Genomic DNA, 144,179 nt, shown 5'->3' on the forward strand with positions numbered 1-144,179 from the left:
GCTAACAAAATATCGAGAGTATGCCAAACAAAGATTATGCAAATCTCAAACTTTGATATTATTAGAATAAAGTTTCATAAACTGAGATATGTGTCCATCACATAAGAATATGCAAATGCATAGGGACTGGGGAACACTTTGATGCTTTGGCACATTAGAGATGGAAACAAAAGGAACTTTTGGACTGCATATAAACCATCTGGAAATGGAATGCCCCACATCTGTCTACCCTAAAGATGGTAGTAATAAGTCATTAGTAAGCTGACAGTTTAAATGCATAACTGAGTCACAGCACATTAAAACGGTATTATAAACAGCAACAATATATAACAACTTGAATACCCTAAAGAAATAATATATAAATACCCAAACCAATATTCTTTAAAGAGAACTGGGCATTTCCAAACCCTCAGTTGCTGAAATTTTAAAGTATCAAAGCTAAATTAACTTTATATTAAATTAATATAAAATTATCATTTGGATCTTTAATAATGTTCTGGCTATATAAATATGGATATAGAGAATACAATCCAACCTCTATTTCTATTTTTAAATTAAAGGGGAAGTCCCCAAGCCAATTAATAGATTTTAAAGAGCTAGTTTAGAAGAAAAAACACAAAGTTGTCTAAGTGTACATCATACATTTATTACTGAACAACCCTCTCAACTCCAAAATTGGGCACAGGGATTAAAAATAAAAATTCATTGCACTACTTAGTAAAGCATTACTAGTAACTCTCATAAAAAATGTACAAATTTTGTTAAAAATTTATCAAGCCTTCAAATGATTTGGTTACAGATATTTATAATACATTTAAAACTACATGTTAAATGATACAATGGAGTATGATCTTAAAGGAAACACTTGACAAATATAATTCTAACAAAACCCATAAGCTTTTATAATCATTAGCAAATTTGCAACATAAAAAAATACCAAAATGAGGTAACTGAAGGTACCAAAGGGAACAAAGGTGAGAGAACCACGGTTCTCCGATGTCTACAAATAACAGAGGTTTTTTTTTTTACTGAGTTTTTAGAAAGCAAAGTTAAGAGTTGGTAAATCCCAAATAGTACAAGAAGTGGAAATGTTTAACAGCTGCGACAAATATCACATTCTGGAGACTGTACAAAGAAGTTTATACAAAAGAAATTACTTTCCACAAAATAATCTGCAAAAGAAAACCAAGAGGTGTGACCTTAAAGAGGTATCCTTAAGGGCTTTATACCATTTTTTTTTTTAAAAAGCCAGGAGGTCAAATTAAGTTGACAATTCATGCAAATAAAACCCCAGCAGTGCCAACATGATAAAGCCAACTTTATTATTATTATTTTTCCATTAGGGAGAGGTAGGGATAAGGGGGAAGAGGCTACCCAATAGTATAATCAGGTGCTGTCAGGCATCGAGGGCTGTAGAATTAGATGTGTCGATATGCACAATGCATGGCAGTTTACCGCAAAGTATGGTGTCCCCCTCTCGTCTGCCAGCTGCAATGGGTTCCGAATTCCACTGCAACCAGCTTGAGCTGGTTCAGAACACATGCGCGTGTGTCTCACACAACAAGCCTAACCACAGGAAGCACACCTGCACATATTTGCAAGACTCTCAAGCGAACAAGTCATTCACAAAGATCTGTCACAACAAGAGTGCAACAATTAACTTGAATATGCTACCAAAGTAGTCCCCTCCTGCAGTCCTATTCCCTCCATCAACAGTGTCCTTCAAACGAAAACGGGGATTCAAGGGAGAGACGCTGCACTGCAATATTGGATCCAGACGCAGGGCTGGGAAGCCCTTTCTCGGAATTAAGATACTATGTGCCTCATCACTGCGTTCCAGAAAACCTCTTACTTTTATCAAAGCAGGGTTTATACACTGAGTGGATACTCAGTGGACAATGAGCAGGGTAGTATTATGGTAATTCTGCGTGGTAATTTTTTCTTTTTTCTTTTTCTTTTTTTGAAAATCCAGCAATATAAAAAAGATCCAGAGTTCCTGTAAAACATGTGTGGCTTCCCTCCCACTCCCCCACCCATGATTTTTGTTTGCTTAAAAAAATAAAATTTACCATGTGCAATAATTTAAACTTTTCAACACACTGAAACAATTTCTTAGAGCACATTGAGAGAAAAATTGTAACATGTAAAATCTGTCACACAGATTACAGTTCCTGACACTATGGACAGACTAAGGCGTCTAAGTTACTAAACAGAGGCAAACAGTATCTGAAACAAGGAAGGTTGGTGGGAATTGTGCTTTTTTTTTAATTTGTAGAACCACACACTGCGATTAGTCATCAGAGCTTTGAGAAAAGAGGATGATTCACAACCAACACTGTTCTGGAGGAATAAAGAGATTCAATATATAGCAGCATATAAAGCATCAGAAAAGACACACAAGATCCAGAAAGCTGACTAGCAGCAATAGCTGCAGCGCTTGTGCCGTTGCAATCAAGAGTTTTGGCGCTTATAAATGAAATCCAAAAATAAATGTTGCTCTCTTGGAGAACCATGTAGCCACGGGTAGACAACTGTTTCCTTTGTTGTAAAAAAAGTTAAACACCAAGTCCAGAATGTTAAGTGATGCCAATTTTACCACTACATTATTCAGAAGGCAGTTGAAAGGAGGTCAACTCCAAATTCACAGCATTTAGTTTTTTTTCTTGATTTCGTATACCCGCCCATTCTTGACCATGAATATTCTTCATACTATCCATACAATACTGAGGATGCTTTAACATCCACACAAAAACTCGCTACCCAGTGTAGCAAGCTAGAAACTGCATTTGTGACACTTGCCAGGCAGTAGAAGGTGAACATGGTACCATGGCTAAGATGGAGAACCACAATGTTCTATCTCTAAGAAAGTGCTAAGGGTTTACTTTGTTCACAAAACTGAAGGCTTTGAAAAAGGAACAAAATTTTCTTTAAAAGCTATTTAATTGTATACGGTAGCTTGTATATGGCAAGGAATGTGAATTAGTGCCAGTGTATCTGTATATTTAAGCAAATATATTGCCAACAATACAAGAAGCATTTGCACAAGATTTGAAGATCCTCTCGGTTTTGTATTTATAGACAAAAATTAAAAAAAAACCACTCAAAACAAAGTTATCTTCATTCTCTGAAATTTAAAAACAACGTATTCCAAAGTTCAATCAAAAAGAACCAATATTGACTGGAAGAATTTAAAAAAAGAGAGAGCACAATCAACTTTTCCGTTATCAGTTGAGAATTTTTAATATTGCTACCTGACTGTGCAATGCTGCAACTCCTTATACAGTTAGCAGTGAGCTGCAAGTTTTTTTTTAAAAAAATGTAGAAATTCCAGCAGCCTAAAATTAAGGCTAATTAATTCTAACTGAGAATCAATATGCTCTATAATGACAGATATCGGACCCCCAATTAATGGGAAGCATAATAGTTATCTGAATAAAAGCAAAAAGGATCTTTTATACTATTAAATACATGGGGGATGAAATATCAAATGTCTATAATGGCTGCACTCTTTGCATTCAGTGTGCAACTGCAAACGCAAGGAAAGAAACCAGTGTACAGTACTAGTACTGTTTAAATAACACACAAGATTATACATTGCAGCATAATTAATACTACACACATACATCCTCAGTACATGCTGGTATATAAGTCCTCTCACACCTATCACCAAACTCTTACTCGCCTGCATACATACAGACATCCTGCGATCAACGCACCCACCCGCACCATTTATTCTCACTCACAGTATTTGAAGGCTCTATATAAGGTAGATTGCTATATTGTTTGGAGCTACCACTTTTTATATAAAAGCACATGCTTAGAAGATCACGTTCCACTGTAATCTCGCAGCAACACTCGGAATGATCACACAAAAACCAGGGAATGTTAGTGCACACACGAAATTAAGCTAAAAGAAAAAAAAAATCTTTGGAGTTCCAATCACACAGTTAGTATAACAATCCCATAATTGTGAAGACTAATTATAAGCTTTATAGTTGATTAAATCACACAGTGCAAAGAAAGGTCCATTGACCCTTTTGTGTAAAGGGAAGGCTGGAAGCCACACGGGTTAAGTTCAATGGAGAGTGTGTGTGTATATATATATATATATATATATATATATATATATATATATATATATATATATATATATATATATATATATATATATATATATATATATATATATATATATATATCTGTGTGTGTATATATATATATATACATACACACACACACACACACACACACACACACATGACTAGGAACACCCAAAGTAGAATTGTGCTCTTAGACCGGTCATTCTGAATCACGATGCACTTCTGAAGCATCAGCTCTGCAGATAGGGCAGGTACGATTTGCCTAAAATGCAAAAAAAAAAAGAAAAAAAAAAGAGGGTTTTACTGAAGGAAGGCTTCACGGACTACAAAACAGAAAACACCCATCTGGAGAGAAAAAAACATTCGTTGTAATAAATGACATATTATCTTCAACTGATGTAGAAATTCATTTGGAGGAATGAACTTATTAAGGAAAGATTTTGAGGGTAGGAATGGGAGTCTTTGATTTTTCATCTCTCTTACTCGTATTTATGCCTTATATGCTGGTATCTACATAAGATTTCAGCCTAAAATTAGAAAGCATCATTTTCAGCAAATGTGCTAACAAGACTTGGTGGCTGGTTATTTGACCATACTCAGTATAGTAACAGATATGAAAGAACTACACCAAACCTCAAGGATCATAATTAGTCATACTTAAAATTGTAAGTCAATATATACTTTTGTTCTAAATGTTTTTAGTTGAAACTTCCTAAAGATCAATTGTGAAAATAACTTTCTATGGCAGTGATGGCGAACCTTTTAGAGACTGAGTGCCCAAATTGCAACCCAAAACCCACTTATGTATCGTTGGGTGCTGGGTGGGCATGGCCCATTTTGTGGGCATGGCCACGGTGATAAGTTCAATCAATCAATTCCAACTTTGCAAGATCTTTTTTTTTCCCACAAGAAGTTGAAATTGATTGATTTAACCCTTTTTTCTTTTTGGCACACAGCGGTGGAGGCCTAAAGTGAAAAGGTTTTATAAAACCCAGCTGAACGCCCAGGACTGGGGCAACGGTGCGCGTGCCCAAAAAGAGGGCTCTGCATGCCACCTGTGGCATACGTGCCATAGGTTCGCCACCATGGTTCTATGGTGTCAGAAGGGGAAGACAATCACCGAGGTTTTCAGGGATATTATGCGCTTGCATGTATGTGTAGATCACAAAAGATACATAAATACTATGCAAGAAGAAAGCCTGATACTGTCTTGTTGAGCACTGAAAACCTGAGCTTGTGCAATTTATTTTGTATACCTCCCTAAAATCAGAAAATAAAACAAAAAGCATCAGAAAACAAAGCAAAAAGTATTCAAAAACAGACAGCCTTAGTGAAAACTGAATAATATACATGGCACAAATGCAAATCCTTAGTAACCAAATTTCTATAATATTTCCTCTAATATTTCAACATTTATAAACAAATCATATAAAACATGGTACAAAGGGGCTTCAAAATTTGAAGAGTGCAAGCAAGCAGTCTTGGGCAGCCCTAGGGTTGCACACATAACACCTCTGCTATGCAAGCTTGCATGTCAGTTTTTTTCTGGGTTCAATTCAAGGTGTTGGTTATCATCTTTAAAGCCCTTCATAGCATGAACCAAGTTACCTGAGGAATTGTCTCACCCCAACTGTGCTGTCCTGACCCATCCAGTCAGGCAGGGAGGGTATATTACGGATCCCATTGGTTAAAGAATTTCAGCTGGTGGATTCCAGTGAAAGTTTCCCCTGCTGTTGCTGCTGCCCTTTAGAATACCTTACCCCCAGAGATGAGATGTTCCCCCCTTCAGGAACTGAGTTAAGACTTGGCTCTGCCAACTAGCCATTGGGGTCAAAATATGCAACTCTGGGAATGGTTGGTATCATGAGGGGGGGTTCTCTCTACCTTAACTTGTTAACTTTTAATACTATAATCCTGCCTTTTAAATGTTTCTAACTTTGTTTTTATTAATGTTTTTATACTATGTTTTTTTGTTTATTGTTAAGTTGCCCAGAATTACTTAGGTGAGATGGGGGGTGCACAATGAATGAATGCATAAATACACAATAAAAAATAATGTAACAACGGTAAGTTCTGCGTACAGCAGACTGAAGGTAATCTTTTTTCTCTTTTTAAAAAATAAGATAAAATTGTTGAATACATATATAACTGCAATGTACATTAGTGATGATACCAACGTAGATAATACTGTAAATCTCTGTCCTTGCATAATTTCAATAGGATGAATAGTGACACATAATTCTATTTAAGAATTTGTCCAAATTTTTTTCATACACATGCCTTTTTACAGGCCATTGAAATTAAAACTTAATAACTTTGTCTATGCAAAACATTAGGTTTTTGTATTCGGATTCTTTGGAATTTACCATTGTAACGATATAATAGAACTTAAGACATTCTCTAAAATATCTAATTTCCTCTTTTGCAGAATGGCTTACGTCTATTTCTGGCAGTACCAGCTAAACTTAAAACATACATTTTTAAAAATATTTAATGACATTTTTAAAACATTGTTTTGGGAAAGATTAGAACACTTTCTAGTCTCCAACAAGAAGACCCACCTTAAAGAAATAAATTTTATTCTTACAGTTTGATAACTACTGCTCCAAGCATCAAGTACACTTCTGAACTTGCCAGTAAACAAAGTTACTGCGTGCAATATGGACATGATTAAAACAACTTTCTTTCTAAAAAATAACATTACCTTAAGCCATTTGTCGACACACTTGGCATGGAACTCATGGTTACATGGTAAAACTCTAAGCAGCTGCCTTGACTCAAAGTCACACATGCATACTACACACCTAAAAAAGAACATTGCAAGATAGCTTACTCAACAAAAGTAACATTTATATTTAACAAGTTTTGACTTCAAAAGCTAAAATTGCTTTCTATGCAGTTTAAAATATGAAGCCATACTTTTCAGTGCATGTTTATGAATCAGTGTCAGATTTTGTTTTAAATTTAGACTAAAAAATACAGTTCAGTATCAATTATGAGCAAAGAATATCACCTATTAGGACTGGTCATTTATGCAGGCCTGCATAAAATGGGAAAATGTTCTATTTCCAACTTAGAATAAACCACTGCATTCTGGAATATGGATCAAACTCCATTCCATAGAACCCAAACCTGGAATCCTTTTGTTGTTTCAGGGTTTGGATGAAGCAAAATCTAAACAGGCAAGAAACTCTCTCCATTTCCATCAGTGACTCCCAGAGTGGCAACTTCCTAATGTCCCACCCACCCTTGATCTTCCCAGCTCCTTCCTTCTCTCCCCATCACTTGTGATATTTCAGTACGGCATTCAGTATCCCCCTGACATGCCAGCCCTCAATCTCCTTGGCTTTTTTTCCTGCTCCCTTCTTCTGGGAAACAACTGTGCCTGTATCAAAACAGCCCCTTTGTGTGCCATGCCTGAAACAAAGCAACCAGCATGTTGTAGTGTGGGCAGAGAGCACCCAAATCCAGCAGTTCTGCATACAAAACAGTTAATGCGTAAAACAACTTGTGCAAGAAATGTTTTACACATTTCTAGTTCTTATTATACTGCTTGGATTGTAAAGCATTTCACATACATTACCTCAGCAATCCTCAAGTAGGTGAAAATAGAACTGAAGGTAAGCCGTGGGTTAACTCTATTTATTTGATATAGATCAGGGATCGGCAACCATAAACACTCAAAGAGTCACTTGGACCCATTTCCCACAGAAAACTCTGGGAACCGCAAAACTTGTGCACATGCGCCAGAAGGGGAGCTTGATTGAAGAGTTTAATTAAAAAGAAATAGAGGGTGCTGTGCATGAGTTCTCTCTCCCTCTCCCCTTCTTTTTCCTCTCCCTTTTTCTTTCTCTCCCTCCCCCTCTTTTTCTCTCTCCCTTTCTCTTTCCTCTCCCTCTTTCTGTCTGTCTCCCTCCCTCTCTTCCCCTTTCTTTCCTCTCCCTCCCTCTCTCTATCTTCCTCTCTTCCTCTCCCTCTCTCTCTTCCCCCCTCTTTCTCTCTCCCCCCCCTTTCCCTCTCTCCAATCTTCTGCTCATCTGGCAAGCTGGCTTCATGCTGTTCTCCAACAAGCTGACACACATTCTTATTGGGCTGGCTCTCTCCTGCCCTTCCTGCAGAGAAGCAGCCAAGGCAGGAGCCCCGCCCAATAAGCTTGTCAGCTCGTTGGAGAACAGTGTGAGACCACTCTCTTTTGCAGAGGGGGGGGGAGAGGGGGAGGGAGAGGGAGGGAGAGAGGGGGGGAAGCGCAAGTGCTTTTTCTTCACCTAATTTTCTGCTGTTCCAATACAATTCCAATATAATAGATGGGAGCAAGAGAGAAAATGTGCCCATTCTGAAATTTAAAATATTGTGAATAGACAGCCAGAATTAAAATGTTAATGCCTTATGCTTAAGATTTCAATTCAACGGTTAGAAAGGATCTTAACTGAAAAAGCCTCAATAGCAAATGTCAACCTATATACAAGCTGGGGACTAATTTTAAGCCTACAGGTGCTTCTGTGCAAGACTCCAGCAGCAAGATAATATGCCTTCATACTAAAAATTGAATGAAAGTATGAAAAACTTACAAAGTCTGTTCTGACTGATGGTTATTTGGGTTGAACCTGTAAGACGGAAGTTGTTCTATATCTGCTTTTGTTAATCCTCTTGGTTTAGCTTCACCCAGTCTTTCTGCCAAGTTCAGCAGTGCCTGTGAGAGAAATAATTCTTCAGTTCAATTCTTGCCTTTTCATATCACTACTAGTTTGTAATGAAGAAGAAACCAGAAGATACAATCCATATGCTATGCAAAACCAAAATTATCTGAAGGATATATAATATGTAGATATATACATATAAGGTAAACAATTATTACTTGGCTGTTAAATTCAAAATGAACAGATCTTAGAAATCCATTTGTGTAAATATATTCTTACTCTTTAAGCTAGCTTTATGGAATTAATATATTTTTCCATTGCAAACAAAGAAATTCACAAGTTTATGGTTTTCATCCAAGGATGCATTTTTCAAAAATCTCCTCTAAAAACAGTAGCATGAAAGGGGATGGTGCTTCAAAGGTATTATTTATAACAAGAATTGTTAACATGCTCTATGAGATTCTTCCACACAATTTTAGACTTTCCCTCCCTCACAGTACAATCACTCAGACTTCTGGCCAGTGTGAAGGAGACTTGGCTGATAATAAGGTAAAAATTAATATTGTGTAAACTGCCCTCCAGCAGCAATTACAACTAATCTAACACCTTGAGATTTTTTTTAAAAAAAACTAATTAAATCCTCATGACTATACTTCACATGCTTATTTATTGCTAACGAACCTCATAGTTTTCTACTTCACCATCTTCTACATCCAGCTCAAAACTGAAGGCTGGCCCAATGGCAGGTGGCACAGGAAGCATTGATCTATGAAAGAGGTATAGGCTTATTATTATTCCAGAAATAAAATACTTTTCCACCTGTTCCTGGAAATTATTGTTAAATTGTTAAAATTACAGTAAAAAAACATAATGCACAAAAATAAAGAATTAAAAGCTTAGAATAAAAGCTTACTCCATTGGAAAAATTATTACCCACTACAACCATTTCTACACTCAACAGCAGTGGGCGTGGACAACTCCTACGTCCTCAATTAATACAAATTAGGGAGTAGAAGGAAAGTATTGTTTAAAGCCAAAAGCTGCTCTAAAACATATACAGGTAGTTCTCAACACAAATGAGCCCAAAATTTCTGTTGTAAAGTGAGACAATTTTTAAGTGTGTTTTGCCCCATTTTACAACTTTTCCTGCCAAGAAAGTGAATTATTTCAGCTGTTAATTCAGTAACATGGTCATTAAGTGAATGTAGCTTTCCCGTTGACTTTGCTTTTCAGAAGGTTGCAAAAAGTGATCACATGACCCCGAGACACTGCAACCGTCATAAATATGACTCAGTTGCCAAGTACCTGAATTATGATCATTTTGACCATGGGGATGCTGCAACGGTTGTAAGTGTGAAAAACGGTCATAAGTCACTTTTTTCAGTGCTCTTGTAACTTTGAATAGTCGCTCCATGAACTGTTGTAAGTCGAAGACTACCTGTAATGTCGCCACATAATCAAGTAGCAGATTATGTATTTCACATAAAGGGCTCCTAAATCAAATTAGTTTGGTTTACTTGCCAGCCATTTTTTTTTTTTTTTTGAATTTACCAATCTCTTCTCTTCTTCTGACATGCCCAGAATACTTGGAAGAGCAGCAGCATTTTTTTCTTATTTTTAATTACGTATGTGCATGAGGATGCGGGAAGGACTGGTCATGACCACCATTCATTTAATGCCTTTGTAATTTCAAACAATGGCTTAACAAATGGTTGTAGTTAAAGACTACCTGTGCCTGACCTTTTAGCAAAAAGGCATTATCCAGCTTAAATTCATACCAAAAAAAAAAAAAAAGTCACGCTTACAGCACATATGGCAATAGGCTGGGATGGTAAGGAGGAGGCGGAATTGGTTGCTGAGATCGGTATCGACTGCGCCCTGTGAGTCTTCGAGGCATAAAGGGTGGATAAGGCTAAAAGAAATAAAGAAAAGTATGTTAAAAGTAAGGTAAGTTATCAAATGGAATCAGTCATGTACGGCACGAAAAAAGGCGTTAACAATGTCCAAGATTTTTTTAATCACAATGTTTTTTTTCTTATAACTCCACAATTTGGCTCCTTACTTTATAAAACAGGAATTATTTCATTTAACTGAATAATGTATCTTAAATCAATGGAACACAATACTAGTTTAATCAACTTAGGACACATTAGTTTATGTTCAGCCTTCCATCCTTCTGAGGTCGGTAAAATGAGAACCTAGATTTACACAAGCGGTTTACACAATATGCTGTGTAAACCGTTTAGAGAGGGCTGTAAAGCGCTATGAAGCAGTATATAAGTCTAAGTGCTATTGCTAGCCCGAGCTCTGTGGAATATCCTTCCCCTGAAGATTAGAATGGCCCAAACCTTTCATAAAGCTCTAAACATCTGGCAGTGTTCCCAAGCCTGGGGTGCCAAATGTGCTAAGGACTCCATTTCCTGGCTTTATTTTTAACTGGCCATGTATCTTGGCTGTTGTGTATATGTGTTTTGGATTTTTTAATATAGTTTTTGTGTTAAAAATATTTTATTGTTTTAATTGTAGTACTTTTTTTTTTTAACTGTGAGTGCCCAGAGTCACTGACTGAGATGGGCAGCTGTTAGAAATTGAACAAATATGTTTAGAAATTGTGCATTAAAAAGCTAAAACAAAATGTTTTTGACAAATATGTAAGAACTCATGTCAGTATTTTCAAAAACATCACTTACTACTCCAAATGACATCTCTTGATGTAAAGGGTCATGCGCTAGGAACTGAAGGGGAGCTGAGGGAGGCAATGTTGGTGGATGGGCTGAAGGTGGATAGGTGGTAAAACCTCCTACGGGAAGATGATCTCCAAGTAACTCTACTTCATTTTCTATCCTTTGGAGAGGCTAAGGCAAAAGAAAATAGAAACATTTAACATTTTAAATCAGACATGTCAAACTCGTGACATCACGCGACATATTGGAGCTTTTTCCCCATTGCCAGCAATGGGGTGGGTGCGGTTTCCTGGTGACGCGTCCGGCCCGCGGGCCAGCACTTTGACATCCGTTTTAAATATATGGGTAGTTGGCTAATTAAACAAATGGACAGTGCACATTTATGCTGTTTTCAGAGCAGAGCTGAAGACACAGAATGTATTGCTTCAAATTAATCTTACTAATTTAAAGCATTATGATGCTAATCACTATCATATGTTAATTAATTTGCGGTCTGTTTTATCATGGTTGCTACCTTATTACATAGCATATATGGCACAACTTATTTCTAGTATTGTATAACAACAACAACAAGGCTTTCAATTTCTTTTTCCAAACTTGGCCAAAGACTGTTGCAGAACATTGATAAGCCCGGGTAGTTCTCTTGGAGAAGGCTAAGCAAAACATTTTTAGTGGAGACTTTTGGCTTTTGAGAATACCGCTGAAGAAAACAGAGAACAGCATTACTTCACAGCAATTCTAAACATTCTCCACCAGTATCTGCTGAAGCCAAAAGAAACTGTTGTGTGGCTGCTGTGCTGAGGAGGAGCTATGAAACAGGACAAAGTAAAATAACACGGTTGTGATGACTTTCCTGGACTGCACTGTTTTGCAAGATTGTTCCAAAGAGTGTTTAATCAAACCTTCAACAAAGCAAAGTACCTTAAAAAGGTGATTTTAGAAAAGAACAAGGGGAATGTTTTGCAGGTTGAACCTTTAAACTGATGGGCATAAAACCACATTTTTGTGGTTTTTAGGTTCTGTGGGACGTGGAAGATTAAGTACTTTTGGCTTGTATGCATAGCTCCATTCTTCTCTGAGCATTTTCACATCAAGAAATAGCCAAGCTAACACTAAATTTCAAGTTTAATTTCAGCATTTTCTAGGATGAGGTGCCAGGAGAACATATGCAAACCATAAGCTTGCCTGATTCTTTTTCAGGAAAACTTAATGTTATATGAACTACCACTGTAGTCTAAGTTAGAAAAATCACAATTTTTTTTCTGGGCAGCAGCATGAAAAACTAAAATAAAGATGAGCAGGTGATTACATATCATACTGCCAAATTAACAGCCTTCTTGGCATAGGCCAACCTAGCATCTTAGTAACAGTGGGCTTCATTTGCTAGCCATTGTTACCTCAGTTTTGGATCCCTGCCTCTGAAGAACCTTTTGAATCTTGGTCTGAACATTTCTGAAAAGCACTAGGAGATATTTCACTGTTACAGTGAGACTAAAAAATATATTTAAGCTTTTTTTTTTTTAAAAAAAAATCCCTGTGTGAATAACGAGATGTAAAGAGATTTTACTGAAGCAGAGCTATATTCTTAAATTTGAAACTGCACCTAAATTCAAAATTGAACCCCCAGTGGTAATTCATACAGAATAGCAGCTTTGATTTATTCTTTCCACATTCAGATAGGAAACCCAGTGCCACAATGCAAACTTAAAAATCCATTTTTAATACTGTTCCTCTATCAATCTTGGAATCAAAATGATCAAAGTTAGATTGGTTTTTGCATATCACAGTTCCTAAATGAGAATTTACTCATGGATTTTCTCAATTTAATAGTGGAGCAATCTTTGGCAGCCAGTCATCGAAACATGATACCTTAAATAGAGTATTCCAAAATTCATTAATAGATTTAAAAAAAAAAAGGAACACCTACCGATCGTGATTGCTGTGTTTGAAAAGGAACAAACTGGCCTGGAGGTGGCAAATGTGGAGCGTGGTGTGGGGAGAGATGTGGAGGATGTAAGAGAAATGGATCACTAGAAATGAGGGGTGGAAACGCTGCATATGGAACTGGCAAATGTTGAACAGAACAAGCTTGAAGCATCTGCAGAAGATAAAACATAAACAAAGGTATGTAACATACAGTATTTGGATGCTTATGTTTATACAGGAATAAGATAAAATAAAGATTTATTTATTTACAAAACAAATACTATTGCAACAGTATAGATTATCACCCTTTTATTAATGAAAGCAACATTATGCAAATTAAGAAGAAATAACTTATTGGCATGGCAAAATTAATCTTTTCTAGGGAATTAAATAAACTCGAATAATTTAGAAAATAAACAATTACATAATTACAAACTATGCAAACTGCAAGAGTTTAGCAACTAAAGGAGAATTTATTACAATGCTATTATTTGAAACTTAAATCAAGTTTAAGCAATGTTAAGTTACTTCTGTAGGAATTGTGTAAGACTCATTTAGAATAGAATAGAATAGAATAGAATAGAATAGAATAGAATAGAATAGAATAGAATAGAATAGAATTCTTTATTGGCCAAATGTGATCAGACATACAAGGAATTTGTCTCTGGTGCATAAGCAGTGTACACATAAACAGCAAGTAATAGGTCACAGGTCATAAATCATAGTTCCAATCATCAATCATAAGCGACAAACAACAATTGATAAATCATAAGAAACCAATAGGAGAAGATAGTAGAAAAGATGAAAAAAGATTAGAAATGGGACACTGTTGTGAGAATTAAATGTTCAGCAGAGTAATGACATGGGGGGGGGGAAGCTATCTTTGTGTCAAGTTGTTTTGACATGCAATGCTCTATAAGCTCTTTTATGGTCATTGAGCTACTGTGTTAGTAAGTCAATTTCAATAAATATGCACTGATATATTTTATCCAATTAGATTATTAACTATTCAAAGTAACCAATATTTCATAGTAGTAGCAGCTAAGAAAGGGAGGAGAATTTATCAAAAATCTACCTGGAATGTCAAATATAGGAAAGGCATTTCGTTTGAACTTTAAAATAACAGTTTTGAAAGAATTCTTAGAGCCAAAGTTGTTAAAAATAGTAACTAAAGCCCTCCTTAGACATAGAAGCTGGCTGGATGACTTTGGGTCAGTCACTTTCTGTCAGCCCAACCCACCTCGCAAGAATGATGTAAGGAAAACAGGATTATTAGGAATGTTGGCCACCTTGAATAAACATAAAAGGAACGGTGGGGTAGCTACTATAAAAATTATTATTAATAGTAGGATAAAATAGGTATTTTCAGATTTTGCACACAATCTATTTTATGGAAATAGTTCAGAGATATCAAGGGGAACAAAGCCAACATTCTACTCTTCGAGTAATTAAGTTTGTGAAATAAACCTAACAGTTTACCAGTTATTTAAATACATGATGAAGCACTGTCACTCAGAAACTTAACTTTTTAACATGCAAGCTAAATATCACTAAAAATAAATGCCAGTTATTTATATTTATAGATAGCCATATAATTCAGGTATAAATACATTCCTTTAAAGCTGTCTGCTCTTCCAATTATTTTCAGTATCTATTTCAAAATTAAAATTAAACTACTACTTACTGGAGGAGGCACACTGCAGACAGGGAGGTGCTGCCCACTGAAAACCACAGAACACCCTGGGACCTGTTGCGTATTGCAAGCTGGTATGTGCTGACCTGTGCAAAGTGGGATCCCATGTGGTGCTACTGTGGTCACTGTATATGAAACAGGGACTGTGCCCTGGTGAATCTAAGAACAATAAGAATCAGTATCAATATACAAGGACTAAAATAACAGGAAACTCATTGGGATTATGGTTTTCCACAAAATCATTTTAGGTGATTTGAGAATCACCTGCCAGCTATTATCAATTTAGTTATCTATTTGACAGCAGTCGAATATTTCAGAAAATATCTTTTCATAACAAAGAACAAAACCTATCTCTTTTTAATTGCCTCAAGGCAACCAACAGCCACATCTAAAAGATGGATTCTTTTACTTCCCGGCATTGCAAGAATCCCTTTTACCTTACATCCCTTTTACCTTACACCCAGGCATAGAAAACATGCATTAAGACAATGGACACACGCCCAGTGTCCTCACTTGTAACTCTTTTTATAATTCCTGTCCTACTTAAATTGCATTAATCTTCTGATCATACGTGGAGCTGAACCTTGAACAGAAATATCAGATTCAGATTAAATAAACCAATAGCCTTGTATCTGTCTAGTGGAATACACTTCAGCAACACAGGAGCCCCTATAATTTTCTGTAGAAATACTGCCGTTATAATATTACGGAATGGTTCAAGCTTAGAGAGGATTGTTTGTTTAACAGAGCTGTTAACCACTCCAATTTTACAATTCTGGGCAGTATACAATAAAGCAAGACTCAACCAAGACAATACAAGTAGTAAAACAAGGTTCAATTAAATGTACACACACACACACACACACACACACACACACATGCATCAATCAAGCAAACCAAAAGCTGATTAGAAAAGGAAGGTTTTCACGATCTTCCAGGGCACAAGATGGAAAGGTGCCTTCAAAACCTAATAGATAACATATTCCTCATCTAAGACCCATAAACCTTACAAGGGGAAGAGATTCTGAGGAGGTTAATCTAAATGGGTGAATGCCCATTTTCTACCTGCCACAGATAAGTGGGTAACGTGTTTGCTGATTTATGACTGTAATTGAGACCCAGAATTACAGCTGTTAAGTCATGCTGGTTGTTAAAAGTAGATAATTAGGTAACTTGTGTCTGATTTAGAATCTTTTTTTGCACCAGTCTTTAAGCGAATGTGGTGGTCATAGTTACAGCCAACTTTTGCCAAGCAAAGTCAATGGTGGAAAGTGGATTCACTTAACAACCACATGATTCATTTAACAATTATAGTGATTTACTTAATAACCATGCCAAAAAAGGTTGTAAAATCAGACACAACTCATTTAACATGCTAACTTCCTTAGCAGCAGAAATTCTGGTCCCAATTATGGCCGTAAATTGAGGACTATTATGTGCAAAAGGATAGAAACAATTTAGTAACAGAAAAGAACAGACAGACATTATTCTACCTTCGTTTGAATTATTTGAAATAGTTGAAGTGCACAAGTGTAGAATACTCACATCCCCACATTAGGAACATTCTGCCAATTGTCATTATTTCTTGTATAACTGTGGCTCTCTGGAATCCTTGCTGATTCACTGCCAGGTCAAATATTAAGTAGTAGACCCTAATTCACCTTCTGGCAAACTCATATCCAACACACTTTTAGTCCAGATCTAAATATCATGTTGTATTGTGCACGCAAACTAAAAATAGTTACTGCTGCAGGTGAACATCAACATGCCTTCTGGCAGCCCAGTCCATCCATATGAAATCTGCAATACTTGGTGGTTACTTTGTCTCAACCTACTTATTCTGTAGTGAAGTTATTACAGCTGATATATCAATATGGATTAGTTTTGGGTTTCAAAATTAATAATAATAAGACTAAAATATTATCTAAAAATATGACTACTTGTGATAAACAGATTTTGGCTAATTTGACTGGTTTTGAAATTGTTGATAAGATAAAATATCTGGGGGTTATTTTATCTGTTTCTAATGTAAAATTGTTTAAGAATAACTATGAAAGGTTGTGGGTCAGGGTACAAAAAGACTTGAAAAATTGGGAGAACTTACAGCTATCTCTCATGGGAAGAATTGCAGTGATTAAAATGAATGTCCTGCCAAAATTTCTCTTTTTATTTCAAATGTTACCTATTTTAAAGAATGAGGTTAATTTGAATGAATGGCAGAAAGGCATTAATAAATTTATTTGGGCAGGGAAAAAACCAAGGGTAAAGTTTAAAATTATGCAGGACTTCCGTTGAGAGAGGTGGACTCAAGGTACCGAATTTGAAATTATATTATGATGCTGTGGTCTTAACATTAATTAGTGATTGGGTAAATTTAACAAATTCAGAGATACTCCATTTGGAGGGATGGGATTTACTTTTTGGTTGGCATGCCTATTTAATATTTAATAAAAAAGTGGATTGGGCCTTTAAATCTCATATTATAAGGATCTCTTTACTTAGGGTTTGGAGGAAATATTATAAAAGTGATTTTAAAATACCGTTATGGGCTATACCTTGGCATGCGATAGAGGGGATAAAGAGAGGTGTTAAAATGGATACGGTGTCTTATACACAATTACTTAGATGGGATGGTCAAAATTGGCAGTTAAAATCTTTGGAAGACCTAGCACATGAAAATATTACCTATTCTTGGTTTCAATATAGACAATTAGTAGATAGATGGAAGATGGACCATAATTTAGGCCTGCTTAGAGAAGATGAAAATCTTTTTAAGCAAGTAAAGGATCAAAGACAAACTCACATTAAGAGAATTTATGGGGTGCTAGTGGAACTGGATTCAGAATCAGAATTAATTAAAGACTGTATGATTAAATGGGCGCAGAATTTTGGTGAACCAGTTCTACTGGATACCTGGGAAACTATCTGGGTGAGAAATGTTAAGTTTACACAAGCCCAGAATTTAAGGGAGAATTTTTATAAAATGTTTTACAGATGGCACCTTGATCCACAAAAGATGTCTTTCATGTATCCTGACTTACAGCCTAAATGTTGGAGATGTGGCTGCCTGGATGCCACTTATTATCATATTTGGTGGTCGTGTAAAAATATAAAAGCTTTTTGGATTAAGATATGGTGGAACATTCAGAGAATTTTTAGAAAGAGGGTAAAATTTACTCCACAATTGTTTTTGCTTGGTATTGTTACTGATTGTGATGCTAAGGAGGTTATATTGATGCTGAATCTGATTACAGCCGCAAGGCTGTTAGTAGGTCAATACTGGAAGAAGGAATCTTTGCCTACTTTGCAAGAATGGTTTTTTAAAGTATCTTATTTGGCGGAAATGGCAAAGATTTCGGCTTTCTTAAAAGAGCAAGCGCAAGAGAAATTTTTTGCTGTATGGGAAAAATGGATAAATTTCATACAATTTAAACTGGATTTGAAAAAATATCATTTAGCTTTTTTATAATTTGTATAAAAACTCTACTTTTTCTTTTTTTTTCTTTTTTTTTCTTTTTTAAATACTTTCTCTTTTTAAGGATTATAATTCTTTTTTCATATATATTTTATTTTTAATTATCTTATAATTTTGTTAATTTTTTTAAATTAAGCCTATATTCTGCTCTGGGAAGCTCCGGGGGGGGGGAGGGAGGGGGTGGTTTGGGAGGGGTTGGGGGAGGGTTGTATTGTTTTGTTTTTTGTTGTTGTTGTTATTGTTTTTTTTCTGTCTTTGTAAAAGTTTTTAAAAAATTTTTCAATAAAAAAAAAAAAAGAAATCTGCAATACTCAACACTGTACTCGACTGAAGCCTCTAAGGCAGGGGTAGGCAACCTTGGCTCTTTTATAACTCATGGACTTCAACTCCCAGAATTCCTGAGCCAGCATAGTTGCCTCAGGAATTCTGGGAGTTGAAGTCCATGAGTCATAAAAGAGCCAAGGTTGCCTACCCCTGCTCTAAGGTATAAGTATAGAATTTCTTTGGGAAGACCTTCGTGATTACAGAGGTACTACTACTGGTATGTCATTCTTCAAACAAAACCCATCCAGTTGTATGATAATTGTATGTTAGACTATCGCAATGTAGCAAAAGAGGGCACTGAGCACTTTCTACCACCTTTTCTACCGTCTGACTAGTTAAAGGGAGTATCTAAATATAATTTAACCACATTTAATAAGCCCGGTGGATTAATTTCTCCTTCCTTTTGGAAGATATGGTATTTAAGGAACAATTGCCACAGCCGCCAGTAATGCCTGCACACAGTACCATGCCACAGTAGAAATTATGGACATTCATTTGAAATCAAGAAACAGGCCATTGTATTCCTAGAGAAATAAGGCAAAAGTTCTGTCCTTCCAATCCAGAGCTCACTTAAGTGTGACTACCTTGTTAAATCAGCTGGCTTTAATGCAGAGTTATTCAGCACAGATGCCGGCGCAAACAAGAGTGATTCATACGGAATGATGGTCGTCCCAATATACCCAGGTAATTGGAAATATTAACAATAAAAGAAGTTATCAGTCAGAAGAAATTTGGAGAATATTTTTCTGTCTTTACCCATACCTGTTCATGAATGTCAACCATGACTGCATTCTGCTGTGGCGGATGAGCAGCTGGGTGCAACATACGGGGAGACACATTTGGTGGGTGAAAGGCTCGTGGTTCTTCTATTGCTTGTTGCTGTCCATAAGGAAGATGGTAGTTTTCATCTTGACTAATGGAATTATGTCGAGACAGTCGATCTCTCCTTGCTCTCTGGCGTCTAACAGGAGGGCTATAAATAATCAAATGGGACAAGTTTTATACTTCGAACAGCTATGGTAATTTCTATTTATAAACTAATTACATACTATGGATGCATGCTTTTATTCCTGTATTCACACATTTCTTCATCATGAAAATCTGAATGTATTTTTATTTTTTTCTGGAGCAAAAATAATATAACATAACATAATCAGAACAATCGGATCAAAATTGCCAGGTGGTCTTTTTCTTTCTCAGATAACTTAGTAGCAAGAGTGAAGGTCAAGCTGAACTTAGCAGATGGGTCAGAGGCCAGACAACTGGTTCTGTGATGAATACTGCCAGTTGGCAAGCATTTGAGTACGAGCAATCATCTCCTTTACACTCTACAATACAAATACATAAGAGAGATTCTTACAAAATCTCTGCCTTCTACAGTGTGATTGAGTTGAAGAGAAAACAAATATGGAAAGAGGAATACAAATGTATTACTAATCTGAAAATATTCAAAACTTCTGAATTAATTTATACAACAATGAGGTCTGTGACGAACAGACTGTGGGAACTTTTCTGAGAAAACCTTAGAAAAGACATACAACAAGTGATTAAGCTCAAGGAAAGCTGATATGATGGAGGCAAAAAGTTAAGAAATTAACTGAGTGAATATTAATAAATAATTTAAATGAATTAGCAAATCATGATGTTGCATATTAAAAGAATGACACAGTTCAATTATATAGTTCTACATTCAATTCCTTTCTCATTCATATGTTATTTTTTGGGAAAAAAACACCTTTAATTTTCAGCCCAAATGTCCTCATTGGATGAAAATATAATATATATATTGTATCTTGTGTTCCCTGGAAGAAACATGTAATAGAAACATAAAGAAAATATGTGGAGGTAACAAAATACCTTTTTCTTGATAATTGGTATTCCCAATAAGAATATTAACTTTCTAGCAAAAGTTGCAATGATATGCTTTTTCAGAAATAAGATGATCTGAGCCGTACCATGTTACTGATTCCTTCCAATAAACATAAAGTAAGAATAAATTAAGAATAGACTGATATATTGTATCTGACTTCAGAGTGTTATTCTATGTTTTACAATAATTTTAAAACAAAAGTCAGGGCTGACTGACCTTAGCCTAATCACATGTTCTCAGCTAAACTTCCCTCACAGTTGTGATGAAAGAATAGAGGAGAGACAAGAAGGCTAACATTTGGATGTCGATTCTGGTATCTTTGGATGAAAATGTACTAGAACAACAATATTTAAGCTAACAACTACATATTTTGGATAATCAAATATTACAATTTACTAATATAAGAAGCATCTCTTCAATAAACTTGTACAGAAGCTAATTAAGACTGTAGGACAGGGATTCCCCCAACCCTTGAGTCATTTGGAACCGGAATGCGGAAGTGGCGGGCACACGTGCGCACTGCCACTTGAGCAAGCAGTGGGTGAGCACATGTACATGCGCTCCATTTACGCGCATGGCAGGCGCACATGCCTGCCACTTGCAAAGACCCACCCCCTATCCCCCCCGCCAGCCCGCAAAGCTGGAAAGGTTAGGGAACTCTGCTGTAGGATACAGTTTACTTCTCTGTGATATAAAATTCCATATATCTGGCATAGGCTTCATGTTTCATAAAATTAAGACTCCATAGCTTTAAACTCTGGAGTGATTCTTTATTATACACAAACCTAATACTCATAAATTTGAGGCTTCAAAAACTACTTTCTAAATCAATATAATTGTCTTAAAAAAAAAAGCTGACCTCCTTCTGTTGCGCGCAGGTGTGTTGCATCGTTCCCCTGAGAAGTGATGTTGGCTTGGTCGAACTGAAGGAGGCTGCCTATTTGATGTCATCTCCCATGGTCGCATTGGTGGTGATGGGGCTGGTGATGATGTTGCGTAGTCAAAGACTGAATGAGAAAGGCGCTGTCTTTTGGGACTTGGACTATCTTCGCTCTGTGTAACAGTAAAATGAATGCATTCACAACTGATGGGTATCTCAGAATTAATAAGTAAGGTATTACTTCAGGAAATTGATTCTGATAAAAAAATCACAAAAATTGTTTAGCTGCATATTGTCATTAAAATAATGTAATGGTAGTATAACTTTGCAGATTAATTAATTGACCATATCAAAGCAATGGACATCAGTCACAATAACATACATTAAGATGAAATAAGGTAAGATATAGCAAAATAAGATAAAATAAACTAAGGTAAAATAAAATATAGTAAGGTATGATAAAGAAAAATAGAGTGAGATAAAACAGTATAAGATAAAATGAAATGCAGAGACGTAAGATAAGATGAACATTATAGTACAAAACACATTTATGTGAATCCATCATCTTTACATGCAACCCCAATATATTCTATAAAATGTATTCTAAGTTGGACAACCTTTACCATAACTTAACAGTTTTAGTGACTACTTATGTTTGATCACTGAAAGAATAATGATACATCCCCAATGATTTTTTTTCTCATGCAGGGATTCTTTCTTTTCTAATTGTGCAAAAAAAAAAAATGGTTATAAGGGCAACAATTTTAGAAAGATCTGCTGTGGTAGAATAAAGCTTAATCTTTATTCTCTAAGATAGCAGTCACTGTTTGCTTATTTTTTAAAAACAAAAAAGTGTACATAAACATTAATTTCATGTCAATATGCTCTAGGAATGTAAATTATTAAAGAAACTGCAGCCAGATGGAGTTCCAGTTCAATATATGCCCTCACTATTTACTAATATACAGTTTGTTATGTTATACAGGCTTTGGCCTTGTATGGTAACTCCAATGTATCACTTACATATTTTCTTGCTAATACAGTACAAATGAACTTTCAGATAAGGACTAAAGTGACAAAGTGTTCTGGAACAGATATGGATACACTCTTAGTACCTCCTTAAGCCAAATGCATATGAATCCTAGGAAGCACTTTCTTTAAAGAACACCAACAGATATGGTGTGTGCACACCTGCTTTGAACCGCTTGACTTCCCTAGTCCTTACCTGACCTAGGTAGTGCCTGTTTTACTGAAAATTGCAATCCCAGTACATCTCTTATAATGTGTCATAACTATTATGTGTACTGGAAAAGTACCCCTTAAAAAGGGGGAGATACTGGACACTAGCAGAGAATGAGTATATTATGACATTATAAAACTGAAAGAAATACAAAGGAAAGGGTGAGGGTGAAAGTGAGCAAAAAAATGAACCTAGAGTGCCTCAGAAAAAGCTTTGCAGAAAAATCCACAATGATTCTGCAATTTATATCTTGCTTTTCAACTCTTCGAAGTACAAATATTCAACCAATACTGCACATATTGCCCTGGTTATCTCTCACTGGTATCTCAATTTCAGCAGTTCCCTAAACACTAATGAACTTGGTCAAGATAATATTTTGTTAACAAAGACACTACCAATGTTCCAAGTCAATTAATTTGCTCAAAAACTTAATACATACAAAACTAGTTATACCATCAGAAAATACATCAACAAAAACACATTATCACTTCCCCTTTTCTCATCTTGAATATTAACTGGCTTATTTTTTCTTTTGAAAATGAAACATATTGTCAATACAATTAGAAAACATGACATGTTTGTGCCATTCTAAAATGTAATGGCAATAATTTTAAACACCTGTAAGTCCGCATAGTTGGAACAGCGGTCAAGTGTATTAATCAAATCAAATACACGCACCCAGGCATAACAGGTTTGGTAAAATAGCTACCTAAACAATGACAAAGATTGAACAGAAATTGCTAATTGTCAGTGTTCAATGTTTTAGTCCCAAGCTCTTACAGAAAAGAATATATATAGCTCAGGGTTGAACTGTGGTGTCCTTGGCGCTCTTTGACTCTTCACTCCTCAACTAGGTAATTTAACTTATTAGTGAATGTAGGGTGTTCTCCTTGTTTATATGGGAGGAAGCCCCACATTTGATTCTTTTTGTTTTCTTTTTTAGTGTTCCTTTTGAATGTGTGTTAACATGCCTATATACCTATTGAGGGCTAATTTGTCTGAAAACTAAGCTTCCAGGAATTCTTCAGCATTCTTGGATTTAGCTTGTTCTAGAATTCTCAGTTTCCTAGTTGAAACTATGGCTGAGTCTGATCATCTGTTGTGAGAATAAGGAGTTTTCACTGTGTCTTCTAACTGTTAGTTGGTATTCATGGATGCGATCTCCTAGCTTTCTGTTCTGTCTGTCCTATATAGTGGTTGTTAGTCCTCACGTTGTATGCTGAAGATGATTTTTGTACCTAACCACTCAATTCTATACAATCAATACAAGCTATGAAAAGGACAAAACTACCATACATCATAACCATCTCGGCAACAACTAACAGACTATTGTTGAACTATAATGAACCACAGTGAACCACATAGCATCACCGTGGCACTTAAACCAGCTAGTCTTATATAAAATAAAGATTCAGCAGCCCAAGAATTAAAAACAGAAAGTAAACAGGTATTCTTCAAGGGCACTTCTTATCATATGGCAGAAGAGGATTAGCTATTTGGTGGGTCCCCAGATAAGTGTGATGGAAAAGAGAATAAGCAAATAGATTCTTTCCTACCATGACTGTACCCACACAAGACCTCTATGACTAAAAGTCCTCCAAATATATACATACATAAAATATCCAATTCTTCACAGAAATTAATATAGCACATTATTATTGATGAAGTACAGGTAGTCCTCGACTTACAACCACAACTGAACTCAAATTTTTTTTTGCTAAGTGAAACATTTGTTAAGTGAGTTTTGCCCCATTTTAGAACATTGCTTGCAACAGTGGTTAAATGAATCACTGCAGTTGTTAAGTTAGTAACACGGTTAAGTGAAACTGGCTTCCCCATTGACTTTGCTTGTCAGAAGGTCCCAAAAGGGGATCACATGGGACACAGCAATTGTCATCAATATGAATCAGTTGCCAAGCATCTGAATATTGATCATTTTGACCATGGGAATGCTGCAACGGTGGTAAATGTAAAAAATGGTCATGTCACTTTTTTCGGTGCCGTTGTAACTTCAAACGATCACTAAGTGGATTGTTATAAGTTAAGAGCTACCTGTAGAAGTGAACTGGATCATTTGTTTCATTTCTCTGCTCAAGGACACTAACAGAAACTTGAAAATAATTAGAAAATAAATATAAACATTATCTAGTATTGATAAATGATCTTATCACATTTTTTTTCATTCTTAACAAGAAAACAGCAATATTTTTCAGCAGCCTTTCCTACCTAAATATAGTTCAACTCCTGAAAAAGCAAGGCCACCTGCTGTGAACTCTGGGAGTTGAAGCCCAAACATCCAGAGTACATCCAAGTTCTGCATAAGTGTTCTTGAGCTAATGGTATAACAGGAAAGGAGTTTATTGTGTCCAGTGTGGTAGGAAAAGAAAAGTGTATTTTGTTCTTTCATAACAAAGCTTTTAAAGACATGTGTTGTTGACATATTACAGGCACATTACATGAACAATGGAGCTTCAAAGGGAATCATTTAAAATGGTCAATAAATCATGGTCGGTAGCACAAATACAACCTAATAGCCAACCTTCATTAACATTGCCCTAGCCCATTCAATTAAAGCTTCAATCATTTTTAACATTTATTCCACTTCACTTTGTTGTTGTTGTTCTTTTTAAAAGGACTGGGGACTAATTTTACCTTTTCAAGTATCATAATGTAATACAGGTAGTCCTCAACTGACAGCCATTCGTTTAGTGACTGTTCAAAGTTATAACGGCACTGAAAAAAATGACTTATGACCAGTTTTCACACTTACGACCATTGCAGTATCTCTACAGTCACATGATCAAAATTTGGGCGCTTGATAACTGGCATGTATTTAAGAAAGATGCCCTATCCCAGAGTCATGTGATAGGCATTTGTAAATTTCCCAGTTTGCTTCCAACATGCAAAGTCAAAAGGGGGAAGTCAGATTCACTTAACAACCACATGATTCACGTGATTTGTTTAACAACTTTGGCCAAAAAGGTCATAAAATAGGGCACAACTCACTTAAATTTTGGGCTCCATTGTGGTCATAGGTCAAGGACTATCTGTACTGCATAATGCTGCATGTTCCAAAAATATGAAATTAAATGTTTCAGTATTTAATCTTTTGCAGTATTTCTCTCCAGGTTTTATGAACTTTTCAACAATCCTGCAATTATAAAGCATTTAGAAATTACTCTTTTAAGATTCTACAGTCAACAATAAGTGGTACTAGGGATGATCCGTTGCCATCTATGGATTGATAAAAAAAACTTTGAAAATCTAACTACATTCTCAGATTGTATTCTCCCCCAATTTCCCTCTTCTCCAGTCTTTTTTTTTTTTTCTTTTGCTGCTGCTGCTGCTGCTGCTCCTGTTTCTGGGGGAAAAAATTGAACCATATATCTTATTCATTTTCTTAAGTAGAGCAATTTAAACTAATACTTCTGGTATTATTCCATTATATACAATACTGTACAAACTGGTGTTGCTAAAAATCCAGTCATGAAAGCTAGAAAAACTCCCTTGCATCTCTTATAATGTGTCGTAACTATTATGTATACTATTGTAACCCATGTGATCTGAGTGGAAAATTACTAACTCTTAGAATAAAAATAAATAAAAATATATGAAAATGTTACAGTAACCATCTATCAACTGCATCAAACCATCTTACTTCCTAATATATTTCAAATGGTAACTTCTCTGGGGTCTAGATAAATTAGATTCTACATCCCCATACCATGGGCACACAAGCTGCTGATCTTCCCAAGGTTCCTGTATTCTTTACCTCTCTCATTAAATGCAGTTAATATTTGTTAAGTAAATAAAAACTGGTCCTTAAGTCTTGCGAAATGATAAATACAGATGGATGGGGAAGTCAAATTATGACAACAAGCACGTAAGAAAAAAGTATTATTTTACTGTCAACAAAGTTTAAAGCTTTGACAGTGCCAATTTTCTCTCTGTTCCACTCCCCCAAACATGCAATTTATGCTGCAAAGAGGTTGTATGCATTACAGTAGGCACAACCATCCAGTTTCAACCAGCAGGGCTAATCAAAGGAGTGAAGAGAGACCTTGATTGAAAAGGAATAAATTCCTCTCAGAATCTGAGCTGAACATACAACATTTCATTCACTTGCAACTGGTCTTAGCAGCTGAGATATGTGTTCCTGTTTGGGAGCTGCTTCTTTCTCTCCAGAGTTCTGGGTCTAGACTATTTTTAAGGTAGCAGTAACACAAAGAATTAAAGATGGGTTAGGAAACATTTGTTTTCTGATTTTTTTGTTAAGATGCCTCTGCTTTTCCTATCTCTGTCAATTTTTATACACCCTCCTCCAACATAAAATCTTGAAATTCTGAATACAATAAATATGGGATTTGGTCACTTTATCTCTCAGTTCTGGAGTTAACTAATTCCTCAACATTCTTATGTTTCAGTTAAGAATATATCCTAAAATTCAGAATCATTCTAGGCAAATACTAATAATAAATAATAAATTTATTATTATTTTTAAATACTTTGCAACAGAAAGATAGCAGTAAACAGCTGTAATATAAAATTGTTGAACATGTGTTCTGTTTATGTCTCATTTTCTTTCTAGGTAAATTACCAAATATAAAAAATACGTACTGCAAGTTTATTAGTTTTTCTATTTTATTTTTCAGATTTGTAGATAGCACAATTATACAAAAAACGTGTACTGTGAAAATGTGTTCAAATCTGCGAAGTCACCAATCAAAGAAGTATATTAATATAAAAAAGTATATTAAAAATAATAAATTAATCTGTTTACAGGCTGGATTACTGAAATAAATTGATACTTATTAGCTATATTGTTGTAAATTCTGTGTTTGAGAAAACTGCAAACATTTACCTAATTGTTTCTTCAACTATTTGCTGTAGTAAATTCAATTTTTTTTAAAAAAAATCTCTGTGGATACTTTTTCTTAGTTCTGGATGGTTACTAGTGGATTAACCCATGTACTTTTGTGATCCAGAAACAAAGCAAGGGATTTCTTTCCACTGCCTTTACATGAAACATTCAAAATATTTGAACTTGGGTCACTTTTTAAATCCAAGGCACAGCACTAACTACACTAACCAATAAATATTTATTACTATCAAGAAAACTGTATTGATGATTGAAACATATTAATCAATTTTCAAGTATTACAAATTTTAAAATGAGAGAGCAAAGTCGGAGTTTTATTCCCAAAAGGGAAATAATATAACTGTTATTGTGGTTATTCTTACTTTCGTATTATGATAAACCACTGTCCAGTTTACATAATTATGGCTTTATTTTGGAATTTCCTAGTATTCAAGCATCAAGTAAAGGATTATGCTTATTGCAAGCATTCAGAATTCCCCAGTTTATTTTTATGTAAATATATTTACAGTACACTTCAGAAGCATGTGCTTTGAAGACTGAACATACTTTGTATTAAGGCAGTATTTAATTTAAACCAATGTTCTAATTACAATACCTATTAATATGCACATTTAAAAAAAATAGTACAACACCAGATTATTCAATTTTTCATAACAAATATATCTTGATTTTTTAAAAAAGGTTTTGAATCATTAGACGCCTGCTATTATAAAGCAAAATTGCACCAGTTAGGCTCTTTCCTAGATGTATTTTCAGAGCCATCATCTCAATTCTATACGACACTCAACCAATCTTCAAATACAAAGATTTAGCTCCAACATTTTTTTTTAATTCTACTTCTAACAACCTTGGCAAAATTAAATTATTTACTGTTTTACCATTATGCTATGATGATGATGATGATAGAGTTGGAAGGGACCTTGGAGGTCTTCTAGTCCAACCCCCTGCTCAGGCAGGAAACCCTATACCATTTCAGACAAATGGTTGTCCAGTCTCTTCCTAAAAACTTCCAGTGTTGATATAGAAGCTTAAATACTAAAATGGATATTTCCATACCAAAGTGGTAGTTTCTTAATATTTATAAAGAGCATTGACCTAATCTTTCTTATCTACAAAACTTAATTCAAAGCAATTATATTATTAGGTTTAATAATACTTAATAGATGAGAAGACCCCTAACCACAGGAACAATTTCAAACTTTGGAGGATGTATCTAACACTTATACAAATGGACACACCTAATCTCCCCCCTCCCTGCATCCCACTCTTCTCTAAACTTCTCAGGAGCTTAAATTCTGTGCAGCTTGGCCTGCAGAGAATTTGCAAGTGAAGGTAAAAGATAGGAAATACCAGTGAATACAACTCATGGTTTCTTTGAAGCTGAACAGTTCATAAATGTTTATAAATAGCCTTTGTTATTATGCATCTCATATATCGCCAACCAATATAACATTTTATATATAGGAACAAATAGGAACTTTCCAATCAATAAATATATATTGCAGGAGAACTTAGGTACCTGCTTGGGTAAATCATAGTGTTCTTGATTTTAAGGAAAAATAAAACTTAAAATTGTCGTTGTCATATAGAAATATTGCCTTCTATATGGCAGTACAAGTTGTCTTAGAAAATAAAAATGGATGACTGCACCACAGAAGAAATAATAGAATTTAGAAAGCCACAAGGGTTCTGTAACTGCTTTTTTGGCGGGGTGGTGGTGGTGGGGGGGGGGAGAGGGAGCTAATTATGTCTCCATTAGAGCCATTTTGTGAATGAACCAATTTCCCCAGTATCCATTTTATAAAATTACCCACAACACATCCTGAAAAATACAACGGGCAATGCTTCAGAACAAACAGCTGTTGCAGTGTATATAACTGAGATAATATCTATCATTGGGCCTTTGTCATTAGTAAGAAAATAATAAAAAGTACAATTTATATCAAATGTGAACATAGGGCAGAAAAGATAGTGATTTCAAATGCAATCCCTTGAGATCTCACCTACATGGGGTGCTACCTAACCTACTCATGACTAGCTTTTCAAGAGACTTAGCTTTTATATATTTATATAAGTATGCAATGTGTCTTCAGGAAAACTGGTAAGTATGCAATTAAAGAGATTGTATAGCCTTTCCATAATCCATGTAGACACCATCATACAATTCCTTACACCCCTGTCACACCAACCTTTCTTTTCATTCTTCACTGAATACTTTTTCCTCTCCCTTCCAATGTTTTCTCTCTGTCCACTCCACCTATTTCAGAAGAACAACATATGAATGCTTTTTGCACCTTGACTAAAACTGCTACTAAAAAGGCAGGACTGTAAGTTAGCAAATATAAAAGTACTGTAGTGTATTAATCCCCCAATATCACATATGGGTCACTATAGCTGCTTCTTTGTACAGTATCCAATAGCAACGGTGTGGGATGGAAAGAGAATCGCTTGGATGCACCAAAGTATTACATCCATTTCTGCAAACATATCCTTTTCAGAACAGACAAACACCCATGGAAAGATGGAACATAAGATCACATGCAGCAAACTCTCAAACATTAGAAAGTGTGATTCAATGAACTATATCTCAAGTCAGCTTTTTTCAGAAGAAGTCACTGTAATGTTTCCTGTCCCCTATTTTCAGTAACGCCAATAGGTATCATTTATAGTAAACAAATGCTGAAGGGGAGAAGGTGGTATGGATGAGGGATCTTCCATTAGCCACCATGGTCTTTCTTGACACCCTCCACTTTCCTCATTTCAGGTTCCACCGGTTAGGAGCTTGCCTTTCTTCTCTCTCCACTCCCATCTGATATATTAACACCAGTATAAAGAAAACACAGCAACCGCCCTCTCCCAAGAAAGAGGAAATCCAGGGATGATAAGGGTGGGTAGGTGGGAGACACAAAGGACAGATCTCCCAGCACATTCCTATAACCATTCAAAAGGTGGTGGGGGGGAGTGTCAGTGCATTCCCACACCACCTCCACAGCTCTCCTGTGATCTTTTTTTAAACAGGTACAGTACTGGTCGCCTGCAGCCTGCATTTCATTACTGCTTCCCCTCAGGGAACAATCATAAATGTGAGCACCCCGACATCCCACAGGAAGAAAAAGCTTCGCTTTCCCTCAGGGAACAATCATAAATGTGAGCACCCCGACATCCCACAGGAAGAAAAAGCTTCGCTCCTTACACCAGGGTGGTGTAAGGAGCTCCTCCTAGACGAGACCCTCCCCCTCTTTTCCTGTCAGGTCTGGAGGCAATTTGTTATCCGCGGGAAAGGAAGAGGGGCGGGGAGGAGGGGCGCGAGAAACCAAACCCGGGCCTCCCCCTCCCCATCCAGACGCCGGTACCTTACGGGAGCTGTGAGGAGTCTCCTTGTGTTCGGGGGCGGCGGCCACCGCTTGCACCAGTAGGCCCAGGTCTGCCACACCACCCCCTGCAATAGCTTCCCGGATAATCAGTGCGACTCCATCCGCCCATCCCAAGAAAGAACCCGACCGCGCCGCCTCCCTCAATGAGCGCCCGACCGCGTCGCTACCAACGTTCTCAGAACCTTTCCCCTGCCCGATTGCCGCCAACATCCAGAACCCACCACCTCCGCCGCTCTCCATGATGCTCTGGTCCCGCCCCCTCCCTAAGGAAGCCTTCCACCTACCACTCAGCCAGCCGAGGAACAGTGACGTCATGCCTATTGACTTCCTTGCTTACCAATCGCCGTTGCCAAGCCAGTCTGAATCGGCTGCAAGCCCTCCGGCTCCACCTCCTCTCCGCCCCCCCTCCTCCCAAGCAACCAGAGGAGTCCTTCCTTTGTTTTAGCTCAGTTACGCGGAGCCCACCAGAGGATGTCTTTTTTACGTCAGCACGGTGACGTAGGCCTAACAGCCTGCACGCGCTGGAGGCTGTTGCTTTAGGAAAGACTCTAGCTGGGGGCGACTGTGCACGTGACTGCCGAGTACCTCCCCCCTTCCTTACGACGCCTTTCTCCTTTAAGAAGGCGGAGTCGAATCTTAGGGTTGCTTTTTTTTTGTTTTAAAGTTTCAATTTATGGCGACGCTTCTTTCATTTCCCCCGCTACCAATGCTGGTTGAGTGTCTGGCTTGGGTCGAAGGTATAAAAAGCTCGGCTCCTTTTGAAGAGCCACTGCCTGCAGTCTGTCTTGGAGCTGAATGGAGGGGATGTTGCTGTACTGAAATTAAAACAACAACAACAATAAAAATCACAATATGTGCACCTCTTTTAAAACACCTCCGACCGTGCTACCAAGCAGCAACAGATCAGCGCAACAAAATTTGGGAGGAAGGAGCTCGGGAGACAACAAGGCATCCGAAACCTGTTTCACCCCTTAGCATACAATCACTTTCTGTATCCATTCTAAGATGGGATGGAAAAGCGCGGGGTGTGTGTGTGTGTGTGTTAAAGATGAATTTCATGTCACACCAGGGGGAAGTGACATGAATTCCTTTGACTAAGTCACTCCCCCCCCCCATCTGTGTGCCTGTCCACATGCTTATGGCAGTATAATTTTTCAACAGCTTTAATGCAAAAGATGAGTTAGGAGATTATTTCAAATATGCTTAAAAAGACCCGGATACGATGAACTGACTTCTACATAAGAAACATGAGAGAAGACATCTCATGCTGTCAGTTCAAAAAATCTTTCCCAGGACTCTACCAAGTGGTAACTCATCTGCAATACAAGTAGTCCTCGACTTACGTCCACAATTGAGCCCAAAATTTATGTTGCTAAGTGAAACAACTTAAGTGAATTTCACCCCATTTTATGACCTTTCTTGCCACAGTTCAGTGAATCACTGCTGTTACTAAGGTTGTTAAGTGAATCTGGCTTCCTCATTAACTTTGCTTGTCGCAAAAGGTGATCACATGACCCCAGGACACTGCAACTGTCATAAATATAAATCAATTCCCAAACATCCAAATTTTGACCACCTGACCATGGGAATGCTACAACAATCATGACTCTGAAAAATAGTCGTTAAGTCACTTTTTTCAGTGTTGTAACTTTGATTGGGTCACTAAAATGAACTGTATGTTGAGGACTACCTGTACTTTTGCACCTTTTCAGAGTTTCACTGAACCCTGAGAGGGATTTGTTCAAATCAGCGCTTTTAATGGTTATTTTTTTTTCACAGCAGAGCTATCCATTTAACACAGTGGTTCTCAACCTTTCTAATGCCACGACCCCATAATACAGTTCCCCATGTTGTGGTGACCCCCAATCACTTATACATCACCGGGTGCCAGGGGCGTGACCAAAGAAAAGGGGGGAAAATGGCGGACAGCCTTGTTTGGCGACCCCCGTGAAATGGTCATTCGACCCCAAATGGGGTCCTGACCCACAGGTTGAGAACCACTGATTTAACGAGTGTTTCTTTTAAGAAAAAACAGCTTTGCTGGAATTTTGTGACATTACGTTCGTTCTAATACAGGGGTCCCGAACCTGTGGGCTGCAGCCCACTACTGGGCCATGGCCTGCTGGCCACCGGGCCATGGGATAGGCTGACCAGTGCACACATGTGTGTGCAAGCACTTACCACTTGTGCTAGTGCCGTGTGGTGCTAGTTACAAAAATGGCACCACACAGCAAAAATGGGGTGGTGCTAGCACCCATGCGGCAAAAATGGGGCAGTGCTAGTGAGTGTCACACGGGCGCTAGCACTGCCCCATTTGCATCATGCATGTTCACGGCCCTGTTTGTGCATGTGTGTGTGTGCGTAAAATGCTTCCCCCTCCCTTTCTTTCCGCTCTGCCAACTGAGAAAGGTTGGAGACCTCTGTTCTAATAGAACCAAACTATCTCAGCAATATATCAATGCACATCTAATTAGAGTAAGAAACTTAAGATTACAGTTAGAAACTTACTGATTTAATATTTGTAAACAAAATGAGCAGTAAATAGAATTGTACTAAATTATTAATGCTCCGCAACTCAAGTTAGTATAGCAAGCTAGTGTAGCAATTTTGTTTCCCTTTTCCTTACACTCTATATGGGGAAAGGGACGATACAAGGTATAAAGTATGAGGCTTTAGAAACAATTCATGAAAAGTGATATTGAATATCTCAAGTAGAATGGATAGCAAAAATAATTATTTTAAAGCCAACGTCATTTTTGGGGGGCGGGGGGAGGGAAGAGAAGAAAGTATCCCAATCCGGTTTCAAAAAAAGGTTAGTAGCAAGGGAGAATCAGTACAAGCAGAATTTAAGATCATTACTTAAGCTGATCCATACATTTGGGATACTGTTTACAATAAATAAATAAAAGATAGAAAGATAGAACAATAGATAGATAGATAGATATAGATAGATAGATAGATGTCACATTATGTTCAGCAAAAAATCTGAAATCTTTTTACTTCCTGTGAGCACTGCTGTAATTTTAAATCATGTGTAAGATAATATGAAATGGCAATACTGCAAGGGAGCTGAAGATAAAAAGACCAATCTGGCTACAGGTGCCCCTCACTTCATCTTATAACAGTGACATTTTAGATAGCTAATACACATCAAAGACAGCATTTAAACATTGCAAGTATCCGATACATCCAGTAAGGCACTTACTTTATCTAAATTATTTTTAAGGATCATCTTTATACATCCTGCACACAAACACTTTATGTATGTGCATAAATGCTTTTCTCTCAATGATTCATTTGATGAAGTAGGCTGTCAGGAAAAAATGTTTCTGTAGAACTGGAAGTTGGTACATAAAGTAATCCAAGAGTGGATTAGCAGTTATTTTAAGGCTAAAATCTAGGGTATTTTATGTAACCGTTGAAGCATACAACATAAAAAATATCTCCTAGCAAAGCGAATCTTCCAATAGCACTAATCAGCACTTTGTTTCCAGTATGCAAAGTATATCTATCCAGCATTACTGCATAGTGCAAGCCAAAAAATACCAGGGTAGCAGCCTGTTTTTTTGCATGTAGTCGTAACAGAACATGCCATTATCTAGTGCTTCTGCCAGTCACCATGGGAACCAGAAGCAGCTATATTAGTTCAGGTAGAAACAAGTAGTAATGGTTAGAATACACTGGGTAAAGATTAGAAGCTGATTTTAGAATAATCACTGCTGGATTTGGGCAGTATTTAAAAAAACAACAACTGAACCCCAATGTGACATATACTTAGTATATGACATCATGCCATATGACTGCATCGCTTAGCAGTAGAGTTCCACATTGATAAGTAATAACTACCTATAGGGTTCTGAAACCCAATCCTACCACATAGTCTAGAATAGAATACCATATAACACAGGGGTCAAACGCATGACATCATGTGACATGCCGTGACATATCACGACTTTTTTCCCATTGCCGGCAATGGGGTGGGTGTGGTTTTGGCATGACACATTACATTCCTGCCATATAAGATCAGTGTTATCAAAAGCTGTCAAGAGATTCAAGGGAAAAGAACCAGGGAGCCTATTCTCCAGCTTCCAGTATAGATTATCCACCAAGGTAGCTAAAGCAATTTCAGTACCATACCCTGCACAAAAGCCCAGCTGAAATTGGCCCAAATAATCAGTGTCATTCAGATGTATTTGGAGCTGCAAATATACCACATTTCTCATAAATACTTGAGTTTGGCCTATAAATATATTTGTCCTAGATCAAAGGAGTTTAATAGATGTTACACACGCTACCCACTAGGATCACTGATCACTTCCTATAACCAGGAGTTAATTTTGTATTGGTTAATTTAATCATTTAAGACCAATAAGGATTGAGTATGTGGTAGCTGTTATCTCTTCAAGACACCTACATTCTTTCACTCTACAAACTGACAAGCAGAAATAATAGTTGCTGAGGTTACATCCTATCTGATCTGTCCCAGTAAATTCTCAAGTCAAAATTGGTCCATAGTAACCCATTAAAGGGGTTTAGCTCTCCCTTCCAATGTCTTGGTGAGCAAAATGGTATACAGCAGGGATCTTCAAACTTGGCCCTTTTATGACTTGTGGACTTCCACTCCCAGAATTCCTCAGCCAGTATGCCTGGCTGAGGAATTTTGGGAGTGGAAGTCCACAAGCCATAAAAGGGCCAAGTTTGAAGACCCCTGGTATACAGTATGGAAAAGGCTGTTCTGTGCTGATGAAACAGGAACATTCTTCATTGTTTCTGCTGCTCAAAAGTAGAATTTCAAACTGATCTCCATCTATGCCAGATCTGATCTATGTCAAGAGTTCCTCCATTTGTACATCAATTATCACCCCATCTTGTTCATTGCTCTCAACTCCCTAGTAAACCAAAGGTCTGACATGATTCTGTCGAAGGGCAGAGGGCCTTTGAATAGCCTGAGCTGTCTCTAGAGCAGTGGTTCTCAACCTGTGGGTCGGGACCCCAATTGGGGTTGAATGACCATTTCACGGGGGTCGCCAAACGCAGTCCGCCATTTTTCCCCTCTTTTCCTTAGCTGTGCTACTCCCTTTTATTCTATTGGCTTTTGAAAGCCAATAGAATAGACTCTCTTGAATAGAGTCTAATTCTATTGGCTTTCAAAAGCCAATAGGAATTGTCCAGGCTCTCTCTGCCCTGCTGAGCCCGCCAAAAGTCCCATTCTGCAAATGGTGCTGTAAGTTGTCTGCAGCAAAGGCAAGCTGTCTGGAAGTTTCCACCTCTCCCTGCTGAGCAACCACTAAAAATGTAAGTAAAAGAGGGCCAGGGGTGGGAGGTGGGAGGCCAGCGGGCGCAGGGAGGGTTGCTGGCACGCGTGGGGTCTGGCGGGTGCCTTACCTCCCTTGGGCTGGGCCAGCTGGTGGCCCAGCCGGTGGTTGGCCTGTGCCATCTCTGCCGCTTGCCAGCTATGCTTTGGCCGGTGCAGAGGGCTGCACCATGCATGCATGGTGCTCCCGGGCAGGGGAAGTCCTCGACGTACGACCGGTTGGGTAGTCCTCGACTTACGACCGGTTGGGGGGTTGCGGCATTAAAAAGGTTGAGAACCGCTGCTCTAGAGCAGCGGTTCTCAACCTGTGGGTCGTGACCCCATTTGGGGTCGAATGACTATTTCACGGGGGTCGCCAAACAACACAGTCCGCCATTTTTTCCCCCTTTTCCTTAGCTGTGCTACTCCCTTTTATTCCACTGGCTTTTGAAAGCCAATAGAATAGACTCTCTTGAATAGAGTTAATTCCATTGGCTTTCAAAAGCCAATAGGAATTATCCAGGCTGTCTCTGCCCTGCTGAGCCTGCCAAAAGTCCCATTCTGCAAACGGTGCTGCAAGTTGTCTGCAGCGAAGGTGAGCTGTCTGGAAGTTTCCACCCCTCCCTGCTGAGCAACTACTAAAAATGTAAATAAAAGAGGGCCAGGGGTGGGAGGTGGGAGGCCGGCGGGCGCAGGAAGGGTTGCTGGCGCACATGGGGCCCGATGGGTGCCTTACCTCCCTTGGGCTGGGCCAGCTGGTGGCCCAGCCGGTGGTCACCCTGCGCCATCGCTGCTCCTTGCCAGCTACGCCTCGGCTGGCGCAGGGGGTGGCACCATGCATGCACGGCGCTCCACATCCTCGACTTACGACCGGTTGGGTAGTCCTCGACTTACGACCGGTTAGGTAGTCCTCGACTTACAACTGGTTGGGGTTCGCGGCATTAAAAAAGTTGAGAACCACTGCTCTAGAGTCTATAGTCTCAGATTGGGCAAGAACTTGATATTATTTTCAAGAGATGTGGAGAAAATTTACAAGCACATTTCAGAAAACCACACAGCTGCATTATTTCAGAATCTTCCAGTCAGCGTTTAGGGATCCAGTTTGCCATGGAATCCACTCACAGCTGTTATGTTTTCAATATATCACCACCTACTCTACACATATAACATTAATTAGCCTTGTAAAATATTTTAATTAATTTTTAAAAGAAAATACAAATATAAAATAAGAAAAGAGAAAGAGAAATTAAAGAGAAGCTAAAAGTGCAAGAAAAAGAAAAACAGAAAAAATACAAAGAAATGGCTTCCTATTTTCCTTTACAGCAGTTATATATACAATTACAAGTTTACCTTTAACTCCATGGTTACAATATACCTATCTTTTTTCTAAAATCCATTCCATCTAATCATCAAAATCATAAATTACAAGTTCATTTTTTTCTGTTTCATACAAAAAGTCTATAAGGGCTTCCAATCAGCAATAAATGTGGAAATTTTCTTTTCTCTGATCAAAGAAGTCAATTTAGCCATCCAACAAGTTTCATCATTTTCACAACCATTCTTCCATAGTAGGTGTTGTTGAACCTTTCCATCTTTCTGTATACAATTATCTTGCGGCAGTGATCGTATACAATAATAAAGTTCCAATATTTTTCCCCAACTGTTTTTCCATCAATCCGAAAAGAAAAATTCTCTAGTTTCAATTGCATATTAATCTTTAAAATCCTCTGAATCAGTGTATGCAATTAAATCCACAATTTTCCACAAAAATATTTTCTATCTCTTGTTACCTCAGGAAAATATTAATAACAAGCATTTTGCAATTTTTGTTCCCTTCTCAAAAATTAAAAAAAGAAATCTTGCCACTTTGACACAGATATGTCATTTAATTGGGGGAAGATACGTATGACAGTTTTTCATTTAAAAGACCCAGGTTACTTTCTGAGGCAGGAACCATTAAGTTTGACACTGAATTGAAATGTCAAAACACTTAAGGCAAGTGAAAATATACAATGCTGAAAACTAGTTGTTATTTTTTTATCTCAGAAGCATGCGGGGAATAAATCTTTCACTTGCTTAAAAACTAGGTGGCAAAATAAAGTTTTTGACTGTTCACATAATCAGAGATGATAATGATGATCTGAAAATCTTTAGACGTATATACTCCTTCCTGGGCATGTTCAAGATTCAGGAATGACGGAAGCAAGATTCCAAAACTTCCATAAAACCTGAGGTTGAGAAAGTATATCCTAGAGAGCAATTTGGGGCAAAAAGATGCCTTTGAGTCAGTGCTAACTTCTGACAACTGCCTGCCCAAGTCCCTGCAGTTTCCTTGACAAGATTTTGGAAGTGGTTTTCCATTGCCTCTTCCTAGGACTGACAGAGAGGGATTGGCCCAGGGTCACCCAGCTACCTTTGTGCCTAAGGCAGGACTAAAACTCAAGAGTTTTCTAATTTCGGCTCTGGTGTATTAATTTCTACGCCTAGAGCACTGGTTCTCAACCTTTCTAATGCCGCGACCCCATAATACAGTCCCCCATGTTGTGGTGACCCCCAACCACTTATACATCACCGGGTGCCAGGGGCGTGGCCAAAGAAAAGGGGAAAAAAATGGCGGACAGCCTTGTTTGGCGACCCCCATGAAATGGTTGTTCGACCCCAAATGGGGTCGCGACCCACAGGTTGAGAACCACTGGCCTAGAGCATGGCTCAGGGACAGCACTATTGTTCTTTAATTTTTTTTAAATAATTTTTTATTTTTCCAAACTCTCCCCCATACATATACTGTAATATTTATCAGATGTTAACATACATTCTTTTTACATTCATATATAAGATACTTTTAATAAAATGAAATAAATACATACACATGACTTTTGGTGTTGCTCGCCCATTTCCCCTTTCACCGTATCCACACTCCTTCTTCTCTACCTTCTTTCTCCCTTTCTTCTCTTCCCTACTTCCCTCTTCTTCCTCTCCTCTCCTTCACCACTCTCCTCCCCTTTCTCCCCACTTCTCCTCCAACCTTCCTACTTCCTTCTCCCCTCCTTTACTCTTTTCTCTCTCCTCTCCTTTCTTCCCTCTCATCCCTCTTCAGATACAATTCAGGGGTAATGTCCGAGCAACTCCTCTCTCCAAATTTCCCTATCTGTATTATATACAATAAGATTAATACTTCTATTTATCTAACCTTGTTCTTTAATTTTGTTGAATAGTACAGAACTGCTGAAAAACCTAATCACTTAAATTTGAATTTCAAAACAAGTAATTCTCCAAAAAGCTTCTTATATTGGTATTAAAATAATAACCTGAGTAATAATCTGAATGTTTTGAGAGAACAGGTGCTTATGGAATTTTATCAAACACTGCAACTTTCAGCACAAACTAAATATTAACAATCTATATAAATAAAAATGTAAATGTTCATTTGTTCAAAATCTTAAATCTCTGAAAGTTCTTCACCGATTGCTTTGAAATTTTGACACAATATTGCATTCAAATACGTGCGTGTTTTTATATACCTATATTATATAGATGTCACACATGTGACAGGTAAAAACATACTTTTTTTGAAAAACAGGTAAAACATGCTTTTTTTGAAAAACAGCGCCATCTGTTGGACATAATCTCTATAACTGCACACACAATGGAACAACAAAAAATATTGTATACCCACAAGCATTGTGAAATTAAACATATTACAAACGGGCTCTTTCTTTTTTCTTTCTTGAGCCACAGCAACGCATGGTTGGGTACAACTAGTTGTTCAATAAATTCTATTTCAGTTTCATGAGAAACAAAAAATCTCATAAACTGAAAAATAAAAGCATGACAAGAGATAAAACAGCACAATTCAGGATAGATGAGGACTCTCTAGAATCTTCGCTTACTATCCAGATAGACACTTTGTATGTAACACAACATGAAAAGAGTCAGTTATTTTGTCTTTTATACTTAAACAAGAACACAAGCATATATACCTAGAGCATGCCTCGCTACTTCCGTCAATTAACTGGAGTAGAAATGTTAACATGTTTTTATTTATCATTCTTTTTGCATGTTTTATAGAACATTATATTCCTGGGTTTGTAAGAAATTATTTTCCCAATGATATAAAAATCTATTCAAAACTAGGTCATCAAGATTTGCCACCCTCGTTAACTTCTCATCGCGCAGTCTTGTCACAGTTACTTGTTAGTATTTCTTAGGTGTGAGAAATTTATGCAGTACACAATGAACATTTAAAAAGATCAAGTGTAATTAGAATTAATGGGAAAAATTTTTATTGTATTTTCTTACAGAAAAAGTAAAGTAATGCATATCAGCATATTTTTTAAGAAAGAGCAAAGAAGTATAAACTGTTACTTTTATTTCTATGCCAGGGTAGTATAGAAAATAGTAACAATAAAGGATAATTTTTAGCTATTCAACAATAAAAATCTTTAATTAATACCAGCACAGATATACTTTACACAACTGTCATTCGTCTGGTAGTATTTTAGCCTTGGAGCAATATCTATCCTACAATTGCCTGGGTAAACAACCATGCTAGCCTGTCACCTAACATGAGAGAATATGGGAGCTACCTCTATTTCTCCATGGAAGGAAGATTGTTACTCTTAAGAAGACCCTCTCTTCAGTCACTGCATGGTGAACAATAGCTACAAGTGAAATCACAGAACAGATATTACCATTATACAATATACAGCAACTGAGTGCTTTCCAACCATTTTTAAAAAACCTTCTTTAAAGAAGAGTGGGCTGGTCTTCTGCCACCATTCTTTTACATAAAACAAGCAATGCGTTTACTGTGCAACCCTTCTCTATTAGTTGTAGTAATGTGCTAAGTGGAAATTTGATAGGCACATGCCAATGCTTGTTCTGGCTCTCCTTTTCTTCCCCTCTTCCGTGGCTAGCTAAGACAGTCACAACCACTTATAAATCTTAGGAAAGCAGCATGGGAACAAAGCACCCAAAAGACATTCCTTGATGTTTCAGAGGGATTCTAATCATATTGTAATTCCTAGACTCAATTAAGGTTTAGCTATTTGGGTCTATGAGAGCTAGTTTGGCGTAATGGTTACAGCATTAGGCTATAAACCCAAGAGACCTTGAATTCTAGTCCTGCTTAGGCTGGGTGACCTTGGGCCAGTCACTTTCTCTCAGGAGAAAGGAGGCAATGGCAAACCACTTCTGAAAAACCTTGTTAAGAAAATCACTAAGACTTGTTCAAGTAGCCTCTAAGAATCAGAAACAGTTGGATGGAAGGAAAAAAGTGGGGCTGCAAAAAACTGTCCTTCAGGCATTCAGAATTAATCAAAAAATAGGGTTATTCTATTGCTTTCTAATTGGTGGAGCCTTGAACTGGAAAGGAAATAATTGCCACAAGTTACTTCCTTTGTGTATTTCCAAGGTGGGGGGACTGGCGTTTATAGAAAGAAACACCCTAGCAGTTCCTGGCTTTCAAAAATTGTTTTCAAAAACTGGAGGCTTAAGGCATGAAAATAATTGGGTGGGTGACATCTTGTGCATTTATATGTGTAGGAATGAAGGGCAGATTTTCCTAAGAGCACATCCACACACTCACATACCTAATTTTCTCTGAGGTTATTTCCTGGCCATTGTTTAAGGATGAGCCCTTGTGATATAGCCTTCCTCACATCTCCATCCTATAACACCAACTGAATTCTGTTGTTTCTGACCCAATGTGGAAGTAGTCCTTTCCAACTTAGGAAATAAGCCTTGCTACATGCATGATTTATGTCACAGCAAAGGCTAGAATTTGGCTATTTTCAGCTGCTGAAAGCATATCCTCTTCTATATAGCCACTGCCACATTCTTCTTGTGGCCTTTTGGTTTATGTTGCTGGACTAATATGTCTCCAGGGGAGGAGCCACAGCATTCCAAAAACTAGAGAAAGCAACTCAGGACCTCTTTAAAATGACCCGCTTCTCACAGATCTTGGCCTACCACTGTGTTAAAAAAACTGGTGCTAATTTAGTGATATCAAGAAGATCAAGACTAAGGCAGCATCCAAGATTGCTAGAGAATATTGGAAACCAGAAAATCTCTAAAGCCACCTGTTGGTCGAGGCCTTTGTTTTTACATAGCTCTCAGATGTAACAGCTATAGCATTAGCTATCTATCAAAATTCACCTCTCCCCCAGCCCCAGCAGATATTATGAGCAATAGCAATAGCACTTAGACTTATATAACGCTTCATAGTGCTCTACAACCCACTCTAAAGCAGTTTAGAGTCAGCCTATTGCCCCCAACAATCTGGGTCCTCATTTTACTGACCTTGGAAGGATGAATCAGCCTTGAGCCGGTCAGGATTGAACTCCTTGCAGTCGGCAGAATTAGCCTACTATACTGCATTCTAACCATTGTGGCACCACCATAGGAAAACTTGTCGTGATTTCCTTATCACCCCTTATGAGGAGCAATTAGTGGATTTTTATCCCACCAGAAGGAAATCCACCAATTGCTGCACTATGAAGAGATGAGAGAAAGCATACCCCTTTCATCTGTCTTCCTGGAAGAGGCTAAAAATTAGAACGGTAGAGAAAGCTTCTTGTCCCATAGACCCTAAGCTAGCAAAGCAGAACAAAAAAAACTCTGCAAACATCACCCCTCTTTCCTTTTCTAGATGCAATGAACAACAAGAGACATAACACATTTTCTCCTGGGATGTGTCTATTAAATAACAGAAAAGCATGCTTGTTCTTTCCTCTTTCTACATAGTCTAAAATAAATGCACCTTTATCCAGCATGAGGCACTGTATTTTAATCTAATGATAATCTATATAGACCAATAATATATATTATCTATAAGGCAATATTGTATGCCATTTACTGCACCACATCCAATCATTAATGTCACTGCTGAATTGAGATGGCCAAAACTAAGTTTAAAGAAGAGATGGGAGAATCGTTTCTCAAATGCTTGGTAGAGTGCAACAGAAAGGAGATAAACAACATACTGTACATTAGAATTGAAATTCTGCAGAATAAAAATCTCTTTCTTCCTAATTTGTCCAATTTCTGTGAATGTTTCTGGCAATTTCCTTTAATTCTGCTAGTCCAGGGGTAGGCAACCTTGACTCTTACTCCTGTGCTAGTCAGAGGAAGGATTAAGGAACCATACAGGTCACTGAAATTTCAGTCCCAACCAGTGGAAAATATCTCAGCAACTGTAAGGGCTTTTGAGAACTCGATAGGCATTAAATACACACTTTTAAAAGCACATTTTCATTAGGGCTTTGCTTCTTCAAAATGAATGAAACACACAGCTTGCTATCGCTCATCAATGTTGACTCCACTACAGTGCTGAAAAAGTATTTCAGTGAAAACTTTGAAACATTTTAACATGCACTGATCCTGGAAAAAAAAAAGCGCAAATACAGGCAGTCCTCAACTTACAACTACAATTGAACCGAAAATTTATGTTCCTAAGCGAGATATTTTAAAGTGAATTTTACCCCATTTTACGACCTTTCTTGCCACTGTTAAGTGAATCACTACAGCTGTTAAATTAGTAACATGGTTGTTAAGTGAATCTGGCTTCCCCCATTGACTTTGCTTGTCAGAAGGTCGCAAAAGGTGATCACGTGACCTCCCCGGGATAGTGCAACCGTCATAAATATGAGTCAGTTGCCAAGGGTCTCAATTTTGATCATGTGACCATGGGGATGCTGCAAGGGTCATAAGTGTGAAAAATGGTCATAAGTCACTTTTTTCAATGCTGTTATAAGTTTGAATGGTCAATAAACAAATGGTTGTAAGTCAAGGACCACCTGTATACAGGTCAAACCTTCAAGTCTTGCAAAAATATCTTGAATGGTTTGAAATTGTAAATTTCAGCCCTGAGCTACAAATATTCTCCTTCCTTGGGAAATTGTAAATATCCAATTAACTATTGTTAAAAGCCATTTATGTGAACATTAAACCCTGCCCTTGAGTACCACTGAAGATCTATAAAAAAAATGGAGTTCAAATAATTTATCATTCCCTTCTATTTTGCATGTAAACTATATGTACATGGTATCATTGTACTTTGAGAATGTGTGTGTGTGTGTAAAAATATATGTCTAAAAATATAAACGTATACATGGTGTGTACATCAATATACTTGTTGAAACAAAGAAACTGCCTTAGCCAACGATAACATTTTAAGTTAAATATGTATAAATATTTATTTTTAAAAACCTAGTGAAATGGGAACTTGCACTTAGTTCTCATTATTTTCAATTACCTTGTCACTGTCATCAGTACAGATGTGGTCTTGATGGATCAGCTGGCACTGGAAGGAAGCACCAATACCACCTGCAAAGAAAGTAAGCAGAAAATGTGCCTTGTGTGAGTTTCTTCAGTTGTTTTCACACTTACAATGGAAAATGAAATAACTGCCACTGTCAATGCAGTCACTTAGCAACCCGAACCTAAATCCCCCATAGCTAAGCATTTCTGCAGTTTCTTCTCCCTTAAATACATGATGAAGTCTAAACATATGATGACTCTCATATTTCCAATTGGTCATTCTCTTAGGATTCTGTGCTATATGCCTATTTTTATATAATAAACAGGTTTGAGCTTTCCTAAATATCCTAATCTTAAGGCATTTGTAAATTACATTATATAAAATAGTATACAGCACACTTTTTACATAGGCATAACAGCTACTGGAATAACAAAATGAAGCTGTTGACTTTTGTTCAATTGGTGATTTATTTGTAAATAATGGTTTATTCTGAGCTAAACTTGTGTCTTTAAAACATGATGGATAGTTTCTAAAAGTAATTGGCAATACAGTGTCACATAATTAAGTCTAAGCAAGGTGACATTAAGATTTACACTGAACACACATTTATTAGCTGGTTGCTGAATTGCAGCTCCAGTCAGCAGAGTTATGTAATTCAGTAATTATGTAAGGCCACAATTTCACCGTCCCTGTGCAGGGACTGTTAAAGAATAGAATAATCTAATAAATTAATCAATCTGTTTACAATTCTCAATCTAAAATATAGGTTATAATAAACTACTATGTTCTTTGCACTGCCATAACTTTATACCAAACTTTATACCAACTTTATACCAAAAGAAAAAAAAAAGACCAGTGTCAAATTTACCTATGTTGAGAACACATACACATATTCACTACGGAAAGATCAAATCCAAAAGTTCTGACAAAAGCTTTAAGAAGCCAATATCTGAATCGGATTGCTTGTTCTGAATTAGCGCTCTAAATTTCTTGCTACCAAGATGTTATTAAAATACGATTATTGTTTGATTTATAGAATGAATTCTATTGGCAGCACAAATTATGAATCCACGCTCAAAAACACACCTCTATCCTTTCTTCCTTCTCTGTACTTTAAAAGGATACTTTTAGCCGATGAAGCTAAAATACATTTCTGGAGAAATTTCCACAACAGAGCTACCAGTTTAATATGCCACAGGAATTCAATCCCTTGTACTTCCTTCCCCACTTTAGGACCTGCTCCTTTTCCTTCCTGGTCAGCTTCACATATGGAAACATAGTGTTCTGTTATGAAGCCACTACTCAGTCAAAACACGCTGAGCCCTACCCAATACTTGGCCTTTGCATGCTGCTAGTTCATGGATCAGAGCCAATTCACATCATTTGAAGCCTGAGTCATCCTTCTAGTACACTCACTAGCTTTACCATAGTTACTGGAACAAAATTCTTGTCATGGTTGTACAAAATATAGTGGCTGGCACATAGTAAACTGTTTCAAGCAAACCAAAGTGCAAAGAATTGGGATTTCTACTGTGTTTGTCTTCAAACAGGGCTTCTCATTAAGGGCCAAGTCAAGTGTAGCTAAACTCCTGCTTATTGTGTGTCACACACACCCAGGTAGTTTTCTCGGCAGCCACAATGGAGACACTGCCTTTTTGTGGGATTTTTTTTTTTCTTCCCCAGCCTGACTAAACATCCAGGTGTTTGCTGGAATTTCCCATTCAAATAATAACCAGGCCTGATTCCATTTGGCTTACAAGGCAACGTAAGAGCAACCACTGAGGCTCCCTGCCACATTATTAAGTTGTAATTTAAGAAACGGAAATCCAAATCAATGTGAATGGGGAAGTCCAGTGTTCAATTGACTCTTCATTCTGCCCTGAGAGGATTACATTCCATACTTTACACTGATAGTCCTCGACTTACAACAGTTCATTTAGTGACCGTTCAAAGTTACAACGGCACTGAATAAAGTGACTTATGACTGTTTTTCACACTTGCGACCACTGCTGCATCCCCATGATCACAATTTAGATGCTTGGCAATTAGTTCATATTTATGACGGTTGAAGTGACCTGGAGTCATGTGATTCCCTTTTGTGACCTTTTGACAAGCAAAGTCAATGAGAAAGCAATGATTCACTTAACAACTGTGGCAAAGTTGTAAAACAGGAAAAATTCCCTCAAGAACTCTCTCGTTTAGCAATGGACATTTTGTGTTGAGGACTATATAGACACACTGGGATTTTTCTATTTAAAATGGTTAATATGGTATAAAAAGTTTCTTTGTCATGCACCAAGATGTTATTCTGAGCTAGGCTGTATAGATAGTCCTCAAGTTACAACCCACAATGGAGTCCAACATTTATGTTGCTAAGTGAAATGTTTGTTCAGTTTTGCCCCGCTTTATGATCTTTCTTGCAACAGTTGTTAAGTGAATCATCGCAGTTGTTAAGCTAGTTAACATGGTTGCTAAGTGAATCTGGCTTCCACACTGGCTGTGCTTGTCAGAAAGTCACAAAAGGTGATCACATGACCCCAGGATATTATTAACAGTCACAAATATGAGCCAATTGCTAAGCATCTGAATTTTGATCATGTGACAACCATGAGGATACTGCAACGGTTCTTGAGTGTGAAAAATGATCTTTGGTTCTCAAAGCCATTGTTAACTTTGAATGGTCACTAAATGAACTGCCGTAAGTCGAGGACTACCTGTAATGCCATCATCTCTGTTAGATAAATCTTACAAAATGAGTTCTCCTTAGGTTCCCCAGCACATTGAATTATTTCATTGAACAAAGCTTCAGGATTGAACAACTATTCATATGCATTTAAGGCATCTTGTTTAATACGAATGATATTTATTTTCTGCATTCATGTTTTCCAAACTGCCTGTGAAGGACAGATACTTCTGAATTGAGACCGCAAGCCATTGAATCTAAAGCATATTCTGTGTTTTCTTTCTTTCCTGCATTCCTTGATTAGATCAGTGAACACAGAACTTAGCACAGCCTTCCATCTAAGGCAACTGTACCTTTTTTCTCCTTGTTTTGCAAAGCCGTAACTTGCTCCAAAGCATTGTGCTTCAAGGGAAAGAACAGAAGTCTGAATTGATCTTTTGAAAACAAGTTTTAAAACTAGGCCACTGACTGCATAAAATTAGCTTCAGGTAGGCCGTGCCTATCTTCCACCAATCTGCAAGAATCTTTTGTTGACAACTTAAAAGCTCTTATTTAGTAGACAACAAAGAGTATACACAATCCATTCTTATATTTAGTTTCATAGACCCTTATTTGAAATCCTGGGTTCCAACAGCTTCTTGCCACAGTGAAAACTTCCCCTGTGCAGCAGAAATAAAGGAACTTTTATACCAATTAATCTATACCAGGAGTTCCCCATCTGGGTATATTGTAGATTTTGAAAATATATTGCAAATTCTATCCTTAATAGCTGCTGGGGAGCTTCCCCATTTCTAAATGGCTGCCATGAAGGCCATAACTAGTTACAAAATATAGTTTATCACAATGCTAACCCAGGTAACCACTATTTTCTGTAGATCACTACATTATTATTATTATTATTATTATTATTATTATTATTATTATTATTATTATTACTACTACTACTACTACTACTACTACTATTATTATTATTATTATTATTATTATTATTATGAATGTTATTGTATTGTTTGTTTGTCAAGTTATGCTGTATTTTTATTGTAAACCGCCCGGAGTCCTGCGGGAGTGGGACGGTCTATAAATTTTAACAAATAAAATAAATAAATAAGGGACCTTGGAGATCATCTGGTCCAACCCCCTGCTCAGGCAGGAAATCCTATACCATTTCAGACAAATGGCTGTCCAGTCTCATCTTAAAAACTTCCAGTGTTGAAGCATTCACCACCTCTGGAGGCAGGCTGTTCCACTGGTTAATTGTTCTAACTGTTACGAAGTTTCTCCTTAGTTCTAGGTTGCTTCTCTCCTTGATTAGTTTCCATCCGTTGCTTCTTGTCCTGCCTTCAGGCGCTTTGGAGAATGGCTTCACTATTGATCTTGCTTTCATTTATTTTCTGGGAAGATGAGCCTAGGAAGCAGCCATTCACAATATACTACCTAGATATTTGACTTATGATTAGAAACAGCAGTTGAATTAATATGATTCACCAGTAATTGATAAATTAAAATTTATTTTTATTGTTCCCTGTGAAAGCATTCATTTCTATTATCGCATATTCTAAAGCAAAATAATAGTCTGAGTGTGACTAGAACAGAGGTATTATGAGAACTACAATGTGAATCAACATCAGGAAAAAATGCCTCTGGATATCGTATTTATATTATTCTTAACGCAAACTTTACAGGGACAATATATAAATTAGTCTTGTTCAATTTAATGTTGAACTTTTTCATGCTTTGCATTTGACTTGCAATAACTCTGCGGAAAATCCTGTGCAACAGAGGTAGTTCTCATTTAGCGACTGCCTCATACGCAGTTACCATGGCGATGAAAAAGTAACTTTGCAACCATTCCTCTCATTTATGCCCTTTGCAGGTCTGCAAAGCAAAGAAAAGCTGAAGTAAGGTCATAAGCACAGTTGCTGTTTCACTTAGCAACTTCTTTGCTTAACAATCAAGTTGCTGGTCCCGACTGTGGTCACTCAACGAGGATGATATGTACCAGTTTTCCTGACATGTCAATGCAAGTTGCTATGCCCAGACGAAACTAATCTTAAAAATGCTCACAAATAAACCTGACCAAGATAATGTGTACAATCAACTAGTATCTGTATATGTACATGTAGTTGTAATAATTTATGTACTGATTAGTCTTCTGACCTTATCCATTAAATAAAATAAAATGCAATACAATACGTAGTCTAATTCCAGATAGGAGGAAACACAGTGACAAAATATATGTGTGGTAATACAAGGAGTCAGTAATCAGATAACTGAATCTCCTTACATGATACCCCAATCTGTTCAATGTATCAGGTTCTTGAAACCACTGCCTTAGTTATTGTACACAGGACTGCTAAATTCATACGTACATTTAAGCCCAGGAGGAAATAAGATAAACTGTGGTTCTAATTCTAGTGGGCTGTTGTTTCCAATATGGAAGCAACTTTCCAAATTGGCAGGCCCAGAAGATAGGTAGATAAAAGATGCAATGTAAAGAATGAAGTTGGCAAGGCAGGTATTAGCAGTTGCCAAGTCTATGGAGAACCAGGACATCAGATGAAATTGCCAGTTAAGAAAATGGCCAAATATCCCATTGGCTCAGAAAGGCAGGAGGAAACAGCCTAGAATTTCAACCAGATATGTCAAACTTGCAACATCACGTGACATCGCACAATGTATCGGAGCTTTTCCCCCATTGCCGGCAATGGGGTGGGCGCGGTTTCCTGGTGACGTGTCCAGCCTGAGGGCCGGCAGTTTGACATCCCTGATTTAAACCCTCAGAGACCTATATATAAACTTTGACTTCTGGGTATAATAGTAAGCAGACTTCTTTTGTATATCTGGCTTCATTTTAGTCTAAAATAACCCTCCCCCCATCTTGCTGTGCCAGATCTACAAGTTTTCTGCCAGATGAGTAAGTTCCAGAATGAGAAATTGTCTGAAGCAGAGGTCCCCAACCTTTTGGGCACCCAGGACCGGTTCCGTGGAGAGAGGGTACGTGGTTTTGTGTGCTGCCTGCATCCCGTATATGGGGCTTTGCTTGTTTGTGCGGACTAGTTGCTGGCATGCTGCAGCCCAGTACTGGTCCATGGACTGGGGGTTGGGGGACCCTGGTCTGAAGAATTGAGATTTTCAGCCATATTGTACAAAATCTGACACATAAGAACAGATACCTGTATACTGGAGAAGACAGGAGAATGGGTTAAATGGGAGGAGTAGGGTGAGTTACTATAGCTGCACTGGGAAAGAAAGGAAAATGAAATGAGGATAAAAAGGCAGGCAAGAAATAAAACAAGCTTTGTTCAAAGAGAAGAAATCCCTCTCAATTAATGTGATGTTGAAGAAGTGGCAGAACCCTTGAATTCCCGTTGATCCTTATCTGACTTCAAGCAGTACTGTTAGTTAAGAAGACTCCTGTCCATAGGCTATGTAGCAATAAATCAGTTTAATTGGACCTTCACATGTGAATCAGGTCTGACACCTAACCTTTAAAGATACCTGCAGCTCTTGCCTATTTGTTTGTTTTAAATAATTTGCTTCTGTAATTCTAAACATATGTAAGATATGCAACCTCCATTTTATGAGATAGGAACCGTCTTTCTAATAAGTAGACATCAGTATTTGTAATCATCAATAGCTTTACTTCCATACATTTGTCTCATCCATTTAAAATTATTCAAATGTATCCAACTTTCAGTGTTTATAAATAATTAATGCCTTTGTATATGATAGTACTTTTTCCATCCTAACCTGCCACCATTCAATTTCATTCAGTTATTCCAAACACTGCTATTTTGTTAATAAAATATTTATCATGGTATTCCTTTGGAGCCAGAATACCAAAGCATCACATCAATTTTGTCTAGGCCAACACTGTACAGACATGGCATCCATCCTTTATTGAAGCAGCCATAATAAAACAATCTGTTATTATACTGCTGAATTCTCAGGGACTTAGTGCTCAAAACTGAAGAGAGCCTATATAGTTTCATTCCATCTGAAATCATTCCTTAAATCAGATCGAGGTTATTGTTTATGTTCCTAGGCCAAAAACTCAGTGAAATCAACTAAGGTTGTAGATCACTACAGTTGCTTCATCTCTAACTTCAGAATTGTAGACGATCAATATGTATAGACATAAGACCGCATAAATATATAAATAGTAGTTGATGGGTGTGTACCACTATAATAAAGAAATTAGTGAAGGTATTCATTAATTTATAATAATGCTTCAATTAAAGCAATTTCCTAAGCCATGAATTGACACAATTACCTGGATCAGAAGTTGTAGTCAAAGAAATACGCATGCAGGGGGACTTTAGATTCACTTCCAAAGAGTCTATGTTTCTCCAAAAGACAATGATTTGTATTCATGTGGTAAATTGTGTTATTCGAAGATACTCTTTGGAGAATCATTCAAATTAATCTAACTGGTCATCACAAATTTGATACCATCTTCCAGAGATGAAGTATTTTATATTTTGGACACAGTGAAACATCCTGCATCAGTTACCAGTTGCAAAACATATGGAAGTGTCCTAAATCCCTGGTCAGTATTATCTATCGCAGGGGTCCCCAACCCCGTCTGCAAACTGGCACTGGGCCACAGCATGCCAGCAACCGGGCTGCACAACAAGCAAATCCCCATCCGCGGGATGCAGGCAGCACACAAAACCACGCCCCCTCCAGTCCACGGAAAAACCTCTCACCATGTAACCGGTCCCTGGTGCCCAAAAGGTTGGAGACCCCTGATCTATCGGATTGTCAGCCGCTACTCCGGAGCTTTCAGACATGATATTTTCTTTAGGCACTTTTATACTGTAACCATTTCTATCCCATCCCTTCAAAGCAGCCAAATCTACCTATGAACATCTTCAGTTCCGTCACTCTTTTGTCAACACATTTATTACCATGATCACTTTAAGCCTATAAGCACCGCCTCCAGCTCAGCAATAGCAAATGCAGAAACACCATTCAATCAAAGATTCACCATAGTCATCACTAATTCTGAAATATTAACAAAATCCTTTTACCTCCCCACCACACAAAAAGGCAATAAATAAATAAATAAAATAAAATAAACAAACCCCCCTCATCCACATTTTCAATTCAAGTTGTTTTCCTTTATCTTGATATTAACTGAAAACTCTGAGCATATATGAAGATGCAAAAGGTCATCATTCCATTGTTTGCAAAATTCAGTGTGACCTTGATAGTGAAATCAAGGTACATCAACAGCTTTTGCAACCTGGTATTTTCCACAGTAACTGCAACTAGACAGGGGAAAAGGTAAATTCAAAACAGCAGGTTGCTAAGTCCTGAGGAGGGGGTTGAGGTTAGAAAGACTGACTTAAATTGATGAAGCAGAAGGCAGAGTAAGGCAAGTTTTCTTTGGCTACTTTGGATAACAGCCAAGATGTTCAAAGCTGCAGTAAAAGTGGGGAAGGGGGGATGTCAGCTTTGATCTGGATTCATATGAACTGTTCTGGAGTTAGAAGGTCCAGCCCCAACCCCAAATCTCAAAGTTGCAAGTGGGGTGTGGTGTTTCTGAAGATCTTATAGATAGCTGCCCTTAAACTCATCTGGGAAGGTCAGAAACTGAGCCTGTGACATTTTGCATCTGCACACAAAATGAGTGCCTCTGCCACTAACAATGCTAAAACACACGTTAAAAAAAAATAGCTAGTCAAAAATTCCATGAGGGTTGCACTGGAAATAAATGCTTGTTCTTCTGTCTGCCTGCCTACCTGCCTGCCTATAACCCATTCAATCTCCTTAGGTTTTTTTTTTTTTTTCAACCATCTAAATCAGGGGTTTTCAAACTTGGCCCTTTTATGACTTGTGGACTTCAACTCCCAGAATTCCTCAGCCAGGCACACTGGCTAAGGAGTTCTGGGAGTTGAAGTCCACGAGTCATAAAAGGGCCAAGTTTGAAGACTCCATGATCTAAAATTATCTGAAATCATAGTACTAAAACCCTTCTTTTTTCCAATTTGCAATTGTTTATTATATGGGAATTTTCTTTAGTTGTCCCAGCTTCTGGAAGACCAGATAGTGACTATCAGTAAAAGCTTTCATTGTACGTTAGAAGAATATTTTCTCCAAGTTATTTGCCCTGTTTTTAGACATTAGGCAAAAGCTGTCCAGAACATTCCAAATTAGAGAGCCAGTTTGGTGTAATGGAATTAAAGGATCCTGCTAGAAACCAGGAGGGAGGGAGTTCTAGTCCCGCTTTAGGCATGAAGTCAGCTGGTTGACTTTGGTACAGCCATTCTCTCTCAGCCCTGGGAAGGAGGCAACGGCAAACCAGTTCTGAAAAATGTTACTAGGAAAACTGCAGTCTTGTCTAGGCAGTCACACCAGTAGTCAAACACTGATTCAATCACAAAAACCCCCCCAAAAAACAAAAACCAACCTCCTCCCCAAATTATCATTATCTGTTCTTTTCTAAGGGTATAATAATGGAGGTATTTTCCCTATTTATTAGTTTTATTTTAAAATTGTCAATGCTTTAATATGCTTTTGTATGCCCCTGTGAAGGTTTACTAACTGAAAACTTAGAAGTTTTAAGAATTTGTTTTTGGTATATTTCCTAACCCATGAAAAAGATACTAATAGACATTATCTCCTACCCTCAAAAGACTTATTATAACAATATTCTGTCATTACATTAGATGCAGAGAAATGCAAATTATTTTACCTGGGCATGTAACATTTAAGATACTCTGCTCTTAACACACTGTATAAGTAATCACAATGCAAACTTCAGGTTAGAAATTTTAGCCTATTGTAACAGCAAAAAGAAAGCAATCAGGTAAACATTAGTTGCCTAGCTAGTCACTACTCATGATCTATTACAGAGTGGAAAATCTGAACACAGACTATGTTACTTCCTAACGACACAATATGCAAACTTTCCTATAATGCTTTAATCTTAATCAGAACTGACTAAACAATATTTTTCTTGTTCGTATTTGTCTCCTTAGTAGCTATTCCCAGCTGATACATGAAATAAAATCTATATATACTTATCAAAAAGTATTTCTGCTAAATCAAACAACTTGTGATTATTTGAACGGTATTTTGATTATAGGTTTATTACTACTGTTACTTGCACATTGGCCCTGAATACTAAGCAACCCTGATTCAACTAACACCCTGAATTTATTGAGAATTTATCTGACAGTTTAGTAGTTTCACCTTCAAAGCTCCTATGGTACTTGAGATTTTTCACAAGAAAAGGTACCATGTGTATTATTGAGTTCACACACTTCCTTGATATAAATCTACATTGTCATTTTATGCATCTTGTTCTTGACAGTTTTAATACTTGCAAATGCACTTTCTAACATCCTCACATCCTATATCCAAAATATCGAACAAGTGGAACAACAGGAATCTTTTCGTACCATTTATAGCACATTATATACAGTACTTCAGTGCTTGCCAAACATAGCTGTTGTGTTAATTATGCATAGGTATAATAAGCTCATTAATTGCAGAACAATTCATATCAAATTTGCACAACTCAGTCCATGCTACTGAATAAGCTGCCCACCTGTATCTTTTTTGTCTCAAGTTAGTTTGGTTTTTCTGCCTCAATTACATATTTCAGTTTCTCAATACAAACATACTGTAGGTTTACAATATTGAATTTAATTTTAATAATCTCTTTAAATTAATTTCTTTAAAATAATAATCTCTTTAAATTAAGCTGGACCACTGAAGAAATTAAGTATTCCTGTTATGTATAATTACATACAAAGAATGCCATCCCATTTTTGGATTCAGATTTTCCCCCCTCAATTTTTGCTTCAAAACTTACAGTATCTCAAAAGGAGAAATACAATATACTGCAGGACTAATTAATTGGCCATCTTCAAACATCTGGGGGCAGCCTGAAAATTTCATAATTCAAAATCATTGTTAAACACCTATAACTTGTTCAGTTGTGTGAGATTTAATAAGAAATGACAGGCTTCAAATAGCTTAAATGTACAAAGTGTGTAGGATACTAAAAGGGAAGAATGTGTGGAAGTTAAACTCAACAAAACCATGAAGCAGCCCTTTTGGGGAAGTTATGGTAGATGGAAGTGCTTAGTGCAGCAATTCATGCGTTTAGTCTATAAGACTGATATACCGGGCCAAAATAAAAGTGTTATTTCATGGCTTGTCAGACAAATTAGCTTTATCCTTCCTGCCTGTCTTGGTTTCGCTCTAATTAGCAAGCATCTGTCCAAGTCTTGTTTCATGAAGGTTAATATTTAAGCTCAGATCTTATTTGCTTTTATTAAAAAGATATCTTCATTCGTTTATTGGGAAAATGTTCTGAAATCTGCTTTGATATCTCAAAGGATATCTAGATTAATAATATAAAGCCAGGGGTGTCAAACTGCAAGCCCACGGGCTGGTTGCATCATGCCCACCCCAGCTCCAGCAATGCGAAAAAAGTCGCGATACATTGTGAACGTCACGTGACACAGCAAGTTTGACACCCGTGCTTTAAGCAGTCTTGATTTATCTAATACATTAAAATAAGCAAGTGATTTGCTTGCCTCCACAAGACATACTACAAGTTTTCCTACATCAGAGAATTATTTCACTTTTTCAAGGTACAATCACATCTATATTTATTCACCCTGTTTCTGAAATCCAGCACCTGCTACGATTTTAAGATTATTACTTCAGTGTTCTTTCTCTCTTGCTCCATTTCAAAATAACACTAAAAAGTGCAAACTGAGACATTGGAAATGATACATGAGCAATCCCAAGAGGCAAATGTTATCCGATCTTTAACTTACGGCATTTGGCTGCCCTTTCTCTGTACTAGTGCAGTAAAATCCACCACAAATGAATTACTATACAGTTCTTTTTATTCACAACATTTAGATTTTTAATCATTTACACAAGTAAATTGTGACCTGGAAGTAATTACATATAACATTAATTTTATCAATTACCCAAGGAAAAGTGTGTGCATTCTGTAATTCTTAGCAAATTATACTGTTAGGCTAAAAATTAAATTAGGCTTAAAACCTGCCGAGAGTCTTCTAACAATAGTGAGAGCTATAAATGTTGTCAAACAAATAAGCAAACAATATTACAATCTCAGAGTTTCTATTTCATGGGGAGAGAATGTCCAGCAGTTATTGTGTTGAAAATTATTGTTTTAATGACAATAATTGGGAAGAATGTTTTATACTTTATGCCAAAATATAATTCTAAGTCAGATGTAAACTTATATTTCATAACTAAACAGGCACAAACTTGTATCCACTTAAATCATACAACTGTGAAAAAACTCTAGTTTTGAATGCAGCACAATAGTGCCTCCTAAATCATCTGATAAATTGACTCAATGTTACTAGGCCTGAATAGACAGAATTCATTTTTTATTTTCAAAATAACTCTCCTCACATAACACTTATTATAAAGTGTGACAAGACTACTCGGCAGTTTTAAAATCCAACAATATGGTCTTCAAAAAATTTCATCCAGCCAGTATAAATGTTTAATTTCATTTTATTTAATTAGCAAGATTACATATCCCTTGTCTAAAGAAATTCCCTTTCATCTATCCACCTCATTCTATACAACTGTGAATAAAGGAGGGAAGGGAAGGGAAGGCCTAATATCCTCCAAATAAGATACCCAGATCACTGTTTTCCAAAGATGTCATTTTTTTTCAAGATCATTTTCAAAAGTTCTATTACCAGGTCAGACATAACCCATTCTATACCAGTGCATATTTCCTAAATAAAATGTTATTTTATGTCCATTACAGTTCATTCTATTATAGTCAAGCTTCTTTTTCAAATATATCATATTTTTTGTTTTTTTGACACATGCATCTGTGTCATTTGCAAATATCATATGCATTTTCTCTACCTCTTTATCCCTTCCTCTTTATTCTGGTGTACTTTGTCAAAAACATAACTGAAATCAATACATTTAGTTAAATTTTAAATCTGCAATATTCTCACCAATCTACAAGGTATATTAAATGAGTGAGAGTTATTATTCTTGACAAGTCTTCCTTGATTTCTGACAACTGCTTCATTGTTTTCAAAGTGCATTACAATCTGCTCTAAAATCTTCCTAGGTATGAAAATCAAACTGATTTGTCTCCCTTTCTCCTCCATTCCCCAAAATTTGGCTTTCCCCAGTTCTGCAGGATTTCTCAAAATCAAAATTTCAGTCAGATCATTAGCAAGTTCCTCCAGCAACCAAAAATGCAATTCATTTGACTATGGAGATTTAAATTCATCCAACGGAAAGCATTTGGTTTCCATGTTTCTATCAATCCCAAACTTCATCCTGCTCTTCCAACTTATCTGATGAAACATATCCCCTCTTGCTAGGGAGGGAATAATAATAATCATCATCATCATTGTTAAGTCCTTGGCGGAAAGCAGACACGAGAAGCAGTTGAAGTTCTCAGTTTTCTTTATTCTGCGTTCAGCTTACAAGTAGATGGCTTCAGCAGCTCCCAAAACCTCCCAGCTTCTTATATAGACATTTCCCGGGTAAATGCGATACTTTTCCCGCGCCAGCACCCGCGCATGCGCACGGCGCTGGCGACAGCCTGTCTGGTCCCGGGCAGCTTTGCACCTGCCCGGGACTGCCTGCAAACGCCCGAGCCGTTTGCAAGGCTCGGGACATAACACCCCTTTCCCCCGGGCTAAAACTACTACCAACATATAATCATTTATTTTATGCAGTGTTCTGCTTCTCAGTGCTCCTATCGTTACCTGGCTTTTGTTTAGCCAGCAATGTTATGTAATCCTCTAAGTATTTAGGAGACTTCTTTGCTCTCTGTGACCTTCTCAGCTCTGGGTTACTAGCATGAGTTCCCTGACTGGAGGGAGATGTGAACCTGTTCTCCTTATTTTGCCTTGGTGCCTTCCAAGGACTGTGCCCCGATGCCTGGCCTGCTTGCTCGCCCACCGGGCTCGTCAGGCCAGGGCTTCTGTCACTTTGTGACCTGGTTGACCTGCCTAGCTGTAGACCCTCGGGCCCCTTGAAGTGATAGCCACTGCTGGGCGTCTCTGTTGAACCTCCTAGGTCCGTCCAAGACCTGTCAGGAGGCTGACCATTCCCTGAACCCCGTTCTGTGTCCGGGCTTGTGTGGGTTTCTGTACTTTCCCAAAACTCAGTTACTCCCTGATTTGGGCTAGAGGTGTTGTAGTCGGGACTTGGTTCCTCGACCACCTCCCTGTATGTTTGACCCCCTGTAGGATTTGGGGTAAGGTCAGGCCAACCTTGGGGATTGTGTGCCAGCTCTCTTGCGGGGAATGATTTGTTGGGATGCCCCCGGGTATCCTCCGTGACTGGAGTGCTGTGTGATGTGTGTGGAAAGTGAGTATGCCCCCGGGGTGACTCCCTGGCTGGAGTAGGCGTGGATGCCTGGTAATTAGGTAGGCTCATAGAATTCTTGTTCGGAGCTCTCGCGGAACCCTGGGATGGGCCGTTTGTGGCTCCATCAGTGGAGATGGGCAGCAGCTCGTGCCCTTCCCTTTGCTCCAAAGGGTCCCCCTCCCCCCCTGGAAAAGACCCAGGAGTCTCATCTGAAAAGTCCCGCCTAGGGCGGAGTTGGTCGATGTGCCGACGCAGGACACGACCGTTGTCCAGGGCTACCTCGTAGGAGAGAGGACCTGTGACCCTCCTGGAAATAGAAGCGGGGACCCATGTATGACCAGGCCCGTAATTGCGAGCCCAAACCGGGGCACCCACAAGTAGTTGTCTAGGTGCCCTAGGATGTGAGGTAGATGAAGGCAGTCTGTCCGGATGCAACCGGTCAAGTTTAGTAGTAAGTTGACGCCCCCAACGAAGTTCAGCTGGGCTTCTTCTCCCTGTAGAAGTGGACGGTGTGGTGCGATAAGAAAGGAGAAAGTCAGCCAACCTGTGATGCCAGTCCCCGTAGGTGAGTCTTTTCAATACGTCCTTTGTGATGCGCACCATACGTTCAGCCATACCGTTGGTGGACGGGTGGAAGGGTGCAGACGTGGCATGACGAATCATGTTTGCCTGTAAGAAAGCTTGGAATTCGGAGGAAGTGAATTGAGGGCCGTTGTCGGACACAATGACATCTGGCAGCCCGTGTGCAGCAAAAATCCCCCTCAGTACCTGAATAGTCTTTGCAGTGGTGGTGGATGAGACAGGTACAACCTCAAGCCATTTCGAATGGCTGTCAACAAGGACCAAGAAGAACTGGCCCTGAAAGGGCCCAGCGTAGTCAATGTGCACCCTAGACCATGGGGACTGTGTTTCCTCCCATCTATGCACGGGAGCTTGGGGCATCTCTGGGCGAGATCGTTGGCACAGGTGGCATGCATGCACCTTAGCCTCAATATCTTTATCTAAACCAGGCCACCACAAGTGGCTGCGTGCAAGAGCCTTCATACGAACAATGCCAGGATGACCCTCGTGGAGGGATTCTAAGACCCTAGTCCTCATTGAGGTGGGAATGACAACTCTGTTTCCCCAAAGCAGACAACCCTGAGAAAGGGACAGCTCGTTCCTTTTGGACCAGAAACTCTGAAACTCAGGACTAGGGCAGTGCTCAGGCCAACCAGACAAAACCCAGGAACGGACACGTGAAAGTGTGTGATCTGTACCTGTTTCAGCGGCAACATCCCTGGCACTAAGAGGGAGCTCGGGCAAGGCTTGGATTGATAGAATGTTGACAGCTGGCGCAGGGTCAGCTTCTACTACTGGCAGAGGCAATCTACTGAGGCCATCAGCATGGCCCATTTCTTTCCCAGGCTTGTGGAGTAAAGAAAAATCATATGCAGACAAAAAAATAGACCACCTAAGCATTCTAGGGGAAATGATTTGGGGAGTCTGCTTACGTGTGGTAAACAGTCCCAGCAGAGGCTTATGGTCAGTGAAGACCGTGAAGTGCCTGCCATATAGAAAGTCATGGAATTTTTTAATTCCAGCAACAACAGCCAGAGCCTCCCTGTCTATCTGAGCGTAGTTGCGCTCAGCAGAAGACAATGTTCTGGAGTAATATGCAACAGGAACCTGAGTTCCATCAGACCTGAGGTGGCTCAGGACAGCTCCAACCCGTAAGGGGACGCATCACAAGCGATGCACACAGGAAGGGACTCGTTGAAATGTACAAGTACACTGTTAGAAGTGAGCAAAGCCTTGACTTTGTTAAAACAACCCTCATGCGTTTGTGACCACTGCCACACTGCTTGCTTGTCTAGTAGCCTGTGAAGAGGCTCAGCTACACTAGCTTTTTGTGGAAGAAAAGAATTGTAGAAATTCAGGAGGCCCAGGAAGGCCTGAAGTTCGGCCTTGGACTTTGGCCTAGGTGCTTCTAAAATAGCAGTTAGTTTGGATTCAGCAGGGTGAATCCCAGCAGCATCAATTTTGAACCCCAGAAATTCAGTAGAAGGCACCCCAATCTTGCATTTGTCTTTTTTGAGCTTGAGGCCTGATTTCCTGAATCTTAACAGAACAGCCCTTAGCCTTTCAGCTCGCAAGGTATGTAGGTGTGTTTTCCATTACGCTTTGGAAAATCCCAGGAGCGACATTCACTCCAAACTGCAGCCTTTTTACCTTAAAGGCTCCCCTGTGGGTCACAATAGTCTGAGCTATAGCAGCATCATCATCAACAGGCAGCTGTTGATACGCTTGAGCTAGGTCAAGCTTTGCAAAAACGCGCCCCCCCCTTGAGGGAGGCCAGAATATGACTGACCACAGGAACAGGATAGGCATGTTGCTGCAATGCCTTATTCAGAGTGCATTTGTAATCAGCACAGATGCAAATGTCCCCATTTGCCTTGAGAGGCGTGACAATGGGGGTCTCCCAGGGACTGGAGTCAACAGGTTCTAGAATTCCTTGTTGGATCAGTTTATCCAACTCAGTGTCAATTTTACTCTTTAAAGCAAAAGGGACCCTTCTTGCTTTAATCTAATGGGAGTGACAGTGGGGTCTAGCTTTAAGGACACAGGTGGTCCTTTGAATGTGCCCAGCTGGGGGCTGAAAACATCTGCAAATTCTTTGCAGACTTCCTGTAGGTCGAGTGTTTGTAAGCTGTTGAGTCCTGTGACGTGTATCCCCAGGGCCTCAAACCAATCGAGTCCTATGAGACTCGTTCGTTCACCCCCTACTACTAATAAGTCTAGTGGACCTTCAAAACTCTTGTATTGCACGTTAAGGGTGGCCTCCCCCTTAACACACACTCTTGAATTTTGAAAATCTGTTAACACAATGTCAGAAGGCCTTAACTTGGCCTGAGTTCCACTACCGGAACAAATCTTCCTAAATGTATGCAAGGAGATAATTGAAAAGGCAGACCCTGTGTCTAGTTCCATAGATAATGGAACCCCTTGTAGCTTCACCTTGAGTGACAGCTTTTTCTTAATTGGCTTGTGTGTGCCTGTCCTAAGGATGCTTCTTCGCGAAGCGCAAAACCCTACCCTATTCTGGCTGGGGAATCTGGTACCTTTCAGGCGCAGTTCTTCCTGAGGTTGTACCTTTCGTCGGCCCAGACACACAGCTGCAATGTGTCCTTGTTTGCCGCATGCCCGGCAGGTAGCGGAGCGGAACTTGCAGTCGGTTCTCCTGTGGCGACCTCCACAGCCGATGCACTTGAGCGGAGCTGAAGAGCTTCCCTTCTGTTTTTCTTCCTTCGTGGGGTGGAGACGGTCGACTTCCTCGTCCGGATCCTCCTCGGAGTTTCTTTGGACGTCTTCCTGGTGCACGGATGCAACCTCTGGACTGTTTCTGATCGGCCGCATGTTCTTGACAGCGCCGCCTGCTGCTTCTTCTGCGGTGACTTCCCTTAAGGCATCTTGGTAGGACAATTCTTCTTTAGCGAAAAGTCTCTGTTGTAGATCTCGATGCCTTAACCCGCACACGAATCGGTCCCTCAGTCGTTCTTCGAGGTCTTTGAACTCGCAGTGCTTGGCGGCCTTCCGTAATGCGGCGATGAATTCTTTGGCCGACTCACCGGGCCGTTGATCCCTCTGCTCGAAGGTGTGGCGCCATGCGATGACGGACATCTTGGGGTGGAAGTGCTCCTTCAGTAGCTTCTTCAGATCTGCGTAGCTTACAGACTCTACTGGAACAGGTGCTGCAAGGTTTTCTGCGATGTCGAAGGCGTCTTGGCCGCAAACACAAAGCAGGGTGGCAGCCTTCAAGCTCTCTTCCCTCACTTGGTTTGCCTTGAAGTAGTTCTCCACCCTGGCTACGTATGACTCCCACCGCTCTGGATGTGAGATGTCAAATTCCGAAAGCCTTCCGATTTTCGCCATCTTCAGGAGACGGGTCTATCAGCCAGCCTACCCCCGAATGCGCACTGGATTGGCGGGTAGCTGCCGAGTCGACGCCGTTCCGCCGCTCAGGACTCACTTGGGTAAGCTTACACTTCTTCCTTTCCAGGCGGTGTAAGGCGATCCCACCTTCATCGCCAGTGTTGAGTCCTTGGCGGAAAGCAGACACGAGAAGCAGTTGAAGTTCTCAGTTTTCTTTATTCTGCGTTCAGCTTACAAGTAGATGGCTTCAGCAGCTCCCAAAACCTCCCAGCTTCTTATATAGACATTTCCCGGGTAAATGCGATACTTTTCCCGCGCCAGCACCCGCGCATGCGCACGGCGCTGGCGACAGCCTGTCTGGTCCCGGGTAGCTTTGCACCTGCCCGGGACTGCCTGCAAACGCCCGAGCCGTTTGCAAGGCTCGGGACATAACAATCATCATCATCATCATCATCATCATGTAGTTGGAAGGGGCTTAGAGGTGTTCTAGTCCAACCGCCTGCTCAGGCAGGAAACCCTATACCATTTCAGACAAATTTTTATCCAGTCTCTTCTTAAAAACTTCCAGTGCTGGAGCATTCACCACTTCTGGAGGCAGGTTGTTCCACTGATTAATTGTTCTAACTGCCAGGAAATTTCTCCTTAGTTCTAGGTTGCTTCTCTCCTTGATTAGTTTCCATCCATTGCTTCTTGTTCTGCTTTCAGGTGCTTTGGAGAACAGCTTGACCCCCTCTTCTTTGTATCCCTTTTCTTGGCAGTATTAGCATTTTGATATCTTCACTGAGTGAACGTATACAGTACAAGCCTTCTCCCTTTATTCTGAATATTTCTGAAACAAAAAAAAAAACACCTTTGTTCCTAACTGCCTTCAGTAATGCTGGCTTGTTCTGAGATTTAACTTTCTTGATATCTTCTTTAAATATGTGTAAAGGTTGAAGCTGGCAGGCAGGAAATATTGATTCTTTTTTATTATTATTGAAAATTTTTAAAATTTTACAAAAAAGTTCCCTTCCCCGAACCCTCCCAACCCACCCCACCCTCCCCCAATCTTCCCAGAGCTGAATACAGGCTTGATTAAAATTTAAAAGAAAAAATTTTAAACACAAATAAACCATATACAAATTTGGTTACAATAATTAAACAAATCATAAAATACTTTAACACCAATATTTAAAAAACAGAAAGAGAAAAAGAAAAGAAACAAGAAAAAGAAGAAGAAAGAGAAAAAAAAGATTTAGAAAAAGAAAAAAAAATATATCTAAAAAATATCTTAAACTTTAAATATAAATTATTCAAAAGCTAAATAATATTTTTATATCATACTTGTATTGTATAAAATTTATCCATCTTTTCCATACCAAAAGGTACTTCTCTTGCGATTGATCTTTCAAGAAAGCCGAAATCTTTGCCATTTCCGCTAAATAAGAAACTTTAAGAAATCATTCTTGCAAAGTAGGCAAAGATTCCTTCTTCCAACATTGACCTACTAACAACCTAGCCACTGTAATTAGATTTAACATTAATATAGTTTCTTTACTATCACAATCAGAAACAATACCCAACAAAAACAATTGTGGAGTAAATTTTATCCTTCTTTTAAAAATTCTTTGAATATTCCACCATATCTTAATCCAAAAAGCTTTTATGTTTTTGCATAACCACCAAATATGACGATATGTGGCATCCAAGCAACCACATCTCCAACATTTAGGCTGCAAGTTTGAATACATACGAGACGTTTTTGTGGATCAAGGTGCCATCTATAAAACATTTTATAAAAATTTTCCCGTAAATTTTGGGCTTGTGTAAATTTGATCTCCCAAGTATCTAATGGAACCAATTCATCAAAATTTTGTGCCCATTTAACCATACAATCTTTAACTAGTTCTGCTTCTGAATCCAATTCCACTAACACCCCATAAATTCTTTTGATATGGGTTCATCTTTGATCTTTTATTTGTTTTAACAAATTCTCATCCTCTCTGAGCAAACCCACCTTGCAATCTATCTTCCACCTTTCCAATAATTGTCTATACTGAAACCATGAATAAATGATGTTTTCTTGTATTAAATCTTCCATAAATTTTAATTGCCAATTTTTACCATCCCATTTAAGTAATTGTGTATAAGAGATACTATCCATCTTAACTCCTCTCCTTATCCCTTCTATCGCATGCCATGGGCTAGCCCATAATGGAATTCTAGAGTCACTTCTGTAATATTTCTTCCAAACCCAAAGTAAGGAAGTTCTTAAAATATGAGACTTAAAAACCCTATCAACCTTTTTATTAAAAATTAAATAGGCATGCCATCCAAAAAGTAAATCCCATCCCTCCAAAAGGAGTACATCTACATTAGTTAAGTTAACCCAATCACTAATTAATGTTAACACCACAGCATCATAATACAATTTCAGGTTCGGTACCTTGAGTCCACCTCTCTCACGAATATCTTGTGTAATTTTAAGTTTTACTCTTGTTTTTTGCCCAGATAAATTTATTGATACCTTTCTGCCATTCATTTAAGTTGACCTCATTCTTTAAAATAGGTATCATTTGAAATAAAAAAAGAAACTTTGGCAAAATATTCATTTTAATCGCTGCAATTCTCCCCAGTAGGGATAATTGCAGCTTCTTCCAATTTTCCAAATCCTTTTGTATTTTAACCCACAGCCTTTCATAATTATTTTTATACAATTTTGCATTGGAGGCAGATAAAATAACCCCCAAATATTTTACCTTATTAACAACCTCAAAATCTGTCAACCTAACTAAAGTCTCCTTATCCAAATTGGTCATGTTTTTAGGCAATATTTTAGTCTTATTATTATTAATTTTAAAACCCGAAACTTGTCCATACTGATATATCAATTGTAGCAACTCCATTACAGAATGAGTTGGTTGGGATAAAGTAACAACCAAATCATCTGCAAAAGTCCTTAATTTATATTCTTTTTTATTAATTTCTATTCCTTTTATTTTCTGTGATTCCCGAATTTTAATCAACAAAATTTCCAAAGTTAAAACAAACAGCAATGGTGACAATGGACAACCCTGTCTAGTCCCCTTCTCAATTGAAAACACCTCTGACAAACCTCCATTAACTATAAGTTGTGCCGTTTGTTTTTGATAAATAACACGAAGAGCTTATAAAATTTTTTCTCCAAAATTCATTTCCTCAATTAATCTTAACATAAATTGCCAAAGGCTTTTTCAGCATCTAAAAATATCAATCCTGCAGAAACTTGGTTGTTTTTATCCAAGTATTCTATTAAATTAATAATTTGTCTAACATTATTCTTCATATACCTTCCAGTTATAAAACCCGTTTGATCTATATGTATTAATTGATTTAACACCCTCATAAGTCTATTAGCTAGAATTTTCGAAAAAATATAATATACATTCAAAAGAGATATGGGTCTATAATTCTTTGGTAAAGTGAGATCTTGATCTTCTTTTGGAATCAAAGATATGAAAGCTCTGCCCCATGACAAGGGAATCTCTGAACCCTGTAATATATTATTAAAAAGTTCCCTTAAAGGTTGTTTCAACTCTTCTACCAAGGTTTTATAATAAATAGACGTCAATCCATCCATACCCGGTGCTTTACCTAATTTTAATTCTTTAATTACTATCTCAATTTTCTCGATGGTAATCAAACCATTAATTTCTTGTTTCTGATCTTCTGTTAATTTAGGGAAATGAGCATCTTGTATATATTTATCTATATCTGAAGCCTGTACTTTCGTTCCCATATATAATTTTTTATAATAATCTAAAAAAGATTTCTTAATCTGCTCCTTCTGATATACCAGTGGTTCTCAACCTGTGGGTCGGGACCCCATTTGGGGTCAAATGACCATTTCACGGGGGTCGCCAAACCATGCTGTCCGCCATTTTTTCCCCTTTTCCCTAGCTGTCCTACTCCCTCTTATTGGTGGCCACACCCACTTGGGGGTCACCACAACATGGGGAACTGTATTATGGGGTCACGGCATTAGAAAGGTTGAGAATCACTGTGATATACCAATTTACCATTATAATTTATTTTATCTATAGTTCTCAACCTCTGCTTCTTTCGCAATTGATAAGCCAACCATCTCCCTGGTTTATTAGCATTACAAAATGTATTATGTTTCATGTACAATAAATTAGTTGCAGTTTGATCAGCCATCAACATGTTAAATTGTGATTTAAACAATTTTATGGATTCTTTAATCTTCTTATCTGTAGGATTCAAAATTAAAGCTTTTTCTTTTAATTTAATCTCATCTTCCAACGTAAGGAAATATTGATTCTTATGCTAGGGAAAGTTGTTTGTAAACCAAGGACAGATAGCAGAAACCTTCAAGAATGGGAAATAAACTGCTACAGATTAGAAAAGGCAGCAGAAAGAGCCCCAGGATTGAAACTTGGCTACTGCAGTAACATTTCCAGGAGATAGGATTCCAGGTTGCTGTTAAATAGGAAGCAGGGAGAATTTAATTGCCATATCAGGCACAACAAAGTCCTGACAATTTGCCACTTTTTTCTCCCTACCCTCCACCACCACGCAAATACAGCTCTATACAGCTGACAATTAAAAATCAAAGCCAACAATACAAAATAGTTAAAAACAACTATGACAACATTAAAATACAATGTCTTTTCTTTTTTTGAGATCTTTAGGTCATGTTTTTTGGATGGCTCATCCACGAACGCTCCTCTGCCATTCTTATTTTGTGTTCCAGAGTGAGAATAACTCCTGTCACCCTAAATTTTGCTCCCCCACCCTACGATTCTTCCCTGTACATCTGGAACAAAACCATGCTGTGTTGCTATCTGTACCTAGGTTTTGGTACATGTGGAAATGCATTAAATTGTGGACTATAGGGAATCCTTGACTTACAACCACAACAGAGTCCAAAATTTCCATCGCTAAACAAGACAGTTGTTAAGCAAATTGTGCCCCATTTTTGAACCTTCTTTGGCACAGCTGTTAATTGCATCACTCCAGTTGTTAAGTGAATCATGCAGCTGTTAAGCAAATCTAGCTTCCCCCATTGACTTTGCTTGTCAGAAGCCAGCTGGGAAGGTTGCAAATGGTGATCACATGACCTGTGACAGTGCAACCGTCATAAATACGTGCCTGTTGTCAAGGGCTTGAATTTTGATCATGTGACCATCAGGATGCTGCAACAGTTATAAGTATGAAAACTGGCCATAAGTCACTTTTTTCAGTGTTAACTTCAACAGTCACTAAATGAATGGTTTTAAGAAAAGGACTACCTGTATTCTAACTTGTATTGACAGAATTTTTCAAAAATGACTAGCAACCTGTTCATTACTATCTGGCTAAGATTTTTGTACTACTATTAGAACACCTGTAGCATTTTTAAACTGCTTTAGTAGCAAATTGAATGAGACTGAAGAATGTTGGGAGGATATGTCCTCAGCAAGAAATTCAAGGGACTTTGAGGGCCAAAATAAGGAGACTCTGTGGATCGGTTCACACAACTGTAAGTTTCTTCTGCTCGCTCCTTAGTTTTGTTTGCATCTGAATTTTAAATACCTCCTTTTCCCCATCCACCTTTCCCATTAACTTCTCTTGCCTTGTAATCCCATTGTTCAGAGTTTATTAACATCCCCTCTTTTGAATACATGGGTCAGATACAAATTCAGCTACATTCAGCTTTAATTTCCCATAAAATCAAGAACTCCAGCATTACACTGATATTTTCCCCTTATGTTCCTGCTATTCCCACTTGTTTATCTAAGTCTTGGCTTGGAACTAATAAGGAAAGATAGTTGACCCTTATGCCTTCTTCCACCCTCTTCATTTGTCTCCCAACAGATACTTAAACTCCCCCATTATTACATCATTCCTCTTTGCATGTTCTGAATTTTCTTCCCAGAAATACATCATCATTAAATTCTTCTCCTTTGTTGGTTATAATAGTATTAACTTCATTCTCTCCTTCACTTCTTTTAACAAGTTGCTGTCTAAGTCTATAAGATGTTGGGTAAATAAGAGTGTTTTTAACGTTCAGTGTTATTCCTCCTCCCTTTCTATTATTTCTGTTCCTTTTGAACAAAGTGGATCATAAGAGTCGTCTCATCAGGATGCTGTTATACCTATTAAGTATAATATGTATCTTCCTGTACTAAGAGTTCCAGATTATCCTACTTCATTCTTATATGTTTGAATATTTATGAGAAGACAATGAAAGCTGTAAACTTTATCAGCCAATGTCTTTCCTGCATTCTCTTGAGTGGCTTAATAGGGCCATTAAAGCAATAATCCAGATTTACCATTAATCTCACTTTACTTTATGCAATATTCCACAGGATTCAACTTAAACCCCTTCCTGATCATCATGTTGGACCAAACACGTTACCAGTTTATATGAAGTATAGGAAGTCCTTAACTTACAACATTTCTTTTAGTGACTGTTCGAAGTTACAACAGCAGTGAAAAAGTGACTGATCGTTTTTCACACTTATGACCATTGCAGCATTCCCCAGGGTCACATGATCAAAATTCAGATGTTTGACAACTGACTCATATTTATTATGGCTGCAGTGTCCAGGGGTCATGTGATCACCTTTTGCAATCTTCTGACAAGCAAAGTCAATGGGGAAACCATTTCACATAACTGTGTTACTAATTTACCAACTGCAGTGATTCACTTAACAACTGTGGCAAGAAAAGTCATAAAATGAGGGGAAACTCACTTAACAAATGTTTCAGCAACAGAAATTTTGGGCTCAATTGTGGTGGTAAATCAAGGACTACTTATACATTTCATGCCAGTAGTATATCATCCAAGAAACCTAGATTATAGTTGCAGAAATGAAATCTCTTCCATCATCACCATCTATAGAGCAAGTCAATCACTTTTTCTTTCTGATCTTCTCCCGCAAATTGAAAAGATGGATGGATGAATTCACTTCATTGCATTTAAAAAAGAGTATATTGTTTAAAGTTTCTCCTAGTGCAACACTTCATGGTTACACAGTAACCTCCTGTTTACAGATTAGCACAAGATTTATAATGTCTATTGTTGGTTTCAGGAAGGGAGATCCAAAGCCTCTTTCTATTTTCCTAGAGTTGAACTGAAGGAAGAAGTTCTTGCTAGAAGGGTTAAAAACTCTCCGGCACCAGTTAAATAGGTCCAGTCTAGCATAATTATCTCTTACTATAGAATCATTGGAGGAAGTGGTCTGTCAGTGAGGTTTTACTCCCCTCCCAAATTGTCATAACAATGATTCCATTATATTGTGCCTTGTAATCAGAAACTTCTGTGGTGGCATATGAAGAACATCTCTTTCTTCATATTGAAGTGTCATGAAGTATAGCCTACAGTACTTCTTCTCCAACTGACAATATGCTGCATTTATTAGGGATTGTAATTACCATATTCATGGAATGAAGAAAAGCAAGCCAATAAAACTAGACAATAACAATTGTGGACATCATACATCAACCATTTAATATTTGTGGCTTAGCAATAGTAGTTGATAGACAAACAAGGGGTCTGTAGAAATGAGTCTGAAAATATCTTCATAACAGACTGGTTTAATTGTTATTGTCCCTTTCCAAGAAATTATAGAAATATGGATTGTAAAAGTTGGAAGAGATCCTGGAGGTCATCTAGTTCTATGTTTCCCAACTTCAGCTACCAAAATTTCTCAGGCAATGTAGTCATTGTAAGTTTTTTCTTCAGATCTTTGTGTCCATTTTCATGTATTTAATGTAATGCATAGCCCAGGCTGTACTTGGTCATGTTCTCTAGAAACTCACATGTTCTTTTTAACGCTCATATGAGTTGATCACTCCCTATCCATCCACAACAGTTTTCGAAGCCATCTCCTTATTTCTTCTTACTGGAATGATGTGCAATTGTCCTTCCAGTATCTTACGTTTTGAGAACCTTCCAACTTTCCTGCACACCCTGTCCCAATATTCAGCAATCAACATCTCATAAGTCCAAGAATTAAATAAATAATTTGCTTCATATGAAAAAACAATCCTTAAAAAATGCAAGGAAAACTTTAATAAACAAAAGCATTTGAGTGAGTGAGGGAGGGAGGGAGGGAGGGAGGGAGGAAGGAAGGAAGGAAGGAAGGAAGGAAGGAAGGAAGGAAGGAAGGAAGGAAGGAAGGAAGGAAGGAAATCTTATATTCTTAACACTGCACTCTTCTGGACAGAGAACTCTGATGTTGTTCCTGAGATCTATTCTCCAACTTAGAAGTCAGAGCCCCAAATGTTTTTTCCACCCATGGGACTACTTGGGCCTTTAATTTCCACATCTTTTCTATTTCCACCTTCAAGCCCTGGTACTTCTCCAGCTTCTCATATTCCTTCTTGATGTTGCTGTTACTTGGCACCGCTATAGTCTCTCTCTCTCTCTCTCTCTCTCTCTCTCTCTCTCTCTCTCACACACACACACACACACACACACACACACACACACTCCTATCATGGCATGGAAACCTTTTTAGCAGAAAATTTGTTATATCTTCCAGTGACACCGCTTCCCAATCTGGAAACACAAGAACATGTGGCAGGTTCTATCATTTTAGGTCTAATGATCTCCATCTGTTGAAGTTCAGAGCAAGAGTGAATTGATAAAGATGGGTTAATGCAATATTATTGTTCAGTATTGTTTGTTGGCTCATCTGAATAATATACATGGAACCTCAGTCCAGGCATTTACATACAGAAATCCATTTACATGCAAGAATTATCACACACTTAATCAAAAAGGGTATCTATTATCTGCCACAACACTGGTTTAACTAACATTGTTCTTTAATAAAGATACTTAAAATAAATTGTTCTGTTTATAAATTGAAGACAAGAACCACTAGATGCAAACCTAATTAAATGTCAAGTGAATAACAAGCCGAACTATAAATCTGAATGGAATGCATTGTTCTTATCAATCTCACTCTTGAGTAATTGATCCAGAATTATACTTGGGATATATAGCTTGTCTGACACTGAATCATGTTGTATGTTTTATATAGTTAAATGTTATTCTTTATTTTAAAAATAGAGGAAAATTAGCTGCATGGTTTAGGAATACAACAGCAAGCACTAATAGGCCAATCTGTTTCACCTACCAGAAGGTTACTCTGAATATGGAATGCAACAGGGATGCTTATGTATATACAAGAGGTCCTATTTATATTTTAAAACCCATGTTACGAATAAATCTGTTACCACAACCATTAACTATGTCTAAATATTAAACCAATAATATACCATATATAATAATATACCATATATCATAATATCAACTAAATAATGGTGAAAAAGATCACCATTATAGAGACCACAGGTTTATTTCTATAATACATATTTTAATTAAAATGTCTATCTTGGATCTGATGTGCAGGACTTCCTTAGCTATGCTATATGAAAAAAAAATTAAGCAGTAAATAATGGCAATTAAACCAGAGATTTCTATATACGAAGCATGAGACAATCAACCATTACCTTACGAGCACAATCAACCATTACCTTACGAGCACTATTGTACATTTTATGTAAAAGGGGAAGTAACCAATAATTTTTATTAAGAACTTGGGAATTATGTTATTGCTTATAGTATAGTTGAATTTGCTATTCAAGGATAGATACAAATTGGCAAATAAATATACTGAAATGCTTTTTTCCTATTTTATTTTTTACTAGGAGCTTTCCTTATGGGTAACTCTTCCAAAATATTGTACAATGAAATTCTTAGTTCCAAATGGTAGTACTATGGACATAAATCATTGTAAGAACAGGATTTTAAATAATTGCCAGTGTAAAATTGTATAATCAAAACATTTTTAAAAAAGAGTACTATCAGAAATGTGGATAGAAATGTATTTATTACTCTGGAAATATGTATATTGTCTATTAACAGGATTTGCCCCGATTCTACCCTTGAATTAAGGGATTAGAGGGTATTAAAAAAAAGAGAGAGCGTGGGAGGAATATGGCAAAGGGTTCAAGTCAAATGTTAACAACTTTAATAGTTAAGCTTGAACGTCTTAGAAAAATATACATACCAACAGTAGACAACATGAATTATAGCATCAGCCAAAAAGCAGTATGTGTAACTACCTCATCCAGGAGCCAATTTCTATTCCTCTCTTCTTTCCTATAAAACCTACAGATCTCCTTTGGAATGTGGTTTATTTTTTTCCAAGAATGCAGACATATATTTTTTTCTACCACAGATGAGTTCCATTTAAATCAGGCATTACCTTAACATATTTTCAAAGATCACTCCGCAACAAAATATTAAGCACAGTAGTAGGAACGTTATTGTGAAAGTTGGCTGAAGTCATGCTCAATGCTAACATCTTTTCAACCTAGGCCCATGAATCTGTTGTAATACTGAGAAACTGTGTTCTCTATTTTGTGTCCTTTGTTTCCTTTGTTCTTCTTTGTTTTGTATATTTGATTACACTGAAAATTTCTGGTTAAAAAAACAACTAAACTCTCTCATATTCCCAACAAATAAGCCTTCATGAGTAGCCAGTTCAAGAGAAGGACCTTTCCTAAAGGCCTTAAGCCTAGGAAAGTTGGCCCTTTTATGACTTGTGGACTTCAACTCCCAGAATTCCTCAGCCAGCATGCCTGGCTGAGGAATTCTGGGAATTGAAGTCCACAAGTCATAAAAGGGCCAAGTTTGAAGACCCCTGCCTTAAGCAATAATCAAGCTTTTAGGGAACATATTATCTTTTGGACATCTTGAGATTAAATTATATTAACATTTTATATATCACTCTTGAATTGTATGTATTTGTTTGTGTGTGTGTGTTTTCTGAGGTTTTTGCGGGTGTTTGTATGTAGGTGTTCGATGATGAGGCACGAAAACAAACTAGAAGCCAGACCACAGCTGCATCATTAGCCACTTTAAACCCCTCTAATCCATACATGAAGCAAACTGACACCCTCCATGAAGATGAGGCATGACCACGAATGCGAAGCCAAAAATAGCAAGGCAGCCCAAAATCTTAAACCCCCCTGCAACTCAGACTAACCTGAGCACAACCAAACAGAACACTCCCCCAGCCAATCAGAGCACAGCCAACCTCCCAGCCAATCAGAGCACAGCCAACCCCCCAGCCAATCAGAGCACAGCCAACCTCCCAGCCAATCAGAGCACAGCCAACCCCCCAGCCAATCAGAGCACAGCCAAACCCCTAACCCATCAGAACACACCTCCACCCAATCAGAACACAGCCAAGCTCCCACCCAATCAGTTCATACCCCCACTGGCAGTTAAAAGGAAGAAACAGCTAAGACCACACATTGCTCCTCGAAGCACGAAGCTGAAAGCACCAGCCTGAAGATGACGAATGGGACTTCGTCGAAACGTCGCCAAGACACTTCCAATTTTACGCGGGAGAAAACCCGAACAACCAAAGACCTACATATATGTATGTATGTATGTATGTATGTATGTGTGTGTGTGTGTGTGTGTGTGTGTATATATATACACACACACACACACACACACACACACACATACATACACATACTTAAATTAGTTTTTAAAATACACATTTCTATGTAAAAACAGTGCTTTTTTTCTAAAAAAAAAAAAAAAAAGGTGCTGGAACTCACACACATCATACAACTTGCCTTGCCTACCCTATAAGGTTCCATCCAAAAAAGGTGCCAGAACTCCGTTCTGGGCATTCTATGAGAAAAAAAGCCCTGTGTAAAAATATGCTACTACTGTAGTGCAGTAGTAGTAAGCGACTATTTATTTACACTTCTTTGTTTGTTCATTCTGCTTCTGGTAATGTCTACTTTTTCCCTAGATCTCACACAGAAAAACACTAACATACATGTGCTTGGCTAACAGAGTGAAATGGTTTAAAGATTTAGAACCATCTTAATTTTGTGAGTATAAATTAAAAAGCGTTTACGTATTTTACTTTATAATTCTGTGTATGTTTCCCAGGAATAAATTCCTCTAAAAATTGAGCTTTCTAAGTAAAGCTGATTATTATACTATGTTTCATTAATATGCTAAATAATGTATGAGAACTGAACCAATGGTAAATTATACAGATAAGACTACTGTGAGTTTTGTAACATCAAGTAGTACCTTTCATATGGAGGAACTACATAAATTTGCCCGGACTAGGACAGTAAGAAGGGTTAGGCCAGGTTAGTACTTGAATGACAGACTGATAGAGCACACCAGGATGTAGACCAATCAAAAACAGCCTAAAAGACTGTAGCATTACATTGACAGTGGATCAAAGACAGATGTGCACTCCCCCCCCAGAAAATCACGTTAATTTGTAGACTTCAGTACCACCAGATGGAGTATGGCTAATGGCTTAAGGAATTAGACAACTTATCCAGGGTAGCCTTAGCAATGGTTACTAATCGTGGCAATTGTATTTTATTTCTAGAGAGCATGCTTCTGAGTATCAGTTGTCAGAGAATAGAAAAGGAACTGATCTCTCTCTCTCTCTCTCTCTCTCTCTCTCTCTGTGTGTGTGTGTGTGTGTCTGTGCGTGTGTGTGTAAGATTTTGAGAAGGCCTTAGACCAATAGAAATAATTTAGTCTCTTAAGGAATGACATAAAATGCAGGCAATAACATTCGACTATAATATTTCTCTTTTCCTTTTATATACATATACAGGAACTCTTGTTACTGCAGTCTTTAACTGAGTGAACTGCTGCAACTTAGGGCAACCATTTTTGAACCAAGCTACTTCAAATGGGTTGACACAGCAATCTCCAACCTTTCTGGTTCCATGGAGCGGCAGCAGCAGTGGAGGAAATGGTTTTGCGCACGCAACATAGATCCCATGCATGCACAAAGAAGCCTTCCACACTCACTCGCCACTTGTGAGACCCAGTTTCCCCAACAGGCCACACCCCAGTACCCTCTACGAACCAGGGGCTGGGGACCCCTAGGCCAGTGTACAGAACGTATCCAAAATCTGGGACCCATAACTCCTGTCACATTTAAATTTGGCAAATTTTATAAAATGTTTCATGACAAATTAAATGATCATAAAACACTTTATGACATAATACAAACTGTCACCAAACATTTCCTTAGGCCAGTGTTTCTCAACCTTGACAATTTTAAGGCATGTGGACTTCAACTCCCAGAATTCCACAGCCAGCAATTGTGGCTGTGGAATTCTGGGAGTTGAAGTCCACATGCCTTAAAATTGTCAAGGTTGAGAAACACTGCCTTAGGCCAATATCTGATGTTTGACTGTGCTTTATGTTGAGCTATATATATTATATGTTACATGATCTATGTTGTACAGTTCAAGATGGGCTGCTTTCAAGGCAGATGCATCTCTGAATATCTCCCTGAATTCTAAAGTATATCTGAAGCTCTAACATTGTGGAAGGCATTGAGGAACCTGAAATGAGGATCCGAGTGATCACGGGTTGTCCAGTATAATATAAAGCATACATATACATATACCCATGATGCTATTCCATTTTAAGATAAACATTTTGCAGCGCACAGAAAAGGAGCAAGAAACAGCAAGCCAAAGATATCAATACCACGAGACAAGGAAAATAAAAGAAAACAGGGCTAAAATTAATTTACATCAACACCATTCATTATATCTCTCGTACCTTCCTATCCTTACAAATCATCAACTCTATACAACTATTACTATGCTTTCCTCTCAACACATTCTATCTTGCTTCATGTATTTGAATTGAAACTCGATCCTCAGCAATGACCAAACCATCTCAGAGTACTCGTTTTGTAACTGATCACTCTTGCTTGGTTTTCACACACATTACTTCTTAAGCACCCTATTCCCACTGCATTCACATTTCTTCTGACATATCCAACTCTCTTTTCCATACAAGAAATTAGCCAATGATACATAGCCATATTATTTTCTTTTGACAAACAGGGATTCCTTGTAATGCATCACATATTATCTATTATGCTGCTATTCTCATTTGTATGTCTTGAAACATCTCCATTTCCCCAATTTTAGAGAACATCCTAGATATACAAATTCACCTCTTACTCTAGTTATTTCCAGGTACTGGTATGTATAACTTGCAATTGTTCATTCAATTTTGTCTGTCAAAGACTACTTTGGTCTAATAATTAATTTTTAGAACAATCTTCTTTGTTAGATCCATACTTTTTGTTGCATTATATACTCTATTTAGCATCTGCTGCAAATCATTCCATTCCATTAAAAAAAAACACAAACATTCATGTCACCATCTTTTTAAATATCATCACAAGCTTTCCTATATATTTACTAATAATATAAAGCATTAAAAGTACTGGAAGCTCAAAACACTTTTGAGGATTGAGGGCTTTTCCACACTGAAATCGTAAGCTTCCTCTCTCTCATGATCAGCTATCTAAAAATGGATCTTGCTGATGGTTTCATCTTATTTCTGCATGGTAGTTATCATATTCCCCAAGGTGGATTCCCACCCTTCTTTATTCCTGAGTTACACTAAAAGGGAATAATAGCAGAACTCTTATAAATTTCACTTTTTTAAAGAAATTAAGAAAAGCTAGTCCATCCTTTCACTGTTCCATCAAGGAATTAAAAAAATACCCAAAGACAAGCATTACTGATCCATCATTTCACTGTTTCCTTAATAAACTTGTAAAATACTGTAGTTGTGGTTCTGCAAGGCAGTGAACAGAGAAGGAAATAGAGGAGCAGAAACCACCATAGTACACAGTAGCCAATTGAAGTAAAGTAGTTTGCCCATAATGAAGTGAAGCATAGTACTGTTTGAGCTGACACAAGTCAGAAAACGTTAATTTTAATGCATAGTAAAAAAAATTGTTAGAGAGGTTGTCTTTTTGTGGGCTGAGTATGATTAGAAGATAATATACACATTCCTGCCTTGGAGAAATGATCAACAGCCCATAATCATCCTGGGATAAGCTGGTCTTGAGGATCAGTTCTGAGAAGCTGGACACCAATTGAATATGATCACATAGAAAACTCCCCCCACTTTGGTTCACTTTCATTAGCAACCTGTTTCAGGTCTATGGGTACTTCTGTTAAGATAACAAGGCAGTAGAGATTTAGAAAGGCAATAAATTTGAGAATCAATGTTCTAACAGTGGGCATGGGGATTTTTAAAGTTGGTATTGTTAACCTGAAGTATAACATTATTTTATCTTTTACCTAAGATGCTGGCTTCTTAAGAAACGAAGTGTTTTAAACATGGTTGGGTGGCAAAGAATATTCTTTAAACCCTGTAATCAAATTTTTAGTTACCATCTGTTGGCACTGCAAATTGAAGTTACACAAAAAGAAGCTACAGTTGGAATCTTTCCATCAGGCTGTAATGTTAATCCAACCCTTCTCTTTTACTCTCAGACAGTGGAATGGAAAAAGGGAGGAATGGAAAGTAGGACACTTGACTGAAAGCCACCATATTGTTTTTATTTTAAAAGGCTTCAAAACAATGGAAAGGCAGCAGTAAGAATTTCAAAAGTGTGTTTATATTTACACACACACACACACACACACACACACACACACGTTCTGCCCTTTGGCATAGGAAAAAATAAATACAGTAAAAAAGAAAACTATTCCAGAGAACATACAACCTTATGGAGAAATAAGTACAGATTCTGTTAATCTTGTTTAAAATGTTAAATATCTCTCTAATCACATTCACTCATTTGTGGAAATCTAGTAAAATTATGCTTGCTTTTAAGTCTTATAGTAAGAACTTCCCTAAACACACGCACGCACACACACACACACACACACACACACACACAAGATAAGAAACATCTCAAGGTAAGAAACTTCTCAAGTATTTTTATTTACACATACATATACTGCACATATTCATATGCATATATATGCCATCTTTATTGTTTTAATAAATAACTCAAGGCAGTTAGAATATCTAATACTCCTTCTCCCTCCTATTTTCCTTACAACAACAACCCTGTGAGGTGGGCTGGGTGGAGACAGGGTGATTGGCCCAGTCTCCCAGCCAGCTTTCATGAGTATAACTCACAGTCTCCTAGCTTCTAGCCTGGTGCCTTAAACCAGTGCTTTTCAGCCTTTTCACAGATTGTACCACCTTTAGGATATGCCAATATTCGAGTACCACCAGTCACCCAGCAATGATGACCAAAAAAAAAAAAAAAAAAAAAAAAGAGATAAAGTGATAAAGTACAGGTAGTCCTTCACTTACAACAGTTCACTTTGTGACTGTTCTAAGTTACAACGGCACTGAAAAAAGTAACATGACCATTTTTCACACATATAACCGTTGCAGAAATCCCCAGGATCATGTGATTTGCATTCGGATGCTTGGCAACTGACTCATATTTATGATGGTCGCAGTGTCTCAGGGTCATGTGATCCCCTTTTGCGACCTTCTAATGAGCAAAGTCAATGGAGAAACCAGATTCACTTAACAATCATGTTACTAGCTTAACAACTGCAGTGAGTCACTTAACAACTGTGGGAAGAAAAGTCATAAAAAGGAACAAAACTCATTTAACAAATTTCTCACTTAGCAACATAAATTTTGGGCTCAATTGTGGTCGTAGATTGAGGACTATTTGTACACCCACTGACCACACTTTTAATGGGAAACCTGTGCCTGTTTCTCTGACATTAATCTTTGCACTGTTCTATCCCCTTCTCTTCCTCTGCTTCTCAAAGAAGCCTCTCCTCTTCTCTGTCTAGCTTTCTCTCTCCCTGTCGTCTTTTTTTTTCTCTCCCTTTCCTGCCAAAACTTCCTTCTTTTATATCCTCTCCTCTCTTCCTCCGCCTTCTCTTTGGTACAGCTCAAGCTGACTCCTCTTCCCACAGGCCTGTAGGGCAGCAATGCCGCTTCAGCTCATCCCCCTGCTACACTTTTACTATTTTTTTACTGTGCTTTTAAACCCATCGTATGCGTATCACCTGCCAAGTGTCGAAGTACCAACAGTGGTATACGTACCATGGGTTGAAAAGCACTTCCTTAAACCACTGGACCAAACTGGTTCTCATGCTGTGTAGCAAACTATTTTAGTATTTTACACCCATAAAGGCTGTGTTATGTATATCACTTGTTATTATAATGCATTGTTTTATATAATAGATTACAGTAATTTGGATACCCAGATGATAAGTACAATATAATTGTCCCCACATGAGGCTTCTAAAAAATGTCCAAGTGCCTGTACATTTTATAAATCTCTTTGGATTAAGATTTCAGCACTTTGGAAACTTCCTGTCACAAATTTTTTGAGGAAGCCATAATAAAGTATGTCCAGAAGACTGACAATTAATGGCCACTATTAATGCAGACTATATATCTTACAGTCTTCATCTTATATATGAAGATGTTCCTGCATGCTAAAAATTACATATTCCTAGCACAAACTCTTCAACAGAAACAGATGCAAGGAAAAAGGACCCCAAACCCTTAAGAAGCTGGAATTTATCATCAATTGCTCATGTTCTGAATTCTTAACCCTTCTTTCAGAGCAGTGGGATGCTAGAAGAACATGCATAATAGCAAGAGAAAATGCTTACTGAATATTCAAGAGACATGTAAATGCATACTTAAAGAAGCCTTTGAGGAAAACAATGGCTGGATGACCTATTGATATCAATCTTTCATCCAGCACATTACCCTTTGCCTTTCTCTCCTTGTAATAGTTTCCATTTGGTAGGACCAAGGGTCATGTCCTAAGATCTCCAAAAATCTCTGCTAAGCTCCTTCTGTATTTAGAGCTGTGTACAGAATATTTTTTACTCTTTTCTCTCATAACATATATCCAGACTTTTAAGCCCTGCTTGCATAATTAAAAAAACACCCACATCCTAAAACCATAACCAATTAGCCATTGTTTCCCCATAATGCATTTACTCCTGCTGCAAAATTGTGGTTGAGATACCCCTTCCTGAACACTACAGTATGTGCTTATTTCAGTTTCTTTCCTGCTAAAGCTGGAACCAGATGCTTTTCAGAGAATCCAGTGAAGAATCTCTGCTCATGACAAAACTTTGCCTTCAATAAAGTTGATTTTCTGTGGAAAAACAGAAAAGAATTTCCAAATTTTATATAACTAGGTATGGTATACAAGGGCAATTCATTGATAACCTTACAGAACACATAATGTGTACTGTGAACATTAAAACTCTTTGGCTCATATAAAAAGAATATACAATGTTTTATTAGAGTTAGATTCGGAAACAGAATTGGTTAAAGACTGTATGATTTATTTATTTATTTATTTATTTATGAGACTTATATACCGCTTTAAGTGCAAGCACTCTCTAAGCGGTGTACACCAGTAAGCAATGTATATATATATTTACATTGCCCCCAACAATCTGGGTCCTCATTTTACCTACCCCGGAAGGATGGAAGGCTGAGTCAACCTTGAGCCGGTGAGATTTGAACCGCTGACCTGCTGAACACAGTCAGTTAAAGTGGCCTGCAGTACTGCACTCTAACTGCTGCGCCACCTCAGCTCTTAAATGGGCTCAGAATATACAGGAGCCGATCTCATTGGATTTATGGGAGACAATTTGGATAAGAAATGTTAAATTTACACAAGCTCAAAATTTGAGAGAAAAATTTTATAAAATGTTTTATAGATGGCATTTAGATCCTAAAAAATTATCTTGTATGTATTCCAATATACAGCCCAAATGTTGGAGATGTGGCAATAATGATGCGACATACTTTCATATTTGGTGGAATTGTAAAAAAGTAAAGGCTTTTTGGATTATGATTTGGTGGAACATTCAAAAGATTTTTAGAAAAAAGATAAAGTTTACTCCTCAACTATTTTTACTTGGTATTTTTGTTGACTTAAATGAAAAAGAAACTACTTTGATGTTGAATTTATTAACTGCAGCAAGGTTACTAGTAGGTTTATATTGGAAGAAAGATTCTTTGCCTACTTTAGAAGAATGGATATTTAAAGTATCTACTTTTGCAGAAATGGCAAAAATTTCTGCTTATTTAAAGGATCATACACAAGAAAGATATATTACTGTATGGGGAAGGTGGATAGATTATATTCAGAAAAAGTATGGAATTAAAAAGTTTCATTTATTTTATGAGTGAATATTAAATATTATAGAGAATTGTTTTATAGGTTATGGAGTTAAAGGTTAATTATGATATTTTTTTCTTCTCTTTTTTTTCTTTTTTTCTTTTTTCTTAATTATTATAATTTTTTTTCTTATTATTAACTCTGTATTCTGTTCTGGGAAGTGAAGGGAGGGGGGTTGGGGCTGGGAGGGAGGGTAAGGGGGGGTTTCTACTTTAAAATTTTATTGTATTTTTATAAATGATTGTATGTTTTAAAAAATAAAAAAAAATAATAAAAAAACTCTTTTTTTATGAGAAATTAGCAGTGAGACAGCTGTAAGCACGAGCTGCCCTTATTTGCATCTATTCTACTTACTATCACCAGTAACACAAAAAGCTGTTGTGAGAGTCAGATGCCTGACATTATGACATTAAATCTAAGTGAGCTACTGAATTTTTAGCTACTTTCCTAGATACCCAGAACTAGTGTGAATGCCGGAATTGTAGATATGGAGCAATTTGCTTTACAATAGGTTATTTGCAGGACTATCTCTCCCCATAATGTATCTCCCCATACTGTTAGATCCAGCAGGAAAGACATGCTCCAGGTCCCATCTGGAAGACTCATTAGAGGGTGACATCTAACAGGATACAGGAAGAGAGGCTTTTCTGTCATGGTTATCTTCCCTCTGGATTTCTCCAGAGATCAGATATCACCCCGATCCTGCTGGCCTTTGATAAGGCCTTGAAATACTGGTTGAGGCTGGGGTGTATGGCTGAGCCCTTATCGTGGCTGCATTAATTGTGGTTGCTATATACATTCTTTATAACCTGTTCATACGGTTTTTATCTTATTTTTAAGTCCAGAATCCAGAATCATGTATTTGGAGATAGGTGACCACACAAATTGATTAAACAAATAAAACTTCTCACCAAAAATACCTTTACTTGGTTCCATGCCTCCCAAGGGCAAGCGGACAACACATTCAGCAGGTCATTACTCAGTAAGGGCAGCAAACCCTTTCAATTCTTAAATTTAAAAAGGAATGTACATCTTTAACATTTAAGTATGCATACATATTTACACTCACATAACCAGCTAGCAGATATAGTGATTTCTGTGCTGAGAGCGCTCAGGAAAAAGCAAACGAAGCAAGAGCAATCAAGTCACCATCTCAATGTCTACTTCCCAGGGCTGATGAGATGGTATATTATGGTTTCTGTTGGTCTGTCACACATTCAGCCAGATGTTCAGATTGGATCTGGCATTTTTAATTCACCTATCAAATTTTTCCCAAGGACTTGGGAGAGGCAGATGTTGATGTTTGATGGTGATAGAGGTATTGTCGCAAGCTGTAAGCTGTTTTGAGTAAAGCTACCTTTTGCAACTAACTGATGGCAAATTTGTCAGTGTTCTTATTATTGATAGTACTATTTAAATAGTATGTACTAAATTATTTTCATATAATAAAAGTTTGGGAGTCGCTGAACAATCATGAAGGTCAATGAGCTGAAAATTTTCAGGACCATTGTTCTATAGGCTTGAGAGCAGTGCTATATTTCCTGCGTTCCAGCTCAAAGGAATGCTCAAAATTGTTCCACTATTTGCTGGTTGTGTCAGCAAAAATATAGATATACTGCAGTACATCTAGCAGTGTCTTTGCTTCTTCTATTACAAGTTCTCAAAATTTATTTTCCAATGAATCATAGCAAAAACAGAGTCAAAGTGGAAAAGGTGCAGGGGGGGGGGTGGAATTTGGGTGTTCATCATGCTATACGTATAGGTAGAGGATAGACTGGAAAAATAAATTTCAATTTAAGATATTTAAATTTATTACAGGAGGGAAATTAAAAACAGTTTTATTATCCAAGCAGGAAGGAAATCAATTTATAGATATTTTATTGACAGAAGAGAATATTTGTAGCTTAAGGTTGAACTGTGAACCCCACGCATACTTTATTATTATAAAAATAGGGAATTGTGTTTTTTTTTAATCTGAGAAGAAAGTGAATACAATTATTTTAGGGGTACAGAACTATATTTCATTAATTATATGCCAATCTGTATAATTTAATTCATTTTTATCTGATCGCTGTCCAAATACATACTTCTATTTTAATGCAATGCTCCCTCAGAATTCTAACTAATTTTAACTAATTAATTTCCTCATTTTGTAACAACACTCTTCATCAAGACCACTGTAATTATTACTCCAAATAATGCTATAGTGTCTTTGGTCATCTGTATTTGCCACTGTGTCCTTACACCAAATTAGGTACTGGCAGAGGATATCCATCTTCAAATCAATGGCACTACAAAGCAGGCTTTAATTCTTTAAGTCAACTTGTCTTTTTAACATACCTGGCGCATCAATGAACTTTGTTATCCAGATTCCTAAAAGAAATATCAGCCAAGGTCCACCATTCAATAAATTTCACCCTTTATTAAACTAAGCCCTTAAACCAGTACCGATCCGTGGACCAGTACCAGACCGCGGCATGCCAGCAACACTCCACACAAACAAGCAAATCCCCATCTGTGGGATGCAGACAGCAGACAAACCCACACACTCTCCAATCCACGGAAAAACATTTCTCCATGGAACTGGTCCCTGGTGCCCATAAGATTGGGAACTCTGCCTTAAACTATCTTTATGTGTACTCAGTTTCTGCATATCATTTGAATGTATATAATTAAAATCACACCTGTTTGTATTAGAAAAGTATTGATCAATTCATCTGTTTATAAGCTTTCAGTTAAAACTATTCAAATGTAAAAACATTTTACAGATAATTCTGGATAGGCAATTCTCGCTGGCTTTGGGTGATATGTTTGTTCTTGCTTAAATAGAGTTGTTCACCCTGAGAATTATTAGTAACAGGAGAAGAATGTCACCTTGTCTTCACATTCTTGCCAAAATTATATAAGGAGTTTATCGTTTGCTTATCCTCTTTTGCAATCAAGCAGGGCAGGTACAGACTCCAACCGATAGTTAAGACTGCAGAAAGAACTATTGCAATTGGCCTCCTTCCATGGAAGACCTGTATACTGCCAGGTCAGAAAGAGAGAGGGCTTTACATACCAAAACAACTAGACACAAAGACAGTTTTTTTCCCCTCGTGCCATCACTCTGCTGAATATTTAATTATCTTGATGCTGTCTAATGTCGATGTGCTTACCCATGTAATATGGCTATATTATTATTTATCCTTATTATCTTGTTTACTTCCCACTTCTGTTGATGTCATTGTTGTTACAATTATCATTATTGTATTGCTTTGCTTGTACACTGAGAGCTTCTGCACTGGAGACAAATTTCTTGTGTGTCTAATCACACTTGGCCAAATAAAGTATTCAATTCAATTCAATTGTATGATCTCTACCATCATTTGCCTCCAGAAGCTGTGAATGCTCCAACACTAGAAGTTTTTAAAAAGAGATTGGACAACCATTTGTCTGAAATGGTATAGGGCAGGGGTAGGCAACCTTGGCTCTTTTATGACTTGTGGACTTCAACTCCCAGAATTCCTGAGCCAGCACAGCTGGCTCAGGAATTCTGGGAGTTGAAGTCCACGAATCATAAAAGAGCCAAGGTTGCCTACCCCTGGTATAGGGCTTCTTGTCTGAGCAGGGAGTTGGACTAGAAGACCTCCAAGGTCCCTTCCAACTCTGTTATTGTTATTCTTTTATTTGCTAAAACTTCACTGTACACATCAGATTCATAAGAGAACACTGCCACTGTTCTTAAGGAGGACATTCCTGAATTTCAAAGCTGATCTTAGAATGAAGAGCTGAGCTATAATGCAACAGATTCTACATCCTGCACTTGGAACACTTTCTTATTGTACCATGCATGTTAACTAGCTGACCTATATAATAAATATGGGGCTAAATTAATCAGTAAAAGTTTTGTACATGCATGCACAGCAGTTAATATTCCTTTTCTTTTCTGAATGTTGTTTCCTTCTGATTTCACATATTATAATTCCAATTCCAAGCTGTGAGTGAATGACTGTATCAGAGTAACAGTTTATGATAAAGTAGAATACAGACCAGAGTTCCCCAACCTTTTGGGCACCAGGGACCGGTTCCGTGGAGAAACGTTTTTCCACAGACCGGAGAGTGCATGGTTTTGTGTGCTGCCTGCATCCCATGAATAGGGTTTTGCTTGTTTGTGCAGACCAGTTGCTGGCATGTTGCGGCCCAGTATCGGTCTATGGACCTGGGGTTGGGGACCCCTGATATAGATTACAAAAGTTCATCTCATAACAATAGTATTTAAGATGCAATAGTCCTTTGTTTTATCATAGATATCGATACCAGACTCAACCAATTCAGTATGCAACCTGTTCCAGTCCCCCAATTTTTAACAACATCCACAAAATGCCAAAATACGAAAGACAGAAAGCATAGATTCAATTTAAAAAGTAACACTACACACAATGCTAAGTTTATCTTTTATAAAAACTGTACTCTGTTAAATATGGCCGTTAACGCTTCACAGCATGTAAAATTCTCTCTTCACAAATCTGTATCATATTTGATAATGTGCATATTTATTGACTATCGATCTAGTTACTAGCTGCTATATTTCGCGCTCTCATTTTTGGAACCTCCTATTTCAATAGAAGAAAAATGTGGAGTGAAAAAAAGCAATAACACAGCTTATTATTAAATCTGGCACAGTCAACCTGTTTCAACACAGAGTATCTCAAGGTATCTTGTGCTTGATAATTTAATAGCCTCGAGGCCAGTGTTTCTCAACACTGGCAACTTTAAAACAGGTAGACTTTAATTCCCAGCTGACTGGAGAATTCTAGGAGTTGTAGTCCTCCTAGCCTAAAGTTGCCAAGATTCAGAACAGAGGTCTAGGCTTAGATGACATCTCACAACTGCAGAACGTTCATTTTTTGGCATGGAATTGAGATTTGTTGGATTAAAAAAGAACTGTGTTACAGAACACACATTAAATATTTCATTAATGGAGAAAAGCAAACTGTCTGTGTTGTTGTCCATGTCACACTATTTTACTTCTACTTTACTTCTAAAACATCCTCTGTGGATATAAATGTATAGATTTTTTTACCCTTAAAATATGTTATCTTTTAAATTAATATGCAAGGTTGAGGTGACAGCTAACAATAGCTATGAACCATACCAAAGATAAAAATGCCCTCAAGATGAGCTTGACTCCTGGGGACTACAAAAGACACAACCACTGCAGCTTCAAAATAATTCAAAAGTGGCTTATCACTGTCTTCTTCTGGGATTTTTTTCCCCTTTGTTTTTTTAACTTCTCAGTCTAGTTTTTAGCCCTAGGATTCCCTTGCATTATCTCACTATTCTTCCTTTGTGAAGGCAGCGGGGAGAGCTGATACAATATTATAGATTTTGTTGTAAGTTATATTTTAAACTTTACATTAAGGATAATATTGGTTAGCAGGTTTTTATTATCTATATGGCAACAAGAAGTCAGCCTAGGGAAAAATAAAAAAAATAAATAAAACTACAAATATTATTCAGACCTGCCTTAGCTGTTTAGGCTACTTGTTCACTATTGAAATCATAACACAACATTCTTCATCCAGTGAACCTCTATCCACATCTCGTCTCTTTATCAGGTGCTAACAGCATAAACTCTTATATGGAAATCACCCCCCTCTGAAATATAGGTAGTCCTCAACTTACAACTGTTTAGTGACCATTCAAGTTACAACGCCACTGAAAAAAGTGACTTGTAGCTGTTTTTCACACTTATGACATTGCAGCATCCCCATGGTCACGTGATAAACATTCAGATGCTTGGCAATTTATGACAGTTGCAGTGTCCCAGGGTCATGGGATCCCCTTTTGTGACCTTCTGACAAGCAAAGTCAACGGGGAAGCCGGATTCACTTAACAACCATGTTACTAACTTAACAACTGAAGTAGTTCACTTAACAACTGTGGCAAGAAATGTTGTAAAATGGGGCAAAGCTCACTTAACAAATGTCTCGCTTAGCAATGGAAATTTTCGGCTCAATTGTAGGTGTAAGTTGAGGATTACCTGTACACAATCTCCAATCATTTTTTCATATCTTTAGAAACCTTACATTAGGAGTATATTGGCAAGGTTCATTATTCCACTAGGTCTTTTCCTGTTGACCCATTTGTTAACAGCAGACGTAGCTTGGGCACAGCTGTTAATCAATGGTCAAGAAGGGTACTCTATACTGATAGAAGAAAATATTAGTGACTCATGGTTGAACTGTGGAGTCTTTGGTGCTCTCTGAGCTTGGTTGTTTTATTGCAGGCATTTCTTTACCCAAGTAGGTAACATCTTCTAGCACTGAAAATGCAGCGGGGTTTACTATCTGTTTATGCACAGTGGCTTGCCCTGTCAGTATTGGTGGGACTGTTGTTTTCTTCTTGGTAGTTTTTTTATTGTTTACTGCTTGATTGTTGGCTTGGTATTAACCTCTGCATTCTGCACTGGCAAGCTCTTCCAATGTGTTTTGTAATGAGAGGGTGGAGGTTTTTTTCAGCCACTCTTTCTCCCAGTTCTGTTTTTTACAGCATGAGCAGTGCAAAACTGGTTGGGTTGAGATGTTACCATAAACATCTTTGTGCAGTTAGGTTAAGCTGAGAATGACTGTATTTCTTTAAGAATCAAGTTTAATCTTCTAAGAATTAACAGACTGACTTGATTCTCTCTTTTTTTTATTTTTGGTGCATCCACAACATACTAAGCCCTCCTGGGACTGGAGGCTAAACCATATAAAGAACGGTTGCTGGAATTGGATATGTTTAGTTTAATGAAAAGAAGGCCTAGGAGTGATATGATAGCAATGTTCCAATATCTCAGGGGTTGCCAAAAAGAAGAGGGAGTCAAGCTATTCTCCAAAGCGCCGGAAGGCAGGACAAGAAGCAATGAATGGAAACTAATCAAGGAGAGAAGCAACCTAGAACTAAGGAGAAATTTCCTGACAGTTAGAACAATGAATCAGTGGAACAATTTGCCTCCAGAAGTTGTGAATACTCCAACACTAGAAGTTTTTAAGAGATTGGACAACCATTTGTCTGAAATGGTATAGGGTTTCCTGCCTGAGCAGGGGGTTGGACTAAGACCTCCAAAGTCCCTTCCAATTCTTTTATTCTATAACCTATAGAACACATGGAAACAATCAATATATTCTAAGTTTAGCATATTGCTGACATTATTCGGTTACTTATACATCTTAGTAACCTTCCACACCAGAGGTCCCCAACCTTTTGGGCACCAGGGACCAGTTCCGTGGAGAAAGGTTTTTCTGCAGACCAGAAAGTACATGGTTTTGTGTGCTGTCTGCATCCCACAGATGGGGTTTTGCTTGTTTGTGCAGACCGGTTGCTGGCATGCCACGGACCGGTACTGGTCCATGGATCAGGGGTTGGGGACCCCTGTTCTACACAAAGTATGGACATAAAATGGAACCAAAGTAGCACAGTCCCTTTTCACAGTAGATCAGTGTTCACAAGACAAGGCAAGCAGCAGATAGTGCACAAAAGAAAAGAGACGAAGAGGGAAGACAGAAGCTGTTATTGCAGGAAATCTATTATTAGGATCCATTCTTAAATAAAACACAGAGTTTAAACCTATAGTTTAAAACATAGCATATAAAATGTATCAATGATTGTATTACTTCATATACATATTTTTAAAAGGTAGCTTTTAACAGCTAATTCCACCTTTGTCAGCCCTTTATCTTCCTAGTGCTTCTGTGCAACTTCTATTTCTTTAAGAAAATTAAATGACCATACCATGGTACAATTTACTGTAATCTCTTTGGAGATGGACATTAGAGGGATTCCCAACTGTTCTGATTTCAGGCTTCCGGAGATGTTTCTCAACAACCCATAATTTAGATCTAATTTTGTCTATCCCTATGGGAGAAGAACATCCCCATGTTACAAACTATAGCCTAAGGCCTAAACCACCTCTGAGCGTTTTTCTACAAAAGTATAATGATTTTCTAATGTCTTTCTGATAATGCTGCTTTTGATTCATTTTAAAATCCTATTAACCTTCTTTGATCCAGCTGAATTTTGTTAACGCTCTTCTAAGCCAAGTTACCACTACATCTGAATTCTCCAAGGTAATTTTTATCAGGAAAATGAATATAGAAGCCAAGGGTGATGTAATAGAAATGGAAAATGTAGATATTTGCAGTTGAAGGGTAGGCAGAAAATATCACAAGTAAAAACTGACCCCAAAAGCTCAAATCTGATCTGACCTAAAAAAGACCAATTTAAAGGCGTAACTGTCAAATGCATTCTGTGTTGTAATGTTACGGCTTCTTTAAATAGAATTTTCTTTTGATCTTAATCTTTCCGCCTTTCTGGGAGCATCACGAGCCTACTAAACATTCAATTATGATAACAAATGCAATATCAATTTAGAGGGTCACTCCAAGTGTTTTTATGCACATATGACAACAAATTTCCTTACATTTACAGCATCGATGTTCTTTTCTTGATGTCTGAATTCAGATCTTACAGTGCTCACTCTAATTTTACAGACAGGACAAGAGATCAAGAAAGACTTCTGCCACACTCATTTCAAGCCTCTGCCATCTCATCTTACCTTTCCTTATAAGTATGCTTAGCACTGGTAGTAGCAAAAGGAGGCCTTTTTTGCGATCATTAAAGTGCCAAGGGGGAGAACAGTATACCCACAGCTCAATAATTTTTCTTCCACTAAGTTTCTGACTATCCCATCTGTTGTCTCTGACAAACGAAGCAACATCAATGTTGCATTTGAAAGCAGGAAATATGTTTTCTCCAGTTACACTATAGAATCAATAGTCTGGTGCATATTTTATGAACATTTCTAATTCATTGTTATGGTGCTGCCTCCTCCTTCAAAAGGGTGTGAATACATTCTACACTGTACAGCCAAATACACAAATTTTCAAAAGTAGTAACATGTTTTAATACTTAAACCAAACTGGATTATCATCAAAGTATGAAGTTCACGTAATTGTATTTCCTACTATTTTTTGAAGCAAGACAGCCAAGGACCAAACTTCAGTGTATTTATCAACAATCTACCAGATCTATTCTTGGCTGTATGATGTTCTATTTTTATCATTTCTGTACCCTCTTGAATTGTTTTCCTCATTCTTAACTATCTTAACAGGTCACATGCCAATTTGCACCATTTTGATCTTCACAAAGGATGGAGCCAATTTGTACATTCAGAACAGGCACTTATTTTTTTTAAAAAAATATATATTTCTATTTCCATCCTCATTATAACTGGTTTCAAAGAAATAGGTATATTAAAAATGTGTTGCAATAACCATTTTTCTAAGTTATGATAAGTAAAGAAGATCCAGTTTCAATGCCAATGGTGGTAGTACAGGTACTTTGGGTGGAAACTTCATTGACTTGATCAGTGTCTCGATACAGGTAAGTCCTCAATTTACAACCATAATTGGTACCAGAATTTCTGTTGCTAAACAAAGCTGTTAAGTGAGTTTCACCCAATTTTATGATTTATTTATTTATTTGCCACAGTTAAGTGAATCACTGCAGTTGTTAAGTGACCCACGTGACTGTTAAGCAAATCCAGCTTCTGGCACTGATTTTTCTGGTTGGCAGCCAGTTGGGAATACTGCAAATGTGGCTTCCATGATCCCAGGGTATTGCAACTATCGTAAATTCATGTGGTTGCTAAAGCACCTGAATTTTTAATCATGTGACTGTGGGTATGCTGTGACAGTTGTAAGTATGAGGATTGGTCGTAAGTCACTTTTCCAGTGCCGCTGTAATTTTGAACAGTCATTACATAAAAGGTTGTAAGTTGAGAACTACCTGTATTTATAATGCAACTACCAGGCCAAGAATACCATACTCAACCCTGAGTCATCCCTTCAAGGATTCTTTGAAGGCTATAAATCAATACTGCTTGAACATACTGCCCAATGAGAACTGATTCTTCTCTTTGTCTATGTGCAGGGGTAGGCAACCTTGGCTCTTTTATGACTTGTGGACTGGCTCAGGAATTCTGGGAGTTGAAGTCCACGAGTCATAAAAGAGCCAAGGTTGCCTACCCCTGGTCTATGGAGATTCTCAGTCATCCAGGTCACGATTGCCTAAAAGTTTTTTTTTTTCAAAAATCAACTGGATTTTGTTTTTTTCTTAAGGAAGATGCTTCATTTCTCATTCAAGAAGCTTCTTCACTTCTGACTGAATGGTGGTGATGGGGGAATGGAAGGATTTATATTGCTTTGCATCTGGTCGTTAGCACTGTCTCTCAGAGCCATTCACAGAAGAGTGCTTAATGATCAGATGACTGCAAAGGAAAATAAATCCTTCCATTTCCCCCACTGCCACCACCATTCAATCAGAACTGTAGAAGCCTGAATGAGAAGTGAAACGTTTTCCTCAAGGAAAAAACAAAGTCCAGTTGCCTTTTGAAAAAGCATCTTTGAGATGATTCTTCTCTTCCTTTTCCATGTGCATCATCGTAATTGCTTTCAAAGATGGCTTGGCTCAAGGATTTGTTCAGCAATAATTACTGAAATTCTTTGCCTGCTAGCTGACGAAGCCACTAGACTGAATCCCATTCAATAAGTAGCATGTTGAGAATAATCTCTTGGGTTATAAATGTAAAGAAATGTAAAAGAAACATCTAAGGCTATTAATGAGCTGTTAAAAGATTTGGAAAATGTTTCGGCAACACAGTGGTCTCTGCCTGCAGATTTTGAACATAATTATGTCTTTTCTTGTACAATTTAAATTAACAGGATTTTTCCTTTACTATCTTCTTTTTATTCACCTACACATCTTCTATTCAGCATGTATAAGAATCTCTTATTCACGTCTGCTCTTAGTTATGCTCCTCTTAGCATGGTGCCATTCCTCACACTCACCCTTAACAATTTACAGCTCTATTCAAATCTGTTCAGAAATAAGCTGACTAAACTGATTCACACTGATCAAGAATATAATAGATGGGATAACATCCTTAGTTGCTCAACAAGAAAATATACTGAAAAGCATATCAAACTCAGTAATTCTACACCTATGTTTTTTAACTGTTCAACACTAGGAGAAACTCCTTCTGGAGCTAATGGACTTTCTTTTGCAGGAAATATTAAGAAGAGAATGGATGGTCAACTGTTGAGGAAGCTGTTATGACGGACTCCTGCACTGGGGCTAGGGAAGGGTCAGACAAGAGATTATCTCCAAAGTTTCTTCCAGTCTATGATTCTGTGTTACTTTTGTGTAAACCAGAGATCCATGAGACTGGCCAGCTACAAATTTATTAAAATAAAAATAAACAGCCATTCCATCATGAAATTAGAGGGCAAAATTTACAAGAAACTTTTTTCTTCCATTCTAAGGTAAAGGTAAAGGTAAAGATTTCCCCCAGGTATCTCCAACTCCAGGGGGTGGTACTCATCTCCATTTATTAGCCAAGCCAGCGTTGTCCAAATGCTGGTCATGTGGCTGTCATGAGTATATGCAGAGGAGCTCAGAACATGGTTACCTTCCCCCTGACGTGGAACCTATTACTCTACTCACATTTGCATACTTTGAACTGCTAGGTGGATGGGACCAAAACTCACAGTCTCTTAGTTTCTAGCCAATGCTTTAACCCCATTATTATTATTTATTATTACATTTATTTGCTACCCATCTCGTAGTTCGAGACAAATCTGACCACTTCACCAAATTGGTTCTCGTATGAATTGTGAATTCACAATACTGAAAATAAATGAAAATATTCATTTACAAAAAAGTGTCATAAAATCTGTTTTAAATATGTGTAACAAAAAATAGGGTATACCTAATCTACATGTATTATGTACGATTAGGTAAGAGATTGCGAAAACAACTTAAGATTTCAATATCTGATGTATAGGTTTTTCAACTTGGAATGCAATGGTAGAACAGAACAAGAAGAAAATGGCTCCTCCTTGCATGTATGTAAGATGAACAGATGTACTTGTAATGTGTCAGTACTTTCTGCACTGAAATAGAACAGAATAGAGCTGGAAGGGACCTTGGAGGTCTTCTAGTCCACCCCCTGCTCAAGCAGGAGAACCTATACCATTTCAGACAACTGACTGTCCAGTCTCTTCTTAAAAACCTCCAGTGATGAAGCGCCCACGATTTATGGGGGCAAGCAGTTCCACTGGTTAATTGTCCTCACGGTCAGGAAGTTTCTCCTTAATTCCAGGTTGCTTTTCTCTTTGATCAGTTTCCAACCATTGTTTCTTGTCCTGACCTCTGGTGCCTTGGAGAATAATTTGACACCCTCTTCCTTGTGGCAGCCCCTCAAATACTGGAACACTGATATCATGTCTCCCCTATTTCTTCTTTTCTTTAGACTAGCCAAACCCAAGTCCTGCAGCCGTTCTTCATATGTTTTAGTCTCCAGGCCTTTGATCATTTTAGTTGCTCTAAACTGACATATCACAAATATAGGCAGTCCTCAATTTAAGACCACAACTGAGCCCAGCATTTCCACTGCTAAGCAAGGTAGTTGTTAAGTGAGTTTTGCCTCTTTTTACCACCTTTTCTCCCACAGTTAAGTGAAGCACTCCAGTTGTTAAATTAGTAATATGGCTGTTAAGGGAATCTGGCTTCCCCATTGACTTTATTTGTCAAAAGGTCACAAAAGGTGATCACATGACATGGCAACCGTCATAAATACTTGCCAGTTGCCAAGCGTTCCAAATTTTGATCACATGACCATGGGGATGCTGCAATGGTCATGTGAAAAAGGGTCATGTTATTTTTTTCCCAGTGACGTTGTAACTTCAAACGGTCACTAAATGAATGATTTTAAGAGTTGAGGACTATCTGTATGCTTGGATCTTATTCTTTGCCTTTCAAGGTTTCCCAGCCAAACATAAAGTCACAATAACTTTTTAAATTAATGGCTGAAAATTATTTGAGAAATGAAGCACAACAGATAGGAAAACTTTCTGTCCAAGCTAGTAGCCAGGTAGCATTTGCCTAAACTCACAAGGAACTAAATACTTTCTAGCTCAATGAGGAAGCCAAAGGGCAATATAAAAAGAAGAAATAAAGTATGAAAATGTTTTGATATCCAAAGTTTAGCAGATAAATTTGGAAAGGGCATTTCAGAGATAAATATTTAGCTCAGTCACATTTAAGAGCCACTTACACAGGAATCTGGCTTCCTCATTGACTTTCCTTGTCAGAATGTCGCAAAAGGTGATCACATGACCCCGGGACACTGCAACCATCATAAACGTGAGTCAGTTGCCGAGTGTCTGAATTCTGATCATGTGACCATAGGGATGCTGCAACGGTTGTGTGAAAAACGGCCATAAGTCATTTTTTTTCAGTGCCGTTGTAACTTTGAATGGTCACTAAATGAACTGTTGTAAGTCGAGGCTGCCTGTATGGTGTATATCCTATTTCAATTCCAGATGCCCTGGACTACTCGCTGCTATTTGTTGGAATGGCAATGCTCCAATTAATTCCATGGGATATCAAGACCATAATCCAGACATCCCATGGATATCCAAAGTCTTCTGATCTTTTCTTTGCCACTTTTCTCCCAGGGTTCTTTCCTTGGAATGAAAAAGTCTGAGCACTGAAGAGGAAAAAGAACCTTGGCAGCATTTGTCTGGACATCTGACAATATGGACCACAATGTCAAAAACTTCCCAATGATCAAAAAGGAAGTTATTTCTAAAACAAAACACATGTCGTTAACAAAAAAGAAAGTGCAGCCTCAGCCAAATATGTTTGTACAGGATAATGAAGAACAAGAAAAAACAGTGCAGAATGAAAATTAAATTTCAGCTATTTTGGTAAACAAGGGCAATGGCTAAATGTGAAAATAGATGCTATTTGTAAACAAAATTACACTTTTGAAAGCTTAACACAAATGAAACATTAAAGTACGAACCCCCCCCCCCCAATGGGCAAGCCTATTTCCTTTCCCCTCTACTAGGTATCTGACAAACCAGCAATTCATATGCTAATTCGCTTATTGCCTCTCTTTCCATATTTCAGATGAGTTGTCCAGTTGCCCTATTTTTGAAAGCAATATGTTTTTATTCAATAAAATGGCCTTTCTTCATTAAATAAAATCAGCAACCAATTTTTGAAAGAGAAAAAGAGATGAGCATTTGACATCACAAAGCACCAGCCAATATATTCCACAGGAAAAATAAATTGTTCATTTGAACAGGATACAGAAAGTATGTTTCCAAAATGTTCTCAGCCTCCCCCCAAAATGTTTTTTTATACAGTACATAGCCAGAAGTTAACTTTTCTTCCACAAAAAATTAGTCCGAGGTCTAATATAGTGTGTTCTCCTCAGCATTTCTCATAGCAGGTTTGGTGGTCCTAAGGATCTCCAAATATAGCTAAACATCCAGAATCTCTCAACAATAGTATGCTGGAGATATCAGCTGGTACAGTTTGAACTTTTGTTCCCTAATAAAAAGAGATATCTAGACGCTGATATTTTCCCTCTTCTTTTGAGAAACTTGTATTAAGATAGCAATGATGTCTTTTTAATACCGCATGTTGTAATAAAAATATAACAGAATACAGAAGAGGATCCATAAGAATATTACGGTATTTGTTTGCCATGACATTATTTTGAACACAGATATTAATACAGGAATTCCATTAAACAAAATAAAGAGATCAATCTTTGTTAGAGGTCATTTGGAGCTTTCTTGCTGAGATATTCCACAAATACTTTGAGAGTAAAGGGTCTACCTATCATTTATTAATAAACAGTATAATTCTAGAAGAAGCTTTCAATAGGCTTCTGCCATATCATTCAACCCTGATCTTCCAACTATTTGGTTCTTCTCTGAGTGTTTTTCTATCCAAGTGGGTAAGTACAAGAATTCTGGAATTACAGTAATAGAGTAATTTGTTTCTCTATTCCAATGTTTCTCAAACTTGGCAACTTTAAGAAGTGTGGAACTTTAACACCCAGAATTCCTCAGCCAGCATTGGAGAATTCTGGGAGTTAAAAGTTCCATATTTCTTAAAGTTACCATGTTTGACAAACACTATTCTGCTCCCTTTTTCCTCAATCCTGTTTCATTTGGGCTCCTTTAATCAGGAAGTTGGAGACAGAGACCCTCTTATTAATCTTTTTAAAGTACTCTTAACAGCAATTTCTTTTGGCTTAGGAAAAATTCAAATAAAAATTGAATACCTTTAACATTTATGTAATTATCTGCTCATTTAAAAATGAGAGTGTTTTAAGAGAAAAGAAAAAACGTATGCATATCATATGCACAGCAGCCTCAATTGGGTCAGGGTGGGGACAGAATTACAAAAGTATCATTGCACCATTGTGATGCAAGCCCTTTTGTTAATGCATCATGACATTGCATGCATGCACAAAAGGGGAGGAGCTTGCAGCATGACACTATTATTGTTCTGACAGAACTAGCAAGCTCTTGCAGAAGCACATTATATGTACATATGTGTACTATGTTTTTGTATGTATTTTTGATTGGGAACCTATTATGAAAACATATATATATACACATACACACACATATATATACATACATACATACTCTATACACACACACACCAAGTCCCCCCAAAATAAATGTTATGTATAAAAATAGGAAGATAATCAAATCAAATATTTATTAGTCAGAGAAGAATTAGAATATGGTACAGTCAATTAAAAATGTTTTTAAAAATAGTACACACATTACTACAAATAGCTATAAGTATTTATAACCTAAATAGGTATTTTAATTATATATGCAAATTCAGTCCAATCAATTAAAATCTTACATATGTATATAATTCAAGCCAATGTGAGCTGTAGGTAAGTGGTATCCATATTATGTATAGGTTATAATAGCCAAGTTTTAAAAGATGTTATAAAAGGAACAAAATCTTTTCTGTACAGCATACATCTATAGAAAGAATATAATTATTAATTAATCATTTGTTACTACAGTTGAATAATCTAGTTTTTGACAATATCTTTTTTCAGATTAAGAGGCTGACAACTTTGTAAATACCTAGTACTCCTAGTTTAAAGGAACAAGACAATGACATACATTTTAATTTTGAAAAATATTATCACATCTATTGATAATAAACAATATATAAATCATCTGAGCCAGGAACTTTCCCTATTTTTGTTTTTTTCATGGCCTCACAGATTTCCCTTACTGTATTGTTACAGGTCCATTCATCATTTACTTTTATTTATCCATCATATTTGAAAAAATTCGTTTTTTTAAATATTCTTTTCACACGGGAAATCACTTTCCTTTATAAAATTTTGTAACAAATTTGAGATTTTTCTATATAGTTTATATTTTAATTTCACAAGATACCAAAAGCAAAATAGATTTGTGTTAATATGAACTGAATTTTTACTTTATAATTTTATTCAGTTATTTTCTACTGCACTGACCATAATTCTCTGGATTCATTCTTAGTTTAGAGTTTATTCACAATTAGTTTAATAATTTTTACTCTCTTAAGTGACATACATTTAGTTATTTACAACCAACACCATGCCATTTCTAAATCCCTTATTCATTTATTCAAATTTCACTTTTTATTTCCTCTCATCTTTTTATATTTTGTATTTTCTTTATATATCCATTTTTAATGTTTAACATTTTAAAAACCCTCCACACTTCTTTATATTGTATTCATATTAAAATATGAAATCTGAAATGGATTACCAGTGGATTACAAGTGGTGATAGAGCATATCATCCACAGGTGCAACAACAGCACACAAAATTATATCCAGTCAAGAGTGGATCCTGATCCCAGCTACAGCTGTTCATTTGTCGTCTACTAATTCCCCATGAATGGAAAATGACTAACTTGAGTCCCATAGATATGAACAAAAGGCTGGCAGCCATAACAAAGCAAAAAAAAAAATATCACAACCTCACCAACTCTAGTATATCAGCAACACAATTTTTTCCATCACCGAAATCAAGTGGCTCTTAAAAAGGCTGAGCAAAATGAAGAGCTGCTAAAATGCCTGCACAAGCTGAAAAGGGTTCAATACATTCTAACGGCCAGATGTTTTGGATTGCTAATCGAACATTCTTTTAACAGTAGGCACACAGGGATAAAACATTCTAATTTAGATAATTAAATATTCCTATCTATCTATCTATCTATCTATCTATCTATCTATCTATCTATCTATCTATCTATCTATCTGTCTATCTCTTCTATCGCAACAGTTTCTGAATAAATAAAATAAAATTTCTATTAGGCTTCACTTCTATTACAGAGGTCACACTGATAGCATAAAGTACTGGCAGACACAAGCATCCGTTTCATTTTGAGGTAAAAAGCATCATGGATGCTGTGTTCCATCCAGATGGACCTGAGCTATACAGATGTCCACCTCTGTATTTCAGAAGACAAAGTGACATGGAAGAGCACCGCTACTTCACTGCTCTAAGGCTGATTCAGCAAGCTAATGAATTCTAAATGCCCATTTAAAATCAACAGGAGTGCAGACTCAGAGAGCATCCTTGCTAGATAAATCTCAGCGCAGCTAATAATTCAAAGGGAGGAATCCCAATATATAACACCAAAATCAGTACTTTTTTTCTAAAAAAAAAAAAAAAAGGTGCTGGAACTCACACACATCATACAACCTGCCTTGCCTACCCTACAAGTTCCATCCCAAAAAGGTGCCGGAACTCCATTCTGGGCGTTCTGTGAGGAAAAAAAGCCCTGACCAAAATGAACAATTTCCTTTCACAATATTTCATAATAACATGCCATACAGAAATAGATCTTCCCCTCAATTATGAAATTCTTGTCTGCAGATTTTATTATTCATAGATGTAGACTGTTTAATAGTACAATTTATATTACATCTGTCAAATGTCTAAAGTTTCAGATAACATACTTTTGCAAATGAAAGCCTCTCCCTAAACCTGTAATTTGATTAGCAATATTTAAAATAAACTTATACATTATTTCAACCGTGTTGCTTATATTTTAATAGACAGTATTGCAAACATAGCCTTCAGTATTATGTTATTATGCCCAAATTTAATAATCCTTCCAATTTTAGTTAAGTGTAACTACATCAAACCCTTTTAAAATTTACTCCAACTCCAACTAGGAGTGGAGGTGGGGATTTCAAAAAGAACAGAGAAAATGCCAATCATTTTACAGGCTAGTTCACACATGCATGTTTACCACTTCATTCTCAGAAAGTGAGTCAAAAGAAAATTAGTGATCCGATTCCATCAAAGTATTAGAACTGACAACATGAAAATTATACCTCATTCTCATAAGCAAGTCCATTAGGACCTTGCTGGATGAGACACATCAATCTGCACTAGCTTCCAGGTGCAAACATATGTATTCTCACACATCTACTCTCGAGTTGCCAATAGCATTCCATACTCAAAGATATATTGTTCTGGAACAGGGAAATATCATTCAAAGAATCTTATTTATGAATAATAATCATGAATTTGTGAACAGGCTTCAAAAGAGTCTCACATAAGCAGCTCAATGTATTTTACTACATATTCATGGTCTCTTTTTTTGTGAAAAAAAAGGAACAGAAGTATATAGATTGAGTAACATTCTTAGTTTATTTTTGAAAAAGACTTAAGTGTTGCTGAGAAATCAAAATTCAACTATGTTTCACTTATTTAACTCTTCCAGATACATTCACTCTACATACCTTTATGCAATAGGAGAAACTCATGTACTATACAGTACACTTCTGGATATTAAATCTTGTTATCTGGTAAATTTAGTTCTATTGTTAAATGCAATTTCAATGAATATGATTAATTCAGAAGCACTAAATGGAATATTATTTGGCAAAGTTGTCAAGTTTATTCAGCCCGTTTTGTTCTCAATTATGTATCAAGAACTCTGCTAAGTGTGTTCACTGAGAACTTGCAACCTAATATGCCAATTTAATATATTAAAATCAGATTCCCTTCACAGATTGTAAGCTGTTTTATATTAAAAATAAATCATCATTTTTGACATCTCTTAACAATGTACTTAGTCATAATAAATTAGAAAATGAATTCTGTATATTTAACAATATTATAATACTGCCCAGAATTCCACTAATTAATTTAAATGGGAAATTTGGTTGAAGGAATACTCTTGCCATTAAGAACAGTACCAGATTTCCAGATATACAATTCAGGTAAAGAGTATTAATTATATTTAAAGTACCCATGTTAAAATCAATAGGACAAGTTCATGATGACCAACACTATTAAAGAGGTTTATATTTTGCCTTTCTTCTTAAACTCAAGTTTGCACAGTAGTCCCTCTGCTACTGTAGCTCCACAACAATGTTGTGACCTAAACAGGGCTAAAAAAAACCCACAGCTGGAACAAAATTATCCAGTGAACTTTTATTACTGAGGGAAGATCTTAATACAGTGTCTACCAGATACTAGTCTAACACTCAAACCAGTATCAGTGTACTGTAATGTGCTATTCTAAAGGATGGCTAAATGTAGGTTAGCCCACTGGTTTAAAATATTTGTCTATACGTTTTTAATGTTTATCAGTTATAATACTGGCAATTGAGTGTCATGATGGCCTAGTGATAAAGATACCTGTTTTCCATTCAGAGGTTTTGGAGAGTTCAATCCTATATAGCTGCTGATATTTCTCTCTTCTAGGGTGCAAAGAAAAAATATCTGCTGCAAACTCTCCATGACACCAGGAAGGGCATCTGGCCAGTAAACACTGAGCTCCATCCAGTCACCCTGACTATACCCCAAACTAAGGGATTACAGAGTCATAAAAAGGGAGTTTATCAGTTATGATACTAGTAAAATAATTATATAATAATTTCAGATTCAGAAATTTCAGAAATTGTATTGGAAGCATTTAGAGCTATTCAAAACTGAAAGGCAACTTGAACAATTAATTTTTTAACAGAATTATTTGGTCACCACGATGTAAAAAAGATGTTGAGACTCTAGAAAGAGTACAGAGAAGAGCAACAAAGACGATTAGGGGACTGGAGGCTAAAACATATAAGGAACGGTTGCCAGAATTGGGTATGTCTAGTTTAACGAAGAATAGGACAAGGGGGGACATGATAGCAGTATTCCAATATCTCAGGGGCTGCCATAAAGAAGAGGGAATTAAGCTATTTTCCAAAGCACCTGAAGGCAGGACAAGAAGCAATGGGTGGAAACTAATCAAAGAGAGAAGCAACCTAGAACTAAGGAGAAACTTCCTGACAGTGAGAACAATTAATCAGTGGAACAGCCTGCCTCCAGAAGCAGTAAATGCTCCAACACTGGAAGTTTTTAAGAAGAGACTGGACAGCCATTTGTCTGAAATGGTGTAGGGTTTCCTGCCTGAGCAGGGGGTTGAACTAGATGACCTCCAAGGTCCCTTCCAACTTTACTACTACTACTGTGTGTGTGTGTGTGTGTGTGTGTGTGTATATATATACACACACATATATATATATACATACACATATACATACATATACATACATACATACATACACACACATACATATATACATATATATATATGATTATATTTTAATTACTAAAGCAATCTATTATAATTATTCTTTCACTTATTAACTGATAGTCTTATCTATAGCTTATGTTTGCATAGCTGGTTACTCCCCATATCAAATGTATGTACTACGGCCTGTGAGCTTTTAAAATATTTTTTTTCTTTTCATTTGCCTAAGGATGAGGAATGCAGGCCATGTAGCAAATCAGATAAGGCTGTTTAATTGTGACTGAGCTGTAAACCTACCTAACCTTTTTACCCAATACCTCTTACAAGAGACAGATGTATCTTTTTTCTATCTGTTTTGCATCAGAGGGATTCCTCTGTTCTTGTAATATGAAATAAGAGTGGATTATTAAGAAAAAAAATCTTCACCTTTTTGCTATTCCACTAAAATCACAACTCTATGCATACATATTTAAGATTATATCTACATGGAAACATACTCTTAAAATAAAACTGATGAAACAACTTTACACACACACACACACACACAATGTACACACACATTTTTCAAACTGTGAATTCATCCAGTTAAAGTGCTTCAAAAATGAGCCCTCATTACTCATCTATCAGCCCTATGAAGAATATACTGTACAAAGTAAATACTGACATACAACTAGATATGACTTTACTTGCTCAAGCCCCACCAAAGATGCATTCAGGGCTAAATTTGAACTCAAGATTTTTTCCCCCTGTCATTTTGGTACTACTTTCTACCCACACATCTGCTAATGTATTCAGTGTGATTCTCACATCTTATCATGAGATGAACTTAGAGAGTGTTTTAAAGAAAAAAAATATGGAACTAATACATTCCCATTGGGACACTCACATTGTGCTTTTCCAAGGTCACTGAAATAAGAAAATGGATAGAGCTCAGCAAATATACATGGCTTTATTTTTGTTTTGTTTTTAAATATTCAAGTTCAACAAACATGTTTTGAATAGGTGGCCAGAATGATAAAAATCCACATGCTCTTAATTACTCTTCTAATTCTTGATTCTAAACCAGTGGTTCTCAACCTGTGGGTCGGGACCCCATTTGGGGTCGAATGACCATTTCACGGGGATTACCAAACAACGCAGTCCGCCATTTTTTCCCCTTTTCCTTAGCTGTACTACTCCCTTTTATTCTATTGGCTTTTGAAAGCCAATAGAATAGACTCTCTTGAATATAGTCTAATTCTATTGGCTTTCAAAAGCCAATAGGAATTGTCCAGGCTGTTTCTGCCCTGCTGAGCCCACCAAAAGTCCCATTCTGCAAACGGTGCTGGACCAGTTGAGTAGTCCTCGACTTACGACCGGTTGGGGGTCACGGCATTAAAAAGGTTGAGAACCACTGTTCTAAACCAAAGGTAGGCAACCTTGGCTCTTTTATGACTCGTGGACTTCAACTCCCAGAATTCATGCTGGCTCAGGAATTCTGGGAGTTGAAGTCATAAAAGAGCCAAGATTGCATACCCCTGTTCTTAACACAAAGCTTCTTCACAAGTAACACAAACTAAATAGACAATCTGTGGCTTTTAAAACCAAAATGATGACTTTCCAGAAGTGAACCACTGGGCTCTACAAAAAGGTAAGTTTTAGAAATCTGCACCCATTGTTCCAACAGTCTCCATATGTTTACTAGTCAAATAAACACAATTGTTTACAAAATAATTAAAAATAGGATTCCTTCTTTTAAAAAAGGCTACCAAACCTTAAAGTACCTGTTTACAAACTTCCAGCATTTATTCTTCTAATCAAAAGTGATAAATAGAACTTATCCTAAGATACCAACTTATCATCGCATAGAAATTGTTTATAGAAGTATAGACAGAATAGGGTAAGGGCTTTTTAAGTACATATTAAAAGGTGCTTAAAAGATGCAATCAATTTACCCCATAATTAAAAATCTGAAACCCTCTGATGTTCCCTTTTTTTACTGTGATCAGCAAGGGTAATACAGTGGTCTTAAAAAACAAATTAAGGGTCTATCTTGATCTGGAAACTGAATACAACATCAACATATGCCTCCAAGCTAAGACAATCTTCTGAAATGATGTTGAGCTCTAAGAGTTTTAATTTTTTATGTTTTCATACATATTTTCTTTCTCTGGGATTTCTGCCACATTGTAATTCAGGCTATAGACTAACAGGCCATTCAACTGATTAAAGCAGATTATGCAGCCTACTTGATCAGTAAAGAATTATATTAGTTTAGATAATACAGGGAGCAGGAAGAAAAAGCAAAGAGAAATAATATATCTGCTGCCAGATGCAGAAACATACCGCAAAGCCATTTAGTTTTCATACTTTAAAAAAGGACAACCATTAGAGAAACAGCTTTTTTCCTTAAAATCAAAATAATCACTTTATTTAGTTAGTACTGTTTAGAATTGGGCATACCATGGAATTAAAGAGCCCTATATTACAGTATGTAGAAGGGAGAATTTTCAAGAGGACAGCAATTTATAGAGTACAGCCAAGCAAAGATAATGGATGATTCAAGATACATCTATTGTGATCATTTGTCACACACTAGGTCTAGAATTTATAAGCTAAGTTTTTCTTCTAGTTTAAGTTTCAGTTTCAATTTAAAAAAACCCTAATCCCTAATATTAAATTTCATGAGAAAACAGATGTCTAAAATATATTGTGCTATCTTTAAGATGCTATGTTATAGTTATGCTTTTGTAGATTAGGTTGTTCTTAGAGGAATGCAATATTTGAACTTCGGTTCATGAAAAATAACCTTTACAATTTAAGGTAGCACAAGACTATTATTTTTGTTGCTCAGACATCCCTAAACTTCAGTTTTGAAGTATCTGATAATTGAAATGTTTTTTAAAGATCATTTTTCAAATCACAGCCCAAGCCTGCATTTTTCTCTTTCTGCATAAATGTGTTTAATCTGGTTTGCATTTCTTGCTTATTGTGCCTATACCAGTGGTGGTGAACCTATGGCACGAGTGCCAGAGGCGGCACTCAGAGCCCTCTCTGTGGGCATGCAATCATCACCCCAGCCTCGCCTCCCCCCGCAGCCCAGTCCTCAACAGCAGCCCCCCCCCGGAGGAGAGTCACCTCCAGTGCGGCTCACACGGAGCAGCGCAGCCAAGCACATGGCAGCTGGGCATCACATGATGCTGCGGGGCATGGGCAGAGGGCGTAGCCACCATGGTGCTGCAGGACTGCCTGGGTGATCTGTGGCAGGCCTGGATGGTCCTGAGGGCGGGCGGGATGAGGGCGGAGCAGGGCGGGGTTAGTTTTGGGGCAATCGGTCTCTAAAAGGTTCGCCATCACTGGCCTATACAGATTAGATGTAACCAGTAACACAGTTCACAATATAAAACTATGTGTGTAAAAGATTTAGGGGGAAAGTTCAAATATGTCTGTCCTCCAGGACAAAAATAGTGTAGTAAAATATCAATCTGTTGATAGTTGAACAGAAGAGGGAATTCCAGCTGCATGAAAAACTGGCAACACAAACACCTTATTTTATACAATTATGACAAATACAGAAACACTCATGATTTTGTTGCATGATATATCTGAGAATAGTACTTGCCGCCAAACTTAGTTTCTCCTACAGTTTCGTCAGTACATCCAGAAACTACTTTACCTTTCAAATCTTCCAAAATCCAGGATGAAATGAGAGATTTCCTAATGTTTACTTCTCGCTCCAGATTTAGATTTCTATGTATGCCAGCGAGGAAAAGGGAGGTTCTATCAATAATATAGCAAGGCCAGTCAAACTGTGTGGTCTTCCAGTTAATTAATTTTCCCAGTGAAACAACAGTGTAAATAATAGTTTCAAAAATGCAAGGCAAGGACATGAACAATCCACAACTATCCTCTCTCTGAAACTTTTAACTAAAGGTATATTCAATTTATTTCTGAGGTTGGAAAAAATGTAGTCATAGTAGTCACAGAGATTCACAGCTCTGTTCCAACTATGGGGGTTATATGTACTTAATTTGAAGTAAGACCGTCTTATTTTAGTGATATTTACTGGTCATACTCAGTATTATGTATGTCTGAATTCAAGTCTGAAATTCAACATCATAAAAGAAGTAAATGATTTTAGAAACTAAAATATTAAAAAAACCAAATAAACCGCTCTCTTTTTAGTCCAACCTATGTATTATTCCAATAACTACACCCAAATGTAATTTAGAAGCTACACTCAGTCAAACTGCATGCTTTATACACATTCCAAATTGTTATTGCTATTTGTGCCAGATTATTTTATTTAAAAGATATTTTTAAGTATAGATAAAAGAGAATGCTCTGAACTATCTAGCAAAATGTGGAATGTAGAACCTTAACTGTAAGAATTGTATAAATCTCAGTATTTCTCCTAATTAAAAACTAAGCACAAAATGGTTGCATTTTTACAGTAGATAATACTGTAAAGCAAGAGTGTAGACCACTGAAATACGCACGGGCTCCAGTGTGCTTGCAGACACTTCCTGTCCCACCTGACTTAAAAATAAATAAATAGAAATTAGTAGTTGGCACACTGCAAAGTTAAAGCAACATTTTTTAATGTCAAAAAAGCCTCTGGGCTCTTGAAGTACTGAACAAGTATTCTTAAAAAAATAAGAATAGTGGATTGCTTTGTTTAGAAATGTACATACTGAGAAAGCCTGTGGAGGGAAAGTGGAAGAGAACCAGGTTGGTCTAGTGCAGGGGTAGGCAACTTTGGCTCTTTTATGACTCGTGGACTTCAACTCCCAGAATTCCTGAGCTAGCATGGCTGATTCAGGAATTCTGGGAGCTGAAGTCCACGAGTCATAAAAGAGCCAAGGTTGCCTACCCCTGGTCTAGTAGTTAAGGCACCAGGCTAGAAAGTGGGAAATATGAGTACCAGTCCTGCCTTAGGCATGAAAGCCAGTTGTGTGACCTTAGGGCAATCACTCTGTCAGGCCAACCCACCTCACGGGGTTGTTATTGTGAGGAAAACAGGAGAAGGGAATATTAGATATCTTCATTTCCTTGTAAAAATAATAAACTGGGATACAAATAAATGCATCTGTACCAGCCTGGCAGCGGCTTGTGAACAGGCAAGAGCACCAGGATAGCCATTCAGTGCCAACATCCATAAGATCCTCTTGAAAGTTTTTTTGTACTCACTGCCCCCAAAGATTCTCTTATATTCACTTACAACAGATTATTTCTGGAAAAGAGGCAATATCTGGCTGTGTAAAACTCATTGCCAGGAAAAAAAAATTGTTTGCTTGCTCCACTAGAGGAACAACAGATGTAATCCATATATGCTATGTTCTGTTTGGGGGACAAACCTATTCTGGTGATGTGTGCTAAATTCATAAGATTCCAGAGAAGGTAATTTAACTTCCATTTTTATTCCAGACAAATGATGATAAAATTTGTTCACAGGTTGCTGTGTTTAAGAAAACCAGACATTCCTTGGAACTTGCATTTTTAAAACAAGTGACAAACTAAGATTGTGTGGTTTTCTTCCAAAATAAAGAAATGTGCTGGCACTTTTATTCTTTAGTTAACTCAGAAAAAAGTTTTCTGTATACCCAACTGCTTTAGACAACAAAATATGAATCTGTAGAAATTCTACTTGGGTATCCAATAAAGGCAAATGAAATTTGACTCTAAAAAAGGTCACAGAAGAAATAGTTTCATTTCATAATCTGCAATGTGTATTTTCCTCACATTTGAGTAGCCACAACCAGCCCACACACATCTGCAATTAGGAGTAAGATCCTGCAGGGCAGAGGATGTGTCTTCTGGGAAGAACTACAGCTGGGGTATTTTTAATTTATTTAAAGCAATTTTTAATTTTGGTTTGAATAAAATTGTATCATTACCTTAAAACTTTATTAGTCATGCACAAATGTTACATTGCTTATTAATTATTTGCAAAGCCTTATGGCTGTTTAAAAAGGCCCAAGTCTACAAAGTTCATATAAAAAATGTTTATATAACCCAGTGTCGCCATATAGGTGACAGGGGTATCATATAAATGCAATAAATAAATTAAAAATGCAACCAATATAAACAAACTATTAGTTGGTTTAGAGGAATAAGGTAACACACTCTAATCCTAGACATACTTCAGTTTATGCTATTGCTGAAATAGATGTTTTATTTTGAGAAGCTTTACTAGAAAAGCACAAAAAGAAAAAAATGATCTACCACAACTATATATTTTCCTTCTTGTAGCAAAAGGAAAATTCACACACTGACTTAAAAGCAAAATTTAGCTTTCAGTACATACTGTTTGTATGACAGCAGCTTCGTTATTGGACTATACCAGGGGTTCCCAACCAGGGGTGCGAGACAATATTCCAGGAGGTGTGAAAACTTTTCAAAACTATAGTGTATATGCATAATTCATTGCCGTTGTTTTGAACTTTTGTAAGGGTTGCGAGAATATATCAGAAGTGTTCTAGGGGTGCAGGGTATAGAAAAGGTTGGGAGCCACTGGACTATACATATAATCCAGCAAGCACCCCTGGTATTTTTTTTTTTTTGACAGACATTTCAAAATTTCAGGTATTATGATATACAAATTAAATAAACTACTCTCCCATTGTGTACTTTGGTTTATCCAACTTTGATCCTGCCCATGCTGAAAAACATATTAGCTGCAATCCAGTCAAACTTTGCTAAGTTAACTCTATTATATCCTTTCAGGCTGCTTGCTATTTTCTTCCAAATCCAAAATATGGACCCTCTTTTTTCATTCTCACATATCCACTGATATAGCCATTTCATCCCATGTTTGCAATCTCCCAATTTCAATTCTAAGAGACAAAACTATTTTAATTGTCCACCCAGACTTAAGAGCACACATATCCACCCAGACTTAAGAGCACATACTAAAGAATCAGAACTTAACCAGCAACGGTAGAGCACATACTACTGCAATTGCAAAGCGCAGTATGACAGAAGCAAAGTACTAAAAAGAAAGTACAATAGTATTACTAGCTCTCTGTCCTTCTATCAAAAGGGGGGAAAATAAATGTAGTCAGATATTGCTTATAAACAAACCCTGAACCCACAAAGAGCAAAAAGCACTACTGGGAAATTGACTTTCTTTTAACAATTTTTTTCCTCCCAAACCTTAAACTAAGCAGTATCTTCCCCTTGTGCCTCATTTACGCACCTTCCCTAACCTTTCCTTTCCCCAGCCTCCGATTACAATTATTACGCCGCTTCGGTTATGGCGAAGATCCGACTTCTGATAATTAACGTGTAGACTGGAAAAGGATTGGAGGGTGTTTCGGCGATCTTGAGCGTCTCAGGATAGCAACACGAACCCAGCCGTGCAATTCTAAGCACGCGTAAGGGGGGGAAAAAAACAATAAGCGAAAAGCCTAAACACGCCTCGGTAGGAAGTTACGTCCCATTGAACTCAGTGGGACTTCACTTCCAAGTAAACACGGTTAATCGGAAAGCTGCCAAAACCTTCCCAAATTCTCTTCTGCCCCCGCCCCATTTTTCTGTCCCCCCCATTTTATATCCATTTATAATTCACCTCAACCCTCTTTTATTAGTCACTTCACGGACATCCTGTCACCTCCCATTCCCGCAAAGCCTGCCTGGAGCAGTCTGGCTCGGCCACCGCTCCCTCCTCCTCCTCGCGCGGCTGCTCCCCTTCAACTGCGCCTTCCCAAGACCTTGCTCGTTCGCGCGGTGCCCTCCCCTCCTCCGCCGCCCAAAGCCCAGACAACTCCCCAGCTCGCAGCCACCCCAGCTGCCTGCTCCCGTTGCTTCCCCCTCTCGCTAGGGCCCCATTACCTGGTGCGGGCGCCCGGGCACCCGGCGGGGCTCGAGGGTGCCCGTGTCCAGCGGGGCTGCCCCTGCCTTGGCTGCGGGCGGCTAACTCGGGCAGGCTCGGCCCATGGAGATGCGGTGGGGCAGGCGGCGGCGGCTGGAAGTGCGCGGCGGCGGCGGCGGCAGCAGCAGCTGTAGCGGTAGTGCCGCCGTTCATGGCGAGGAGGCTGAAGAATCCGGAGCGAGAACGGGAGCGAGTCCGGGGGGGCTCCGGCGGCGGCGAAGGGCCCCCAGCGGGACGTAGCTGCGGCGAGGGCGGCAAGAAGGCGAGCAAAGAGGGTGGCGAAGGGGCGCCGGAAGGAGCCGCCGCTCTGCCGCCGCCACCACTACTGCCTGTCCGCCCCGCCGCTTCCCCGCCGGCCTGGCCGTGACGCTGGGGCTCCTGGCGCTCGTCGGCGCCGACGGCCCCTGGGTGGTGGTGGGGCTTGGCGGGGTCCCGGTCCCGGAGGCGGGCGGAGGCAGAGAAGGGGCGGGAGTCGGGCTGCTGCACCGTGCGGGGTGGCGAATTGGCGGCCACCGGCATTCGGCCTCGCTGAGGGGCCGGGGGTGGTCTGTACCCAGCCCAGCCTCGCTCGAGATAAGGGGGTGATGGTAACAGCCCTTCCTCCCCGAGGAGTTGGGGCGGGCAGCCTGCGAAATAGGGGAAGTGCGGCGCGGGTGGTAGAAGAAGAGAGGGGAGGAAACTTCCTTAAGAGGAGGAGGAGCAGCAGCAGCAGCAGCAGCAGCCGAGCAAAGTACACCGGGGGTGGGTGAAAGGAAGGGTGGAAAGGAGGCGATAACCGCTTACCCGAACGGGCAGTTGCCTCCGATTTGCCCCTTCCTGCCGGGCCCGCGGGTGGGGGTACGGGTGGGGGGGCGGGAAGGCTTAATTCGGTGCAATAGCAAAAACAAAAGGCGGTCTGCTCAGGAAACGCAGCAGCTGCTCGCGCACCGCCTCCCCGCCAGAGCAGCAGCAGCAGCACGCCGTGTTAAAGGGGGAAGGGAAAGCGAAGGGCATCCACGCAGTAAATGTCTGAACGACACCCTTCTCCGCCCCAAAGCGCCGCTGAAAAATCCACTCTCCGATCCAGATTCAGACCCAGGGCAAAGTAAGGAACGGAGAGGAGTCTAGGTAGACGCGCGCGTAGCGTGCGCCCGGGCTCCAGTAATAACATCCGAGTCGGTCTTTGTGCGGGTAAGCGTGTATCTCTCTGTGCGCGTGTGTGAGAGCCGCCGTTCCCTCCTTTCTGCACGGCAGGGCTGAGGGTCAAGCGCGGATTCTGCCGCCGGCCTCTCCCGAGCGAAGCAACTTTTTATTTTCCCCTCTGCTACTATAGCTTCCTCTTGACAACCTCGAAATTAAAAGCTACGCTGGCTGCCGCTTCCTCTCTCCCAGCCGCACCGCTGGCTCCGGCTGAGCTACGCAATCGGCCTGAGAAGCGCAGCATAAATTACAAGAGACGGGGAAGCACAAGCCGCCTGTCTTAAAGGTTCCTAGTAGCCCAATCCAGAGAAAGGGAGGGTAAATGCGAGCCTCCGCGGAACAGGCACTCGAGCAGAGAGACAGTGGCCAACTTGTCATCCGCGTTCCAGGTGTTTGTTCTTCCTACACGAAGCAAACGCGGCAGCGGCTGGATTTGGTTACTGAATCGCCACCCTGAACAAATACCCTGTATTCCTAAAGCTAACGCCGCGCCGATTCTTTCCTACTTCTTCATGCTCTTGGAGGGGCTGTTTACTGGACACGGGGCGGGCGATCATTGTCAACGCTGTAACTCTGCCGACGGCCGCTGAAGGCGCGCCGTCGGCTTCACCTGTTCTGACGCGAATCTGTGTTCTCCCATAATTAGCGTCCTTTTATTCATCCCGGCATTTATCGGCATACCTGTAAGAGCGGATGTTTCATCACTCTTCCTGAGAGTAGGCGTGGGGATTTATTATCCACTCTGATTATGTAAAGGGAACTGGGGTGGTACCGGCTTCGATTAATGAGAATTTTTAAACTCTTTAGGTTTTGTTCAAAGTATCTTAAAGCGGGTGTTCTTTCCTCCCCATTTCCGCTCAACCTCGAGTTTGGAATAAAGAAGAAAGATTGTCAGGGTCCGAAGACAAATTCTTCTTTCCTTGTTTACCTGTAAGAGTAATCTAATCGGAATTGTAAATAACTAAAGGCTTTTACGGGACATTTTTCTTCGCCCTATATAAATTAAGGCTCCCGTCGCTTATGCTAGTTTCGTGAATAACACTCCGCTTCGTCACGTGTGTACCTCCCTAAATAAAGGAAGGGGTTAACATTCATATGAAGAATGGACGCACGTGTTTTATATGCATCCGGGAATCTGATCATTTCTAAGCTAATATATTTGTTGCATTTGTTGGTGGGAAGTTGCTAGGGGAATGAAGGCTTTTCCTTAGGAGTTCTGACACGGGATACGAAGTTTCCCACAAAGACAGGAAACCTCGTCTGGCTACAGCGGCCGCGGGGTGAAATGTGCAAAGATCAATAACACTGGAAAGCTTAGCCTTACAGGCAGACCTGAGCAGCCAAACCCGGAATCATCCTCCCTCCTCCCCTCCCCCGCATCTCCCTTCTTTGTTCCCGGAAATTCTGGGACTGTTGGGGGGGAATAAAAAACAATGAAAAAGTCTCTCTTTCATCCTGATCAGTGGTCCCTTATTCTGTGATGCAGCAGGGAATGCCAAGCAAGTCCACTCTAGGCATATCTTTTGGGGATTCCCGCAATTCAGCAAACTACCAAACTTTTTTCCCCCTTTGATCTACCTGGACAAAAAAAAAAAAAGATACGGTTTACTATTTTTAAAATAATGTATTCTCTCTTCTCTACTTTGGGGCCTTTAGTTGGAACCCTTCTTCCTTTCCTTACCCTCCCGGGCCGCGAGCTTCGTGGAGGGCATGGGCGGGGGGGGGGGAAGGGAGCGATCGATTGGTCAGCCGGGCGATTGCATTAGACTGATCGCGGGACTCCGGGTCTGGATCGTTTCATCCTTCAGGCGCTTAGGTTGTGGCCGGGGGGGGGGGGAGGAGAGAGCGGGATAGAAGAGCTGCCGGACAAAGCTGGGGCCTGACGGAGGGAGGTGCTTGCAAGAGCCGGAGAAAGAGGGAGGAATCAATTATGTTGCAAGCAACGCCGCGGCGCTTTGTTGACAGTGGGCTTTGTGGCCAACAAGCTTGCCTCTCCTGCCGGGGTGATCTTGTCTAAACTTAGGCGGACAATACCAACCGCGCAGCAACAGCGGCGCTATTAGAATGTAAGTTATTTTGCTTTTCAGCAGCTTGCAGACCCTTACACACACGACGTTATGGGCACTGGGCATTCATCTTAAATTGGGCATCAGGATATGAATACGCGGGCAGTTGGAGGTGTTTTTTTTTTTTTTTTTAAAGTTTAAACGATCCTGGTGAGACTTTGTGTTCTGGAAGAAAAAAGGTCGGGCAGGAGCTGTCAGGGTCGGTACAAGTCTTTAAAAAAGGGGGGGGCGAGGAACATCTGGTCAAGCACGCTGCAGACTCGCAGGAAGCTGTCAGCATCAACAAACGATGAATGGGGGGCGGGGCTGCATCCTGAGGAGTGTTAATAATATATACACGAACACGATTGTGTGCCGGCTCTCTGAAAGCTTGGCCCGGTAGAGCCTCCTGTGTGACACATCCTCAGAAATGCATGAACAGGAATTAGGACTTTTTGGTAAGTAGGATTGCAGCCTAAAGTGGGTTAGCAAAAGTGAGGATCGGAGGTGCGCAAACATGGGATTAGGCTGTATATCAACACAATTCCAAAGTAACTGCATGTCCCATGTTCAAAGCCATCTTCAACCATAAAGCTCACAGACAATTCCGATTTATCCATAAATGCCCCCAAACCAACCCTTGGATCTTGGTGAAATGGAGATTCGTCTGTATACATCATGGTTGTTTTCTGAATAGAATTGCAATTCTAACCATGTTTACCTTTGAACAGAACTGAAACCATGAGACTTCAATTATTTTTAACAAAATGTTAGGCTGTGTTCATATGACCCATGTAATTGTGATTAATCAATGGTTACTCAAAATCCATTTTATGGTTTTGGCCAGCTTACCGACTCAAGGGTTAACCACATTATGAATTCACACCACACAAATGTGGTTGGCTAATTTATGGTCTGGTGCATTGGTACAAATTCAGTCATCATTTGGCTAACTTTTACAGGACGTTAAGAATGCAAAATTATCTAAAATCACAATTTTGTAAACAACTCTACACTTAAGATTGTTGCTTAGCGTATTAGAGCAGGAGCTTTGGAACCAAAATGCAGAACTTAAAAAAAAAATCTATTTCCAGAGAAATGAGCTACTTTAGTTGGTTAGTATTCACACATTGTTACCGCAATCAGAAGGCAAGGAATACCTAACCCTGGTATTATTTATTTATTTATTTATTTAGAGTGTCTCTTGAGGCCAGATGTGCAGAAGATGAGCCTGAAGATTAATTTTCAGTTGATAATCCCAGATGTTTAATTAGTGCAGCAATGGCCTGTTGCACTGTCAAAATTAATCAGAAAAGGTGTCTTAAAAAGCAAACTGATAATTTTGTTCAGAAGCTTAAAACTGAAATGTTTCTTTAGCTTAAGACAGCTTTTGGAATTAACCACTTCTGTTGCAAAAATGCTTATTACTGGAAGAAGTTACATAAATGTTTGCTTGTTCGTGATAGTGGACATTTAATAAAAGGGTATTAATTTATTAACTTGTGGACAGAGTTTAGCAGTTATAATCTAATAACAATCTCTCTCTCTCCCCCTCCACCCCTTCTTTCTCTCTTTCTCTCTGTCTCTGGCTTTTAACTAGCTTAATTAGCTAACACCTCATTAAGATATCTTTTTGACAGTGAAGTAAGTCCAATATAAATTTTGGCATTGTCCACAAGAATTCGCCAAAGCAAATTTTCATATTTTCTTTTCATAATTTTAACATGATTCATCTGAAGGTAACCTGTACTGCCCATCCCTAGGAAAGGATGTCTGGGAAGAATATCTATTCAATGGCAGCCTCTGCCCTGCAGAACACTCTGACCACTGGACTTCAACAGGCCTCTCTACTTTTCTAGTCATCCATAAAGCTTTGAAGGCCTGGCTTTTCCTCCAAGCGCTCGGATAAGAGAGTATATGACTTCGTGTGAGATTTTTGTTGTATTTAACATTTTTTAACATGCTTAGTTTTTATAGTTTCTATATTATAAGATGGGCGGCTGTATACAGTTCAAGTTTTAAATAAATAAACAAATAAATTGTATCCTTGGCTTTGTATTTATGAAAAACTGGTGAGGATATTGCTTTGGCTTCCTAATGACTGAGGTTCCATATCCTGGGAAGACAATTGTTGATGTATAATTTCTGCCCATGAGGAGATGCACAGAGAATCAGTAGCTTCATTAATGCTAAGGAATTCATTTACCTATAAACTGGGGCTGTCAATTCCAATTAGATATATGATGTTTGTCTATGAGTCATGGTGGCGCAGTAGTTAGAATGCAGTATTGCAGGCTAACTCTGCCCACTGCCAGGAGTTCGATCTTGACCGGCTCAGAGTTTACTTAGCCTTCCATCCTTCCAAGATCGGTAAAACAAGGACCCAGATTGTTGCAGGCAATATGCTGACTCTGTAAACCATTTGGAGAGTGCTGTAGTCTAAAGCACTGTGAAGCGGTATATAAGTCTAAGTGCTATTGCTATAAGGCCATGCTAGACATGCACTACTTTTACACATTATGCTAAGCCATACAGTTGTTAAATAAGGCCCAATCACAAATCATTATAAACGATGGTTTGCAAAATGGAGGGGTTGAGTTTTCACAACACTCTAAGCTAAAACTAAGCAAAGTTTATTGCGGCTGGATACGACAAGCACAACCACTCAACTTCTTTTACCCCTGCCTCTCATTTTGCCAAGATAGTAGGAATGTGAGAGTAAGGGACCCCTTACAGGGAGGGATCAGAACAAGCCAGGGAGTTGCTAACCAGAACCCTGCCCTGCTTGTCATTTTGTCCCTCCAGAATCCACTATAGGAGCTTTTCCTATTCAGGTCTGGAGTCATTTCTAACCATGGAACCCATTTTGAAGAAAAATAAGTTTCAAGTGGGGATTTATAACCAATAACTTGAGAAAGAGTTAAACATTTCCTTGCTTATTCGCCAGTTCTCTCCTGAAATATTTTAATTATAGGAAAAAGGTGAGATTGAACATTGTTTTCTGTAGCCCATCCAGTTTGATCCTCTCAGTAGGAAGAAGTGGATATGTAAGGTGAAGGGGTTTATCAAGGCTTTCTGTCATGTTATTTAAGGCTGAAAATCTTTATTACTATAGTACAAGAAATGGGGGGGGGACTGGTAAATCCTACAACACTTGGGAAATCACCTGTTTCTACAATTCTGGAAATAATAGTGATTGCTTAGATACAAAAAGACAATATTTTGTTTTGGACATATTATTTCCACTAAACTTTTTTGTGTTACTCCTTTATTTTCATGTTTTAAAAAGTATTTTTACTGTAATAGCAATTGTTTGTGATCCACCTTGAGAGCACACTGAAAGGCATGGCATAAATTCTTTTATTCATTATTAGCATCATCCTCATTGTCTTTGAATAATCTTAACTAGTGAAATACCCTATAGCCCTACTGCATTATAATCTCAAGTCTTGTTGTCCCCCCCCCTACTTTTTTCAGAATTGATATCAAAGTTTTTACATATTACCCTGTCTTAACCTCATTAAATGAATAGTATAGAAATCTACAAAAGAAAATACAAAATACTTCTGTGCAAAGTCCCTTTTCATTTCATCGGGAAAATGTTCTTGTGAATATTTTCTTTGCTCAGAACTAAAGCTTGTTAAAATCACACAAATCATTTTCAGAGGAAGTCTATCAAGACTTGCAATGATTAATTAAATTTAGTTGAGAATGTAGATCAGTATTTGTTGGCCATGATTATTGGCTTAACTTGTACACCATTGTTTCTCAACCTTAGCACTTTTAAGATGTCTGGACTTCAACTCCCAGAATTCCACTGCCAGCATACTGGCTGGGGAATTCTGGGAGTTGAAGTCCACATATCTTAAGGGTGCTGAGAAACACTGTTCTACATAGTACATGGTATCATCACAGCTTTACAAGTCTGAATACAACTGGCTCCCTCAACCAACAGGACAGACTTAATATCTGTTGAAAAGGTGATTGCATGGCCTCTTAAAAGGGTTTTTTCCCCAACAGGCTTACCCAGTCCAGATTCTAAAATTACACAATTGAAATCTACAGCTAATGAGTCTGCTTAGCTCAAAATAATCTGTAAATATTGATTTTCCCATTTTTCTGCCTATTTTCTTTTCCTGGTCAGATTTGAGAATATTGTTTCATAATACCACCCTTTCTTAGATTCTTGCATATTTTCATGATCATTTTCATTTCTTTTTCCAGATCCCATCTTTTATATAAATTCCTTTGATCCATTCTACCAGTATGAACCAACCAATTGTATACAATTGGCTCCCAGATATTTTCACAATGTAATCTATACATGATATCTAAGTCTAAAAATACAGCATGGTGAATAATGGGGTTCAATTTTCTATTCTTTCAGATCTTGAATGGGGTTGTTCTCAGGCCCCAGAAATGGAACTCAACCAATTTTTATGGATTTTCATACGCATTCAAAATCAAATTCATTTAGAACAAACAGTTCAATCCCACAGGAATACTAGATAATCAAAAGACACAACATAAATATAAATATATTGATAATGGATAGTCCAGAAATATAATAGGCATTAGACTAGGAGTATTAAATCAGTTAATTAATTTTAATCGAGAACCATTCTTTAAACAGTTAATCATTAAAGTGGATATAGTTTCAAAAAGATTTCCGTGCTATTTAAGGAAGTGAGCAATAACTTACACCTTATTATATAAAAGGCTCCAGACTCAGACTTGCGAGGAAATTACCATTTTTAATCTGTTATTCTTCATTACAATGTATCAAAGCTAAAAGAATAACAATAATAAAAACGGAGATGAACTTCCAAATATCTACAAATTAAAATCTGCTCTCAGTAGTTAAAATTGTTCTCCTGCATATAAATCTACAAAGCTGTAGTTAAAGAATGTATCTCATACAATAACGGAGGCCAACCATCATATATTCCATTCAAGATTTTTGGATGCATTCATCCCATGCTCTGGCCCAGCGTCTGGGAGAAAGAAGCAAGTTACAGAAGGCCAGTAGGACTGGAGTCATCTGAATCTCAGGCGGTATGTTCTTCAATGGGGCAGATGCTGCAATAGAGAAAACACATCTGCAGTGTTCCATCAGGTGACACTTTTGTAGAAGGGATCTGTAGCATGTCCAATCTGCTGAGTCACATAAAACAGAGATGATTGGAGATAGGTAATCACGCAAATAACCCAGCCTAGTACCATAAAAAAAATCATAACAGATCTCAGTTATACCTATAGGGAGCCGGTGCAAGTTGTGAAGCAGTGGTATTTCACAAATGCACACCTAACTACTCATACCCCTCCATTCTGGACCAATTGCAGCTTCCAGGTGGTTTTCAAGGGCAGGCCCTATGTAGAGTGCACTGCTGTAGTCCAAACGGGAGGTGATCAAGACATGAGTGACCATAAGCAAGATGTTGCAATACAGGAAAGGGCACAACTGGTACAGGAGATGGATTTGTGCAAATATCCCCTTGGCTATAGATGCTACTACCTGCTTTGTCTTCAGGAGCTGAAGGTCCAAGAGGACCCCCAAATATGCCTAGGTTTTGTATGGGGGAGTGCATCTCCATCTAGACCAGTGGTTCTCAACCTGTGGGTCGGGACCCCATTTGGGGTCGAATGACCATTTCACGGGGGTCGCCAAACAATGCAGTCTGCCATTTTTTCCCCCTTTTCCTTAGCTGTGCTACTCCCTTTTATTCTATTGGCTTTTGAAAGCCAATAGAATAGACTCTCTTGAATAGAGTCTAATTCTATTGGCTTTCAAAAGCCAATAGGAATTGTCCAGGCTGTCTCTGCCCTGCTGAGCCCGCCAAAAGTCCCATTCTGCAAACCAGTTGAGTAGTCCTCGACTTACGACCGGTTGGGGGTCGCGGCATTAAAAAGGTTGAGAACCACTGATCTAGACCTAAAGATAGACAGTCTTCCAAATTCAGGTTCCACAAACCCATAGCCAATCTTGTTTGGATTAAATTAAAGCCTGTTCTTATCCATCAAAGCCCCCATAAGCTTTCAGACTGTTTACCTTTTCAGGGAGTTCAAGTTAAAAAAAATATAGTACCTCAAAGGTTGCAGGAATTAATAAAGGAGAATATTTGTAGCTAAAGGTTGAAATGAGTCGTCATTGGTGCTCTGTGTGCTTGGTTTTTTTCTTGAATATTACCTAGTTTGGGTGATGAAATGTCTATAAGAAAACAGCCAAACTCAGAAAGCACCATTGTCACAGTAATGCTATTTTATTGTTTTATCTACAACTATCTTGAAAACATGCCAATTACCCTTTGGTAAGTATCAGCTTAGAAAAATGTTTATATGATTTATTTATTTATTTATATTTATGTTTATATGCTTGTTTTATATTTGTTTGATGTATTTTTTGTCACTTTTTAATCTGTTATTCCTCTCCCCTCTCCCCTCTTATGATTGTATTTTAATGTTTGTGTATGAAATATAATGACGATATTTATAAAAAAATTTTTTTTCAAAGGTGTAAGTCTGTACTGTGTATGACAAGGGAACGATCTACAAGGTGTACCAACAGTCGGGCCCAATAAACAAATTATTATATTGATTATATTGCATATTTGAACAGGTGGCCATTTTCTTTTAAACATTTCCTTACTCATTTGACATGTGACCTTTGAATATTTCTAAGTACAGTGGCATCTTCTATGAAAAAAAAAATAGTAAGGCATTGTAGTTGACCTATAAAGACTGACTTTTGATACACCCTGTATACCTAAAAGTGTGATTAATTTGATAAGTTTCATTGTTTATGACGAAAGAGTGAGATAAATATTGATGATGAAAGGTTATGAATGTGAGACGGAACATTTTTTTGTAGTGCCAAGGATGGGTAATGGGAAAACACACATGGAGAAAAGGAAAAGGAATGAAATGACTATAAAAATAAAAAGTCAATTGATTGCAAAAAATAAAAATAATGTAATTGATCATCAGTGGGATGTGCAGTAAATGGCTGAAACAAAAGAGAATGTGAAATGCTTGGAACGAGTGAAAAGAATTAGGTTAAAGAATACTATGACACGAAGTATAAAGAAGAATATTTGGTACAAAGATGATGTGAAAAAAAATGTGGATGGAGAAATTATTTACTTATTTAGAAATGTTATATGATTGCCTAGCATAAGAAAATTACTCTGGACAGGAACAAGAATACAAAAACAAAACAGATAAGATGATTGAAAACAATCATGATACAAGAACCAAAACATCTCACAGACAACTCACAGCTCCCCCAAACTTCATTAACATCTTGCTCCTAACACCTGAGGGAAAAACAGGATTTTTTTCACTGCTTTCTGGAAGGCCAGCTAGATTGGAGCTATTGGATCTCAGGGGAGAAGATCTATAAGGAAGGGGCTGGAAAGAGAAGGTGGGTCTCCTCATTCCCATAGGATGGTAGACTTAGAAGGACCTTGGGGCACACCCACCCTGTTGGACTTGACAGGCAGAAGTTACTGGAGAGAGCAGGTCCCTCAAATTACTTGATCCTTTGCTGGTGATGGTGTACCTAAGATACGTGTGTCATTTTTGGTGACACACTAGGCCTTCAGACTCTGAAAGTTGCATAACAGGACCCTGTTGTCCAAAAAGCACACAAGAACAGGACATGTTTTCCCACTTTTTTCAGAGGCTGCAGAGCATTCTTCAAAGTTTCTAGGCTTCAGACAAATGAGCTGCCTTGGATGGCATTTTGAAAAACTGTTTACAATTATGTCGGTAATTATGTCTATGGAGATTCTTAGTCATCCAGGTCATGGTTCTCCCAAAAGTGCTTTTTTCCCCCTCCCCAAAGGCAACTGGACCTTGTTTTTTCCTTGAAGACATTTCACTTCTCATCCAAAGAGCTTCTTCAATTCTGACCAAAGAGTGGAGGATGGAAGGATTTCTATTCCTTGCAGTCATCTTCTTATTAGCATTCCTTTAATGTCCCACTTTGGGGGCAATTATGTAAGCATTATGTAAGTATTTATTTATTAAAGAACACATTTAAATAATTTAATTTAATTTAATTTATTACTCTTTGTTATGAATTCTCTTTGTCCATGGGGTGGAATGATGACGTGCCAGCAGAGTCAAGATAGGCATTTTCTGAATTTTCGATATGCCAAGGCCAAAAGGTTTGTTGCCATCACTGTCCCTATGCCAGAAATTTACTATAAGTCAGTGGAGTGGTGTCACATGAACAAACTTAAGTGTACCCAATATTGCATACGTTGCTGCTTTCTGAGCCAATTGAAACTTCCATGTGCTTTTCAAGGTCAACCCTGTGAAGCCCCCAGAAGAGTGAATGGAATTAAAATAAAAGTAATAAAATTATTTGGAGTAAAACTGACATAATTGCTGAGATTTGTATGAATAATAAAGGCATCTTGAAGGGCAAAATTGAAATGAATGGTTATATTGTTAATTTGATTGAAAAAAGTAGACGAAAAGGAAGTCACAAATGCTTTGAGAATGTTGGGAAATGGTAATGCCCAGCTATGGATCTGGAGAAATGTTAAATTATCAATGGAGTTTGCTTGTGAAGTGTTTATGCAATCTTGTACTGTGCATGTTAAGATGACTTGGCCATTCTTCTGCTCCTCCCCTTAGATCAGAGGTGGAGAAATTTATGGCCCCTTTATGACTTGTGGACTTCAACTCTCAGAAGCTGGCTCAGAAATTTGAATTCTGGGAGCTGAAGTCCACAAGTCATAAAAGGGCCATTGTTCCCCACCCCTGCCTTAGATGCTGGCTGTTTGGAATTCTTTGTTGGCAAGCTGTTTCGGAAATGGAGCTTGGTTACTGCATGCCTGCATTTGTACTCATGCCATGCCATGCCTGCCTTGCCTTACGCAAATCTGAAGTCTTGTAACTAAATTCTTTGGGATAGCAAGGGTGCCAGGGAATGACAATGACCAGATTTTGAAAAAAATGCATACAGCTGGTATGAAAATCAGACTTTTACATTCATTGGGAAATGTATGAACATAAGAAAGGTTATGTTAATTTCAAGAAAATGAATCATAAAGTGAATAGACTTGCAATATAGAATGTTTTGGACCATATTTTTAGAATGGTTTGTACTTTGAACCACTAAGTACAAGTACGTTGATACCATTCTATACAGGGCATTTTAATTTAAAATCAGTATTTAAACCAATTGACAGCTAATGCTGGACTGGTGTGTGAATGAACTTCCAACACCTACTGCCACCTTATTGCATTTTGTATCAATATGGAGCTGAAATTTGGTTACTGAATTTTATAAAAAAAAATCTTATATCAAGGAAGTAATGCTATCAAGAATAAATGGAATGTTTAAAAAATAGCTCAACATAAATTAGGAATATGGCAAAGATGCAGATTAACTCTCTGATTCATGTGTTTATGGATCAACAGATAAGGTAATTCAGGTAATGCTAGAGGGATCAGCTGTGAATCTGAATGCACATTGTATGCATACAATATAAAAGTTGTGGCCTGAGGCCCGAACTTGCTGCTTTTCTATTATGAATCCTGAAATATGGGACAACGTGATGCAGCTGGCTGAGAATCCGAATTATTTTCAATAAGGATTTGAGAAAGATCATATCAGGCTTGTTCTTGACAGGGAAAATGAAGTGAACAACTGAAAATTATAGACACAGTAAATGGCTGTGAGGGTTCTTTGCTGTCCAAGGATTAGACACAACACAGCATGGTAAATCTGTGCTTAATACTTTGTTGTTGCAGCACACATCTCCCTCAACAACAGGATATTGCTCTGGTCATCTCCACTTCCAGCCTTCTAGTCTTTGCAAGATGGTGTTGCCACGTAAAGATGTCTTCCATACTCAATCTTAGTACTCAGTTTACCCACAAGTCTCAAAATCTATAAAGGAGCATGCAATCTTCTGCCTTTTTCCAAAAGTCTTGCACTAGTTAGGAGAAGGTTCTGTTTCAGTGTGGCTGCACCTCTTCTAGATGCTGCTAAGTTCCCAGCCAGTCTCCAAGCTCTGCTCTTAAACAGTATTTCTTTAGAGCACTGGCTGAGCTTCACACCATGCTCCAGGCAGGACACCCACCAAGATATGCTACTTACTGTAGCTTGTGGGCCTGGCGGTTGATTGACAGTGGTCTGGCCTACCTGTAATAGCTGTTAATCTTGACAGTTGCTTCCCGCTTCCTCACCTGTATGCAGTTTTCAGTCTCCATTTCTCCTACATAATCACACCCACTCTGTTTTAGCCTTTGCTTTTGTAAACTAAGGGTCTTAGTGGGTGACACTGCCTCTGGATGTTCTGGCACATCCCTGAAAATGGCAGGGTGTGACTTAGCTGGACAGTTGGAAAGCTGGCTGGAAAGCCTATGGCTATGAGGGAATGGCTGAATGCCTGAGGGAAGCAGGGGCAAAACCAGACTGCATGCCTGCAGCTACTTTTGAAATGAGCAAACAGCAACCCCAAGTTCACTCCCTCATAATGGTAGAAACCAACAAAAAACAAAACAAAACCCAACAATAACAAAGAAGGAAATTAGGGGTTGAAAATGCAGGTAGAAAGGTAATGGGGGTTTGCTGTGAAGTATGTCTGTTTCAAAAGAAGTAAAAGCATCTAAGTCTGCCCACTTTTTAATACAGACATTAGAGCTAAGTGTATGTTAGGAGAAACATAAAAGTATAAGAGGGAAAGAAGGAACGTACATTTCACAGAAGGCAGACTACTGAAGCACAAATGAATTGTCTGTATGCAGCTTTTACACATACTGTTTTAAAGACCAGAGTTTTTCATTTATCAGTGGGTCCATTTGCAATTATTATCTCTGATTTTTCAGAATTCCGGCCAATTCTTAACTTATACCATGCAAGTACCTGCTGCTTGATTGCTCCCACTTTGTTGGTTGTATTAATTGAAAAAAAGTGCTTTAGCCCCATTAGTTCTCCCTTGTGTTGTGCTTAAGGATGCTTATTTTTACAACTGCAATCTTTATTGTAGGCCCAGTTATTAATCCTGTCCTTTGCTAGATATTTGGGGCTGAGATTCAGAATGTGGTTATGGAAGTTTGCCAAGTTAACAGCCTCTATACTAATCTGATTCTAGAGTGGCTTATCAATACATGCTTCGTATGCATGCCTTAGTTTTTCTGCTCCTTCTGTTTCCTGTTCCTTTTGCACTTACCCAGAACCTTAACCTGATAGATGAACAGGTCAGTATGCACATGAGGCTCTGCACACTATCATAGCCATAATCTTGTCACTAGTACAATTATATGTAGCTGGCCCAGTTTCTACAGTGTTTTTCCTCCCAAAAGGAATGTGCACGAGCAAAGAATTTGAACATGTACAAAGCTATGCAAAAAGCCCTTTGGGTATCTGTTATCTTAGGTGCATAGCAGAAGACAGACATTCACTTCTGCATCACAGAAAAGAGATAAATGGTTGGGCAATTTCATAAAGGTATCTTTAGTCAAGAAAACCATTCCAAATTTTTACCTGTATAATTAGTTATGTGCATGGCTTTATTGATTGTTTTAATATATCATCCTCCTTCCTTTCTCATTTTTGTTGCTGATTCATAAATATTAATGCTGATTATTTAAAGAATATATTAAAAGAGATGATTGTTTTTCTCCCTGATTTTGCCAGCTAGAAATTTCACCTGTAAAAAAATTTGAGTGATTGACCTAGATGAGTGATTGACACCACCAAGTTCAAGTTAGTTTTCTTCTCACTATCAAGCGGCGACTACCTAAATCTTTTAACTATGGATCCATTCACTGGGGAAATAGCACTTTCTTATTATATTTATTCATTTAATTTATATCCTACCCATCTCACTGTTGCAGCAACTGCAAATATGCACATCCTTGCAATGAGTTTCTAATTCTATCATGCCATAGCAACTGATACAAAGCAGCAAGAAAGAAATAGGGAAAGGCAAAATATTAAAAGAAGGGTAAAAATTTCAAAGTAGCAAAAAGGAGTCTAATAAACATCTAATAAACCTAAAAAACAACAGATAAAAAATAATATGAGGATAATAATGAACACTTTAGAATGTTATGAAGCCCATCCTGAAAGACAAGCTACACTGGTTTTTCTTGATACCCAGAAGGCATTTGATAATCTGAATTGGAAGTTTATTATAACACGATTGAACTATATGGCTTTTGGGACAAAATTTGGAAAGATGGTTGAGAAAATATATACTAAACAAACAGATAGGGTAATTATAAATGATGAAATGACAGAAAAATTTGATATAACCAAAGGAGTAAGACAAGGGTGCCCACTTTCCCCTCTTCTATTTATTTTATCATTAGAAATACTCCTGACAAAAATCAAAGAGGACCAAGAAATAAAGGGTTTAAAAGTTAAGAAGGAAGAATATAAGGTCCAAGCCTTCACTGATGATTTGATAATTCATTTTGGAAGATCCATTAGAAACCGGCCTTAAATTGATTAAAAAAATAGAAGAATTCGATGAGGTAGCTGGACTTAAGATCAATAAGAATAAATCCAAATTAATAACCAAAAATCTCACAAAGGCACAGGAAAGTGAACTGGAAGATAAAACAAAGATAAGTGTAACTAAGAAAATAAAATATTTAGGGATCTGGCTTACAGCGAAGTGCTCCTCGATTAAGGAGGATAATTATGATAAAATATTACACCAGATAAAAAATATTTAGAAAATTGGGAAAATCTACAAATTTCATTTTTAGGGAGGACCGCTACGGTCAAAATGAATATATTGCCAAAAATATTATTTCTGTTCCAAGTTATTCCAATAAAATTAGGGAAAACATTTTTTCAAGAATTAAATAAATTGGTCATTAAATTTATATGACAAAGGAAAAAACCCAGGATTAAATTAAAACTCTTGCAAGATATGAAAGATAAAGCGGGATTGGCATCACCAGAGTGTGAAATATACTACCAAGCATCGAGCCTAACTTGGCTAAAAGAATGGATGGAATTGAAAAATACCAGACTTTTAACAATAGAAAAACACGACTTGCAAGTGGGGTGGCATGCATTCCTATGGGACGAAAAATATAAAATACACAGATACTTTCAAAGACACATAGTTAGGAATGCATTGCTACAGAATTGGGAAAAAATAAAACAAAAACATTATATAAGAATTCCAATGTGGTTATCCCCTACAGAAACTCTGAAACATCCAAACCTACTGGATATAAATAAAATAATTAGATACAAGGAACTAGTAAACGAACAGGGAAATCTGAAAACAAAACAAGAATTGGAACAAGATATAGGCAGAGAGACTGACTGGTGGACATTTACACAAATTCAATCTAAATATACAGAGGACAAAAAATTATATGAAATACAAAAAGAGGCGCAAGAATTGGATAAAATTATACATGGAACAGAAATAAAATTAATTAGCAATTTATATAAATACTTATTGAGATATAAAATGGAAGACAAGGTTGTCAAAGACACAATGATTAGATGGGCAAATTTTTTTGGATATAATATAGAATTGGAGAAATGGGAAAAAATATGGGAAACAAACATAAAATTGACTATGTCTGCAGCATTCAAAGAAAACCAGTTGAAGATGTTTTACTAGTGGCATCTTCCACCAGCAAAGCTTGCCAAGATGTTCCAGAACAATTCGCCAACGTGTTGGAAATGTAAAAAAGTACATGGAACATATTATCATTTATGGTGGACATGCCCAGTTGCGAAAAAATACTGGACTAAAATAAGAAGATGGATGGAAGAAATAATAGACCAACCCGTAGACTGGAAACCAGAGATCTTTCTGCTGGGTATTTTAAACAGAAAATATAGTAAAGAAATACGGTACTTAATTCTACATATAACAATGGCAGCAAGAATAGTATATGCACAGTTCTGGAAAAATGAGAATATACCATCAGAGGAAGAAGTGATAAGAAAAATCCTGGACTGTGCTGAGATGGACAAATTAACAAAAGAGATAAAAGAAAAGGAAGACACAGAGTATTATCTAATATGGAATAAGCGGTATGACTGGTTGGAGATTAGAAATAATAAATGAGAATAAATGTGGAAAGGTCAAAAATGGAAAATGTGTGTATAATAATGTATAGTAATAATAGTATGTATTATTTTTTAGTATGAAGTATAGTATGAAGGAAGAAAAATGCAAACAAGAAACAACGGGACAACAAGGACAAATATATCTAAAGACGAATAAGGGGGAAAATGTAAATAATAGAAGATTACCATTACGAAATTGTTGTTAAAAAAAGGAGGAGTATACACCTTGTGTGTATGTGTGTTATGTTTTGTTGTTTTTAAAAATAAAAATAATTAAAAAAACCTAAAAAAATGAACATTTTCAATTCTGGAGGAAGAGAACTTTTGAACACCCCTATATGTAACTGAAGCATGGCTCTTCCCAATAATCTTATACAGCCATATATGCTAACCTTCTTCAACCTGGTGCCCTCTAGATTAGAGGCCCCCAACCTTTTGGGTACCAGGGACCGAAGCCATGGAGAGGTTTTTCCGTGGACCAGAGGGGATGTGGTTTTGAATACTGCCTGCATCCCAAGGACGGAGCTTTACTTGTTTGTGCTGCGGACCGATGCCAGTTCACGGACCAGGGGTTGGGGCCCCCTGTTCTAGATGCTCTAGAACTCTATCAGCAGTAATTTCTAGAAATCATGAAAATTAAAGCTCAAGTCAGCTGAAAGATATTAGCCTTTCTTACACATCTAGAGAGGTCTTTGGGAAAGAGGTGTCAGCAAAATGTTCCATGCTTGAACTAAAAGTATGAACCTCTTCTATGCACTGAGTGGTACCAAAAAAAGATTTATTCTTTTGCTGATGTGAAATAAGTCTTTTCTCTGCCAATATTATCCAGCAGTCACTCATTTATTCAGTTCAGTTATATCCTACCATTTTTTTTCCTACTCTGGAGCTGGAGGCAGTGTACAAACGTATCCCCAGCTAATAGTACATTTGAACCACAGCTGACTCCAGCAATGTAATATTTCTAGTGCAAGGTAAGCTATTGAAAGCCTATAATTTCTGGTAGAATGCTGGTTAATTTGTTGCCTTAAGTTAAAGTATGAAACATAGTTGTTGTTGTTTTTGTTCTCACTAAGTTATATAGGCATCCTTTAACAGAATGGTCAGGCAGCGAAAAAAAAAAAATCCTCAGGTCTCTTATTTCACTTATTAATGTTATTTTAATGCCTTGGTTAATGAGTTTTAAATTGTGCAGATATGGCCTCATCACTAGACAGGTCAAAGTTGCCATTGCCAGCTAGGCAGCTAAATGTCTCTTCAAGTGTAGAGACCCTTTTTAAATAGAAAGCGTTCTGCAAGAGGCTTTATTGTAATAACTGGGTGAACAAGAGAAAGTGAGCACAGTTCAGTGATCTACATCGTAGTGTGGGTTGATAGCCTTCCTACAAACTCCCCCCTCCCGATCTAGTGTGTATTGTGATATAATTATAGCCCTATTTATTCATTCAACTCATGTGGAAGCTTTACACACATGGAGAGACAATGCCAGCGAGCATCTTGGCTTGGCCTCTTTCGCTGTGGCTGCCTGACTGCATGGAGGACAACTGCAGGGTACATCCTTTATCTGTGAAAGTGTTTTGTAAGGCTACTTTTTTTTTAATCATGGTTTGCCAGCATTCTAGAATGTCTCAAAAAGTCTTCCTGAATAGAGGGAGGTTTTCATTGCAAAGGATTAATTTCTATGTCAAAAGGAGAGTAAGAACTACCAGGAGCTGGAGAGCAAAGTTTGCACATCCCTCTCTAGTTTCCCCTATTTAAATGTAGAACTCACTCACAAAAAGAATGTTTGAATAGGGCAACTTTTCTCAGACTGATACCATTAGTTAATAAGTTATCATTTACATGCATTACTATTGTCTGGGTTTACTACCACATCCTAGAACCTTAATTATTGAATACATTGCACAAGGCGCTTAATCACAAATAATTATTCATAATCTGCAATGGGTTTACACTAAGTCAAAATCTAACCCTCCCGAGAACACCCCTTTAAGGATCCCCCTCCTAGCAAGCATGTGTTGGGCGGGAGATTAAATGGAAATTGTAGGTTATCACTTGCAGCTAGTATCAGGTTGAAGAAGGCTGGCTTGTGAGACAATTGCATGGATTGGTAAATAGCAGACCCAGTTTTTGAATGATGATGATGATGATGATGATGATATGATGATGATGATGATTTATATTGTGTTGACAGATCTAATCTAAAGTTGCAGAGCAAAGGATGATGGTCATATTCACATTGTTGACCCCTTTGAGGTCTGTTCTTTTGGTCACAGAGGTCAACAACAGATCCATCAACTCGTCATGCAAGGTCATGGCTTTAGGTCAGAAGTTAATAATATAGAGGTCACTAAGCATCTGCTTGGAAGCCATGGAACCAATCAGGTTTGTGCTCAGAGCAGTGACCCAGAGGTAAAGGCTCCTTATCTGTTATCAGCTTCCTAAGCCCTGCAGGCCTCTTTGTTTGAACTGTCTGAAACAGACTTGGTTCCTCTAGTATTTTCACTACATAGCTATAGACACTAACACATTTAAGCCTTGTTTTTTGGAAGGCACGTTTTTCCAGTTTTCTTATTTCATGGAATCAGTCCAAAGAAGGAACACAGCTCTGAGAACAACGATGTTTATTGTATTTCTTTTTTTAAAAAAAAAAGATGGGTGGCTAGCTGCTTTACAAGCCAGAGGAATCCTGAACAATGGAAAAGCAAGGATTTGTATGGAAGTTGAAGGCTACAAAGTGGGGAATCCTAGGGATCTGGTTTGAAGATCTGCTTGGGTATGCTAGGCAGGTCCCTGTTGTGTACCTAGGATTAGTTCCATTGTTAGGCAAAATGGACCTTCCAGGAGGGTAGCAGAGCCAAACAAGTTCATTGTTAAAGGAGATGGAATGTTGAGATTGTCAGGTGACTGAGGATAGAAGGTTGGGGTTTCTCTATGTTGCAATTCCCTTTTAAGAGTTGTTCTTGAGCTTCATTATAAGCTGGTCAGGAGGTTGCTATTCCTTGGTTTTCATGAGATTGCAGGAAGCTTTGTCTGGAGCCAGGGAGAGTCAATTTTAGCCTGAATTTAATATCCAGAGGACAGGGAGGAAAAACATATAACCTCCATTTTCTTAGGTTCGTTTTCTCCACTATACTAATCTTCTACATTTTTACCCCCTGCCCCTCTAAATACCCTAAACATAAGGCCTACATTTTCTTGCTGGGAAAATAGGCCTTCTGTTATATAGTTCCTGATTCAGCTCCATTTTTTTTTTATCTACAACCAGTATAGATTATGTCATACACATCTGCTCCCATATCCTTTTCCTTCCTTGCCTTTCTGAATTTGGATTGTAACCCTTAGGGTTCTGCTTACATTATTGGCCAGTGTGTTGTGCATGCAGATAGATATCTGACTTGTTTAACTCATGATCTTGCAAGTTTAAATCTCAACTACCATCATTGTATTGTACGATGACCTATGAAGAACATGATATCCCTCTGCATTTCATTCCTAAGTACACAGGAGCCCAAAAGAAGTGAGGTTCATCAAAACCTAATGGAGTTACATCCTGGTTGGTTTGCCACATCAGAGCTTGGGCAAGCCTCTATGTCATCCCCTCCGCATCAGCCATGCAGTATCTAATTGCAGTAAGCCGTGAACAATATTCTTCAACCACAGAGCTTGGGAATCAGATCTTAGCACATCTTGAAGTAATATCTTGTAGGACTTCTAATATTTAAAACTCTAGGCTAATTTTCCCTCCCAATTTTCTGTCCTAGAGGAGGAACATGTGAAATAGTTTGAAGATGTTTGCATTAGAAACCATGGCAATTTCAGTTTTCTGGCAGCTGTGGATCGGTGAGCTTATTGCTCCATGTGAAATTCTGTACAAATTTAACCAATTAGCAATGTCTACTTTCTGCTAGCCTAGACACAAACTAGAACATACTTTTTAATTTTTGAACACATTTCAGAATATGTCAAAGCAGTTCAGAACGCCCACCAAAAGATGCACAAAGCACATATCAAAGAAGTATGGCTTGCAAGATATAAAAAACTGTGAGATTTCATGTAAGTTTTCATGTAGTGCTAGGCTGCATTAACAGAGGGATAGAATGAAGATCACATGAAATGTTAATACCATTTTACAATGCCTTGGTAAGGCCACACTTGGAATACTGCATCCAGTTTTGGTCACCATGATGTAAAAAAGATGTCGAGACTCTAGAAAGAATACAGGGAAGAACAACAAAGATGATTAGGGGACTGGAGGCTAAAACATATAAGGAACGGTTGCTGGAACTGGGTATGTCTAGTAGTTTAATGAAGAGAAGGACGAGAGGTGACATGATAGCAGTGTTCCAATATCTCAGGGGTTGCCACAAAGAAGAGGGAGTCAAGCTATTCTCCAAAGCACCTGAAGGCAGGACAAGAAGCAATGGATGGAAACTGACCAAAGAGAGAACCAACCTAGAACTAAGGAGAAATTTTCTGACAGTTAGAACAATTAATCAGTGAAACAACCTGCCTCCAGAAGTTGTGAATGCTCCAACACTGGAAGTTTTTAAGAAGAGACTGGACAGCCATTTGTCTGAAATGGTATAAGGTTTCCTGCCTGAGCAGGGGGTTGGACTAGAAGACCTCCAAGTTACCTTCCAACTCTTCTATTATTGTTGTTATTTTTCAGAGAAATTGGTTAACTGGTGCAGAAGCAGAGCTGAAAGAAATTGCAATCAAAAAAAGCAGGTTACGTGTCTAGCCTGCAACCCTGATGATTCCTAATATTCTCCCATCCAAATACAATATAACCAAACACAGTTCCATTTAGTTGTCTGAAATTAGCCCAACTCAAGTAGATACTGCCACCAAGCTGGGCTAATTAAAAATGCAGTGATAAACAGAGCAAGCATAGTGTGATAAGGGCTAAGGGATGTGGCCCAGTTTTCAGCAAACCCACGCCATCTAATTATTTCCCATAAATCCCTCCAAATTTAATATTGAACCAGCTCCCCAGTGGATTGCTTCTGTCTTCCGGTTGCTTTTCAGCATCACTTATCTTAATTAGGCAATCAGCTCCATCACAAACTATGGCTTTTGCTGAACAGTATTGCACTGTTTCAGATGGATTATAGAATCAAAGATATGAATGTCCCTCATTAAACAGCAATAAAAGCTACAGAGTAAGAAGAGCAATACCTTCATGCCAAAGACCAGTTCTCTTTTCTTGGACAAGGATGTAGGAGGTTCTGCCAGTACCTTCTACTCCATCCCCTTTCTAAGCTCTCATCCCCAAAAGCCCTCGGGCAGAATAACCGCCAGCTCCCACCCCAGTGTGATCAGACAGACATCTTTTACCAATAAAGGAGAAATATTTGTAGCTCATGGTTGAACTGTGGGGGGTACTTGGTGCTCAGAAGAGCTTGGTTGTTTTCTTGCAGATGGTTCATTATCCAAACTAGGTAACATCATCAGTACTGATAGAGCACCATGGAACCCTCAAACATCCTTTACCCCAGGGATGTCAAAAACTCAATTTCACTGAGGGCCACATCAGCATTGCAGTTGCCCTGGGGGGGCTGGGTGGGTGTGGCCAGAGTGGGTGCAGCCTACTGGGTGGGTGTGGATGGAGTGGGTGTGGCCTACTGGGTGGGCATGGCCAGGTCTACATCATTTGTGTCAAGGGTGCCTATGGGGGTCTGGGCAGGAGTGGGACAGATCTGAGGGTCTCTGGCAGAAGGGGGTGGGATCGGGGCAAATGCCAAGGCATGGTCCACCGGGACAAGTGCCAAGATGGCCACCACAAAATTGTACAGTGGCTCCCGGCCAGCCTGGGCCAGGGCCAAGGCAGCGGGGGCCGTTTCCTCACTGTTTCCAGGATGGCTTCGTGGGCCACATGAAACCACTTTGTGGGCTGCATCCAGCCCCCAGACCTTGTGTTTGACATGTCTGCTTTACCCTATTGGAATATATCACCGTGATTCATTGGTGAACAAAAAGCTGCATTTCCATAGTATAACCGTGTCTTTTCTGAAACCATGCATATTCTAAAATATCCTCAACTCTGCTACCTTCTCTTTCACTCATAGTCCAAAGGTGACAGCTGGCAGGAATACCCCATAAACTGTCCTCAGTACTGAACAGATTCGCTTTAGGACTGTGCACCACTTGAAAATTATTTGAAAAAAAAAAACAGCTTTGGGCTTCACGTGAACCCTGCACCTCTTTGATATTCATTCAGATAGCTAGAGTTCTTTGAAGTTCCCTCATAAGCCTGAAGGGGAGATGGCACTTACTGTAACATGCACATTATAGTCAGTGTGACCCTTAAAGCAATAATTCTTGTTTTGCTGTTTATGCAAAAACAGTACCAAATTTCTTCAGTCCGGCGGTTTTGATATAAAATATGTAAATTTCAGCAGATAATTTTTTTCAGGCTAGCTGATCAATTCTCCCCTGCCAAATGAGCAGCAATGCAAGAACCATGCTCTCACGCTTTTGGTTATAAAACACCTTCAAGTTGGAAGATAGACAACTGTTTGGCCATCTTGAGATATACGTGCACACTCGTGGTATGCATTAGGTATTAAGCCCTTGTGGGTTCCTGGATATCCACAATTGAAATACTATTGCCAGGAGGAATAAAATCAGCATCATATTCTTCTCTCATATCAGGTCAGAATGTTTCAAATTGTTCCAGGAAAATCTTTAAGCAGAGTACATGGACCAAATTGATTTTGTGAGTTTTAACAAAGATTGTATTTGTATTTGTATTTAACTTTATTTATATGCCGCCCAATCCCAAAGGACTCAGGGCGGCGTATAGAGATTAAAACAATCATAAAACAATAAAATAATACAGTCATACCGCGAGTCCGATCATATCCCGCCCCCCCCGGGGACAACAGCCCCAGGCCTGCCGGAACAGGAGAGTTTTAACGGCTTTCTTAAAGGCTGGCAGGGTGGGAGTAGTTCGAACCTCGGGGGGAAGTTGATTCCACCAGGTCGGAGCCACCACAGAAAAGGCCCTTCCCCGAGGGTCTGCCAGCCGACATTGTCTGGCCAACGGGACCTGAAGGAGGCCCAATCTATGGGACCTCACTGGTCTCTGGGAACTGTGCGGCAGAATGCGGTCCTGTAAGTAACCTGGCCCTATGCCATGAAGGGCTTTAAAGGTGATAACCAACACCTTGAATTGCATCCGGAGACCCACAGGAAGCCAGTGCAGCTCACGGAGGATAGGTGACACGTGGGCGTACCTTGGCGCACCCACAGTCGCTCTCGAGGCTGCGTTCTGAACCAACTGCAGCCTCCGAACGCCCTTCAAGGGTAGCCCCATGTAGAGCGCATTACAGTAATCCAGTCTTCAGGTGACAAGGGCATGAGTGACTGTGAGTAAAGCCTCCCGGTCCAAATAAGGCCGCAACTGGTGCACTAGGCGAACCTATGCAAAGGTCCCCCTGGCCACAGCCAATAGATGTTGTTCCAAATTTAGCTGTGAGTCCAGGAGGACACCCAAGTTGTGTGCCTGCACTGAGGGAGGTAAATTTGCCCCACCCAGGACTAATGATGGACCATCCAGTTGGCTTTTGGGAGGCAAGACCCAGAGCCACTCGGTCTTGTCAGGGTTGAGTCTAAGCCTGTTCACCCCCATCCAGACCCTCACATCTTCCAGGCACCGGCACATCACATCGACTGCTTCACTGAAAGGACACGGGGTGGAGATATACAATTGGGTATCATCCATGTACTGATGATACCTCACCCCGTGTCGCCAAATGATCTCACCCAGCGGTTTCATGTAGATGTTAAAAAGGAGGAGGGACAGGACCGAGCCCTGAGGCACCCCATGATCGAAGCGCCTAGGGGTCGATCTCTGTCCGCCCGCCAACACCGACTGCAACCTGTCAGAGAGGTAGGAGGAGAACCACCGCAATACAGTGCCGCCCACCCCCACCTCTCCGAGACGACGCAGAAGGATACCATGGTCGATGGTATCGAAAGCCGCTGAGAGGTCAAGAAGCACCAGGATAGAGGAATAACCCCTATCCCGGGCTCGCCAGAAGTCATCGGTCAGTGCGACCAAAGCAGTCTCAGTGCTGTAGCCGGGCCTGAAACCAGATTGAAAAGGGTCCAGATAATTAGTTTCATCCAAGGATCGCAAGAGTTGGGACGCCACCACCTTCTCTACAACCTTCCCCACAAAGGGGAGGTTGGAGACGGGACGAAAGTTCTTCAAAACAGCTGGGTCCGGGGAAGGCTTCTTGAGGAGGGGCCTCACCACTGCTTCCTTTAAAGGTTGCGGGAAAGACCCCTCCATCAAGGAGGCATTGATTATCGCCTGGAGCCAGCCTCGTGTTACCTCCCTACTGGCAGAAACCAGCCAGGAGGGGCACGGGTCCAATAAACAGGTGGCGGCATTCATTGCCCTCACGGCCTTGTCCACTTCATCAGGGGTCACAGGCTCAAACTCGCTCCAGATAACATGACTAAGACCAGCTCCTGGCAACTCAGCTGGCACTGCCCAGTCGGAGTCCAGGTCTCTCTGAATCTGAGAGATTTTGTCCGAAAGAAACTGAACAAACTCCTCAGCTCTCCCCTGCAAGGGTTCCTCCGCCTCCTCCACTTTAAGAAGGGAGCGGGTCACCCTAAACAAGGCGGCTGGGCAAGATTCTGCGGACGCAATAAGTGCGGAAAAGTGAACACGCTTTGCCGCCCTTATCGCCACTAAATAAGTCCTAAGATAGGCTCTTAATAGTGATCGGTCAGATTCAGAGTTACTGGCCCTCCAACGTCGCTCTAGACGTCTCTTGTGGCGCTTCATCTCCCGGAGCTCCTCAGTAAACCAAGGCGCCCTCCGGGGACCACCACCACAGAGAGGTCGCAAAGGCGCAATTCGATCCAGGGCCCCGGACGCCGCCTCATTCCAGGCCGCAACCAGGGACCCGGACGAGTTGTGGACAAGGGAGTCAGGTATTTCCCCAAGCTCCTCCTGGAACCGATCTGGGTCCATTAGGCGCCTGGGGCGGAACCACCTAGTCGGCTCCCTCTCCCTGCGATGGGGGAGTGATGCTCTGAAGTCCAGCCTCAATAGGAAATGATCTGTCCATGACAAGGGCGAGATCTCTATTCCCCTTAATTCCAGATCATGTCTCCATTGCCCCGAGAGAAACACAAGGTCGAGTGTGTGACCACCCCTATGAGTTGGATCCTGAATTACCTGGGTCAGGTCCATGGTTGCCATGGAAGCCATGAACTCCTGCGCTGCCTCTGAGAGATTGCCGAGTGATGGTAGGTTAAAGTCCCCCAGTACTATAAGTCTGGGGAACTCCACCGCCAACCCGGCTACTGACTCCAGCAATGCAGGCAGGGCTGTTGCAACGCAGCTGGGAGGTAGGTACGTCAGCAGCAAGCCCAACTGAACCCGTGAACCCAACTTCAATAGGAGGGACTCACACCCAACAACCTCCGGGGCAGGAATCCCACGAGGATTCAAGGACTTCCGAGCGATGACTGCCACTCCCCCACCCCTGCCCTGATGTCGATTGGTCCTTCCATGACAGGAGTCTTTTGTGTTTACATATGATGGGCTGTTGTTAGTTTTATTTTTTCGTGTGTATGTAGTTAACCTAATGTCTGATGAATCAGGTGACAACATATTTTAATAATAAATACAAAAGTGGTAAAATAGTTTGGTGTAGTGCAGGGGTAGGCAACCTTGGCTCTTTTATGACTCGTGGACTTCAACTCCCAGAATTCCTGAGCCAGCATGGCTCAGCTTGGAAATCTCTCCTTTTCCCCTCAGCATGGCTGGCTCAGGAATTCTGGAAGTTGAAGTCCACGAGTCATAAAAGAGCTAAGGTTGCCTACCCCTGGTGTAGTGGTTAAGGCATTAGGCTAGAAAGCAGGAACACAGAGTCCTACTCCCTCTTTAGGCACAATACCAATACAAACTAGACGGCCTTGGACCAGTCTCTCTCTCTCTCTCTCTCTCTCTCTCTCTCTCTCTCTGCATGCATGTGTGTATATACCACATTTCACAGGACAGGGATCTCTCCTATCAAATTGCACTTTTGGGAAGTAACTGGTCTTTGACTTACACATCAATGCATCTATTTCCTTTATGACAGAAGGAAAAAATGACAGCTGGCTATCTCACTTAAAAATGCGAGACAAGTGTTGAAAATCATATTTTTGAGGAAGGTATCAGCAAAAACCATTATAAAAACCAATGCATTCATCTTTTATAGTATATTGTGCTCTTTTACTTAATGAAAGCTGCTTAGTATTTATACAACAATTTGCATATTCATAATCCTTTCTGAATATTGATAATTGTCACAACAAATCTTGTGGAAATTGGTACTATTACTTTCTCCACATTCATCTTCAGTTATTTTTCTTATCAGTCCTCCTCCATGGACCCAAAGGGTAGATGAGAGTACCATTTGAAACCTAATGTTGTTCAGTTTCTTCTCTGGAGGTTTGATGTCCAAGTTGATGATGCTCTTGGCCAGGGGTGGGGAACCTCGGCTCTTTTATGACTTGTGGACTTCAGCTCCCAGAATTCCTGAGCCAGCATGGCTCAGCTTAGAAACCTCTTCCTTTCCCCTCAGCATGATCAGCCTGCCTGGCTCAGGGATTCTGGGAGTTGAAGTCCACAAGTCATAAAAGAGCCAAGGTTCCCCACCCCTGCTCTTGGCAATATCTTTTCTTTCCCTGTGGATCAGCAGGAAAGATACAGTACCTCATATGGTCGATGGACTAGATCAGCGGTCTTCAAACTTGGCCCTTTTATGACTTGTGGACTTCAACTCCCAGAATTCCTCAGCCAGGCAGGCTGATCTGTGCTCTCAGAGGCAGCACACTTTGAAAGCTAGCAGATCCAGTCAGCACATGTTTCTATTTCTCAAACTACACAGTCAGCAAATACTCATCTTCTATCAGGTAGCCGTAGCATCTTATTTGCATACATCTTCTTCTCTTTTATGCAACATAGGCGCTTATTCCCGTCCCCCCTAGAGATTTAGATCCTGTTTCACCTGCTGAAAGCTATTTCTGAAGTGACTTGAAATTACTTCTGAATCTCTTGTTTCTGTTTGTCCTTTCATCCATAGGATTTGCTTTCTCTCTCTTTTGTTTTGTTCCCTGTAGAACGAGGCTTCCTCTGTCAGTTCTTTTTGTTACACTTCCTTTCGTTGGTCCAAGAAATGCCATCTCTTTTTATAAGCTGTACTGGGGCTATTCAGTACTCTGATCCTGTTTCTCCCTCAAGCTTAGAGCACTGCGATACATTTGTACTTGCTATATATGCACACTTCGTTATTTTCAAGAAGGAATACAAACATGCTACAAATATTGCAGCATGTATGGTGACTGCAAAACTGCATCCATCCACATACTCTTTTCCACTATCCACCGAGAGGGAAGATTTGTTAAAGCTGTTCCCCTTAAACTCCTGTGGAATAATTAGTTCTTCCTGTTCACTCATTGTTAATTGTCTTCTCTCAAGAGCAATCAATAATCTTATAATAATCTAAATAAATTGAATTTCAGTCACTGCTTCAAAATTCTTTATGTTATTTTTTTAAACAGTGTTCCTTTTTTGCATTTTGACAATTATGGCAAAATTTGTCACCTACAAATTTTGGAAGCTTTAGTCCCAATACATTTAAAAGTGTCAGGGAAAGAATCTAGTAGATGCAGAATAAGAAAGAAGGTAAGGAGTATGAAGAATTTTTTTCTGATCTGAAATATGGGCTGAGAGATTTGCTGATAACTATAGTGATCAAAATATCTCCCATGATGTGAAAAATATCTACATACCCAAAAAAAGCGGCATTTATGCTTTTATTCCCTTTTTTAAAAAAAGAAAATCATTTCTCCTATTGTTAAAGAACTGAAATTAACTTTTCAAATGGAAATGGAGATGAGGCATGCAGATATAGAAAGGTGCAGAAAAAGCAAAAGAAAAGAAACAATTGTGCTTCATTGGGTTATAAATGATAAAGAATTGTTGCGCATGAGGAGTGACAATCTCACCAAGTGAGCTACTCAATGGGATAGTGAAATGCTGAAAAAAAAAATCATTATCTCAGGAAACATTGAAAGATTTGTCAAATAGATAGGAAAAGAATCAATAGGGAAAGGAGCCAGAAAAAGCGGTCTAGGTAAAATGAGAGTTCAGAGTTGAGGACTATCTGTCTTCAACTAATGTGGCTCAGCTTTATGTCCTCCTGATCAGGGCATAAACATACTTTGCTAACTATTTTCTTTATAACGTGGCCTCATAATGTTGCTTTCTTCTCATGCTTAGTCTGCAGCTGAGGCAATGTAAGGTTGCATTTAACTATTGCTGTGTTTTTCTTCTTGTCCCTATATAGTTTATTTTGCCTAGGAGCAGTCTGTGACCTTTGACTGACAATGTGGTGGGTCATGAGTTGGAAACTGCCCTGCTCTGATTAGCCACTTTAGGGGGATGGGCCTATTTGAATATTCTGAATACTTTGAATCAGTACCAAATGTTGACAAATGACCAAATTCATGGGTCTACTCATTGGTCAAGGTGTGCCTCCTCCCCCAGCATGCTAATGCTCTCTATGAGAATATGAACTACTAACAGGCAAAGCAAATTGTCAGTAGACAAGAGTCAACGGAATTCAAGGTGGGCTGGACTTAGATCTCTTGTGGATGCGAAGGGACTCAAGACTCATGATACACTTGACCCCTCCCTTGGGCTCAGCCTGGTCATCTCTTATACCTAAGTCAGAAGACTACATACCTATCTAGAGAATGAAGAACCAGGTTTGGACAGGTATGTTGTCTAAACTGCAGACACAACTCAGCTCCAATGTTTAAGAAGCTCAGCAATTGCAGGAATCAGAAATGAAATCCTCCAGATACACTGGTCCAGGATTTAAATCCAACATCTCTTGCTTCAGCCCTTGCATGATAATAGAGTTCTCCTGTGCATTTCTTGGATTTGGATGTGAAAAGCACCTGCCCTGCATTTTGATAATCATTCTATATGATGTCAGATTCCCTTATTTTTAAATTTACTAGCTGCAGCTCTCATGGTCATCATGGATATTACCATTTTGATGCTCAAGTAAATTACGAATATCCAGTCATTGGCCATTTTCATTGCATTGACATAGTACTCAGTAGAATAAGAAAACACCCTTGAACTAGTTTGTCACAGTACTGGAGTACCATTATAATGTCATCATTATTAATGCATTCAAAAGCTAATCAGTATTTATGATTCAACTACATTTTATTAGTACTTCTTTCTCATTACTACAAGTGATGACACAAATATTGAAGTAGTGTATTGCCAGTCATAAAACCAATTTATTTTAAAAGCAGCATGTGCCTACCCATAAACTCTAAGATTTCTCAGCATTCTGGGACACTATATCTTACATAGTTGAAATTCACTCTTATCTCGACATTATTACCACTACATAACATTATATTGAATAGTGATTGGGGATTTACCAGAGGGTGAAACAGATGCCTCTTTACTAAAATTTATGCCACTATTTGGAAAATATTCATGGATTTGCTCCAGGAGAAAAACAAAATATCAACAGCATCATGCTATGCTTTATTTGACATAAGCAGTTGTACCAGGACTTAACAGTGGAAGGATTTATTCAGCTCTCTTATTGATTAATTGACTGATAAAACTCATAAACTACCCCATTCTGGTTAATCCTGGCTGGTGTATATGAACAAATCAAAACAGAGTATCCTGAAAAAAATTACAAAATAAAATCAAACTTATAATAATACGAAAATATCAATAGCAAAAATAGATGTGCATCGCTAAGCACTCTAGAACACAAAACTCCACTGAAATAAGACCATTTTAAAAACACTCCAGAGTGCAAGGAGCATGGGAGGCAGTTGTACCTCCAGTGGTTCACATATATGGAGGCCACCGCCAAGAAGTTCTGTTTCCCAGTCTAATCTTCCTTAAATTCCTATTGGAGAGAAAAGTGGAGCACATCTTCGCTTGTTGCTCAGATCTGCTGAGCAGAATCTTACTTGGCAGGTCCATGTATGATATATCACAATGCTGTTGTGATATACCATACTGCATGCTATTGTATAGGGATTTCTAAATGTTGATTTGGACCTGAAATCCTACTTGCAGACATTGCATCAACCTTTGGGTCCCTGCCACAAAGCCTTCTTTAAGAAGATTTATTGAGGTACAAGAGATAGGTCGTAAGAATTTTAACAACTTACATTTGCCACAGGGTAGACCAGACCATGAAATCAACTCCATTAGGAAGGCTAAAGCTACTTTTACTGAAATTGATTATAATACTAGAATCTTGTAGGTTTCATTGTGCTTTACTCCTCTTCTGAATTTAGGGTGGATTTTATCTGAACTGATTTTTAAATATTATCTCATTGTTCTGGACTTAAAAAAAAAAATCTTTTAGCCCCCTTTTGCCTAGGTAACTGTTCCTACAAATCTCCTTAAAGTCATCGTCCGTACTCTAGGAACAAACACACTTGCTAACAACTTTCTAATTAATCAGCAAGAAGAGATTCTTTCAGAATAATGCAGGAGCTTTTAGGTGGTGATTTACTAAACCACATTTTGAATCCTTAACGGTAGTAGTAGTAAAGTAAAGTTGGAAGGTACCTTGGAGGTCATCGAGTCCACCCCCTGCTCAGGCAGGAAACCCTATACCATTTCAGACAAATGGCTGTCCAGTCTCTTCTTAAAAACCTCCAGTGTTGGAGCATTCACCGCTTCTGGAGGCAGGTTGTTCCACTGGTTAATTGTTCTAACTGTCAGGAAGTTTCTCCTTAGTTCTAGGTTGCTTCTCTCCTTGCTTAGTTTCCATCCGTTGCTTCTTGTCCTGCTTTCAGGCGCTTTGGAAAATTGCTTGACTCCCTCTTCTTTGTGGTAGCCCCTGAGATATTGGAACACTGCTATCATGTCCCCCCTCATCCTTCTCTTTATTAAACTAGACATACCCAATTCCAGCAACCGTTCCTTATATGCTTTAGTCTCCAGTCCCCTAATCATTTTTGTTGCTCTTCTCTGTACTCTTTCTAGAGTCTCAACATCTTTTTTACATTGCGGTGATCAAAACTGGATGCAGTTTGTGGATGTTACATTATATTGCATTACACGATGCAACAATCACAGTTATAGCTCAGTCCAACTAGTAGTTTGGCTGCTCCACTTTGTACTAGCTCTAGTTTCCAAATCATTGTCAAAGACAGCCCCACCTATACAAGCTGGTCAAAAGCTCCTCCAGCCATGGTCTCCATTTGCTCATTTAGCAGGAATGTGAGGTCAGAAAGATCTTGAAGTTATGGACCAGCCTCTTCTGGAGGAATACATTCCTATCAAGGCTAATGCCAATTGCTGACCATGATGTTTACAGATATACAATAACTCTATCTTGCTAGGATTTATTCTGAGGTTGTTTCTCCCCCTACAGATCCCAACAGCCTCTATACAGTGATTTACCTTCTCCTGCAGTGAAATGTACAGCTGGGTGTCATGAACCTATTGCTATCATCCATCCCAAACCTGCCAGTTTTCAGTATTGAATATCTTGGTTAAGGGAGAGAGAACTGAGCCCTCGAAGTACTCAGCTATGGCTTCTGCATGACGACACAATAGACTAGAACTGCCTATTCAGATAGCAGAAGAACTACTGTAGTGGTTGCAGGCACTGACTAAGGTCAATGGCATTCAAAGCCATCAAGAAATCCAAAAGAGAGACTTTTAAGTCTCCAAAATTCATCTACTAAAGCAAGCATGTTGTTTCTGTCACTAGACTGGGCCTGAATCTGGATTGAAAATAAAAATGATCCAAACTTACAATCAGGCCCCAAAGTACAAATATTGAGGGATATTTAAGTAATGATAATCTATTCTGATAGTCCTTGACTTACAACAGTTCACTTAGTGACCAAAGTTACAACGGCACTGAAAAAAAGTGACTTATGACCAGTTTTCACACTTACGACCATTGCAGCATTCCCAAGGTCACGTGATTTACATTCAGATGGATACTTGACAACTGACTCACATTTATGACGATTGCAGTGTCCTGGGGTCACGTGATCTCCTTTTGTGACCTTCCGACAAGCAGAGTCAATAGGGAAACCAGATTCACTTAATAACCACAGTGATTCGCTTAACAACCATGACAAGAAAAGTTGTAAAATGGGGCAAAACTCACTTAACACATTTCTCACTTAGCAACATACATGTTGGGCTCAATTGTGGTTGTAACTTGAGGACTGTCTGTACTTTTACCACATAAACCCAAATAGCTTCAAATGAAAATGGTTGCTAGGCTTGTTCTAAAATTTATTGACATACACACATAAGGCATGCAAGAGTCAAAGGCACTTGAATTAATTTGAATGCAAACTTATACATGAGTAAACTTTGGTTATTTGACTTGGGGAAATTAACAATCAAATTAAATTCTACAAATAATTATCGGATGTATAATAAAGAGTAAAATGCAGGTTTAAAAGAAGCGTAGTAATAGATGTGATTTGATTGATTGATTATGTGCCTTCAAAGCTTAGTCAACTCTTAGCAACCACATAGATAGATTTTCTCCATGACTATCTCTCCTTAACCTGGTCACTCAGCTCTTTCAGTGGTGCATTCATTGGCACTGTAATTGAATTCATCCACCTTGCTGTTCATTGTCCTCTTCTCTTTCCTTCCAAGTAATAAATGTAAGTAATGCACCTTAAAAATATCAAATCTGAGTAACTAAGATTTGACTGGATTTAAAACAGTTTGGCTGAAATGACCACAACTTGACCTGAGGGTGGATATTAAATCAGGTTTGAGTTCTCCAGCTTATGATTACATTAGCTTGTCTGGGATCATTAGCTCAAGAGCCTTCCCTGCTGCTGAGTTGAAATGCTCTCCATTCCTCCTTGAGACAGC

At 38.5% G+C, this 144,179-nt stretch overlaps 1 protein-coding gene and 1 long non-coding RNA gene across 11 annotated transcripts; one reads left to right on the forward strand and one right to left on the reverse strand.

Moving 5' to 3' along the window:
- Nucleotides 1-4,218: 4,218 nt before the first annotated feature.
- Nucleotides 4,219-110,725, reverse strand: RNF38 (ring finger protein 38). Of its 9 annotated transcripts, XM_039344805.1 has the most exons (13): nt 109,915-110,010; nt 109,280-109,447; nt 44,630-44,700; nt 21,569-21,762; nt 19,602-19,812; nt 15,032-15,199; nt 13,349-13,519; nt 11,428-11,592; nt 10,543-10,649; nt 9,419-9,503; nt 8,669-8,790; nt 6,805-6,904; nt 4,219-4,362 (listed from the first exon to the last, which is right to left on the reverse strand). In XM_039344805.1, exons 4-13 carry the CDS (start codon nt 21,673-21,675, stop codon nt 4,300-4,302), a joined length of 1,299 nt encoding a protein of 432 aa, XP_039200739.1. In that variant the 5' UTR covers nt 21,676-21,762; nt 44,630-44,700; nt 109,280-109,447; nt 109,915-110,010; the 3' UTR covers nt 4,219-4,299. The 9 variants fall into 9 exon arrangements, with proteins under 9 accessions (XP_039200739.1, XP_039200733.1, XP_039200740.1 ...); XM_039344799.1 differs by lacking the exon at nt 109,280-109,447 and having other exon boundaries at nt 109,915-110,725; XM_039344806.1 differs by lacking the exons at nt 109,280-109,447; nt 109,915-110,010 and adding an exon at nt 109,652-109,734.
- Nucleotides 110,726-112,984: 2,259 nt separating this feature from the next.
- Nucleotides 112,985-115,222, forward strand: LOC120308571. Of its 2 annotated transcripts, none has more exons than XR_005556871.1 (2): nt 112,985-113,199; nt 114,375-115,222. It is a non-coding gene; the product is annotated as an uncharacterized LOC120308571 (long non-coding RNA). The 2 variants fall into 2 exon arrangements; XR_005556872.1 differs by having other exon boundaries at nt 114,779-115,222.
- The last annotated feature ends 28,957 nt before the right edge of the window (nt 115,223-144,179 follow it).

The sequence above is a fragment of the Crotalus tigris genome, unplaced genomic scaffold (assembly GCF_016545835.1).
Source record: "Crotalus tigris isolate CLP2741 ecotype Arizona unplaced genomic scaffold, ASM1654583v1 scf7180000017939.2460400, whole genome shotgun sequence".
Lineage (NCBI taxonomy): Eukaryota > Metazoa > Chordata > Lepidosauria > Squamata > Viperidae > Crotalus > Crotalus tigris.

Bases quoted from the DNA above. Each gene is read 5' to 3' on its own strand.
- RNF38 (XM_039344799.1), bottom strand. From the start codon at position 110,473: ATGCCGGTGGCCGCCAATTCGCCACCCCGCACGGTGCAGCAGCCCGAC. The intron at 15,200-19,601 runs GTATGGGTAAAG...TATTGTTCTTAG, and splicing joins TGGTTGACATTCATGAACAG to ATTCACCAGGGCACAGTCCC. The intron at 9,504-10,542 runs GTAAGCGTGACT...CCTCTTTCATAG, and splicing joins AGCCTATTGCCATATGTGCT to ATCAATGCTTCCTGTGCCAC.